Genomic DNA, 144179 nt, shown 5'->3' on the forward strand with positions numbered 1-144179 from the left:
TAAACGGATGGGGTGCTCTGCTAGAGTGGATTTGGGGGAGCCAGCCGAGGCTGACTAATCAGAGGGTGCTTGGGAGAGCATTAAGACAGACGTGTGGAGGGGAAATGTGACACCTGGAAATTACACAATGTAATGGAATCAGCCAAGTGGTAAATGTAGCTTTTAAATAGGTTTTGTGTTCTCCATTAACTTGCCAGACACTGATTGGTCCTGACAGCAAGGGAAAGTGACGGTCAGCATGTTGCCCCCTCCCTCCGGTACAGCCTCTGTTACGTGTGCACGCACTCACAAACGCACACACACACACACACGCACACAGCGGGACACAAAGTTCTTTGTAGTTAGTGGGGGCTTCTGTAGCCAAACTAAAGTCTGGCTGGAGCTGGGGACAGGTGATGACATTGGCTGCTTTCATGCTCAATCCCATCCTTTTGTAGTTGTACATGAAGGATTATAACCAAATCAGATCGATCTCCACTTTTCCAATACTATTTGAAGTAATCACTTTGTATTAAAGAAGTGATAATAAGGTTTAAATTTGATTTGTGTCTAGTGCAGCACTGATTTATATTGGACACAAACCATTTTAAAATAAATAATTGTAATGCCACCGTAAAGAATAGATTTGGGGTGGTTTGGATTTCCTACATATTTTGTAACCATTCTGTTTACATATTACATTCCTCCGGCAAAGGAACAATGCTTTTGTGAGAACAGTTATCTATCAGTATTGCAGGGATCTAATTTCTTAGTGACGTCTCTGATTCAATTTCCTGCTCAGAGTGGATTGGATTTTTATTGTATCAGTGAGATAGGCTTAACAGGCTTTTTAGCTTGATCATGTTTCATAGTAATGACACGACATTATAATATAGGGTTTTGCAAAAATTATAATATTTTCATTGAGTTACCGTTGTAGTATTATTTACCACTTTGTAAATGAATGCCATACTTTTGATTTTATCTTTTACGGAGGACATTTAAGTCCTTCTCTTTTTTTTGCATGAGGAAATATAAACTGTAATGATACCACACAGTTATTGTGCAGATTTTACCCCATGGCAGCAGTGGAGTGACATTTAAGTGCCCAGGTTTCTAGGAGACATGCTGTCAAGTTCTGTGGTGTGCTACTGACTCTTAGCTCTGTGTAGACTGCATACTGTGTTGACAGAAGGCAGTTGTGTCATTTCTTTTTCAACTTCCCCACATACAGGGGTGTAGTGCTATTTGCTCACCTGTGACACGTGCACATTAAGAACCACTGTTTCTACGGTGGCAAGTTTACATACATTCAACCATAAATTAAAAAGGATGTCTTGCTGCCTTTTCATTAGTTAACTGTAAAAAGCTACTGGTATAGACTGAGAAAAGAAATGTAAGTCACTGGGCCACTCAATTATCTTCCATTTGGAAATTGGAAGGTAATTAGCCTATCTTGCTACTGTTAGCATTGATGGAGGCCAGAGTTTACTTGTCGTTAAGGTTATTTCAACACCTGCTCAGTAACCTGAGGCAGCTCCTGTACACTCAATGTTTGTTACACACTGTATCAGAGGTCACCAACCTTTTTGATATGAAGTGACAACATTTTTATCTCCAAGGATGTAACTTTATTCCATCCATATATGGTCTTCGTGAACAGCAACATTTACAAAACTTATTTCTGCCATAATCAGGACATTGTAATTATATATGACAGCACTGTATAACAATCCTGCTGAAAATATCTCTGTCATCAGCATGAAACTTAACAAATTCTGCAAAGAAGGCAACGAGAACTAGCCAATCAGAGGAAGTGTAGGGTGGGTCTTTGCGGAATGCAGTTGGAGGGAAAAGGTCAATCAAACTAACATAAATAACAGGCCAAGCAATTGCCAATGGCTGTAGAAGAGGTCATTTGGCATGCGGATGAGAGGGCTTTTCAACATTTCCACGAAACTCTTGCACACTTACTGCCAGTGTGCCATTGGTTTAGCTAGGCAACCCCTGTAATATACAGTAGAAGTGGGTGTCGTTAGCATTAACTGCATCTCTTTCATGGGTCCAGTTGTGGTGATGGAAAATCCCTGAGAACTCACAGCAACGAGTAATCCTGCAACTTCAGTAAGTTACCCTGTGAAGTAAAGTGTGAATTACGCAACGTAAGGAATCATGGAGCAATATAGGGAATGCCTAGATTACAGACAAAGTGCAAAGACGGTACAGAAGCTAATGGTTATTGCAGTAGCCTAATCAAACTAAATTGGCATTGCTGGAAACAAAAGTTCACAGCTACTGGAAAACACTAATCTAGGTGGTGCTATTTGAATTGCAGCTTATACTCAATTCCTACCAATTCAGGCAGTAAAACACTTAGTATGTAAACCACCATGTAATACATAACATATACCTGTGTATTTACCCGAGTTTCCGTGTCTATATTATGCATAGCTGTCAACGTGAGTTGGGAAAATAAGTGCTGTTTGCCTTGCCTTTGCTCAGAGCTCTTACATGTTCACCAACATGTGGGAGTATGAACTGACTCAAGGGGGCCCACACAGTGCCATGAAGCTCATAAACCTCAGCCTTCACACGAACCCTGCAGTCCTTTCAATGCAAATGAGCAAGGGAAAAGAGAGGAGGGCTTAGTTGGGTATGTTCAGTATCTGCCTCCCTGCTTTTGCATTTCAAATGAATAAATGATAAAAGCCCACTCTTTAGTCAGTTGGTGACTGTCCTCTCTCTCTTCCTTTTCATTTACTGAGCTCCCTCACTCTCTCCAAACGCCATCCCATCCTTCCTCTCATTCTGAGTTTGCTGTGACTTTCCCTTGACTGCATGGTTATTCTCCCTCTTTTGAATCTGAAGTTGCGGATGCATAACATCTGAAGCTCATATTAAATTGCTAATTTGACCATTTGTTTGATCTGGCAATTAGCTGCATTTATTTGATGGCCCCTGAGATTTACATCTAGCCAACCAAATTTTTTTTTAAACCAAAAGTAGATTCTCACTGAAGCCAGCAACAACGGTCTGTTCAGCAAAGCCATTCGTGGAAATGTTGCTTTTTACTGTGGATCCCTAGCGACAGACAAGAGCCACAATCTCTACCTTTGTTTCCACTTCTGCTCTGAAGCCTTAGCAGCCTGTGGTAAACAATATAGTTGGTGTACATTGAAACAATGGACCCTTACTACTTCTCTTTCTGAAGAACACTCGAGGCCTGTAATGCCAGAATGGTGGGAGGGTATGATTGAAACCATGCCCTACCTTATGGGATGTGGGGGTGGAAATTAGTATGTTGAAGTCAAACGCCAATTACTGTTGGCACTGAACTCTAGATAATCCAGATCGAAAAAAATACTTCCAAAACTGTAGCAAATCTGTAGCGGCTAATATCATATCAGCAATGATTAGAATATTTGTCGATTACCACAAATAAAAACCTTTCCGATAAGTGAAATTTCTGATGTAGCAGGACATTCTACTATTTTGAATTTTAGCATTTTAATATCTCGTCATTTGTCGTGTCAATCGGAGGCTTTAATTTCAGTGCAAAAGTGGGATTCCATTAAGGCAGTACAGAGTACAGTAAGGAACTATGAATCGAAATTCAGTTATGACTTTACATTACATTCATTTAGCAGATGCTTTTATCCAAAGCGACTTACAATTCAGTGTCTATCTATTCAGTGTCTATCTATACACCGTAGGCACAGCTACGGGAGCAATTTTGGGGTTAAGTGTCTTGCTCAAGGACCCATTGACATGCAACTAGCGGAGCCGGAGATCGAACCGCCGATCCTCTGATTGAAGGACGGCCCTGCTCTCCACTTAGCCACAGTCACCCGGTTTACAATTACTTATCCCAGTTGCTTAAGCAAGGACTCAAGGTGTGGGGAGGAGGTGAGCATCTACCAATGCGCCTCCAGATATGTTGTCTTATTTACATGTTGTGTCTTCTTAGCTGGCTTGCTTAAGTTGGCTACTGGAAAGCTTCCAGTACATTCAGGAATCACCGTGTTGTTTAGAGTCGGGGGGTGTGACTCCTCCAGCTTTATCTAACAAGTGGAGAAAGAAATAATTGAGACTAGAGGTATACAATATAATAACTATAAAGTTCCTGGTGAGTTCTGAGATCAAGAGCTGACCATAGACTGTATATAACAAGGGGACGGCTTCACCGTGACGTGAACTAACAGTCCTGCTGTCGAATTCATGTAAATAATACAAGGCTGAAATTCAACTCATGTCTGTGTGGATACACCTTGAGGGTACTGTAGGCAGATGTTTCCAATGCCAAAACTGTATAGAATGTAAAAGTAGTAGCAGTAAGACCAACTGGATTATGTACTGACAAGTGGTAGCGGCCTTGGGTATGTTTCACCCCCGTCAATTGAAACCTGGCCTCCAACTGACATGCAAGAATCGAATAATTTCAATAATTTTGGACAATCAATAATACAAATAAAAAAAGCATATATATATATATATATATACGATCTGTTACATCCGCATTTTAGGCTTATGACATGTATTCTCTTGGGGCCCCACATTAGCTCTTGAAACGGCCCATTACATCCCTACTAATAAATCTGGGCCTCGGTTGCATGAAGGTGACACTGAAAAGACAATGCGTCACTTGTGAATCCTAGATGGTACTTTATTTACAGACTATTCATCTCCAGGGACTCGATGAAGAGGTACCGCATGACATTAAGCTCTGTAACATTCTCTGTACTCTTCATGTTGCTCAGTATAAAACATTATGTTTTTGATGATTTCCTGCATTTATTTAGTGAAAATGTGAAATGGAAATGTACGATAGTGTTCCGATATATCCAACTCTACCAGCATCAATTGAAACTTGGAAAAAATATGGATAATAACAATTGCACAAAAAAATGTTTCGACAACTCTCCAACTATTTCCACCAACTTAGATATTGTACTGTAAAATGCATATATGACTTTGGAATTTAACTTTTTTTTCATTATTGATGTCAACATGAAAATAAACACAGCACGAGCTGTAAACTACCTGTAACGCATGAAGTGATGAAATTAAAACTAACTTTCTTCCGTCACAAGATATTACATTTCGGCTGCAGACGGGTTTGCAAGCAGAAAAATCTGGGACAAATTCATTCATTATTTATCCAGCTTTTATTTCCACACTTTCTTGTCTGATTATCTGCTTTCTGAAATGGCAGCGCTCATTTGCCTTCATTTATTAATAATTCAGATACTGGTGTTCAGACACAGATACTTTCACACTCGCAGTGTTGTGTAACAGCAATGCTTTGTTTCCTTGTTGCATTCAGTGAGAGTCCAAAAACAAATCTGCTCTCTAAATCCCTGTGTGCTGATATTAGGCACCTTTTTGAAAACAATTGACAGCACTAAAATGTAGTAAATGTTCATGTTAGAATTGATGTGGTATTCATGACTCTGTCATACTAACCATTATGAGCTTGTAGGGAGGAAAGGGTCTGACTCATCCTGAGTAGAGACTATTTTGAAGAAGGAACACAAACAGCCGTGCATTAGTCCAAGATATTTTGCTTTACAGTAAGAGCCGTCTTATTTTTCTGCAGTATTTTCAGCACCGCAATTTCTTAAGGTTTGTGGCAGCAGCAATTTCGTACAAAAACATCTATGGCCTCTGAAAACTGCACCAAATTCACCTCTCCAACAGTAGCTGCTCATTTTTTCTGCCTTCTAATGTGATTGTAAATTCTCTTAGGCTAAACATATACCACATTTATTCTTAAATGAGACTGGTTCAAATTTGATCACATTTCCCTTTTCCGTAGCATCAGTCAGAATCGTTCACGCCTTGTGAAAATTCTGAAGCCATGATGCGAGACGAGTCTTATCAGTGAAGACAGATGGGATTGTCGATAGTTGACAGACATGCTGATAACGGATTTTGTTTTTTATCTCCAGTCACTTCATAGGGTGGGAAGCCTGACAGCCTACATCTTCAAAGCGACAAAAGGCCAGAAACACACTGTGCTCCAACAGATGGGGATCCTGTGTTTTTAATAACCTCAGTGTCACCACGGCCCGACACTGACGCCAGACACGTTGGTGGCAGCAAGGGACACCACACTCTTGTGCCTTCTTGGCTTTCACATCTGTAAGGTGGCAAAGGTGATAACATCTTTTCTAACATACAAAAAATGGCAATATGGTGAGAGGGACACTTGTGTAGAGGAATTTGCTCTTTTTGTTTGCATCATGTTAATGTCAGATGTCGGGTCACACGTTTGCATTCCTCCGAGGTTTCTCAATTTGCAGACGGTTAAACGCGCCATTCCTGAAGGCTATGCATTGAAGTTCATATCGTATGGCAGTTTGTTTGTTTATTATTCACTCACATGCTGCGGCCATCAAGTAAACACAGTCAACGTCAGGTCAAAGCCATTTATCTTAAGTAGCAAAGCTCAATCCATTTGACGTCCCCGCAGCTGGACTGACATCTCACAAGCTTCAGCAAAGCTGCTTTAACTGTCTCAGTGACAGTTACAGTAAGTGCCACAGAGGACCGCAGAGTATTAATGTGAACTGATCTTGTCTCTTAACAGTGCACTGAATTCTAATGCCAAGAGTCATGCTCATTTTTCATTAGCATTACGAGCCACTGCCTCGGCTCATCATACTGTTGCTCTAATGACTCACTGCTGTGTAGGTTAGCTGTAGCACAACTGATCATTCCCTCAACAACTCCAGGAAGCTTCTCGTTCGGTGCTTGACTTCTCTGGATTTGAATCCAGCAAAAGTCAGGATTTAAAACCGCAGGAGATAATATTCAAAACAATAAATCACACATACTGGGGCACTTGTGCTCCAGTTGAGGAGTGAAATTGAGAGCCCCGTAGAGAAAAGAACAGGCTATTGACTGGCCATTGATTAATTATGTATAAGTCTACAGTGCAATTTGATGTGAATTGCAGAGCGGATGCTATGACATATTCTTAATGTTTAATGTTTAAACGTATTGATAGATATTATTTCCAGCCATTGACACTAAACTTTACATTCATTTGAGAAACAAACTGAGAGCCTAAGTGAATGATGGTAAAAGCATACATAACTAAAGTTAAGTGTTGATTTCAGCCTCAGGCATTTACAACAGGTCTAGATGCAGTGTGTGTATGTTTCCATTCTCTTTCCAAAGCAAATGCAGTGGTGTTAATACAGTTGTACTTTAGAGCTGAATTTCTCAGACATAGTTTTTGGACTATTGGAGTATACAAAATATTTAATTTACACCCAAGTTGTGATCTACCAAGTTGACAGCTTTCTCTGTAAAGCATACAATATATAATGCAGAATGTAATATACACAACAAAGAGAGTGTTTGTTTTTTTCTCAGATGGCATTCAGTTGAGAGGCGGACCTGTTATCAGGACCCTGTAGGTGTTTGTGTTGCTGGTGTTACATATATATATGTATCAAATGGCGCGTGAGCCAGAGAATGAAACCCAAACTGAGTGTTGAAAAGTGCACAAACTTGCTTGCTAAAGGAATAACAAGACCACGAGTCTACAGCCACACAAGCAGCTCTGTGGGGCTGTACTTAGTTTAAACACCAGGGTGCTTTGAGCTAAATGCTAATGTCAGCATGCTACCCTGCTCACAATGATAATGCAAACTTGCTATAAGCAAGTATAACGTTAACTATGTTATCCCAAATGACTTTTTAGCAAGCTAACTTTTGCTAATAACGTGTGTTTCCAATCCATCCAATGATTTTTTTAGGCAATTCAGTTTGGACAAACATGGTGGACCAACCGACAGTGGACATTGCCATCCACGGAGCCATACTGCTTACACGGCTGGAAGGCCTGCTTCTGCTTGCCTACTGCTGTCTGAGCCTGAATCCCTTGCACATTGGGGGAAGTGACACATGTGTTAGCTCCATTGTTTTGACTGAGTCACTGCTACCTAAAAACATAATTTACTGCCATAGTACAACCTATCCCTAAAAACGACAGCCAACTGTTGACGCGCAGAGGGGAACCTCGGGCTCAATCAATGCACATCTGTCAGGCAGGTTTGAGCAAAAGCATGCTGCATTATTAATAATGCCCCGCTTAGGGAGAAGCTGAAGGCCAAGCCTAGGGATGACATCTGTCAAAGAGTAGCACATCTCTTTCTAGGCCGAGGTACTTCAGTCCAGACTAGCGTGAGGGGATGAGAAGTGTTCGTTTGAGGGGGGGGTTCTTCTAGGTTGATTCTCAGTTTCCTTAACCTTTATTCATCAACCATTCTTCCTGCCGATTCTTTAACATTACTGTTCTTTCTCTAGTGCAGTTTTGCGCAGCTTTGTCAGACAACACACTTGAGGCTATTTTAGAACTCATTAGTTTAATTGGCAATAAACTGCAATTATTTTTGCAGCTGCGAACTGCATTTCTAAGCAACTACAAACACTGTTGGACTAGCGAATGAAAAGACTGCCAGCACCAGCTTCCCTGGTTTTCTCCCTCTACGTCCTGCATGACTGTATAGAGAGATAATAATTACTACTGAGGGGGTAAGCAAGTTCATCTTAAAAGTTCCCCTGCACCAAAGGAGTCAATTTCATCTCCCCTGCCTTACAGTAATAATAATACAATTGTGGGCTTGTCTGTGGCTTTCCATGACTCAATAAAAAATAGATGAATAAATAATAAGCTCAATTGAAGGCACTTGGTAGACATTCAAGATCCAGCTTCTTCTCTCTTACACAGAAACCGCCCTATTCCCTGCTCACATGCATTATTCATACTTTTAGGAATGCAAGTGTGTGTTTGGAAACCTGACTGATGATAGGGAATTGTACACATGAATAAATTAGGGTAGGTATACTGACAACACAATATTTTGTTGGAATGTTGGTGTTTTTAATATTACAACCACTTGAAAATCCAGAGTCAAAAGCAAATGTTTTAGATAATACATGCAGTGCGGTGCATGATAGCAGCTAGCGTAGTAGCAGTGCCTGTACTTGCAAATATAGATATTAACAGATTTTAAATAAGTGCACAATAAAGTGGCACTATACTCAGGGAAAACCAGCAAATTGTAGGATACTCACTGAATAAAAAAGAAGGTGGCAAGAGACAATCACATTAGTGAAGAAAATGGACCGACTAAAAGATCAAAGCTCATTTGAGGCAAGTTAATGGCCACCTAGCCAACTGTATAATGTACCACAAATAGGTACAAGGTCTGGTTCAAGAATGTTGTGTCAGAGGTTGTGCAATTAACCTATGTGAATGACTGTTTACTACACAAGGATGAATGGGTTGTGTGTGTGTGTGTGTGTGTGTGCGAGTCTACATTTTTCTATGCATTTGTTTTTCATGTGTGCTTGTGTACGTGTGCACATGTGTGAGTATATCTCACAGGCAATGAGACCTTGGACAGGAGAGTAATTGATTCAGAGAATCTTCAAATCAATTCTTGGACAGCTGGGACTGAGGAGATTAGAAGTGAAGCACAGGCGGTCCGGAGTGCAGTCAGACAGGGCCGAGAGCAAACAGTAATCTCAGGATTATAGACCTGGGGGAGATGTACCTGTTTTCTCTCATTTCGTTCCCTCTTGCTCTCCCAGCAGTGACAGTCTATATTCACAACCAACCACTTTCCTACAAAATGCTGCACTCCCATCCTCCATCTGTAGGGCTTCACAATATAAAAGGTGACTAAAAGCACTTGCTGACATCGAGGTAACATTTCAATGAGAATATATTAACGTAAGGCAATTGGGGGAGGATGTAGTCTGGCTGATATATGCTGCCAGATGACTTTTGACCCTTTTTTCTGTCTACATTTTCTTAAAATAAAGCTCATTGCAAAATTAGCCAAGTCAGAGGCAAATGTAGCTCAAAGGAACCACTTAACCTAATGAAGAAAATAAGGTAATGTGTTCAAAGGTCATTTGTATAATTGTTTTGGTCGGACTGAGTGCAGACGAATGATGCAGACCTTTGTCCCATGGCTGGAATATATCTCATTGCCCTTTCCAATTGATTGAATTAAATCACGAGAGTAAATCTGTCAGCTTAATGGTGGAAAAATTGGCCTTAGAAGAAGGTAAGGAGGAGTTACTTTAAAAAGAGCTCAGGAACAGACAGCACCACAGTTGCAGCTGCAGTTGACGCAAAATAAACCCTTATAACTTGCAGTATGTGCCATACTTGCAGTTTAACTTCAGACTGTTTTTGTAATTCTGTCTTTGAGCAGCCATGAAAAATACAGTATATAAACCCCTAATTAACTAGAGCTGGCAAGGTCCACTGAATGCATCTTTGCGTTCACAAAACATGGCAAATCCATTATGCCATCTTCGGTATTTTCCAAAATCTGAATTGTTTCTCAGGGGATTTAAATGAACAATACCACAGCTGAACAAAGGGTAGTGGGGCAGTGCATAATCACCAATCACTCACACAAGGTATTCTCTAACTGAAATGATGCTCCGTTTCTCATTACCAAGTTTAATTTTCAGAGAACCCATCCAAATGATATGAATAAAGTATTTAAATATTAAAATGTAGCCTAATATCGCCCACAAATTAGGAGTAAATACACTTTGACAGTGACTCACAGTGTATTTTGCCCATGACCATTTTAACAAGCTGTAGGACAAGTGTTTACTTCCACGACATAGCGGCAGGTCTGGAATAAAGAGATAACATTTACAAAGAATAGCAACAGAATGCATAGCAGTGCAATTGAGCTGACACCACCAAATGAGCAGTCACCATAATGTTGAATAGTCTTCGGGGACAAATGAGTCACTCATGCTTGACTTATCAGTCTGTTCATCAAACTACCTCATGTTATTTGGCACTGCAACACTGAAGACAGTTTTTATTTTGAAGTGTTGGACATTTATTCTGAGAGAGGCTATTGAGACGTCTCTGTAGGTTAAGATCGAGCAGAATGGATTGTAGAGGCATCTTCATTAGTGCTGAAATGATTAGTCGACCAATAAAACAGATTGATCAACAGAAAAAAAAAAATTTGAGGATCTGCTGCTTTCTTTGTTTTGTATCTTGATTAAGTGAGTAACTTTGAGTTTTGGTTCGGGCAGAACAAACAATTTGAAGTTGTCACTTTGGGCTCTGGGACAATAGTAAAAAAAATCCTTCTATTAATCATCAGCTGCAATCCTAATCTACATATATCTGAAACTGCCTATTCTTTGAGCAATTTGAGATCAGACCTGGAGGTCCTCACACTAGTGTCTGTGAAAAGATGAAATTGAAAATGTTCTATGTGAGGAGATTAGAAGAGGAACAATAGCTGGAGGATGGATATCTCAGTCAGCATATTCCTGCTGGAAGGAGTTCAAATGAGGCCCTGTAACAGGATGAGACTTCTGTCAGCTGTGTGGTCACATTGATGAGAACGGTGGCTCCAACAATGCTCCGTCAAGGGCTTGACAGGCTCTTAAGGTGATTACTGGATGATTAGTATTACAGTAATCACAAGATGATCCCTGATATGGAAGTGATTGTTGCTCCACAGTTCATGATCGCGGCAGAAGCCTCATTCTTGGCTAGTGAGTGAGATCAGGACAGATAAGAAAACCTCTGACCGTGTTCAGTGCACGACGGAACATGATGAATTCAACTTACACCGAAACCCTGTCATGGTGCAGTCTCTCAGTCTGACATTAGAGCCTATTGCTGATCCTGGCCAATTTACTGTTTCTATATCTTAAAAAGCAGGGGGCAGGTCTTTAAAAGAAAGTTATCATTGGTGGTTGTACCAAAGACATTTTACCAATGCAAGGACTCCAGGTTTGAGTAATACTATTTAAACAATACCAAGAATCATGTTATGATTAACTGAGGCACAGCCATGCTTTGAGCTATATGCTGTTGTCAATATGCTAAAATGCTCACAATGCTAATACTGTATGATGTTTAGCAGGTACAATGTTGACCATAAATACCATTGTAGTTTAGAGTGTTAGCATGCTAACATTAGCGCACTAAACACAAAATACAGCTCAGGCTGATGGGTATGTCACTAGTTATGCAGGTATTTGGTCATGAACCAAAGTACTGGACAAATTTAAACTTTCACCTGATGATGGCGGAACATGAAAAGTCAGGGCCAATATTATTACAACCCATTCTGCGAAGGCCATCGAATAATTGTAGAAACACCTCACTAAAAACAAAAAATGTGAACATATTCATTAGGACAACTCCTCTGGGGACCATCAATGTGATGGTAATCCATGCAATAGTTATTTAGATGTCTTAGCTGACTGACCTTGTCATCTTTAGAGCCACTAGCAGGGCAAATAATGGAAAAATGCTGTCTCACCTTTAAATTATAAACTACACTTCACACACACAATAGAATCACAATACATGCAAATCTCCTTCCCAATGTTACTGTTGAAATAGTAAATTCGTTGTGAGCTGCACTTTTAAAACAGCTAAGAGACCTTGGATTGACATTTCCCATTGGTGCGGAGGCAAAGGGGGGAATCACGGCATGCTGGTGCAATAGTAGAATATTAGTGCGACATTTGCTTGGATTGTTCCAGAAATCAGATGTAGAAAAAGAGGAAAGAAAGGCAGACGGGGCTTGTGCGTGGGCACTGGTTGTAATGCACCACTGCATGTGTGCAGTGATCCAAAACCAGGAGGGATCGGATCAGGAAGAGAAATTAGAAGAGCTCCTCGCAAAGCTTTCCGCTGGAAGCCTGAGGTTTGAGAAAACCGTGTAATTTTTATACTTGTCAGAATGTGTACCAGATGCATGACATGTAAATTAAACTGGCAACAAAACACAGCCAGTGGGCAATAAAGGCAACCGAGGTCTGAAGTTACCCTAAAATATCCAAAAGTATTACCAGGAAATAGATTTTGAATGAGTGTGCCATTGTGGCTGCTGGAGGAGCTCCATTACTCTCCACAAAAAAAACATTTGCAGGGTTGAAAATCCTGCCTCAATCGTCTAACATTGCCAGTGGCAGTCAAAAAATCAATAACTCTAAAATAAGACTGCTGTTCCTCCAAATCCTCTATGATTACTCCCACGTCACCAATAACTACTGCAAACACTGTCCTTAGCCCCACTGCGTCGGATAATCTGATAGAGAGTCCAAAATGACCGACAACTGAGCATGGACAGTGCATCACATACCAATGTACAAATACAACAAAAGTACATTAGATACAGCCACTGATTGCTGCAGAGTGTTCCCTGGCTTTGGCTCTTTTTTTGGGTGTGTGTGGATTGGGCGTTATTAGGAGATTATGATGATGATATATGATGGCCCTCCTCCAAATATACCTCCAAAATACCTTTCAGACTAAATGAACACCATATACTATATTGTGATTTGGTATAAAAAATGTTTGACATTTGGAGATTTCTGCAAGAATGGCATTTTTCACCAATTGGATGGCGAGCACTTCTATTCCGGAAATTGCTCAGATACCCCATTATTGTCAAAAAACCTGGTAAAGCCATACATCCTCTGAATTGACTGGGTATTACATTTGTGGTTGTAAAGTTTCATGAGATTTTGATTATCATGAAGGTCACAACAGGTCATTTTATACAGTGAGGTCATGTTCGAAAAAAATGGTCTCACTCCAATGAGATGGCTACTATGGGGACTAACATCATCACACATGAAGACATTTGGGCTCATTGAATCCACAGGACTCTCAGCTTTCCAGTCATACCCAATGTATGCAATTCCAGGACTGTTTAGGGACCCCAGCATATCGAAATATTCAAATATACTATATATTTTTTTGTGTATTTGAATATACATGTATACACATTTATACTGCATGGCAAAAAGCTGCATGGTTCTTGCCCAAAACTGGATGGGATTAGCATATAAAGGGTTTTTAACAGATATCTTGAGGTGAGAGGTCAAGGGACCCCATGTAAATATGGCAATGCTACTTTTTACCACCAGAAAATATAGCCTAACTTTGTGGCATTATTTATTATCCTTCCGGACATGCTAGCATGACATGGTTGGTACCAATTGATGCCTTAGGTTGTCTAGTTTTTTATTATCCCAGTATCTTCACGGTCTTTCAGCCTGCTGAAGCCTCTGAAAGACAGTCATGTTGGCCAAGGATGTTGACGTCCTAGAGGATTTTAAGAGGTTAATCAGGGTCCCGGAGCAGAGTAACTGCTTGGTCTCTACCTGAGCCGTTTTGGTCACAGCACATTTTGCAGGATTGTGGCAGATGTGACTCTCACCATGCATATGCTAGCTGGCAAAAACTCCATAGTGGAATTCTGGGAGGATTTTATGCTGGCGAAGAGAGGAAAATAACTGCTCAGCACCTCCTCTCTGATACAACTCTGACACTCTGATACAATGTAAATGTATGTAATGTGTTTTTTCAAAGCGTCATTTTGTGACAGGTCTTGTAATTTACCTTTTTCCTGTGCCTACGTTTTTCTTTTATACAGTATTTATCCCAGAATGACTTTCTACAGTACACACCCAGAGATGACACCTGAACTTTTGCGGTTGAAAAGATTGATAGCAAAATAGTAAAAGTAATAAAGTGGAATTTTTTCAGGTCACAAAAAGGTGAGTTGCACCCATTACTCAAAAACCTGCCCTTCGTCTGTGATGGATTTCTTCCTGTATGATTGCTGAACATGGAGGAAACAAGGTACGTCTAAAAAGAGGTCTTTGCTCTCTGCATCTCAAGTCCTTATAATAAAACCTGATGTTTACATTTATGTTGTAGATAGCTGAGTTTATCTCCATTAAACTCCAATATAGCTGCACTGAAAATATCTCAGTCACATCACATGGTCCATGGTTGACCAGATATCCACAAGACAAAAACAATTGGCTCATGTACATCACTGATAGATTTAACAGTGTGTCAGTAAATAGATTATTTTCAAATACGGACTTGATAATTGAAAATGATTGTTCTTTCATTTGGCACCGCTGTCTTCGTTAGTGAAATGTTACTTGTTTATTTGACAAATCCTCTTAGAAATCAGCTTTTCACATACATGCTCACCACCACATTTGATTTCAGGAGTTCGTTATGCATTCATGCAGCCTCTTCTTTTTCCAATTTTCAGGATGGGGAGCACATTAGCGTGATTAGCAGGTGGCCCCAAATGCTGATTAATGTGATTTCATAGAGGGAGATAATTCTGCCTGATGCCTAATATTTAGCTGATCCAAAAGACAATGGACATTAATTATCATCGTTACTAATGCTTCTGGCATGAAATGTTCTCATTACCTATTCCCATCTAATTTAACACCAGGAAAGGCAGAGAGAGAGAGAGAGAGAGAGAGAGAGAGAGAGAGAGAGAGAGAGAGAGATTTAGCAGGCAAGAGAAAATATAAGGAGAAAGAAAGTAAAGAAAAGAAAATAATAAAAAAAATAAGAAATAAGAAAATAAAGATATTTTTTACATTTCTCCACATTGCCTGGAACAGTGATGCTATCATACATGCTCCATTATAACTAGAATTACTACACCTCCGCTAACATTAGCTCCATTAGTCTTGGTATTTATTAATATTTTCAGCTAACCCATATTAAAAAAGGGAACCCTGCAAAAATGTTTTTTTAATATTCATTAACTTATTAAGGCTAAAGTTACATGTCCCTTAGTAGTCAATGAAAATGGAAATCAAGGAGCAGTATTGTTCCCCTGTTGCAGGCTGGAGCTTGTTAGCCCTACTATTACAGTACAGTATTATGAGAAAAAGCATAATATGACACTATTATTTATTTCTAACATAATGCTAATCAAATAGTATACTATAGAAGAGCTGAATAATAGGTTACATGGACAAGCAACAACACTTCTCTTTGTAGTGTCAGTATTTCTTTGGCTTTAAGGATGAAGCTGAACAACAGAATTCCACAAATAATTTCAGGTAAATTTCCTCACATCCAAAATAGAGCAGGACAAAGGCAGTAATGTTGCTGCAACTGGTACAGTGGCATCTACCGGTGATACACCAACTGTGATGCAAATGATGAGGAGCTCAAAAAGAGAAAAAGACTAAAAGTGTCATCCTGCATTCGAGCCTAAACAATAATAATGTAGTTGCTTTCAACTGTGTGTCGCTGCTCCCCCGAATCGATTTGATTTCCATCGATTCAGTATGGATTTTATAAGGGATATTTTAGTTCCAATACCAATATGGTTTGGATATGAAATTGTACACGGAACCCTCTAACCTGGTGCATTGTTATAAATGTTAATGTTTACATTAATAATTGTGCCAAAAGCAGCTACATTAATGTCCATGAAATTTTAACAAGGACATTTCATGTATTTCTTTGACAGTCTGGACGATCACTTTTTGGGGGGAGGGGTTTGATGAACTGTTAATTGAACACAACATGTGGCATTTTATTGCCGTTAAGGAGAGAACTTGAGCTACATTTGTCTATTATGATGTTTGTAAAATCCCGAAACTTTTTACAGACTCATTGCTAAGATCTGGTGGTCTCATTCAGCCTGCATTGTGCTTGTTAACATCACACAACTAAGAGGAATTTCAAACACTTGCACCATTTTTTTCTCGATGAAGACTTCAATTTATTAACTGATCGAGGACATATTCTGAGCCTGTAATACACGACCTTTTGTCCTGTTGAAGTGAGATAACCAATCCTTAGACAGAGCTCAGAAACTGCCTCTCCTTGAGATGATAGAAGACTTGTGCAATGCCTCCCTATCCAGCATTCAATAGGAAAACAATAAACAAGCCGGAGGGAGAGACGGAGAGATTGATAGGCGTGCAGTTCTGATCACTCAACCAACAGAAGCTCACTTTACCGGTTCTGTGCTTTATGCACATTTGTGTTTATGAAATCGAAATCGATTGTTTCAATTACATGCGCGGTTAGACCATGGCGTTGTCACAATTGATGTGCTACTCCGAGTCAACCTTTGTAAAAATCATTCAAGTTGTAAGTGGTGTAAAAAACTTAGTTTTTCATCATATCCAACTGAAGTCTGAAACACTGCAGTAATGACGTACACAAACACTTGACTTGTATATGGACTTTTTATATTGTTTTTGTTGTTGGTCATATACAGTATATATATATAAATGTGTGTGTGTGTAGGTGTGTGTGTGTGTGTGTGTGTGTGTGTATACATATTTGTGTACATAGTAGTGTATATTTCTGTGTCGGTACATTGAGATCAATTAAGAGAAAACAGAGTCAAATGTCTTGTTTACTTGTCAAATAAAGCTGATTGTGATTATGATAATAGTAATAATAATACAGCTACTTCGTTGGGCTACGGTGGTGAATGCAGAGACTAAAGTCTTTGTACTGACTCTCATCTAGAAGCTTTGGGTAGTGACCATAAGAAAGAGATCAGGAGTAGAAGAAGCTTCATTTAGGTTTCTCTGTGGGGTGGCCTGGCTCTTTGGGGTTGAGGTGTTTCTTTATTTGATATCTGGCCGAGCTCTTTCCCCATGAGTAAAGAGTTCAGTGATCTGAAAACACCTTGGAGTCAAACCACTATTTCTTCACGTTGAAAAGAATCAGCAAATGTAGATGGTGCACCCACAAATCTTAAAAGAAGACAAAGCATGATATGCCGTATGTTACTTCCTGGTTAAAAGCCACTGAAAGCTCATGAAAGCCACATAAACTATCGTGACTAAAATGAGTTGTGTATCAGTGGATATGGTGTAGCGTCATAAAGAGTGCTTATAGGTCTAGTTTTGTACTGAACTCAACTAAACAGTTTGAAACAGCAACACACTGAACTTAGAATCAGAAGCTAAAGTCAAGACTGACCAAAAGAGCGTCCTCACAGTGTGTCAGATGGTAATGCAATAGCTTACTTATGTGCGTTTGTACCAACTCGTTATTTTGAGGAATTATGGTCAAATTGACTGAATCTCCAGTGCCATCCATCGTTCAGTGGTGGTGGATGTATGCGTCCGATTTTGAGAGTTCATTGAGAACTTCATACATTACCGATAATGTGAAGGAAAGGATAAATGTATTTAGACATTATGAAAAAACACATTGTGGTGAGTAGCTCCGTCAGGGAATCTTTTGTTAATAACTACCACTGCACCTGTGTTGAGTTACTGTATACTGTAGATGATTTGGTGTGTGTCTCAATCAAGCTCAATTATGCTTTTCGTGTGTTTTCTGTATGTTCTTCTATTTCCTCATTTTTGTGGGACTTCTTGTTTCATTATGTCGGGGCTGCAGAGACCTTTGCGACTGTACCTGTAGTTAAGGGCAATACATTAAACTCGACTCTAACGCCCTCCTGTGCCACCTTCATTTTCAGCATACTGTGATGTCGGTCCTATTGTTCTGTTTCTTCACGTAGTTATAGTACACAGGCAAAGACTTAAACATCACAAATACCACAAAAATACAAAAAAAACTTGTTGCCAACTCATCGCTCCTTTCCCACAACATATAAGACACCCTTCCTCACCCAAAGTCTTTCAATTTACTGAGGTAGCACTAAGGTGTTGCTGAGAATTTCATTGACTGTACACAAATCCCTGCCTCTAATCCCCATAATTCCAGTATATTGTATTGTCATTAACCACTCACTGGCTGATAAATTCAAATCCTTTCACTTTGCAGTCCATGGATAATTGCTGTAGCCTCTCCTCAGAAGTGTTTCCATGGGGAGAACCAAGCAGTACCCAGGAAACAGGCACAGTTGCACTTGACACCATAATACGGCGCTACAGTAAACTGAAGCTCACTTGGCAGCGGATGGGAGGGCCTTGCACAGGTCTGCCATCACTGACAGAGCAGACACAGTGGCTAATAAGACCTTTGCAACCTCCCAGTGGTGAAACACTTTAATGTGTGGTCTTTGAGTTGAAGCTCCAATCTTAAAGGCTGCTCCCTGGTGGAGCCAGAGCTTGATGTTCTGCGGTTTATTTAACAAAACGGACTTTAAACTGAAGCCCTACCACTCTGCCAGTGGAGAAGGGTCTAAAAATACAACAAGGAATACAAACTGATTCTCGGTTGTCAATAGCAATAAACCAGTTATTATGTAATTTCAAAGGGATTAGAGACAGAAAAGCAACATGAAGATTAATTAGACAATGCGTCATAAAATGTACATTCACGTCAGGTCACACCCTCTTATTGACTATTCAAGTAAAGGAGGAGCACTCCGTTGCACTATTTCCCAAAGGGCCTTCAAGGGTTGTTATCAGGAACGATGTAGGTTAATTAATTCTCATGAGACTTGTTCTGGTCTATGATGACTATGAGATTCATGAAATAACAGAGCAGACAAAAAAAAGCTGAGCTTAGATATGAGCAAACGTATGATGAAATAGTGATATTCTCTAATGATTTATAGGATCATGTCATTCAGCAACATTTCAGTTGATATCAGTATTGTTTTTTTTTAATTAATATTGCTACGGGCCCGTCGCCGATGTTGCACTCTTATGCCCCCCCCCCCCCCCCCCCCAATACACCCCCTCAGAGGTGCTGAGGGTGTGTTGAGATTTTTTTCTTCTGTCACATTACATCCCTCCTCTCCTGGTCCCTGTCACCTGCGATACCTATTGTTTTAATTATTGTGAGCAGCGCAAGCTTTCCAGATGGTTTCCTGTAATATTGTGTAAAGTGTCTTGTAGTAATTTGTCAGTAGGCTTATTGATCTGTTGTGTCAGGAGGGTTTGGACCAGATTCAAGCAGCCTCTCTAGCATGAACAAAATATAATTTAAATGCAGCTTCCAACCATCAGCGGCACTTCAAAAAGGCGGTTCAGTCACGAGTGACGACAACTAAAGTAGCCTACATTTCTATGCTGTCACACTGTTTCCCAGACAAGACATACGGAGCTTCTGTAAAGGGCTGAAAGGGCATTATGAAAGTATTTTGCACAAAACTGTAAAGCGGTGGTTTGTATATGTATCAGGCTGCAGGATTGTATTGCAATCACTTACTGCTTTGTTTTTAGGGATATGATTTTTCTCTAGTTAATCATCTTGCAAATTTGAAATATATCAATTTATTTCTTGACTCTCTTAATAATGAAGGGAGCTTATTTTATTTTTTTCTCAAAGAAACTTACATTGAAAATCTGCAAATTTAACTTAGATGTGATTATTTATGAAAATTTCAAACTAAGAACTCTCACCAGAAATCGACTGTATTTAAACTCTCAACGACGTATTTTTCTTTTCAGAGCCTCCATTGCAACTGATCAGTGTGTGTAACGTCTATATTGGTGTTAAATTGTGGTTGCAAAACAACAAACTCATTAGCGCCACCATCAGGTCACCAGTGTGTTGGATGGACTGGTTTCTTCTATTGATCTCAACAAGTTCAGACTTAATTGTATCTCCACTGACTCAGTAACTGTGGCATCATTTTTTTTTCTGCTTTTATCTCCCTTCTATCACCTTGTGACCACTTTGATTAATCTCTCTGCCCTTCGTGGTTAAGTGTCCCTGAGGGTGACCACAGGTCGGGCAAAAATGGCTTGGACTATAATGTGTACTTCATTAGGACATTATGCACACAATACACACATTGATGAATCTGCTACAGTTCATTTGTTAATTAACTGCACATATGAGTTAACTTTACTCTCTTACTCTCTTACTCTCTGTCTCTCTCTCTCTCTCTCTCTCTCTCTCTCTATATATATATATATATATATACAGTATATATATAGACTTACTGTAATTTGGTTGAAGTTTATATAAACTTCAACCAAATTGCAGTAGGTCTATGATCGATTTAGAATTACATTCCAGCCCTCTATTAAACAGAATCAACATCAAACTATAACCGCATTGATGTGTGAAAAATGGTTGGAAGAAAGTGCTTTTGATGTTTTCAGCTCCTCTCAGATAACATCACATGTGGTGATCCAGCGGATGGAGTCTGAGTGAGACTGACTCCTGTAACTCAATATATGCAAATGTCAGCCAAGCTAGGTTCCCTTGTAGCAATTATCCATGTACACGATCTGTGATTAAGCCAGCACAGTGCAGTGTGCATTGATTGAAAGAGCACGTTTCCAAACGACCCCTGTCTCTTGTTACGTTTTTTTTCTCGTTTTTTTTTAAAAGCGAGGAGGTCATTTTTCCAGTTTGCTTAATATATGCAGTCATAATCAGTCAAGCATTAAATAGGTGTTTCATACCTAAACACGAGAATGCCTTGTAAGCGTCAACATGTAAATATATAGTAAATCTTCCATGAATGATGTCTTGATGGGAAGTGTAACACAAAAACAAATCAATATTTATGAACTTAATATCAAACTCACTACACCTTCATGGTTTCATCATCATGTTCATCTCATCAGATGTATCCCAAAGGTCTACCTGATCCTCTCTGGAAAACATGTCTCATGCCATTCATGATACTGAGAGATTCCAGAGGGAAGAAAGTGTACGAATAGGAGATTTGTTGGTATAAGACTGCACATTTCCAGCAAGTTCCTTACATTATCCACCCCAGTACATATCTGATAAACTACTGAAATGATTGAGCTCTTGTTGCAACAATTTGAACTGAACAGAATCTGGTGTCTACATATTTGACAACGTGAGTTGCAGAACAAAACTGATTCAAATGAGGATAAGTGTTTTTAAAAATAGAAAAACATGTCTTAAATGTTGCTTTTCTGCTTGCTCTTTTCCAGTGTTTAAAAACAAAATGCAAGTTGATTTATGTTTCATATCTTTATGTGTTGGTCAAAACTGGTCGTGAAGCAATCATGCTCTGATGTGTTCCCTAACTCAAGTGTGACAAGAGGGACTTGCCCAACATGAAACAGTGAGTGACATGCTGCTGGTTGGTATGTGCTTCACTTCACACTCATCTGCTCCTACGATGATGGACAGCACACACACACACACACACACACACACGTTCGTCTCCACAGGGAGAGCTGTTTCAGGCATAGGCCATACAAGACATAAATGATCCACGGTGCCTGAGGAATACGTTACAGTGGGTTCATTCATTCATGTTGTCAGCACTGTATCTCTGCTATTCCCTTTCTTCAAAAAAAAAAAGAAAAGAAAAAGGACTTCAGCTCCCCTGCTGCCTCCCAGCTTCGGTAAGCCTTACACGGCTTTGCCACACATTATTTTTTAATTCCTTATCATACATAACACAAAGGGCAATCCCTCACTGACATCAACTAATACCACGGTGTGAGTTTATCTCAGTTTAATAAACATGTTTTCATGATTTAGGGAAGCTAGTCCTTGTACACCACCAGAGTGAATATAATCGTTCAAGACTCCAGCAGAGACATTAATGCAGGAGAGCGTGTGCACTTTGTAACATAATTAAAAGTTGTCCAGGGGTAGGGACTGCTGCAGGCTGCAATTACTCATAACTGCCAATGTGATAACATGAAAGTATGCGGATCACTGTATTGTGCACAAATGCAAGCACGTTTCAAATTAGGAAGACACTTTCTTTTACAGGTTGTCTGAACGTTTGTATGTGTGTGTCGGAGTGGGACTTGGGACTACACACACACACACACATATTGAGGCGATGCATGCTGTCTTCAAGCTGCCATCCTGTGTGACCTGTCTGACGTGACTGTGTGCTCTTTTTACCAACACAACCAACTTGTGTACGTTACAACAAACAGGAATAGTAAAGTTGATATGAAATGCGGCACACCTCAAGGTCCCGCTCCACCACATAAGATATATATTGTGTTCACTCTTGTTTCAAGATATTTGACAAGCTCATGTCTGTCTGACATTAAAGTTAAATCAATGAAGATCCCACAAGGAGGATGATCGTATACAAAAAGAAAAATACTCATTCTTAGTGCTGGCATGCTCTGCAAACAACTGCGCTTTCATGATATCCATTTTATGTTGCAGCAGATTTTTTAATGGGCCATTGATTTGGCAGACGCAAACGAAAACAAGGTGGAAATGCATTCTAAACCATTTATAATGTAGTTTTAAAGCCACTAAGCCCGTCTGGGTTGGATGCTGCATATAATTAATTTCTTATTGTTTGTGTTAGACAGGGTCATTGAGGTTAATTGAGTCTTACTTCAAAATTCTGGCTGGGAGCCACACGTGCCGTCTTTACTGTACATTCATTTTAATTAATATAAAAGGAGTAGGCAGTCTTGCCAAGCCTAATGATGGGCAAACGCTGTGTAAACAACAACAAAGGCTGGCCCTGTTCAACCAACATAGCGTCTAATCGTGCTGTGGCTGTCACCGCTGCTCCCTTTCCGTCACTGATAGATAGGCTACTCGAGTGAACTGAGTGGAGAGCGAAGATAACCTCCGAAACAAAGCCTTGTGGGTATTGGCTGCTGGAGTATTCGCAAGGCATGTCATGATACCGGCCTCTTACTCCGCCTCATTTTAAAGCTCTGAACGAACTCTCTGGAGATGGTAAACACACTTGAAGGGTGCTTCGCTGATGGCCTTCCAATAGTTCTGAAACAAAAACCCATAATTGTGTTTTTACAAAGATTCACATTGTGAAAACTGCCAGGCCTGATACGTTGCATGAAGCTCCCAGCACAGTCCACCGCCCTGGAAGGAAATCAGCAACACTGCAGTCTTCGTACAGCATTATAAAGAAACACACCAGCTCATTGTGACATCAGGGTTTGATGCCATTACAGTGTTACAGTTGTCCCTCACTCTTGCTTAGTATATATTTCAAAAAAAACAAAACATTATCCAGCTTCTCAAACGTGGATACTTACAGCTTCGTTGTCTTATATGATAGTAAACAAAATATCTTTTGGGTTGGTCGGAAAACAAAAAACATTTGAAGTCATGCATGAGCATTTTCCCCCACTTTCTGACATTTTAAAAACAAAACAATTAACAGATTAATCAATTAAGAAATGATGAAGAAAATGATCAGCAAAATGAACTATGAAAACAATTGTTATTTGCAACCTTAGATACAGCATGTCCTATTTTGTTTGTAAATCAGGTAGGTGGGTATTATTGTATGGATTTGTGGTGGGGTTATTGTTATTCTTGATATTTTGTATTAAATAAGCTCATGAAAGGTTCCAGCTTCTCTTACCTTTGGTATTTTGTATACAGAAAATTGAAAAACAATTTACTAACAAAGGCAGAGCAACAGTTACAATACAAGCAGCTGAAAATGCTCAATGAAATAAAAGAAACAGGTCACATGTTGCAAACTAATCGGCCAAAATCTGTTATTACCAAATGAAAACAAAGAAATGAAAAAAACCCAAAGTGAATGAGGATATTTTTGCTCAAACTTTAAAAAGCAGCTACCCTGTGACTTCAGTATCAGACCAACATAAAATAAATGTGGTGGAAATATAAAATGTAATAATGAAATCCTAAAATGTGTCTTTTATTTTTCTTTGGTATTTTTCTTTTGTTTGATAGACTGTCAGTGGAGACAGACAGGAAATGTGGGGGATGACATGTACCAATGGATATCAAACTTGTGATTAAATCTGCACTAGACTACTAAGCAACAGGGACTTTTATATAAAACATTTTGAAACTTTTCATAATGCATAAGTAAATGTGAATAGCTTCTGAATACATCCCTTAAACATTCATATGGATGGAGCACAGTGAGCTAAAAAAAAAGGAACAACGTAAACCGAAACATGCCCCCAATCTGTGTAAATGATTCGACCTCAGCATCGGACAAAAACTACATCCTGGCCGTGACTACATTCATGAGTGTAGGTCAGGACCAGTGATGCATACGGTGCACGCGGGGTCAAGAATAATCACAGCGTGTTTTGGGAGAAAATGAATCGCTCCGTGATTGCACTCTACAGGTTCTCCAACCGAAGTGTTCAAGTGTGATTTTAATTTCCCCGTTCACCTCCTTGACCTTAAACGGTCTGCGTGAACATCAAGCACCAGTCACTTAAGAGATGAACAACAGGATGTTGTTGCAGCAGGAGAATTGTTCTTTATTTGACAGGCTCATATAAGTATCTTTGTAGCAACGACATTCATGTTTTTTTTATATATATATATTTGCTCAAACTCCAAATATAGAAGTGTTGATTTAAAGGTCATGAAACTGTGTTTTTTTTTTTATACATGGTACAAACTGCTCCACAATTGTAAACTGGCAGTAGTTATAGAAGATAGATGACGGGGATGATAAAGAGGATCACACTAATAATTCAATTGATAAATCAGGTTGGGTCAGGAATCTATTATTACTCTGTGCCTTTCTCATCTATAACCAGTGGCTGAAACCCCGCTAGCAGTCATTTCCCATCTCACAGACTGTCTGGATGACTGATCAGGGTTGTGATTGTCTCCCCTCTCCCCAACACACCACGGCTACATACGTCAGCAGCAGCACATACATCTTGAGCAGTCTCTAACTCCAAGCCAGAGCAGCAGCCCCAGTAAACGTTGCAATCAGCGCCAGAATTGGGCCAATTCCTCATAACCTTGTCTGCACATGGCACCTTGCCTTGAATCATAAGAGCGTGAGGCTGTAGCAAGTGTTCAATCTATCAGCAAAGCTGCTATATTGCCCCAGTACAGTTGAAGAGGGTAAATCGACATTTAATTATCTGTCTGCCCACAAAAGCTGCATGGGCATTGTAGTCCTGATGTAATGGAGTTGCCACAAACCCTGCCGTGGCAGCAATGTATACAAACAGCAGCTGTATGACATTGAATCTGGTTGCATAAGGTATGTTCTGTTCCATACTCGTCCTGACAGCGGACGTGTATTTGGAACTGCAGCTTTTTTTGAAATGTTTGAATTCTATGAAGACACAAAGCCTTCGCAAAAGAAAGAAACATGAAATAGACATCTCAGGTGGGCTTAAGTCCTCTCACAATGAATACCCAAATATTGATTATTTATTCTCAAACATCAAGCTTCTATGCCTTCAAACCGATTGTTGATTCGTCACTCTCTTTTCTTCCAAGAGATCAATACAACTCCCTCATAGTTTGAAAAGTTGACTCTGTGGCTTTTTGATGAAACAATCATCTTTTCTTTTAACAAAGCTAAAGCCACACCATCAAAAACAGTGAATCCAATCAAGAAGACTTGGGGGGGAAAAAAGCATTTACTTTATAACCACGCAGACTTAGACTTGGAAATGAGTTCCTATTGACCCATTGTTGAGGGGAGATGTTCGATCTTCAGCATTATGTTCAGTCTGGTGGAGTTCTTTATGTTTCTCTTAAAGAGAAAAGCTAAATCAATGGTGAAAATGTTTCATATTATTCATTTTTTGAGGCTCAATCGAAGTGCAGCAATTTTTCCAAATAATTATGAACAATCTAACAACTTGGATTGCACATCTTCTCCAGCCAATCATAGGTGTATAAGCAAGCAGTGAAAGCCGCTGTGTGGGAAATTGATTGTCCTCTTTCGCCACTCTCACAATCTTCAAAAACTAAACAAAATGTGCTGATCAATCCAGTCAACTAAGTACACCTGTTGTCAATATCTCTAGCTTCACAATGGGGACTTGATGTTTCTGAAGCCATTAGTAATGACCAACTTGCCAGACGAGACATTGATCGCTGGCCAGTTGTAAAATGCAACAGCAATCATTTCACAGGAGAAAAGTAGAGCCGACGGTGCTGTCGTGTATGGTGACCTGCTTAAAATTGTCAACTTGAATTTCTTTTTCATTTACTCAAGTAGAGACTGGCGTTAATTATTTCAGCAGGGGTTTGATGTTGTTATACTAGACCTCAGTGTCCTTCAGAGTCACTTTTACCCTTTATTTTGCTTCAACATTGCCTTGCACAGAAATCCTATAAAGAACATTTTACCAAAATAATACCATTTTAGATATCAATGACAAATCTATTCAACCATCAGTCTTGTGGCCGACAAAGAGACATCTCTCTAAACTTAAATACCTGTTTGAGGCCTGTAATAATCTCACAACCTTTCAGATCTATCTTGTAACCCCTATATTAGGAATCAAACTACCGCACTGTAGATAAAGCAGTAACAATACCTCCACCTCAACTGGTACAAAAGTAAAGTACACATTATTGCGTCAGTGATAATGATAATAATCTATTTATGTGTTGTATAAAGATACACTCATCGGGGACACTTATTCTGCAAAATGAGTACTTTATATTGATACTTTATGTGCATTTAGCTGATTTCTGTAATAGGTAGGATTTTGAATACAGGACTTTTATTTTCAGACTTTGTGGGCAACATAGCATAAGTGATGTGGATGTGCGACGCCAGCACTGCTCTGGTCTCCTCTAATAATCCTCCTGGCTCCACTCCCTCTCACTGCTAAATTGCATTTCAAGTTCTTGTAATGGCAGGTGTTTTTGTAACATATAGGCACTGCTTACAATGACGAGGTGACAGGGAGACAAAAACGATGGCTACATAAAGATTTAATGCCAACTGCTGTAAGAAACACAAACAATGCAAATCCAGTTTGCTTCAACAGCTATTCCAAATGTAGAGAATCTAACTGCGATACTACATCTTGTGCTTCCCGTCTCCTCTCTTTGTGTCACAGCGCGGGAACTCTCCTGCTCCGGGGTCTGACTCCCTCCAGTTATCAGCCCAGGTGATTGAGAGCACAGACCGCCATCTCTCTATAGAGGGCACCCACAGACCCAGAATGTCTTGTTTGCGAGAGCTGTGTACATTTTGTATTTGAAAGAGCAGCAAGTCAATGAATCTCGATAATGCGAGAGCCGGGCCACATAACTCACGTTGATAGTCCTTACATTGTGCCAAGAGGCGATAAATCTGCTCTGGGAGACATGAATATGCAGTGGCAGTCAGTCTGGCTTGTTCTTGCTTGCATGCCCCCTGATGCACAGTTTATTCCACTACCCCATTCCAAACAGAAAAATAAAACCAATGAGCCACAGCACCATCTCATCAACAGTGTTCTATTAAGCACAAAGAAATGTAGCAGCGCATTGTCAGAATATGCTTAAAAACGGCAAATCATTAGTGTAAAAAATGCAATCTATGGTGTTGGTTTATTAGTAATATAGAATATCTCCTATTGTTATCATTATTTGTGATGTCAAATGGGTTTAGATTTTTCCCAGAAATCTATCTATCCATCTATCCATCTTCCTATCTGCATATTAAAAATGTTCTTTATCTAAAAGGTGATTAAGCAACCAGAAAATATTTTTTAAAGGGCTTTCAGCTTTCTAAAGTTGATTTCAGCATGTTTTAGTTTTAGTTATCTGTTTTAGGAAAAATGCATAGTTCACTTACTGTAATCTGTGCCATAAACAGGTAATTCAATACTTTCAGCCGGGCTTTTCCTCCTCCACTGCAGTAGTGAGAGAGGTATGAGTAGCACTCACTGTGTCATTGTATATATAACCTGCAGCTTGTATTTGAGGGCTATTTGTAAAGCATGAAAAATGGACAGCCAGATAGGCAGAAAACAGTTATGGGGGTTTAATGTAGTCATTGACACAGACTGAATGTCTCAAATAACAGCGATAAGAAGCCTGCTTTGTCAATGTCCCAATCCTCAGCTGACACTTATTTCCCTCATGCAAATAATTCATCACATTCACAATACAGGCGGGGGTTTCCTACTTGCTTGCTTGAGGCAAAGAAAATCCATCTCAGAGCAGTAAATAAGAAATAAATCTGCATCTCTAGAGAACACAAAACCCTAAATATCATAATATCAAATGTATAATGTAGAACATACATCTATATAATGTATACCATGTTGCAAGTGTATACAACAACTGTAAAAGTAGAAGACCAGGTCATTATTCGGATCCATCTCACCTCCATAAAATACTTCTTGGACATAGTTGACAAGTATGCGTAACGACGCGTGCCTCTAGTGGCACCGTGGAAGGAGGGTCGTCAGACGCACGCAGATGCACGGCTTTCTGCACTGCCTTTCCATCCAGCACAAACTAGAAGGCTTTTTTTAAATGAACACTGTGCAACAAAGAGCCTTTTTGTACAGATTTGGACGTTCTTCAATAGCGAGCCTCGTGCCATCACCGTGCGCAACTGGAGAGGAGCGTCGCGGAGCGGCTTTTCCACCATCTCAAAGTACATCTGTGTTAACAGTTTTCATCACTGGAATGGGAGACTGGAGTGATTAAACTGCAGAAAGCTATATTTGAACGTCTGAAGTGCGTTCATATTCCTCAGCACTCATCGTTCGACGCTTTTCTCTGTTTGTCTTGTCGGGCGACAGAATCGTACGAGGCGACCCAAAGTTCCGCAGGCGCAGTTCTCCTCCTCCACAGCGTTGCGGGAGTCCGGCTCGGCTGTTGCCGTGGTACTTGCCAGTAGACAGATAGCATCGGCGGAAGGAGGGGATACAGAGACTCCTGCAGGGTAATTGTAGCAGCCTGCGTTCGCAGGTGTATCACTGATCCGCCTGTGAGGGGCTGGGGGGCTTCATCCTGATCGAGCCGCTCTCAGACTTGTGAGTAACAGAAAAAAAGAAAGAAAGAAAAAAACCCTGAAGAATGTTGCACCAAGTACAATGAGCGCAAATTCATCGAAGACACCAAAATCCATATATGCTCCGTCGAATTCAGTTTTGATGAGCAATTCTGAGTCGGAATTTTAAAAAGTGGATCTCGCGACTTTACAACCATGCGAAATACTTGGCTGTCTCCCCGGAGTGCGATTTTGGAATACTGGACATTGCTGATTGCATGTCTCTTTTGGATTCACTACTCTAACGGGATGCCTCATGTTATTCGAATAGGTAAGTGTTCCACATTTATACACACACACGCGCACACACGCGCATGTTTCTGTTCTTGAAAGTTGCCCCTTTATTCCGCTCATTTTAGTGCGGGTCCTCATTCGTGAGGTCATACCGGCAGCGGGTGTTTTTTTGGGGGGAGTAAAGCTTAAACGAGCAGTTCGCCTTAGTCGGGTCGTTTCATTTGACTTAAACGAGGAGCAGCCAGCATGCAACAAGAGAGCAGTGCATTATGGCTGACTATTGCCTGTAAAATTGAGGATGCCTTCTCCACTCAGAGACCACGCCATGAAATATTGTGGGTTAGTGTGACCTCTGTGCACTCTGCTTTGTCTGTTTTCTGCAGCCAGCATGTTGAGTCACCAGCTAAATTCAGGATCATTGCCATGCCTTCTGGGAGTAATGTTTAGCTTTTAAGAAGTCTGTTCAATTAACAAATATCACATTAAGGAATACACCATGCGAAAGTTTCAAACAATTTTACAATTTATTCAGGGGAGTGGAGTGCAATCTAATCTTATTTTATATTATATGATCTTGTCACTGCAAACAAAACAAAGTGGTCACACAGTGTACAAAAAAAAACCAATCTGTTCAAAGTTGCATTGCATTGCACCGTTAAATCCTGAGTCCTCCCTCCGGTTCTTTCACACACACAAAAAGAAGAAGCAGGGTCTGTGCTGGTGTTGTCTTTTTCCAATCACTCACTGACGAACAATGTGAGAATTGTCATTTGGAGGCTGGCGATGCGATGAAACATTTTGCGCCGCCAAGAGACATGGAGCAGAATGAAGATCAATAAGGTTTTTGTCACAAGGCAAATCGTTTTTGACATTTGGCGGAGTGCCATGCAGGACAATTACTCAAAATGGCATTGGCCCACATTAACATACCACTACAACAGCCGGGGTACAGACAGGGAGTGAGTGCTGCTTAATGGCATGGAGCTCTTTGTCTTCGAGTTGTAAATGACGGGTGAGAGTGGATGAATGTTAAAAAATTGCATATTCTATATTCCAGTGCTCTAAGAGAGGCGGATGGCCTTTCCAAATCAGTAGTCTCTTGTGTGACATATGTGCAAATCACCAACATCCCACTCTGATTTTGTAATACCATTCCTGTCAAGCTCCGCGTGTGGTCATTGAGCTACATTTATTCAAAGGAAAGTTATTAGACTTTAACAGGATGACGTATCGCTATATCTATGAGCTGGAGTGAATGTTGTCCAGCCTTCTGTATATTTTATACAAATTCAAAAAAAAAAGCAATTCAGCAGAAACACGCAGAATAAAGTGGAAGACTGTAGAATAATGTTTAGTGCTAGGCGTCATATGCCGCTGTCAGGCAGGCCCAGGACGTCCCTGTGATTGACTGCTGCACTCTGAAGAGCCATGACTTCTGTGACATCGCTGTGCATGGACTTTGGTGATGTCTTAGAAGCCGCATAAATCCTTAAAGCTCTCTCTCTACTGATCTGAACTGAAATCGTTTGGTCAAAAGGACATTTCTTTCCTTTTTTTCTCCTTTTTCTTTTTGACAGTGGCAGCAGCTCAAATGAAAACCTGAAATAGAGTTGACAGGCTTTGTTTTTAAAAATGTCAAAGTGCTGAGACAAATTTACCTTGAAATGTGCTACAGTCGCACTATTGCTTTTTATAGAATCTATCAATGCTTGCGGTGCAGGAGCAGTTTGTTTTTTTGTGTTCCTAAGATTGTATTTTGACAAGGTTGCTGAATTTGCCTCAATGCCAAAGAAAAAAAAACACATCTAATTCAGAAGGCTTACGTCTTCATATGAATCTTTTGAAGCTCAGTGTTTACGTAAACTTCCATGTGTGCATCCATTTCATTTTGTCCACTCAAAAATAGGAATTCATCTGTTCATCTGTTTTAAGAGGGGATACGCTTTGGGGTGTTCATCAGATAAGCTATATGTGTATTATTGCAGCAATACTGTCGTATTTTCTCAGAGAGGACGTTAGTATTCACAGTCTGTTGATTCGTTTTGGGATGAACGTTTTTTTGAGTGTGTGTGTGTGTGTGTAGTGCCCCCCTTTTTTGTTGTAGTTTGGTTCTTGGTGTGCTAGTGTGTGTGCGCTCTGTGTCGCAGCCACCCCGCTAAAACCAACAGAGGGCTCTCTTATAGTCGCCGCACGGTGGCCAACGTCGCTCCTCAGCACTGGTTACCAACGCAAACAAACCAGTGAAAATCATCGAGGTGGGAGGTGGTATTTGAGCACGGGCGCTCTCTGTCTGTGCTGTGACTGCTCTTGGTTAGGTGGCCTGTGCAGTTCTCCAAGTACGCCATCTGGGTAATGGTGGGCATCCAAGGTAGAGTTGTTGCCATTGATTTTAGTGCTTTTACAGTGCACTGCTCTAAGTTGAGGCCAGATGGTCGCTCCGTCTTGTTCTGCAGCTTCTATTTGTTGGAGGGAATAAAAGACTGCTCCTCCAGTATTTGTCCACTTACACGCTGTGCTTCTCTTTAGACTCCCTCCGTCTGCCTTTCGTAATTCTTTCCCCCCCCCCCCCCTGAAATGTTGTGCAACCTCTCGTCTCATCTAGGAACCATTTCAGTGGATAATGCAATGTTGGTATAATGAAGAAGAAACTGCTGGAGGATGTCATTTTTCTCTCAGAAGGTAGCATGTGTCTGGAGATAATTTGTATGTTTGCCAACAAGGAAATAAGACTCAGTACACCGATGATTTCATTGAATATGATGGTGGCTTTTTTTGTGCTTTGTTCTGTGACCCCAGCGAGCAGCATTCAATCTGCACAATTAATTATAATCCGTAATACATTGCGTGCTTCTCCATCAAATAGGGATTGCACAATTTTGATCACATGCAAATGCATCCATCTTTTGTTAAAGCTTGCAGTAATAACAGATTATTATACATTGTCTCTTTCATCTGTGGATTGAAGAAACTAATTCATCATTTGGTGTCTCTTTTCTCTCTCAGTGAGGTTATTCACTGCCTGACAGGGATTTATTGTATAATCAATTACTTTATCTACCTAATACTCAAAGCACTTAATCAGTGCCAGTTAATCAATCTCCCTCATGATTTCATGTTGATTTCATTTCCTTTGCTCCTCGCTCTGCCCCTACAACACCTGGTCACATGCATTTTTCATTTAGCCTCCCTAAAATGCTTTGGGCAGCCATGACTGCAGACTTAATTATTGTGTGTGAAACAGCCTGAACATTTAAATGTAAGCTGACAAATGTGCAGCACTTGAAGCTGTATGCAGTGTGACCACTCATAAGCTTCAGTGGGATAAATCGGGTCTGTGGTCACCACTTTGGTTGAAGTCTGCAAACACAGAGCCACTTCAGAGGTTTGTCTTTATCCCCGCACCAGCAGCAGAGAGAGACTGAGTAGTTTTCATGTGATTAACTCTTTAAGCGAGCTATAGAGAGTGCACTCTCTACTTGCATGCTCCCCGAGATCCCTACTCCCCGGCCCGGGGTTTTTTTTTCTCGCAAATGTCTCATCTGAAATTACTCAGACATATTTCAAGAGACTGCGAAAAGCTGTAATGGTACTTTGCATTTCTACTTTTAACAAAGTGAAACCCAAAGGGCAGCTTGTTTTGAGAATTACCCACACGAGGATGGTATGGCTGGCAAAAAGAGGGAAGAGGAGGACAGTGAAATGAAATAAAAAAGTGTTTTGGTGATGAAGAAGGACAATGAGGAGATGTTGCATCAAAAGTTGTATCAAATAAAGATGGCCATCAGCTGCTGAGTGAAAATGAATATTTCATTTTCATCTAAATTTAATCTCTCCCTAGACAGAGAGAGGAAGCAGGGAGAAGCCTGCTGGTGGAGGCTTGGGGCTGGGGAGTTGTCGTGGTGAATATGAACAAAGGCTGTTAGAGGTCACAGAAGAATTGGATACAGGGGGAAGCTTCTTTGATGTGTAATTCCATTATCTGTTAGCGAAAGCAGAGATTGAAGGGGGAAGAATACAACGGTTGTTTTACCTGCGCTTACACACTCCCCCTTCATCCACTCGTATAAACATCAACTGCAGAGAAAAAAGCAGCGGCCTGTTTTCTACTACTCCAATCTCGGGCATGTGTATCTCACCTTCCACACACACACACACACACACACACACACGTACTATATAGAGCCATACTCCATCCACAACATTTTCCAAAACATATGTCTGGTCTCACTGGGCCTCTTGTACACAATCCAATTCTATTCTCTCTGTCAGCACACTCGCGGCTCGTCATTAGCTTCAATCTCGCTGATGAGAAACGGCAGATGTTCGCTTTTTTGAGCAGAGGGCCCGTCTCTGAACGTCTTCTGTGCTCGCCTGTGATCCGGTTTAGACGCACTAGAAAGGGACATTCTACTTCCACAAACAAATATGTGCTCCAGGCGTGCTTATAGTCTGTCTTTTCTGAAGCGCAGAGCCTGTTTTTAAGTCGGTAAGTCCAAGTCGAACTGCACCAAATGAACAGTGTGTTTATGTTTAAGACAAGGTGAAATAAATGCGTAATGCTCTGAAAATCTGCTCATAATGTTTCTGATCACTAACACTAGCAAGACTTGACAGCATCAAGGAAGTGCAGGTACTTAGCTTCTTGTTCAGTCACACATAATAATGATCATCCAATAATCCCAGCCACTAGGGGCTAATAGAGCGGATCTACCAACCAGTAAGATAATCCTGTGACACAGCAGGGCCCCTTCTAGCCCCAGCTAGTTTAGCCTAGCCGCTGCTAACACACCAGATGGTGTTTTCATATCGTACTACAAAGTGGGTGCTCTGCAGTGAGGCCTGCTCCAAACATATGCTTCTGATGCCTATTGACATAAATAAGGTGCTGAATTCCTTATGGCAATACATTTAATCTTTTTATTCAGGAAAAAAATTAGGAAATCACTGCTGTCATAAGGATTGGTAGATGCTATTTTGCAGGCAATATTTACTTTGCCGTCATTCGTAACCATTCGGGGATTGTACAGAAGCTCAAGGGTCATCTTACCCAAATCACAACAAAACTCATTTAGCTGTAGCGCTAGGCTAAGTGCATGGCTAAGCCATGAGGATAGTTTTGGTGTCACATGCTTTGGTCGCCACTGAAATTACTACTTCTCCCCTAGTACAATGCAAGTCAATGGAATTTTGTTTGTTGGGCTTACAGCATTTAGAAACTAAATTTACACTATTTTAATTTTACTGTAGATAATCTACATAACCCACTTGAAACAGTTGCCATTGGGACTATTTATGAGGTAGAAAAAAATCTCAATGAAACTTGTTTAAAACTTGAATATCCAGCATAACCTGCACATAGTTTGTGGAAAAACACAACTGTAATTCATTTCTTTAAACTAGGGATGCGCAGATCCAACTTGTTCTGTCCCGATACCTGGGTATCGGCTGTTACAGAGTACCGACCAGATACCAGTGTTTAATTAATGTATGCCTCACTGTGTGGACATGACTGGGATCTTTTATCTGTCGGGCAATATCAGACTTGACTTAAACATTTAAATTTTTTAAGACAAAATGTAACAAATACATAGATTATTCATTGTTGTATTAATTTATTCATAACATAATAAGCAACTTAGTATAACAATTGAAGTGTAACTAAGATGTTACTGTTCAATACAGAAAACAATTGATCAAACCATAACATTTTATCAGATATAATGTATATAGTATGTAAACATTGAATTGATACCCGAACAGGATTATTGAGTCCGTATCGGATTCGGTATCAGTGAATCACTACTAAATGTATGTTTTTAATGCTGTGGGCACTAAGAACAAAACCTCCTTTGTTTTAAAATATGGAGGCAGAAATCTCACAGACAGATGATATTCATACAGCACTTTTTGAAAATATGAAGTGAACAAAGTGCTTCAAAACATACCAAAAATTACAATATACAAAATAATAAGAACATAAAATCAATGCAGAAAAAGTAAGGATTAAAATACCAAAGGGAAGGAAAGCAAACTAGAATACATGAAACAGAACTTTAATTAAGAGCCAAGAAACGACAAAAATAAGAGTCCTCTGAAAAGCCTCTGAGTGACAGAATATCTTATGATGTGATAGAATAAAACAAAACGTATCTTTATAGCCCAATAACATTAAAGGTAAGGTATAATTTCTAATTTGGGTGAAGCAACCTATGGAAACGTCCATCAGAAACAACAGCCTGATTGATTTGGTCCACAATCGGCCTGAGTCCCCCTGCAGGCCCCTTAGGGACTCAACGTCATTATAGCAGGACGTGTGCTTTTTGGATTTGACAGTGTTTTGAAATTCATGGCATGTCAATGTTGGCCATTTCCCTGTGAATGTTTCTGTACCAAGGCAATGAATCAAATTTCATGCTCTAGCCATTTGTCTTTATTATGTGCCCTTGTCCTTTCTATTTGACTCTGCCAATCTGAGCCGTCCTCGGGGCTCTGCTGGAAAAGTCAAATAACATCAAAACAGTTTGAACAAAGCTTGATCGCGAGGCATTTCGCTCTCAGGGCCAAGCTAGCAATATAACATAGTTAATTAGAATGATCTTGTTGGAGGTAATTTGGTGAGTTTCCATCTTTCTTTTTTTTCTTTTTGTACATTTCAGCATGGGGAGCAATTTGTCTACACTTTTTCAGACGCACTGTATTTGTTGGCAATCTGCACACACACACACACACACACACACACAGCGGCATGGGCACATAAGGTACAGCAGCAGAAGAGACGGAGGGAGGGTGGTTACAAAGATGAAGCTAGGGGACTCTTATTTAGCTTGTTAATTAGCTTGAACCTTTTGATCCCAATTTTAAAACCCGCCACGTTGCAATGCTGGCCGCCTTTTGTGTGTTGCCCCAAGCCAGATAAAACTAAGCTTTATTCCTGTGCCTTTCAAACACCATTGCATTCACCGGAGCAGTATTAGCTTTGCTTTTCCTCCCCCCGCGTTAGCGGCATCCTTATCTATTCCCAGACGCTCTTGTGTAAACTTGGTCACCTCTGACACCTGAGTTACATGCTGTTACTCACCTGCATTACAATAACAAGACCTTTTCTTTGCGCTGCTTTAAAGCAATCAGGAATTGACAGTGGAGGTATCAGCCGCAATGCACTGGTTTAAATCCTATTTAACTTAGGCTAAGGACAATGAATGGACTATGACACTGTTTCATTCTGCCCTTTTAATCAAGCTCTCATTGTTATAAATGTCAGGTCTTGGCTGTGTGATTCCCTCAAATTGCTGTTCCATGACTGTAGGGAGATGTGTGTGCATGAGTGTGTGTTTAGGAGAGAGAGGGAGTGTGAGTATGTGCATGACAAGGGGATGTATAAGGGGAACTGGCATAGAATCCCTGGAGCGTAGGGGTAGAGCAGGAGTTACTAATCAACTGTGAGAGAGTGGGCTAGAGAAGACTCACCCTCTATTTTCCCCCCAGAGAGAGAGATAGAAGCAACAGATAAGACAAACCTCTTCAGGCCAACACCACTACAAATGAATGGCTATCACCAAAAATATCAGGGGGGAAACAGAGATATTTCCTCCGCATTCTACCTCACGCGTCTTTTTTTCTTCTCCCCGTCTCTTTTTATCCCGGCAGTAACAAATGCGAGGACGACCGCAGAAAGTGCATACGACTCGGCGGTTACCTCTCTAGCCCCTGTGCTCATCCCTCCACTGATGGATAGCCAGGAGGTTCAAAGCCAATGTCAATTAAGTTAACACAGCCAATACCCAGAAGATTTCACTCAGCACTCGCGCTGCGTGTGTGCAGGCAAGACAATGTGGGATGGGCTCTCCTGTCTCAGCGAATGTTTTACCGGCTGCGGATCTACTGTCCAGGTTGCCCCCGGAGAGCAGTGTGGTTAACCGCAAAATGTTCCCCTGTGACTCGTCTGAAGACGGCTTGTCTGCATGTGACCAACCCCAGATATATGGAAAAGGACAGAGATCATTATTGACAAGGAGGAGAAGAAGAGAGGAGATTCTGGGCAGTTTGTCTTGCGGTACATTTTAGTAAAACTATAAGGGATGTCTGTACGAATGCGGGCCTTTAATGTAAAGCCAGAACAAGTATAGTAACTTAACTGTCCTGCAGATTTTCACTCCTTCAGATAAGGTTTGAGAATTAGAGATGGCTGTCATGGTAACCAAGTAGAAAGTGATTGGTGGAGATTATAGCGTGTGATTAGACTCTCATCTAAGCGGCAGGTATTTTTTATTTTTTTTTGTCAAATCAATTTTCTATCACAGAGAGTTAATGAAAAATTCAGCTTCTGATTGTTTTGTTCCTAAATCACGTTTTACAGTCTCAGGTGCTTCTGTTTCTTCACTTCCAGCCTCAATTTATACTTTGGTAAATTGGTTCAGTAAATGTATTATAGCTCACAAGCAATCATTATAATGTATTACTTATAATGTATTACATATATATATATATATATATGTAATACATTATAGAGCAAAAACACATTGTCTAACCACAATGTGTTTTTGTTTACCTCGTCAAAAATTTGAAAACAGAAAATCCCCCCCCACACACACACACATTAACGTTAACACTTTAACTCCTCAACCCCAGAGTTTTTACTCATCCAGAGCAAGAGAAATAAAGGAGAATTAATTTTGTGAAAGCTGGCTAATTTCTGTATAAAACTTGGCAAAATATGAGCGATGCTCCTAATTGCTTTTCACCAAGAGTGAAAATAATACCATGAAATCATTCTGCACCAAAATAGGATGCAATCAGCAAGTATTATCTGGTGTGATGAGAAGGATCAGTTGAAGTAATGCTGCAATAATCATATGCAAATTTAATGAGACATCTGCAGTGTATTAGGCTGACTATTTTCTTTGGTAAAGCAAACACTGCAGGTCCTTCTTGCCTTCCATTTTAGTCAAATATGCCATCAAAATAAGACCATAAATATAATCTCTGGTCTTCAAAACACAGTAACAATATTTAACTGCGGTATTTTCAACATGCAGATGATTTAACGTCTGTATCAGTAAACTGTTATAGGATATGTAGCAAAATCTGAGCTTCATCTCTTGTGATATATGCTAAATATAATTTTATGTCTCACAGAAAATGTAAAAGCTCTCTGTAAGCCAAAACAAGGAAAAGAAAAAGCTCTTCACTGTAATTACATGTCTAGACTTACAAATCTATTAAGAAAATTTAGAGCGCAACACAGTTTAGAAATGTCAATATTCTAAATGTCTTGAAAGGTCAAATAGAAATGTCAAAAGCTGTATGTAAGTGGAAGCAAGGTTTCTAATGGTGGCAAAAAAGGACCTCTATAACTATCATCAAGCTATTACTGTGAAATACATTTCTACACTACGTATATGATGCACATTTCATTTCCAATCCAATTTACAGTACACATGTCCTTCTGTTTTCATTTCAACAACAAAATTGCTGTTCGTGCTTTTTGCTCTTGACTTTCCTTTTTGAGTGCATTTTCCATTTCACCAAGGAGCTTTTGTTAGCCTGATTGGTGCTTGGAGAAATTTACAACCATCAGAACATTGACCACATTTAAAATAATTGGCATCACGCTGGCATCACAGAATTAATGCTCAGTTAATGTCCTGCTCAGCCTCCCTCTGCACTGTTCACATATGGATCGGCTGTCTGCCAGAGGGGTAATTACTTCAAATGTGGTTAGGACCATTCCTATTGTAGAACTGCTGGAGAACAGGCTACAATATACAGCATAACAATGAGCAATCTCTTAATGAAGCGATTTAAAATAGGGCAAAATTATTAGTCAGTCAACAGAAAAAGTATTTTTTTAGTCATTAATTCAGTAAAAATAGAGTTGTTTGCTATGTCATTCACATTATCATGAATTGAATACTTATTTGGCTATTGGTCACTCCACTAAACATCTTACAGCTATTTTAGAATTTTATACATGACATATAATATGAATAAATATAGAATTAAATGAATTTAATTAATTGTCCAAACAAATCTAAAGCTGAAAGAACTACTTTTCAAGCAAACATACCCAATGTCCCCTTTTTTTGACATTTCATAGACCAAACAATCAAGGAAATAATAGGCACATGAATCAATGATTAAAATACTCATTAGCTGCAGCCCAAAAGAAACATGTTCAGCAATGATGAAGCTAATTGTTTACTTGCGGCCCTAATGCAAAATTAGATAATAAGTAGACGGTAAGTTTGATACAGATTCCAGCACAAAGCCTTGGAAATGTCTCAATAGAGAGTATTATATTGTAAGACTTCAACATGCCCCTTTGTTAGATGAGCATGTGTCTTTTGCACCCAGCATGGTGGAGATTTAACCACACAAAAAGGAGGGATGGCTTCAAAAAGGGAGGGATATGATCTTCTTTTCCTCTATCAGGGCCTTCAGGAGGCCAAGTGACAATCAGCAGGGTTTGTCAGCTGGATTTCGAGTCTGTAATGATGGTGTGTGTGTATGTGCTTTTCTGAGTGGAGCCTATTAGTGCAGTGGGGCCTCTTCAGCCACTGTCAAACTTAAAACAGAGGACAGGAGGAGGTATTACCTCTAATTACGTGCTGTGATGCATCTGTGAAGTCTGAGCACTATTGAGCTTCCGGGCTGGCAGACTTTTGTCTGTTTATGAATTCATTTTTGTTTCACATTATACGTATCTTGGTGACAGAAAAGCCATTTCTTGTCTCCTTCCTCTATTACCCATCTTCCTTTCCTTGAAAAAAGAAATAACCATTTATTTGAAGTCCTGTTCTTTTAGGAGGGTAAAAGATAAGCTTTTGTTTGGGTTTCATTCACTTTCTCTTCCTCCTTTCTAACCACACAGAAGATGTGGCTCTAACATATGCTCATTGTGTTAATCCCTTGCCAGGTTAAAATTAAAACTCCCCTTTCTCACCTTCCTTGACCCGTACCCCTTCTGTCTCCTCAACGCACTGTATTACAAGACTTACATTTCAATTTGCATGCCCAATCACAGGGATCTTCAGTGCTGCTGGTTGGAAAGCAATTGCGCCTCATTCAATCTGTTCCCCTCATGTTTCCAATCCATTTATGCTTATTTAAAGATATTAAATGGCTTGAATTAACTGCATGCAGAACCAAAAGTTTTTTCTCTCTTTTTCTTTCCTTTCTTTTCGTCTTTTTTCACACTTCATTTGATTGCACCCCCACCAGCGATCTTTGCCTCCATCCAGTGCTTCCCTGGTCATTGATTTGAGAGACGAATGTGGGAGGTGGCAATAACAGCACATGGAAATGGGCTGGTGATTGCCTTCCTCCCCGCATGGTGATGGAGGGCTTGAGTGATCGTTCCCCTGAAGCCCCTCCTTGGTGGTTGATTAGCTGTGAAGTCCTGGAGCTCTGGAGTGACACACTGGCTCATCAGACCCCGCTCAGCCTGTCAGGGACCCCTGATTGGATGGTGCTTCATAATTGTCCCCTATTCTGTGTAAGGGTCCGGTGTGCTGCCATCTCATCTTTGTGTCAGAGAATGCGCCACGCTATGCTTGAATTTTCCTGTTGCTTTCCAGAAGGTACACACTTAAAATTTTGCCATATGAAAAGGATGCTTCCTAGAAATTTCATCCATTGGGAAGATTCGATTTACTAACAGGAGACAACACGGTAATGCTCTTCCATACATTCTATGCACAGTATTCATTCAACTGCCTTTAAAACATACCATCTCTTTGAGGCCTAAAATTGTCTCACAATGTACAAAGAATAGGAAATGAAACGATCCATTACAAATGATGGTCAAAGGAATGCTGTGTTGCAATAATGCATATTGAATTGTGACATTTATTTCAAGAAGTGCTTCTTCTTCCTCCCTCTCCTTGCCAGCACCAGCAACTACAAATGGGCAGGGTGTAATGTATTTTTTTTTAGTAAGGCAATTGGAAAAGAATTGCCATCGTGGCATTTATAATCATTGAATTGGTCTACATGATTGAAAGTTAAAGAAGTCAGAACGGAGAACTCTGAGGGCTCAGGCCCAGGTTATTGATTCCCATAGCTTATGTGGGTAAAATGCCCAAGGTGGAGCTCATCAAATCATAGTCTTAATTATTTTATGTTCTGGCATCAGCCTCTGAGGACACTTGAATTTCTTGAGGTTTCTTAAAGACTTGTGCCCATGCCATTGCGATCAATCCGTGACAACTTGGCTGATATTAGCTTTAAACATGTCTTTCGACCCTGCACTGGACATCTGTGGGTTAGGACTCCAAATGTGTGAATTGATTCAAGGATTCAAAAGTTCACAAGTTTTCACACATAACCAAACTTACAGCTTTGCTCAAAGATTAGAGTGAAAAAACAAATATATACATTCATATTAAGATACGAATTCAAGATAAAAAACATAAATACATGGACAAATGTAGACGTCATAATTTTAAGGCAAAGTAAACAATAACATTTTGGTACACACTCGACTGCAAATATGCAAATGTGCGGGGCAGTGTGCAGGAGTCACCAAGGATATTGTGCGAGACCGAAGGCCGAAGATATAGAGGGCAGAGTTGACCATCCCAAAAGCCTGAGGGAAGAGGATTTTCTGAGTGTAGAAGCTGTCGTATACTGTGTGTAAACCCTGCAGAGTGGGGGAGTGGAGATGGTATGCTTGGCTGAGTGACTCTGTGTAAGGCTTCATGGTCCCGAGCAGAGCAGATCCCATACCAGTTGGTAATGACCCTTGCTTTCCACAGCACAAGATTAGAAGGTCTTCTAGACCCCAGAGAAACTTTAAAGGGGTTGCCTTTCTTGCCAAAATGTTGCTGTATGTGGACAATGTCAGAATCTCGATGATGTGGACCCCAAAATGTAAAGTTTCTCGGCTGCTAACTCCAACAACAATCAACTAGCTCCTTGATTTTGCTGACTTTTAGTAAGATGCTGTCGGCCATACTGACAGGTTCTGCCACCACGTCCAGGTAGGCCTTCTCCTTATTGTTGGTTATCATCATCAGAAAGCTTGACGATGGAGTTGGAGCTGTTCCTGACCACACAGTCGATAATGTATAGGGAGTGCAGTAGGGGCTTAATTACACTATGTTGAGGATGAGGGGTTTAGAAGATTGACTGCCCACCCCGATTACCGAAGTTCTGGCAGTTGGGAAGTACAGGATCCAAGCACAAAGGGAGGTGCGTAGTCCCATTTCCATCAATGTGCCATTATCCAATATGAGTCATAGTATGTTTTAGTGTCTAGTGATGCAAAATACTGGAATAGAAAGACACGTGTCTTGTCTAAGAGTAACGGTCCTTCTTTCTACGTCTGTTGAAATGCCCATCAGGTCTGACATGTCCACACACGACTGTAAGGCTTTTCCACTCACCAGATAGTTGAGATGACCTGCAGTCACTTAGCTCAGCAGCTGTTTTTTTTTCATTCATCCATGACACATGAAATGACATCTCTCCTCCGTTTTGTGCTCCTGGAAGCCATTCCCCCATGTTCAAGACACCGCCGGCACCAATGGAGTAAAACTTCAAATGTAAAATACGAGCTCCGTGTTTTGTGGAATAGCTTGCCCGCATCTGTGATGTGTGCAATTGCATTTAACTGCATGCCAGCTTTTATCATATTTTCTACCAAAGAAGTGGTGACTGCAGCCACAGGCTTTATCATGTTCAGACTTTTTACTCACCAAATAGGCTTTTTCCTGTTGTCAAGCTTTGGCTAAAATCACTCGCTAGCGTTGTTGGTGCGTTTCCTTTTATTTATTATTCTAATTTCCCTCATGCCAAAAAGGAAAATGATGGTCTTCGATGACTCACGTTCGTACTGGCCTTTTCTCGCTCCTCTGGCTTTGTGTAATCTTCTATGTACAATGGAACATTAGTTTTCTCCACCCATTACAGTTTCAGTGATTTCACCTGCTACATGTTTACTAGATTTTGAGCAAAAAACGCAACTTTTTCCTTAGTGTTTCTTTGATAGAGAATATAATGTCACAGCTCTCAAATGCAATAGGGCTCAGTGTCAGCCTTGTACGGGATGATGGACTTTACCGTGCCGGAGGAGACTTGTATTGAAAAGTAAATCCACCATCATATTCAGCACAAACATTTACAAAAGAAGTAGAACGCTGGAGCAGATGAGTGGTTTGTCGTAACATTACACATTTGTTCAGTCAAAAAATGAGTCAAGGTGTTTGCGGTGTGTCAAAAGAGAAGCCTCCGTGAAAATATTGGCTTTGTAAGATCCCTGAAGAGTGCTGCAACCAGGGTAAAAATGACATGTTGGTTTATACCAGCGCTCCTTGGGTGTCTGTGTTTGTATCTGTCTGAGTGTGCAACAGAGGGATAATGAAGATACATTGAGTGATAATATTGCATCTTTGCACAAATAGACATTTTCTTTGTATTAGTGAAATGAATTAGGTCATGGCAATGATGCATGGGGATACATTTAACAGTGTTTTGTTTGATTTTGTTGCCCTTTATATACCTCCCCCTTTGTGTGACACATCTGAACTTTGTGTTTTTGATTATTCTCAGGGCATTGACAGAATGACGGAGACAAACACATGTTAAGATGCTTTGAGCACAGTGAGGTTAAGAGGTGAAAGTTTAGCTAAAGAGTCTTACATTTGCTGATACAGCCTCAGCCTATTCTGTTTGAACAGTCAAGCAAAACTGAGGGTACAGTTTAACATTAGGTGAAGTGTTGACCAAAGGGAATGAGGGACACTTACACACACGCACGAATAAGACAATTGACGCCATTTGCATTTCATCACGTACCAGACAGAAGAGCAGTGTTCACGGAGCCTTATCACATAGACAGGATTGGTATTGAAAATTGGTTTCTATTTTTTGAGAACTGGAGATTGATTCACAATTGTGCTTTTTTTGATTCCACTCTTCTAGAGTGGAATCAAAGAGTCGTGGGAGAGAGCGGTTCATCATCCTGAAGTAGGTGGTGCTGGTAGCTTGGTTACATAGTGAATACTTGCAGGTCTGGCAGTAGCTACTGTTTGTTGTGGCTAGGGTCATTCGTGGCAAAATGGATTTAAAGAATAAAGCTCTACTGGCGTTGCTTCTCATTTAGCAGAGCAGGTTTACGTAAACCTCGGTGGTGCTTCATAGCTGGTATGATTGCTTGCTCTTCTAAGTTTTGTATATTACCTCAAAGGTCAACACTATCTGGATGATTTGAAATGTATTTTTTTCGATCACAAACGCTGGTGTAACTTAAGAGGTGCTGCTTACCTCTGTAACATGTTCAAAGTTTTACGTTTTTAATTGCTGTATGTCGCAAAAACCTCAACAAATTAGCTCACTGCGGGTGTTACCGCTTACACCATTCCTCCTTTGTTGATGTATTGTATACGAACTGAAGAGTGAGCAGTCACTTAATGACTAAGGCTACAAGAAACGGTGACAGGAAGTATTGTGTTTGCATTAACACATGCTCAAATTCATCAGACCTCATTTCAGCTTTGTGCAGAGCAGATGCAAAAACATTGAGCCTGCTTCCTCTAGAAATGTTGACTGATTGATGATGAGCGATAGCAGGCATTTAGTATAGGGGGAAATTTGACAGCTTGAAATAAATGTGTTTTTTTCTTTTAACACATTTTGTTTCCTTTATGGCTCAAATACAGTTCCAGAACAATCACGAGTCAAGACAAACTGGAAGTGAAAACCATGGTAAGAGGTGTCGCTTGGTACCATGTTGGATGTCTGACGTTTTTGCCGTAGCTTGTTCATAATTGTGAAAATATAAATAAAACCCAGCCCTTACAGACATTACTTTATAAAGGCAAAAATGATTTCACCTACTAATGAAAGATGAAACATGTCTCTTCTCCTTTACGAGCTGAATAGTATGTAATACCTTGCAAAGCTGCACACCTTCCTGTTAATGTGTCACTACTGGAGACAGATACACTCGCCTCAGTTCAAAGTAAGGCATGTCATTTTGTTGACAAGCTGTAGCTGGGAGCCTGTGAGCATGTTTGTGCATGGGAAGACATGTAATTCTGTATTCTCTCTCAGAAAAATCTGCATCGTGACAGAGAGTCTGGCAGTGCTGTGCGCTCCGATCACTTAACTGGAGTACCAGAAGTAGCTAAAAATCAAAGGCCAAGTAATGATAGACATGATGCAATGTCTACCACAGAAACAGTTGCTTATGCATGCTGCTATTACAGAAGCAGGTAAGAAACAGTGTGGGTGGATGGTTGCACAGAATTAATAGATGCTTAACAATACAATGCCAATGCTAAGGAGAATAGCACTTTTCCACCTTAAAAGGTCAGCCCACCTTTAATGAGCCTCATGTGTCCACGACAAGGCACATGACAGCGGGGCTTCTAACTCTCCTGAAGGTATGAACTGTGAGTTTAGCTGCCTGTTTTGCACCGCAACTGGTGGTAAATGATGGATTTAAGCGGTTTGTGCATCGAGTTATCGTTGAAGCTGAGCGGCTTGTTTGGCACTTCAACCACAGTAATAATTTAACTGCGTTTGCGACAAATTATCTCGTGTAGGCATTTTTGGTGGCTCGTGGTTGTCCTCCTTGAGGGAAGCAACTGAAATTGTGAGTGGTAACAGGTTAACTGCCTTGCTCAAGAGCAGGTTTATTGTGGTTTTTGGAAGTGAGATAAGAACTCCTTCAGGCTACAATACTCACCTCCTGGTTGTAAACCCAAATGGCCTACCTCATCTTTAGGCGATAAACCACATGAATGTGAACAGCAAAACAGTAACCTGAGGGGATTGTGTGCATTATGGCTTTGCCCCTTCCAATGCTGGAGGTCAATGTTGTGGTACATGTAGCATTGCCCAACCTGTGTTTCCCAGACGACACTAAAACACTGAAACAATCAAACTTTCTGTAGCTACAAGAAATGTGTGAATCAATAGTGCTTGCTGTTGGCATTGTGTGGGCACAGTGATTAACTTGTTCAGAAGCTTAAGATACTGTATCTGTGCTCAATTCAGGACATGGAAATATGGGAGACATTTGTTTTCTGCACTGAATTTGGTTCAGAAGCAAGAAGTCAGCGTTGTGCCTACTGGTTATTATCTTGTTGTGATTCAACATCTTTTTGAAGCGGAGTCCTTCCCATTCTTTGCAGCCTCTTTCAGTTTAAACCCTCCTGGTACTTTGCCATTCTGTGCATATCCAGCAGAGTGTAAACATTATCACTTGAACATATTTATTGTTAAAGTGTAATTACATTTTACCGTTTCAGCCTGCATGGGGGCTAACACACCTCACACACCATTTTTGAGAAATGACCTTCAATTAAATTTCTGCCAAAGTGATGTCAGTGTATCTCCAAATGTAATCAGCGCAAAGTTTGTTCAAATATAAGAAGGAAGTGATACTGCTCTTCACTCCCGGTTCCCCTTAATTAACTAAAGGGTATCTATTACACTCCCTCCCATATCACCTCATGGTTGTCATGTTCTTTGACAGTGTTTAATTAAAAAAGGGTCTCTCTGATTTTCTTACCAAGTTCATGATCAGCATTGATCATAGAGTGTGTTGATGTTAAGTGAAACTTGTTTTGTTGTTGCAATCATTCCAGATTTTCTTAATTTTCCGGCTGGTTTTGTGGATTTCGAGCTAGTCATTGTTAGACGTTGAGCAATGTATCCTCAACGGTTCTAAAGGTACTCATCATTTTCGTGCGTTTTACTACAAAAGCCATCAACACAATTTCCGCTTGTTACATGCATACGAAACTCAAGTTAGGTTTAGGCAACAAAATGTACTTATTTAGGTTTAAGAAAAGATCATCATTTGGGTTGAAATAACCACAGGAGTGCCATTACTGAGGTACGCAAGTTACGTGACAAAAACATCAACATTGACTTCTCGTTTCACATAGTGGTCTCCTGGCTGGAAGATTGCTGTTTGTAGGATCTGCATGCTTTAGCTTTTATCTTTCTCTTTTTAACCTGTTTATTCAGCTGAATCATGACAACCTGGATATATCCTTCAAACACTCATTGTAAACCCTTTGTCTGCTTCTCTTTGAAATAGCTTTCTTTTTTTTTTTTACTTCAATATTTATTCAGGGAGTGCAGTATAGTGACAGTGTGGGCTCCATCTTAGTCCCTTCTGGTGGACCACTGTGGGACATTTCTTTGGAAAGAATTTGTACGTTTGTCAAGGGTGAGAGACAAATACTTTCATATCACGTTTCAAGTTGTTTGTCAATTAAAAAGATTATTTTTACATGTCAAGAAAGTTGCATTTCGTTGTAAAACTGATGAAGTATAAGACTCTGAAAATATTGTTTTTTAAATTCACAAATTACACAATTAAAATAGGATCAAACTTTTTTTGTCTCTTGCCGTTGGCTACTGTATAATTTCTTTCCCAAATTTGGTCCAATCGGGGACACCGAACGGTGAGGGACTTTGCCACTTGATGAAATTTCCATTCACACAAAGTATTGCAAATAGTATTGTTGTGGAATCAGTATCAAATTCAAAGTATTGATAATTTTCCAACAATACCCAGCCTTTATCTCCCTCTCTTTTTTCTTTCATCACTTCCTTCATTTTCACACACACACACACACACTCCAGGTTGTATTCTCACATCAGGCAAGCATAGATATGAGACAAGTCAACCATTATAAGAACTTGATTGGTTCTGTAGTGTCAAATATCACAGCCCCATTTAATAGCATCACCACACACACGCACACATACACCTCAGTGCTTCCTGGCCCAGCCTCTTTCATAATTTTCTTGTCAAGCATAGCAGACAGCCTAATGTGAGAGGGCAAGCACAGAGTAAACAGTGGACAGATTTTAGATGTATCACTGTAATGGAGTAATTACCTGTCAGTGGAGGACTGCACAGGGATTTTTTGAACACTCTGGTTCAACAGTATCAAAATGAATCTTCAATTGAGTTATTCAATTTTAATTACCAGCATCCTTTGGCAACTTAGTTTGTGAAAGCATGAGTCAGTCCCTTTTTCAACCTCGATGCTATTTTCCCATCTATCCTCAAATCGTCCACTACATACGACTTTGAATAAACAGATTGATGGTACGTTACACTTTGAAGTATCCGCTGACAGAGTGATGTAATGATATACCCTGAGACAATACAAATTGTTGCCAGGCTCTTTATACTGCGATAACATTCCCTTTAATATATTCTTGTGCTGAAGAAAGAGTACTTCTTTTTGAAAGAATTGCATATTTCAGTCACAAAGTCATAAAAAAAACATTTCAATGTGAAGAGGCACTTTGATTTGTTTTCAAACAAAAACAGACCTCTCTGTCTTGTTGTTTTATCTATCGGCAATTTCTCGATTGATTTTTGTTGACGTGATAAAAAAATGAGTGAAATTGCGATAGAGGATTTTATCACTGCACTAGCCCACACAAGCACCTTTATAGCAAAGCAGTTGTCAGGATCAGGATGGAGTTAATAACCATGTGTCAGATTTTCCTCTCACTTTTTTTTGTCATTGGGAAGCATGCACTGGGAATTATGGAATCACTCTGGTCTCCATAGTTTGTGGCGGCCGCTATACTGAAAAAAAAAAAAATTAGATTTTATAGTATGTAGGGGAGAGAAAAGCAATGAATAAATAAGAGGTTATACAGTGATGCAATGCAAATTAGCCTTGGATTCAATTTGTCGATGGAATGGTAATAGTAAGGCCGGAGAGAGGAGGCAGAAAATGCTATATGATTTCCCCCACTCACTTGCATCACACCATGCTAATTTGTGTTTCATGCTCTGCAAATGCAAGCCAAACTGCAATTTTTCTCCCCCTCAACCCTGGTGCACAATAATGTTTTCTTTCTGTTTGTTAATTCTTCAATTATTTATTAATCAATTCGGTTACTTGGAGAGCATCAACCTCAAACGCTGGTTTTGGTAGTAATGGTGAGAGCTGAACAGCTGTTTAGTCGTCTTTCACAAGAACTACTTTCAGCCCGAGTGGCGGCACACGTTTCATTTTCATGATGTCTTCGTAGCCTTGTGGCTCTCTTCAAAGACCACAAAAAAAAATGTGTGAATAAGAAAAGCACAGTGTAAATGGCCTTCCTAATGACTCTCAGCAGGACTACTTCTTGTATCTTTTATGAGCCAGGAAGAAAGGCGCGCATCATTATACAGTGCCCATCTGAAATCCACCAGCAGCATGATGCTCAACAAAAAGAATCCCCTCCCGGCAAATCGGGCGTAATGGGACACATTAGCGTATCGTTAGCCTGTTAGCGTGCCTGGAGGTCAGATGCTGGCTGCCAAATTCCTGCTGCTGCAGAAAAAGAAAAGCTGGCTCTAGATGTCTGTTCGTTCATTTGTGAACAGATAAAACACGAGCGCAGACATGTCTATGATATTTTGAATATTTTTCCAGGATTTATCAGTGATAGTGATTAATAAATACGTTGACATTTATTTTGTCGAGAATAGACTATTGACCAACCCAGCAAACACCGACAACAACAAATGTCTCTCAAACTAAGTGCAGATTCCTCAGAGTAGCAGCTTAGTTCCTCATGCTGAAATACAAGCCAATGGGAAACGTTAGTAAAGTCTCCTGTATGCATTAGGAGCACATTTGTTACTTCTCTCACTTAAAATAAACTCAATACTGTATTAGCATTAGCATTAAATATTAAGAACATTTGTGTAAGTCTTTGGCAATAATGTTAGGTTATGGAAGCACTAAAAATAAAATGCAGTTTAAAAGAGGAATATTGTATTTCTCCATCTATTCTTGGAATCTGCTGGGGAAATAACGTACTACAGGTGTGCTTTGTTCAAAATGTCACTGGTTAGAGCTCAGCAAATGTGAGTACATATGAACACGAGAGGCTGCCCATCAATATACAGTAATCAAAGCAAATCATTCACATTGACAGACACAAATGGCGAGTTCAGTATACATCTTGAATTTGCCTTTATGCATTTTGCCTCATACATCCTTATGCTGCAAGAAATGACAGAGTGAAGTGTGGGGATTGGTATTATCAGTGTCAGGAATGTGTAAAGGAGCACAAAGGATTTAGGTCACTAATGTGAATTACAGGACAGCGAAGCAGAGATTTATAGGAAGATGGATGGAAGCCACAGCAACAGATGATGTAGATGACGGTAGAGAAAGATTGATGGTTGTGGTCAGGGAAAGGTTAATAAGGAGAACGTGAGATAGGGTAATGAGGGCTGTGACTGCAGCAGTCACCTAGTGTAATCTGTCACTCACTCTAAGGTGCACTGTTGATGGGACCGGACCCCAAAATATCATCTAATTTGATTCAGCTTCAAAATGATACGCACCATCAGAGGCACCGTGTGCTGCATTGTGGGAACATTTCCGAGTGGTAAAACAAATGACCTGCTCGGTCTAGATGCAGTATAGAGAAGGCGATGCTTTGATATCCAAGGAATGATGCGCGGTGTTTCAATGTGTTTCACTGTGCAATCTAGTCAGGGGTGAAGGGTGGGAGAGTGGGGAATTGTAAGGCTAACAAGTGCAGGGGCTAGTCAGCAAATAATGGGAAAGTCATCTGTGAGAGATGACTATCAATTAAAGGCACTTAAGGCACTAATGATCAGCAAAGGGTTCCTAATGAGGATATGTGAAGGTGGGATCACATCTCTGGAAGTCAAGTGCAGTGTTAAGATTCCAGCAGTATGCTAAAAGCCATGAATGCACACAGGCCCACTCATCACACTATCAAGGTCATTAGACACTGTAATCAACTTAGCTAGCACTATTTCAGGGGGAAACAAAGTTGCTACGTTTAAAGCAGCGATGGGAAGCCGTGTGCCGTGGTAGTGCGGGCGATTACATTAATTAGATCCTTCTGTCAGCTAGAGGCATGCTAATCAGTGAAATCGCCCCATGTTGTGCTTGGTTGGAATGCAAACCTGCACACTCTCGGCCATTCCCTGTCACACGGTTGCTTATTCCTGCCTTATAACAGAACATTGGAGACAATGAGCTGATCTTAACCAGTTCTCTTTTGGCTGCTTCAAAAATAAAGGTTGAAATACTACCAGACAAGAAAACAAACAGGTATATTCTTTGTATGAAATCTATTTTAAAGGGACTTTAAGACAAAACAATATGTCATGTAAGACAAACAAAAAAAAACCTGTTCAAATGCACTATTCAAGCAATACATTTTACATCATGATTCTTCTAGATGTTTTTCTATATAGCTGTAGGATGTACATTTCTGTTGAGCACCAGATGTTTCAAGCTTTAAAAAACCCTTCAAAAACAATACCATATTGCTTGTGTCTTAGCCACGGAAGTATTGTCAAAGCCTAATGGGAACTGTAGCAAACAGTCTTTCATCTCTGTTAAAGCTCCACTAATCAACATTTTTTAAGTGGAAGTGGTTGCTCACAAGGCTGAGCTCCAAATGAGATTTTTCATTTTCTCTTAGCTTATTGTTTCATTTTTACGGCCAGCCCGTTTTATTGTATGTCCTACTGCTCTCAGCAAGCCTGCTTCCAGTAGCCCACTGTAAGCTATCAGCTCAGCACCAAGCTGACAAAGCTTGTGAATAGCTGGTAAAGAAAGTTGAACATCTAGGAAGCTTAAGACTTGTCTTTAGCTGGGTGCTGACTTTTCTCAGGGATTGGTGGAGACCAAAGCAGAGATTACAAGAGAGTAAATATTGGATCTTCGATCATAAAGGTAGCGAAAAACATGACTAAAAATGCTTTGCTCTGTGGTTGCTGGATATGAAAGGCAAAAGTCTGATGTAGGATTATGAAAACATTGAGAACTTATTTTAGCTGTCCAACGGCCTTTTTCCTTTTATTCTGTTTAGACAATAATACTATATTATTGATGAACACATGTATTTCTATAAGAAACGTGCCAAAATGGTCAGGTCTACATCAGTAAATGAGCAGTGTAGGCACAGCGTGGATGAATGGCTGCTCTGTCTGGGCTTTAGGAACACACCATTGTCTGGACAGGAAAGAGCGTGACACAACTGAGCACTCAGCACCTCCGGGTATTTGATTATCTCCGTAGCAACCTGCTCGCTGATGACCCCCATTACCTACCTGGCACACAGGTCAGGCAGGTATTGCATCAAATAAAATCTACATCCTGACAATCTCACACACAAGGCTACAGAAAATGTGGAGAGGCTGGAAGAGAGTCCTCAACAACAACGGAATCACCTGTGTGCCGATTTAATTGTGAGCCTGCACTGCTATAATATACAATATATACTGTATTGTCTATCCCAGATGTCCGTTTGGAGATAAATTATATTTTTGAAATATTTATTTCTGCTTAGGGTCAATGGAAGAGCTTTACATCCTGCTTTGCAAATGCAATTTCCCCACCACTTCACTTTGCTCACCATTAAGGTTCCAAAAACATACAAGAATTTCAAATAATACACACCTTGATTTTTATGGTTCTTCAAGATGCATGATTTTTTTACATTAACGGACAGGAATATCCAACATCCAGGATTAACACTCTCAATACAGCGAATGACAACTTTACTTAGATTGGATTGACTCATTAGGGAGGAATTTGTCTGACCTAAAGTGTCGCCACATTTGTGAAATTTGGAGCACACTGAATACTTTGTGAAAATGGAGCACCAACATGCTGGTTTGTATTTGGCCAGAACCAATGCGGATGTTGTCTGTGATCAAGAGCTGATAACGTCCATGTGATAAAACGCTCCCCCTCCATTACTTTTTCATTTTGATATGACCACAGGTGTGAGGTTTGCCATGTGCAACAGAACTAGGGCACAAAACAACTATGTGTCTTCCTCTGTTGGTCCTACAACTGCAGACTGTAAATCTATAAGAAACCTTGTCTAGATACTGGCATCATTTCAAGACCAGTATTTGTGTTAATGAGAGCAAGCTTCCCCTCCTGAGAAAAAAATAGAAAGTGTGATTTTGTGGGAGCCAAAAAGTGTATTTTTTCAACTATGAATATAATTTGAATAGTGGTATTTTTCACCTTGCTTCCCTTAGCAAAGAAGACGCGTGACTGAGTATGTCTGTGTCATTTGTACATGTGGGTGTTTTGGAATAGAGTGCAAGCTTTCACATATCTTGCAGGTTATTTTTTCATTCATTCAACTGTGTTAAGAAAATGGGAAAAAAACACAGGTCATACATCAGTTATTATGTTCCTCTCATAATAACAATGTTTCGAAAATGGCCCTCCGCCTTTCACAATGGATTACGTTTCTCCTGAACTGTAAAATGAAGTCATTCGCAGTCTGCCTGTCATCTTAATGGCAAATAAGTTTGTTTTGTGTCCGTGTTAGTTCCCCATTCATCATTCCTCAAACAATACATTAAGCCGTACTGTATATCATACCGTGCCACGCTTCATGACACAGTCACACCCAATTTAACTGCTTAGGGTATTTAATGCAGCAAACAAATATATACATCTCTAGTTCCTGCAATATTATGGTAGTTAAAGACAATCATTTAAAAATCTAATGGAAACTGGGCCAGGCACTTTGTCAACGTCTACTGTGCACTACTGACTGGAGGACGTCGTAGGTAAATCGGGTTAAACCTTTTTTGTATGTAGCTTGGTGAAGTCAAAAAGTACGGTGGCCTACAGAGAGTTCATATCACTAACAGGACTCCAGCGGTACCATAAAAGTGATCAGGCTCTCAAGAGAAGTCCCTAACACCCTCCCACACCTGCCAGGGACAGGCCTTCCTGCGGTTGCCTCTCCTCTTCCCCCTTCCCACTGGCAGCAGGGCAGGCGGTAATTAATTTCCACATTTTAACTGGGAGGCAAAACGCTCACGTCCTGGGACTGAGGCGCGTGCCACACGCCTACATTCTGGATTCAAGGGATTAGGATAATTAGCCCTCGGAAGAGTGGGCAGACAGATGGAGAGAGGAGATGGTGGCATCTCGTGGCCGGGGAGGCTGATCCCTCCTGTTCCTTCCTCTAGCTTACGGAAGCTAAGAAGCTGTAAACAATAGTGTCCTTACAGAGAAAGAGTTAAAAAAATATCCAAGCACAAACAGATTGCCAAATACTTTTTGCCTCAGGATAATCCATCTGATGTGTCATTTTTTTTTCCATGCAGCACATAATTTTGGAAACATTTCAAACTGCTTCCTCTTCGGTGGAGAACTTATCGTGCTAACTTGTAGCAAACAATGAAGGGATAATTCATGCAATATCGTGTGTGCGGTTTTTTTTTTACGCACAATGCAAGCAAGCCCTGCTATATCTCAAAATGGGTGCCTGCTAATGTGTGTGACGGTTGGGCAGGGTGTTTTGACAGCAGCTCTGCTCCCTGCTCGGCACAGCCTGCAGGATCCCTCAGTCACTTAATGAAAAAGAGAGTGGACTTGTTGCAAGTCATTGATGCGGAAAACAGATTAACTCAGCTGGGCTGTACTTGCCCAATATCATGTACAACAAAAGCATCACCTCAATGGTGGGCAAGAGGGGAGAAAGCACAGGAGGCATCGAGGACGGGTATATAGTATATGCTGTATATTGGGGTTGAAATCAATATCACATTATTAAAGTATTTCTCTAAATCATTGTATATTACATCAAACTGTCATTGACTCTGTTATGCATTACATTAGACCAAACTTTGTATAAAACACAAACTTTACACACATTTCTTTGGTTATAAGTAAGATGTATAAGTAGTTGCCAAATACCACAGCATGTATAGTCTTAGTAAGCGCATCCATGAATTTGGATGCTCGTTATACAAATACATACAGCTCAGGACAACATACAAACCTACAAACACTAATACAATGAAAAGTATTAAAAAGTTCATTTAAAGCAAATGATTGACACCTAAACATCTTAGATTCAGGTCTGATATCTATTTAACACTTAAATTGATCCCATGATGCTTTTTGAGTTCTGTGGTGTGTAAGGAAGTCCACCTATTGACTCCCAGAGCACACCAGAAATTCATCCGAAGGAGGTTTTTTTCTGAAGGGCACCTTACAACTCCCTGTAGATGAACCTTAAATTACTGAGCAAGAAACCTCTGCAAGGTTTAATTACACTGCAGCACCTTGGGAGCCTGGTTATGCAGGCATTCATTGTTGGAAATTCAAACACCGAAAGATGCACCGATACAGATACTGATATCGGATATTGGTCCGATACTGACTCGAATAGCTGGTTCAGGTATCGGTGACAATGGGTCGATCTGGTATCGGATACCAATTGTTTGATATATTTTGTTTAATAAATCTAGGAAAGCAATGTTTAGGTCCAGCCTCATGTTGCCTTTTACATAAAAGAATGATCCTAGTCACTTCCACACAGTGAGGCATGTTAATCAAACGCAGGTATCTTTAGCAAGACTGGAAAAACACCGATAGGTGCATCTCCAGCACAAACCTGCATGAACTGATCTTTGGGTTTGTTGCATTTGTGGGCAGTGCAACAAGCTGTAAACACAGCATTGACATATGTGCCTCATTAAGTTGTGGATGTGCTCATTTACACATCCAGCAGATACAGAGAAACATGAAACTTCATTATAACCTCTGGCCGCCCGACAGATGTAAATGCTCAATGGAATAGAACATTTTCCCTTAAAACAGCTGTCTACTATTGCTGAAAATGGGCTTGATAAGTGCAATGAGAGAGAACAAGAACAGCTTTAAAACCAAAACAATGAGGTGAAGACGATAGAATTCTCCATAGTAGAGAGGGGAACTGCAAAGTCTTGTTTATCATTATGAGTGACACCTTTAATATAAGTTCATAATTAAAATGTAAGTGTTTTGTTTCTTGTGAAAAGGGCAGCTCCCCATCCATCTTTCCAAATGATGAATAAGATATAATGGATAACAATGCACACACACACACACACACACACACACACAGCCATTGCCTTCATATTCTCCGTTAGCATATTGTAGCAACATCCCTGGCAATACTAATGCTACATGCCTCCTAACATGTGTATGCTTTAATGATTTCTAGCACTGGCTGACAGCTTTCGCCATATCTTTCCTCCCTGAGTGCGTTTCGGTGCTTTCCACTCCTTTTACTCAGGAGAAGCACAGGAAACAATAAATGACGGTTAGCTCCACAGACTCTAGCGCGGTGGTGCACTATGTCTGAGGCTGGCATCTGACAGAACGCAATAGGAGGCCTGCAATTGTGAATAGGCTTCACGTGTGATGGGGGTTGGCATTGAAGGAGGGGGCCCAGCAGTACAGTAAAGGCTTTTGACAGGTAGACAGCAGGTGTGAGTAAAAAGGATATACTTGTTCCTGTGAGAGCGGGCTGTATCACTTCAAGTGTTTCTAATATCATGTTTTTGTTTTATTTAATCGGCGGGCTGTTTGTAAAACTGTGTGGACTGTGTTCTTGCACAGTTGCACTTTTAAAATGTCAAAGTAAGGGGTTGTTGTTTAACAGTAATTGTAGCGACCTGCTGCAATAACTCTTGTCAGTCTTTCAACTGTATTGGTAAAAAGCAGTGAATGCAAAGCTGCCTTTGAGGTCATTGAAGTGCTACTGTTTCCATTCCGTGGACGCGTATAATTAAAGTTCACTCTGGATTAAACAGTTTCACATGATTTAATTTCCTAACATTTCTAACTTTACTCCTAATCAAGTTGACCTTCAGTTTGCATTCAATTCACAAGTACCGCAGCTACTTTGCTGTAAAGTAGGACTTCATTGTTAGTCGTGAAAGTGTGATGTTTATTTTGAAAGACCTAGCTGCAGGTATTATGCGCTAACTCATATCCAATAAGGTTATGTCTCATAAGTAAATTGCCCTGTGATTTGTAGAACAACATGTAATGAATACCCACTCTCTTCAAGTATAAGGTAAATGCTGACCCAAGCATTTTCCTATCTTAATTTAGTTTTGCATGAATGCTCTCAAAGGCAAATAAAATCTGCTGTTAGTGTCAAATTTCACACAGTGAGTTCACTACAGATATTAAGGCTAAATGTGGGTCACCAGAAGGAGAGAGAGGTGGGTGCTGAGCAAGCTTAATTGCCTTGGTTTGAAGGGAAAGAAGGTAAACGTGTCTTCCCTTAAGTACATTAGACTAAAGTAAAATGAACCTCCAGGAAAGCATGGCAACACTATTTTAATCAAGACACATGGATAAAAACATGATTATTTAATAGCCTTTGTAACATACCAATCCTAAATATCGTCCAAGGAGATCAACAACATCTATAGAGCGCATGCATCATTTCCATAGGCTCCTATCTAAACTTAGCTATTTTTCATCTTTTGGGAAATACATAGACTGGTTCTCTTAACGACACATGGCAGAAACCAGATAAACCCTGTAGATGCTGCGCAGTAGACCCCAGATTGAAAGAAGACTAATTATGTCCAAATTACCTGGTAAGCAATCATTTAATTCCCCTTGTCACGTTGAATAAGGATTAATTTGCAGGCAAATATCACACAATGAATTATTGAATAACTCATCTCCCAAGTCAAATTAATCTTGAGGATTGATGGCGTGGATGTAACCTGTGATCGGAGTAACATATTTCATGAGTCATTGGTGGCGCGCTACACGTTCACAAGGGCATTGCCAAGTGATGACTTGATTTTGACTGACTGTCCCCATTTGAATTCAGGTTATATGAACAAACAGGGGATGTCAGTCGACCGAATTATGATTGCAGAGTCACTCAGCTTTTTAATTAAGTCCTTTAACGGATTATGACAGTGCCTAAAACATTGCATCACATGTAATGACTCATGAACCGTTGCTTCCTGATTCCTCCAGACACCCGAAATGATTTAGGGCAGTGTCCTTTAAAAGTTGACAGTGAGACTCCCTTGATGTTTGGGATTTGGACTCGGTGATGCACAACAGTTATGCAGCTGTACAACTTGATTTTCTGCAGTATGCCATGCCCCCTCAGAAAACTGTAACAGGATATTATGGACAAGGTAGAGCAGTTCATATTTAGGTTTCTTCAAACATCTTAGTGCTTCAGGCCCTCTCTGCTTTGAATGACAAAATAGGTCCTTGACTCCATCCACTCACTGGCTTTACAGTATCTCTGCTTCACGTTACAAGGACTGCCGTTAGAGTGACTGTTACTAAACTAGTACCGTGTGGAAGTCCTTCAGGACTTTCTGTGTGCTAGTCTCCTCTTCTCGCCACACTGTTGGCTCTCTTTAGGCGATGCGCTAGGCTTGCTTCGGTCTCTTGATCCCACAAGCACCCTTGAGACTGGCCAGGCGTATTTAGTAGCCGCCTCCTGGCATATGGCCTTTTTTTATACTGTGTTAGATTGGGAGAAGAAAACAATTGCACTTTCCTCTCAGTGTGTTGCAGGCTATAGCGCAGGGTCCCACCAATTTTCAAGGGTGTCCACAATAAATACATAACATCCCACCAGCATTCACCAACCTCCCACAGAACAACCCTGTTCCCTAGAAATGGCTTTTACTGACACGTTTTTTTTACTCGACAAAGTGCTACATTTATGGGCAGCGAACAAAGCCAAGGTTTTGACACCAGGGTCAGGGGTTTGAATCCTGAATCCCGCACGTGGTTAGGTTTAGGCAACAACATACATTTTGATTGAAGGGAGCCTGTGAAGTTTTTGAGTATTTGTTTTCACCATCTAGTTAAAATATGTTAATCGTGGGTCTGAAAAACAAAATGACCACAAACAACTTTCTTCATTTATAAGAAAGGTTTTTCTTTTAATGATCTGTTATTTCCCTCAACAACTTTTAACCATTTACATTATCGGCATTTCCTGTTTAGTCACGTGAAGCTGATCATTCCTGAGTGTCGGGTTTGATGAGTTGTGTCATTTCAATTTACCCCGAAACATTGAGTCTAATAAATTCATTCCAGTGTTCAAGAGAACCCATCCATCATCATATTCTGGGTTATTTAGTAATGACTTCACAATCAGAACTTCAAAATATACAGACGCAAATCATGAATAAATAGGACTAAGGAATTCCGCCGGTAGAAATCGGTCCTGCGCTTATAAACAGGACACAGAACACAGTATAAATACTCAATGCAGGTATCAGGCTACGAGAAAATATCTCTACTCTGGCAGTGATGATGACTGTTTGTCTATATTAGTATAAGTACAGTTCATGTTTGCAGACACAAACTCTGTCAAAAGTCTCTCCAGCTGTTGAAGCCGACTGACAGCTGATCCAGCTGTGATCAGCGGTCGCCGTCATCAGAAACAGTCGTCGCTTCACGTGACGCTAGAGAGGAAAGGACGTCTCGTTTCTCCTAAAACATATTTCCTCGTTTCCTCCCTCCTCGCATGGTTTTCTTGCGTCTCTCCATGCATCCCTGGTGAGAGACAAAGACTCAAGGAAAAGGTGCATGTGAGGGAAACGTCGATGTAATTTGTGTCTTCATGAGTGGGTCCCTGTCTTGTTTGTATCAAGTGAGGACACAAATACATTCAGTATCAACATTTCTGTGACTTGAAAGATACTTGAATTAATAAACTTTCCTAAATATGTTGATAACAAAAAAACAAAAACGCCATTACATTGTGTTTCTTAAAAAAAGTATTGGCTGTTACACATCACTGTGTGTATATATAAAGGTAATTTGTAGGAGACATGCTTGAACGGGCTACTGTGGAGTCTCCTATGAAATCCTCTCTGTGTGTTTGTATGCACATGCATATCTTGTACCTTTGCATAATGTGACTTTGTAATGTCATCCTTAAAAATATCTTGATTTAGCTCTCATTCATATTCATCAAATTGCATTTTGTATGACCCTGACAGGCTGCAGCCTCTGCAGCTAAATAATGGAACAAAACATACTTGGTTTGAAAAGTAACAGCATCTATAGAAAAGCTTGAGTATGAGAAGAGGAAATATGGGATTAAAAAACATGACCTCGATTTGACACCAAGCCACAAGCAATGTGGTGGCCGGACAGAAATTGCAGCATGTGCAGTTATTTTTTGAAACCTTTTATTAGTAAGAGCCTCATAAGAAAAGCTGTTAGCCAGGTGGTTTCAGCGGGTAATGAACTTGTCAGCTTTCCGGTTTTAGAGTTTGTTGGCTTTGTTGGTTTTTGTTATTATTCAATTCAGCACCTCGGTCGCTCTTCTCCCCCAATGGATTTCTCAAGTCTCCGCTTGGTCGCTTGTTTGGCACCGGGAGCACATTTTAGCTTCTCCCATTGGACCCAAGGTATCGAATTGCCTCTCATTGAAAATAAATAATCTGCTCCCATAATGCTCCTACGGTGAATTCTCACAAATGCTAAACAGCCAAAATGTCGTTGTAGCAAGGGGATTTTCTATTCTTTTTCAACAGCCCATCAATATTATTAGGCCTGCAAGATAAAAGCACTGAGACTTGACTGCACAAGAAGGTGAGGTTGGTATGAGGTATGGATTTGCCTCAGTCCTTTTTCACCTAATTTGAGATTTCTTGCTGTTTTCATTTGAACAGAGGAAAAATGCCGTTGGCTCAGGTAGCATACATTACTCTACATTGGGTTTTTATGATGTATCGTACGGCCTTGTGATCATTTGTAGCAAACTCATGTAGAAAAAGAAGTAAGAGCTGATTGTGTCGTAATGTACTTTAATAACACAGTGTGCCAAGATTTCAGTCTAAAAAAAAAATACAATTAAACCCCCAATACATGACAGCATCACATTATAACATTAACCAGCCAATAACATAATTGTCAATAATATTGACTAATGGGGTATTTATGTATGTTTAAGGTGTGAGTTAATCTACATGTTTCTAAATGGGGTTTCTTTTTATTGTTACATTTCAAGTATCTTTAACAACATTTAAGGTGGAATGTGTAATGCCTGGCCACCTCTTCTACTTTACAACAATAATCCAACTGGTACCTAACAGCAGGGCACGAATAAAGAAATTCAACCAAACTGCTGCAACTCTGCGAGACGGTCAAGTAACTCTGCTGTCTTTAATCTTCATATGGTGTCGGCCTATAGTTCACATTAAAGCCTGAAAAACTCAAGTTTTAAGACTATAGTAGCAAGAAAACGATTACATCTAAAACCATATCTTTTGGAATGTTTTTCGGTAGAGTTTGTGTTGTCATTAGTTGCATTAAAGATACATTTCGCTGAGTAGCGAAATGTGGCACAGTGTATCTGTGTTCACTGTGACACAGACCGCAGGCTGTATGCACCGTGCACGCTTTGACAGTTGGTTTCCTGGATTAAATCCAAAGTGGCGGAAACAAGAAAACAACTCGTATCTTTATTTCGTCCTCCCCAGAAGACGACTTTGCCAAGAGGAGAGCATGCAGAAGCTCGGGGACACAGAAAGTCAGTCAGCAGAGCTGTGGCAACTAGATTTCAGCCAGCATGTCTTGTTCCTGACACTTTGATAAAAAGTGGCAGAAACAAGACGTCTTCCTGCCACTTTTTATCAAAACTGTTTCTTTTCCTCATCCTTTCGATAATGTTAAATTATTTAAACAAAAATTGTGTCCACATCTCATACATTGCTCCTCTAAAATTAATTTGCAACATTTCTGGCTATCGATAAATCTTTTAAGTAACTTTTCTTATTCCAAACATTTCCTAGTCCCAGTTTTTCCAATGTGCGGATTTCCTGTTTTCCTGTTTTATATCATTGCAAACTGAGAATGTTTGGGTTTTGGACTGTTGGTTGGACACAACAAGATGTTTGATGACGTCACCCAGGGCTCTAGAAATTAGTGATTGACATTTTTCGTTTGACATTATATAGACCAAAAGCTAAATTAAATAATTGAAAGAACAATCAGGAGAAATTCAATCATGGAAATAATTATTAGTTGTAACCCTATTAGCATCACATTTCCTAAGCTTATTTAGCATTCAAGATTCACTATGAATGGAATAAAAAAAAAAAACTGTACCTCACACATCAATAAAAACAAGGTCAAGAACAGAATAACAGCAGGCTTCATCGGAAAATTAAAATCCTAAAAGTAACCCTCGTTTATCATGCTCCATAAGGTACGAGAGTATTTTCAGTTCCTGCTTTCTTTTCTTGCCATAACGGATGCTTTACTTGACCTCGCTCAAGCGGAGTGACAGTGATTTCAAATATTCAACATCTAAATGCCCGATAAACAATAACATTCTTTATTTATATCTCACAATACATTTATTCCACATACAGTTTATTGTCTCAAAGTTGTCTGAACTCTGATTATAAATCCTTATAAATGCTTCAGACAGTATTTCCAGTGCGTTTCTCAACACAGCTTGTTGTATCGCCGATTCGCAAGGTGCACACGTTATGTGTTCTTTCAACAACAAAGTGTTGGCTGATTGTCAGTACTCCACACGGGGCTGCTTTAGCGGGATGTCATGTCCATGTCAGGGATCAAAGCAAACAGTGAAGACAATTTATGCTGTGCAGCGTGTGTGACCGAGTGTGGAGGAAGTGATGTGAGAAAACATGTTGCGTAGTCAGAGGATGTTTGCAAGAAGTCAGTGCTGCTGTGATGATGCCTTTCCAACTCGTTCCTTTAAAGTCACCTACAAATAATGCTTTTTCAAATCAAATATTACATTTTAGTTTGATAAGGATGGACGAAGGATAAGTCAGGGCTACACTATGTTATCATCATACACATTTCACAACACAAAGACCGATTTGATAAGAGCTATTTAAGAATTATTTAAAGATGTCACACTAAGTTATTTTGAAACATGAGATGCTTGGAAGCTCGGCTTTTGAATTATCATTTGAAGATAACATTCGAGATAACTTCAGTGACCTTCAACCTAGAATATGGTTTGTGATGTTTTATTCAAATTTGTTGAAGTTTGTCCTGTAAGGGCGTTTCTATAAAGTAGGGATAAATACGAATGCTAGAAGACATGCACAATTTATTGCAGCATTTCGTGTTTCAAGGACACGTGCACCTGACAATCAAATGTTTTTGGTGTTTTAAGAGAGAAAGGCAAATAAAAAATCTTAAACATATTCCACAGCTTTGCCTTAGGACTTTATCAGGGCCTGTGTAATGAAACACGCACTTAATGGGTTTGTTTAAAAAGGCCTAATGGTGTTCTTGGGCTGCGTCCAAAGATACTCGGAGAGGCAATACAGGAATAATTTAGACATTTAACTTTGGGCCGTATATTTTTGTCAAGGTCACTGATCTCATTAGAATTATTCCCTTATGCCGCTGACTGACGTTGCTTTTTGTGCTTTGGCTTTTGGACTCACATGTGTTTCTTTGATTTCGCTTTCACCGCGATCGATGGTGCGAGAGAACTTGGCACTATGAACAAAGATCAGTGATGAGACTCGTTGCACCTGTCAGAGTTGACCAGATCAGGTAATGAGGAAAGTCCCTCAGGATGTTAACGAAGCCATTAAGCACTCATGTGTGAAACTACTAGGAAGCCGGCGTGTTAAATTGGAGCGGCCAAATTAAAATTCACTGCACATGGCACTGAAATGTAAATATCCTGCCTTCGCAAGGATGAGCTGGCCTCCTTCTCTGTGCTCTAATCGGCTTTGAAAAGACGGTGCACAGTGCTTAAGAATAATGCTTGTGCTCTGTGATAAAACCGACAGCCTTTTATTATAAACCTACAATAGTCAAGCCATGTTTGAAAAAGAAATAAAATATAAGTTTTGCAGATTTTCTTCTCCACACTGAGAATAAATGGCTCTCATTCAGCGCACGGCGTGTACACAACAATGTCTTATCATTTTCTTTTGTCTTATCATCCCGAGGACAACTCTGAGGTGCCTGGAAGCTGTACATCGATAAGTTTAACTAACAAGTGGGTTTTGAAATAGAAAAACTAGTTCCTGGATATCTGTGTGATTTAAATATAGACCGATCTTGCCTCATCTGTTTCATGAAACTACATGTCTCGTCGTCGATAGTGTGTTTACAAGCGAGGCTTCATGTAGGCTGTCAATCACATCAGTGCAGTCAAACATGGAGATTTACATGCAGTCATGAGGGAATGTGCTTTGAAGCTGATCATGGGCTTTTTGATATGATATATTTGACTGCAGTGTCTTCAAATGAAAAAAGTCTACCTGTAGTAACTTCAATTTAGATTCTATAAATGTTGAATTTCGCTCAGAAGGTATCAGTTAATGTCCCTCGGTTGACTGGTCTCTCATAATTCATCGCCCCGTGCTTTCTGCTAATCCTCATGAGGACATGGCCCCTTCTACGTGCCCTGAGAGGAATAATCTCCCTCCTCATACCACCAGAAAAGTGGAAGAATGTGGATAGAAATGAGAGCCCCGGGCTTCAATTCAGATGTGTTAAGATTGGTCTTGTTCCAGAGGATGTGAACGCTCTCGCAGACACAGTGAATTTCCATTTGAGTGCCTCCAGTTCCAGAAACTAGCCAGAGGTGTCCCAAATGATCTGACCTGCACCTCACCCTCATTTGTCTACATTAACTTTGCATGTGTGGTCCGTCCAATAAGAAGTGGGGCAGATTTATATTTGGCTGCGCCTGCAATGACTTTGAAAAACAGGGTGACTCTTGTCTTCGGACCCCTGTCAACCTCTAAGCTCAGGGCCCTCATCCGTCTCTATAACATGTATTTGAGCTGTATTTTTAACTTTGATATTAATCAAGATTATTAGAAATATTGAAATGTCCACATCTTTGTCATTATTGGGGTTACATTCAAGCTGTACGTAGCTTTCCGTCTTGCAGTTGATAATGCAATAAAAGCCTGCCTGAGATGTTTGCTGCCTTTTTATGAAAGTAAGACAAGAGATCATAAAAAGATACTTACGTCCTGTTTTCATTATGCCCCTGGCAAAAGACACTCGTTTCTGTGGGAGGGGGACGATAATAGCACTGTCAAAGAGTTTTATATGTAGCTGAACTCAAACTCTTGTTCTAATTATGTTAAGCATGAAAGCAACTAAGTGGTTGTCAAAACTGCACAGTGATAAGGTGGCCTAAATTAAACAAGGCCTTTCCATTTCAGTATGGACTTTGAAGCAGCCGGCAGGGATAAACACAGGCCTTGATATTAATTGCACCTTTAGTTGTAAAATCAATGTCAATTACACGGCACAATTTTTGCGACCCGGAGTAGTTATCTAACCTTCCATCCAACTGTGGTGCTTTAACCCTCAGGAGGAGTCAATTGGTCTGCAACAGGTTTGTGACAGTAAAATTAAAAGGCCCTTTCAAAGTGTTTCTAATGAAACTGAAGCCCTGGAGTTCCCAAGTGACCCGTCGCAAAGAATATGAACATAAAACTCTGTGGTGAAGCCTCGATGTGGAAGGCTATTACGCTCAGCCTTCAGGGCTGCTGACACTCACATTATATTGATTGTAACATAAAAATGTAACATACAGTAATGAAACAATGAAAGGACTTAAGAGAAGTTCTTCAAAGTGTTTTCAGGATCTTAAAACTGTCAAGTGTCGGCCATCTTGTACCAACTGCTTCGAACGACATGCAAAGAGAGAAACATATCAGATTTCTGAAGGCAGTTTGAGTATTTTGGGAATAAAAAGTCAGATTTGGTGAGTGCGTTTTACATGGAACCGAGTGTGACAAGTTAGCGGGGGCTCAGACTGAAAACAGCCCCGCATTAAGAATCTCAAGGGGCTGCGTTGGTGGGGGCGTGTTATTGCAAGTTCCAGTGAGATGATGAGATGCAACACAGACCAGTTTAAGTAGTAGAACCTTTACGCTGAAGGCTTATCACATGCCAACACCGTGCATATAATATAATACTGTGAAAATGTTACAACTCTCGAAAGATACCACCGCGTATAATTTTATCCTCCGTCTTTAGGATATTTAGGCAAAGAGTGCGCTCGCTTGTACCCCGCTTCATTGGTTAATGCGGCGCTCCGCCACGTTATCACATTACACGGCAGACAAAGTGGGGCCAGGTTCTACTTTTTAGCCCCAAATCCCTCTGCGGTGGCACCCCGGCTGTGTTAAAGCAGTGGTCTCATTGGAAGGACGAATGAACACGGTGCTGTTGCCTGTATCAACCCGGCATTTACTCCCCGCTGCAGCAGCAGCGGCTGAGATGCTCAGAGAAATCACTGTGTTTTGCTCGCCTGGCTGATGCAGCTCACTCGGGGGTCTGACTGGCAAAAGGAGCAAAGCCATTTGTTTATGGGTGACAGCATTTCTTTGCAGACCAATCTTAAACAAACAATACTCAGCCGTCCTGCACAGGCTGTAGGCTGGTTTGTTTTGTGTCCACTTCATGGTTGTTACTTTTTTTTTGCATGTTTTGAAGATTTCAGTGCATAAGAGTCACTTGCAAAAAATAGTTCTCTTATGCCAGTTTATGAAAACATCCTGTAATTAGCCTTTAAAATATAATCATGATCATGGTCTGTCCCTCTTATTTCCTGTTTTTTTTTTCTCATTGTTTTTTGCACAAACAATGTTGCGTCATAAATCATTTATTTGACTGACACTTGGAAGTTTCAGCACATACCGTAAAGAGTCAGCAGGTTTCTGCATTACTTGCTCTAGTGTTGAATTACTATTTGCAAGTTAACTGTTACAAGGTCAATTTACAGGAATATTTGAGGAGTTTTGCAATTTCCCCACATGGATGACTGCTGCTGACAATATTAGGTTGAGATAGCGACAGAGGGTATACGTGGCCAACGGCAGAATACAGTAAGTAAGAGTCTTCACAGCTGGTGTGCGTGACTCTTCTCGGCAATATCAGGTTGCACTGAGGTTAAAGAGATTATTTTAAATTAATTAGCCAGATAAGACCTTTAATCATGGTATACATCCAAGTTAGGTATGTGGGTTAGAAATATTTATCGCAAAACAAAATGTACATTTAGTTTTGTATTACAGTACATAGGTTCAGAGGCGATTTATTGCTATTTGACAGGACTAACACACACAAAGCGCACACAGTATGTGCACTGTATTTTTAAACCACAGAAAGAGGAGGCAGCCACAGCATAGCTGGTGAGTAAGCTTTTTGGGGGTCATGATAAAAATTGGTTATTGACAAATGTTGCCAAGGATGCAATATTTAACTGTATCCTGTATTTATTTGTATGTACGTCCACTTTCCCAAACACACACACGCACACACACCTTTTTAAAGCTGTTGTTTATGCACAGTGTGGGGCTTTTTCCTGCTGTTGGCTACCTCTGTGTCCATCTCTGACAAACTGCCAAGGCTGCAGGTCTGCATATTTCCTGCTACCATATGTGGACAAAGAAAGGCGGCAGCAGCGGGTGAGGAGAGCGATGGGGGTAGGGACGGTGATGGACACAGGTAGCTTGGCACAGCTCGGAGCCCCCATCCACCTGGCATTAGTGACCATTGTCTCGCTCCCCGTTTTCCTGGCAGAGCCTTTGATTGAACTGGCGGTGAGGTGAGGATTTGGCATCGGTAGTGTTTTACCTCCGTGAGAACAATAGGCCACAGACGGGGGAGGTGTCTGTTTGTATCAGGCATTGTGGAGCAGGGATTGTCAAATGGAGGTTCACTGTGCATTGTGCAGTGTTTCTGGAAAGGGATTTGTGGTTTGTAAAAGGGCATCCGAGTCCCACCTCTCGGTCTGGCTAATCAATTCTGTGTCCTCGCTGGGTTGTCCCACAATTGTCCTCATACAGTATGAGGCAGTTTCTCTTTACTATGGAATCTAATTGCCACAGCCAAGTTTTTATAGCATGCAGGGAGGAAGATATACTCATTACTTCTAGTTTGGCTTAAAGGGGGGAAAAAAAGGGATTTTCATTGCAAGCACGCCCCGACACCCCTAATCATGACCGGGGTGCCCTGTACGGTGCAGAGCACAGGCTCCCGCCCTGACAGATTATCCGGTGTGAATGTTTGGGAATGATAATGAGATCAAAACACCTCACTAAGCTGGGAAGAGAGGGTGGAGACTGGAGAGGGCGGGGGAATAAGGGAAAGTGAGCAAGAGCGAGCATGGGAGAGGGTGAGCGATAGCTGCGATAAATTGCAGAAGCAGAACCACTTGAGCATAAAATTAGATTTTACAAATGTGTTGTTACCTGACAGTCCTCTGACAGAGGAGATATCACAACATTATAGGGCTGCATGAGTACTACTAATCGTATCAAATAAATAAGAATGCCTCTCAGCTGTGAGGGAGCAGGATGGATATTCAATATGGACAGTGAGTTAGAGGGAGAAATAACATAATTAAAACAGCCTTTCCCATTATGGACTCAAACATTAGAAGCCCAAATTCAATTTATATGATAATATATTATGATCCGTTAAAGCTGAACACACGACGCATTTGTCCAAATCCTGTGACACTTAAGACATTGTCAATTAACTTTTAATTTCACATTCTGAAGAAAAGGTTTTGGGAATTAAAAAATAACCGTTTTCTAATGGTGATAATTCTCTCCTCGATGTGCCTTTCTGTCATTATTTTACAATGTTTCTATGGAAAAGCTTCAGGGCGGTCTGTGCGGCTCAAGGACACATGTGTCGGACAAATACTTGACATTAAGTGGGCTTGAACCTGAATCATCTGTCTCTTCAATTACCAAACGGTCCTGCTTCTATCAATTATCGATATGCGATTGTTTGTAGATAAGAAATCTCTTTGCTTTGGATCCTATAATACAGTGAAACTGGTTGATGATACATTTACGCCGTCAGTGGTTAGAATAAATAAGTAAATAATACAACAAAACATACATTTACTACAAGCACAGCCTGTCAAAGTAGTACATGTAAATCCTCACTCTACATAATGGATTGCTGAGAGCATTTGAGGTAACAATTGTTTGCCATGTTATTGGTAGTTACAAATAGTGCGTTAAATACATCATTAAGACAAAGAAGACTGCATTAATCAGTCTGAGTGACAAATGGAAGCTCTAATTCAAGTCGGCTTTGCAGAGACACCGTGTGTGTGAGAGACAAGTCACGGAGGCAAACTTTGTCTCCCGTATGCTCCGAGAAGAAATAGTGTGTATGTGTGTGGAACAGAATAAATATATGAAGAGTTTTATTCCCCAAGGTAATAAATCTACGGGGAAATATTTTACCTGATGTTTATTGCTTGAGATTTCAAATAGATACATATGGTTGTATCAGTTATAGCGCATTGGTCTTCACACTAATAATGTCAGTAGTAATCTGTTGTAAGACACTTTTTATTATTATTTTATTTATTTTGGAACAGTTGGTTTTATGTTTTTTTCAAGTCATTTAAACTTCTTTGCATTCAGACCAGATGCCAGTGGGAGGAGACTAAAGCCAGATTTGCATGTATTTGGCATACGTGTCAGCCAAATACAAAAACTAACAGGATGCTCATTTCTTCATAATCTGGAGTTGTGAGGAATATTATAGTGGCATTAATTAATGGTTTTAATTTTAAGACAACTGCTGAATGAGTTTATACTCAAATATTTACAACCTTAACAAATGGATAAGATGTTGTGGATATCATTTAGGTGAGTCAGAATGTTCATTTTTGTCATAGTTTAAATATCCAAACCGTTGTTGAGGAGCTGTGAAACCGTATTTTCCTTGTCAGAATACATCTGATCGATTCACTGTCAAGTTTATGAAAAAGGAAAGTAACCCAAAACCAATCTCCTTACTGACAGCATGGCTCACGTTGCTAATATAGAGGGTCAGTTGTCGGGGCTAATTTGATATTCCTCTTCTGGTTTGAATAGAACATTAGCCCAGTGAAGTCTTAGTTGAATTAAACGAGACTATTGGTAAAAACCAGTCACTACATTCTGTTAAATGTGTTATCATTTACTGACACCTGATAAATTCAGTTATCAAATACAAATAATGTATATAAGAGCTACTTATATTTGATATTGAAAGCAGAATCTAGCAGTACTGTCACAGTATTTTCATACTACTCAATGACATTAGAATGTGTCCATTTATAAGTATCAGTGTTGTCCTACTATATGATTTTATAATGAATAAATGTTTTAAAGTGCTCAAACAGGCATTCATAAGAGCTTAGTATAATGTCATTGTTGACTACAATTGTTGAGGCTACAATGAAGCTGCCATTGAATTTAAGTGTCGGCTTTATTCTTCTATTTATATTAATTTTCATGGATTATCAGCGAACACAAACACTCAACAGCAGATGTCAACCATAACATGGGCCCTGTTATAGTGTAAGCTTCATCACTGCTTAGCTTACATAATCATCCACATTACCAAAAACCTTTTGAGAAGGCCTGACGACATTTATTAATTTCTATTAATTTTCACAGTGTTAATAGTCAGTTGTGGTGTTTTGCAGTGAACATGTGTGCTAGCATTAGCATGTCAGCACATACCCGTCAGTCGCTATCACACTTTTAGTGTAAACTAAAACTCCAATACAGGTGTTCATTTCCACATGCACACTTCTCATACGTGTTCCTCTAATGGTAACATTTTAAACAATAATTTGTCGAGATTTTAAATGATTAGTTAGCGGACCATTAACGAGAGGAATGACTCATCCATGCCCCCTTATTATTAAGGGTGGTTGGAGCATTTGGAGAAAGACACGGGAACACCTGAACAGGGTCACTGATTCGCTGCAGGGTTTAAAAATGTGGGCAAACACATTCACACTGACACCTAACAGGCAATTTTAGAGTCTTAGATTCACCTGACCTGCATGTGTTCGAACCGCAGGAGGAAAGCAAAGCAGTGGGGGAAACATGGGGAGAAGAACCAAAGCTAAGATCAAACCCGGAACCTTCTTGCTGTGAGGTGACTTTGCTAACTAATGAGCCAACATGCTGCCAGACACTATTAATTAACAAGTACCCTTAATTTCCTCTCATGATACTCATCATTGATTAAATCTTAACAGATCACGGGCCTGCTTTTTATTTTACCACTTGCGGAAAAAAACTGCCGTATTGGGTAAACCTAACCGCTGGTCTCTGTATTGTATAACAGTGAGTCCCAAGTGTTGTGTTGTTATCCATAATTATGAGGGAACATATTCTTCTCGGAATTGGCTGCATTTCCAAACGTTTGTGGCGGTTTGTGTGTGTGCTTTGTACTGGTCATTATTTGCAGCCATCATTGTGTAACTGAGTGTTGTTGCACATCCAGGGAGACAGGAAGCTATTCAGAGGGAGATTGGGAATCCCACCAGTGAAAAGAAAGTACAAAAGAGCAACACTCAGAGATGCAGTGGGCGAGCACGTACTGTATGTATCCAAGAGCATAATGAGCTAGTTTCATTGTTTGGGCTTCCACATTGGTTTGTCTGGTGGCAAGGAGTTTGTTTTAACAAGCAAATTGTCTCATAAAATGGAGGGCAATAAAACTAAAATATGTGCTCCATACACTTACAGTATATGTCCATCTATTATGGTCTATATCTAGCAGTTATGGACTTTTATATACTGTAGAAATACTTCAGTTTTGAGTTGCAGTTTTGGAAAAATAACTTACTGTAGTACATCTTATTTGTTGTCGATTTCGACTAAAACAATAAAATCGACTGCTCTGCTTTTGAACAGCCTCCCCAAAATGGAGTTACACGGGTTTAGAAGGACAAGTGAGGCTCGTTGCATCTGCAAGTAAGGTCAGATTGTTGCTTGGCAGAAAATAACAGAAATGTTATCGATCTTGCCTGAGATTTCATGTTGAACAAGGGCAATGTCATCACAGTTTTTACCTCAGTAGTAGAATGTGCAGATGCCAAACATGACCTTGCCTTGTGGGTACTGCATTCCTTTCAACACATATTGTTGGATGGAACAAAAAGAAAAAAATGAACTGTTTAAACTGTGAGATTTTTTTCAGCTGAAAATCAAAATGTTCTGATTCCTTGAGACATTGGATGTTAATCTGACCCTCTTTGGGTCGTGTTGTTGTGTCATTTTTTTAAGGACAGCAACACAAATGTTCACGTACACACCGATGTTTACATTACATTGCAAACAAATATGACTTCTCTAATCTTGGATGCAAGCCCAAACAATTGAATGAATAAATAATCAAACGGAAAGCAGCTTTGCTTTAAATAAAAAATCAGCAATATATTTAAGCTACTCTACATTTTTTTTAGGTTATTACATTTCATTAGAAATTAGAAAATCAGTAACATGACCAAGTGTAATATTGCAGAAACATGTTCAATTTCTTTGGCAAAATACTATTTTTCAACTGTATAATGTTTATCTTTACCATAATGTTGTAAAAGTCATCCAACCATAAAACTGAAATAGCAAAAACAACCCCGACATCAGTCTATTTTAATGTTGCTTTGTTTTGTCAGACTGTCATTCTGTCACTCACATCATTCTTTCAAGTCTTTACATGCAGTAGATGTTAAAAATAAGTATTTTCAGTGGTACCCAGTTGATTCCAGCCTTAGATGGCTTGCAGGCAGTCTGCCACTCCTTAAAAGCAGAGGGTGGGTTTATGCTTGTGCACTTGCCCACGTTGTTTGAACATAACATGTGGGGCTTTCATGCTACAACATGGACTCTTGGAAGGGCACGTACAGCTGAAACGTGCAACTTTTGATTTTGACTTGACACAGCTTGTCCCTGTCCGTTCCTTTAGGCCTTGCAGACCCCTCTGCACTCACAGCTTCTATTTAAGAATAAAAATCAGCTTCATTTTCATTCACACCACAGATTACCAAAGGCTTTCATTTACATGCAGGCCATGTGTTTTATTGATGTATAATTTATTAGCTTAAATAATAAAAAAAATGTTGCACTTGTAATCTACACTTTGGTCACATTTCTTAGTTGAAGGGTTTTCAAATCTTTCTGAATACTATGCGCTTTTGGTATCACAATTTAACAGTATAATATATACACTGAATGTAGCTATTACCGTGCAGTTGCCGGGTTAGCTGCACTTATACATCCTGGCTTTGTACTTTGTTAATACCTTTGCATCGTGTGACGAGGTCTTCAAATCATCTTAACATATGCTACGATACATGTCAGCACCGTTAAAACACCGCTGGATGAGGATTATCATCTACAGAAGTGTTTTTCCGGTTATTTGTGTTACTGAAGCATTGTGATAAAACCAGCAGTACAGATGTGTGAAAAAAAATTGGAAAATACCTGGAGAAAGTGACTCTGATTGACAGCTGACAAGCCTTATTTGTTATATCTTAATTCATTCTACACTGAGCAGTACTTTAGCATTAATATCACTATATTTTACAATACCACTAGTTGTCCCCACTGTCTGTTATTATCTGTGTAAAGTTAGAATGGTGCAGTTTAAGAGTCAAATTTGGGTCGTCTTCTCCTCACATATATCACTCTGTGGCTTTTGAATGCAGCTGATCCACTAAGTCCTCAAAGGACAAATTATGGAAACAGCTGCAATTAGCAGCTGATTTATATATTGTGGTAGGACCATAGAGACTAATTAAAGCCCTTTGTGTTCTTGTCTATTGGAGGCATGCTAATTTAAAGCCTTTTGACTGATTCACAAGAACGAGTCGGAAATTCATGCATCTCAATTTGCAAACGCCCACCGCAATAACGAACATTCGGTGCGGTTGTTAAAATGGGAACTTGTAAACATATTCCATAATATTCCAATCTCGACATCATTAGAGTAGATTTTGTGCGATGCTAAAAAAGAACCGCTTATCCCTTATTGGATAAAGTTGCGGGAGCTCTTGTACATTAAGGCTTCAAGGCCATTGTGCTTATGGCAGACTTCTAAAAAGGGAAAAGCAAATTATCCGCAGGATTTTCCTCCCAAGGAGCAGGTTTCCCCCTGTTTATTAAATTTGTTAAAGTGCTTCTGAGCAGTGCACATCTTATCCTCTTAACAGTCAAATTACTATATACTCCAGCAATTACTTAATGTACTCTAATGAGATTTCCCCATGAAATGGAAGGATTCATTTATTTTAATGTGACGCATTCCACCGGGCGGTTTATGCATCACGTCCCTTTGCAATCCAGGGAGGCTTTGAGTCATAAATAGTAAGATGAGCATGGCTTCCAGAATTGCCACTCTGCCTACAGGAGCCGAGATATGTGAGTCAGTGATCCAGTCACCGGGGGTCTCTTCAGGGGCATCAGCAGGTCACAGGTGCTATCTCCAAGCTCAGCTCTCTGTAACCAGGTATTCTCTAGGATTAGTGAAATAATACCGGGTTGGCAGGCAGTGTTTGTGTGCTAGGCCATGGGAGTGCAAAATCCTGAACACAAATAATACGGAAATAAATCATTCTGTGTTCTTTAAATCCCATTAGGCCTAATTAATGTAAAGCCTTTTTATATATATTTTTCCCCTGTGCCTTTTGATATATAATAATGGTGTGCATATGAATCCAGTCACTGTTTCGGAATAGTGTACCGAATTCAATATTTTTTTAAGATTATTTCAAGAAGTATTTCAATCATCCAATTGAAGGTAAGAATAGCAATATTCCAGTGAGATGTACTACAAGTTCATATACTCCAACAAAGTGAAGCAACTGCTGAAACCATTGGTTGATTAGTTGATCGTCATTCTGATCATTTCTGTCAATTATCAAGCAAAAGTGCCCAACATTGTGATGGGTCCAGAGACATTTGAGGATGTGCTGCTTTTCTCTTTGCTGTGGTCTTTGTTAGTTGGATATCTCAAGATCATCCTAAAGAGTGATCTGAGTCAAACTCAGCACAAAGAGGCAGCAGAAATAAATCTACTACGGTGATTTAGTGTTTCGAAATGTTGTGATCTCACTGCGGGGGGAAACAGGTTTCAAAGGGATGTCTCTATAACTTAAATGACGGCCATAAAGTATCAACTTTGTGAACTTTCTTCTTTTTTTTTTTTATTGCCTGAAGATGGCAGAGACATTTTGCTTTGTTATTGAAATGTGTGTTATGATGGGAGTGGAGGTGGAGGAGCCAGACTCTCTATAAGCTGATGTTCCTACAGGCATCTTTTAAGAAACTGTCTAAACTGTCTTCTTAAAGGCTGCAGCTGAGCCACAGAGGGACTTTGTTGTCTTACATTTGACAGTACTTGTAATGTTTCTTACTTTACCAATTACACACAAATGGTGGAACTTAGATTCTTTTTTTAAAGTTAGATGCAGAGGTTGACATGACAGGGAAAAATTGCCAAAGAAAATACTCTGACTACTGAATAATCTGTGTTAAAATGAAACGAAAATAACTGAATTTCCATACATAAATTACTAAATAGTTTGAGCAACACATGGGGGGGGATCACATCTTATATAAGGTCTATAAAGATTTGGATGCACATGCACACTTATGCAAAGGCTGCATAAAGTGTTCTTCACACACACCGAGTCACATCACGCAACCTTTTTATCTGGGTTTCCTCCGTAAGGGACAATTCAGTAGGAACTGGAAATGCACTTCCATCACAAGAGACATCATGAGATAGATATTGAAAGTAAACACGGAAGTTACAAAAGGAGTGTGAAGGTGAAGTTATTCAAATATCTGAGTTGTTTGTTTCAACATTTTTACAGGTAGATATATATATATATATATATATATATATATATTCTAAAAACATTGGATCATACATTTCTCAATATGCAAATGTTTTAACCCATGGCCTGTTAAACTTTTTTCAAGCTCTATGAAATACAAGCTTTCAGTTATATTGTTATACATTGCAAGTCTCCAAGGCCATCATTATGACATCATCATTTAAAGCTACAGAAGACAACTGTTTTCACACAATGAGTAGTGCTCTCCATAATAAATAAACTGGTCTAATATTGGTGGAGTCCCACTTCAAGTGACCTGAATTAAATTTGATATATTTTGGTTGTTTAAGCTCCATTGTGGGCCCTGCAAGTCCAATATATCATTAAAACTTCATTCATCAGGCTAACTATTGAAAAAAAAATATATATATATATATTTCTTTGCTCTATGCTGAAGGATGTATACAGCACTGATGGTCTGATACTCACCACCATCTCAGGCGATGCTCTACTTTGATGTGCACATTGACATGTTTTTTAAGTTTTGAGCAGTAGTCCAGCCCATCTAAAAAATGGAAAAATACTTTCCTTTGAATTTCATATAAAAGAAGAGTGCTCGCGTCCAGTTATCTGCTCCTACAATGTGGTCTTCCGGTGAAATAAAAGGACATTTTAATGGAGAGACAAGAGCCTGAGATATCCTGCTGCCCTGATGGACCAGACAGACAGACATACAGACACACACACACACACACACACACATACACTCCATAAATCCCATTATGGCTTTAGACTTCAAAGCTGATATTGGTTTTTTTCAGCATTCACTGAAAATGGAGAGGGTTGCTCCATGTTTGCTGAGCAAATTTAATACCTCATGTTATGTGCACTGCTCCCCTCAAAGCTAGTCCTAAGTGCAAACGCCCTCTCAATATTTTTCTCCATTTAGCCCTACCTGGAATTGTGTCTGAGTTTCTCCTTTTCCTGTGATTATGTTTTGAGAGCGATTTGTCATGGGCCTCACGTGTCTCTCTCTCTCTCTCTCTCTCTCTCTGTCTCTTGTTTTTCAGGTGGGATTTTCGAACAAACAGATGGACCCGTTTCACTTGTTAGCGCAGAGGAGCTTGCCTTTAAATTTGCTGTCAATAACATTAACAGAAACAGGACTTTGTTGCCAAACACAACATTAACATATGACATACAGAGGATTAATATCTACGACAGTTTTGAGGCGTCAAGAAAAGGTGAGTGGCTTGTTCGGATTGCATTGTGGAAGAGAATTAGTCAAAAGACAGCAAAAATCTGTTGTAGCTTTCATATCAACATCTGGAATTTATTGGAACAAATCTTCAGTATTTGTGAATCCTTTCTAAATGGACTGTGATTGAAGAGCTGACACACTGTATTCTCAAGCTGTCTTCTCTTGCTCCTCTCTAGCATGTGACCAGCTGTCTTTAGGTGTGGTTGCAATATTTGGGCCCTCGCATAGTTCGTCGTCAAACGCCGTGCAGTCCATCTGCAATGCATTGGAAGTGCCGCACGTCCAGGTGCGGTGGAAACATCACCCCTTGGACAACAGAGACAGCTTTTATGCCAATTTGTACCCAGATTATTCTTCACTAAGCTATGCCATCCTGGACCTGGTGCAGTTTCTAAAATGGAAAACAGCCACCGTCGTATACGATGACAGCACAGGTGAACAGACTATTATATTATTATATGATTTATTCTCACAAACAGGGTGCACATGTGCAAAGTATGACACAATAGGATTGCATTTTCTTTGTGACACTCATGGCCCTGTCTTCATGTGTGCCATTTCTCTTCCTCAGGTCTGATAAGACTACAGGAGCTGATAATGGCCCCGTCCAGGTACAACATCAGGCTAAAGATTCGTCAGCTTCCTCTTGACACGCAGGACACGAGACCCCTTCTCAAAGAAATGAAGAGAAGCCGGGAGTTTCGCATCATCTTTGACTGCAATCACCAAATGGCGGCACAGGTTCTCAAACAGGTTAGCGGGAGACTGTGGAGCACACCCTCCTGATGTTGTATCTTAGCGTTGTTCAACATTGAAAGCATTTGGCCCTCTTCCACACTCTCACTGGCACCAGCTGATTTCGCATTCAGATGATCAAATGTGTTGAGAATGAAAAGATGGAGGCTTTGAATTGGCAAGAACGCGGGAGGAGAGTAGCAGCAGAAGGTGTGTCGGAAATAATGAAGCAGCATTGAAACTCCGCTTTGAGAGTATGGGCTTTCCACTTGTGCCACCTGCTTGCTGAGACAACTACAGTCGTGTCCAACGGTAGATATCAAATCTAAAACTGATGTATTGATATTTGAGAACTTGTGGAAGATATACATCTTGGAGTGAACAATCTTATGATGTTAAGCAGAGAAACCTGTCATAATTTGATGTTGTTGAAAAGGGATCAGTTGTGATGCACAGCTGTTTATTTTTGCATCTGTTGGCATTTGATGTAGAGAGTAAAACAATGTCAATGTAATGGGTGGTTCTCACAATGGATCCTGGGCCTTCACCATTTGATGGAACCAGGTGTTTGCCAGTTAATTCTCTAGATTTAAAATTCAATCAAATATAGAACATAGAAAACAATGCTCAAAATATGCTTATTCAGTTTTTAGTGTTCAAGTATGGCCTTAATATGTTACTGTACGCATTCTGATCTTGTTTAAATGATTTCCAACTCTCTTCGTGGATGGCCAGACTTTCACATACGTCCCACAAACAGGCAAAAGATCAAAAATGCTTCATTATCACAACATGTTTTGAGACAAATCATTTTCCGTCACAAAGAACAGTATGATGCACAGAGTAGATATTGTGTAGTTGCTCTAATGCTTTATAGATGTCAGGAACAGGCTGGTGGATGCCCCCCCCCCCATCCACCCACCCTCCATTCAGTGTGCTGTCAGCTTTTGTCAACATGTTTACCAAATGCATCATCTCCTCCGAAGTTATTGAGATCTAAGTTGACACATATTCGCTCGTGGCCAGTCTGCACATCTCGCACCAAAGAATCAGTGTCCTCTTGAGAGAAGAAGTGAGAGAAGGTTTTGAGGCAAAAATGCTCCTGACAGTTCCAGTCCATGACCGCATTGTCAGGGTGCTGTGCTATAGCGCAGACTACAGCTTTTAAACTAAGGGCAAACAGGTGATTGGTTATGTGTTTGACTGCCTTTTGAGCATAATTGGTCAGTTACAATACAGCTCTAACGTGAATGTGTGAAAGCTTATGTTGCTCAATAATGTGCAGTGTGGTTGCAATTGAAGGGTTGTTTTGTTATGACATAAATTGTGCAACTGAGGTATATTTTCATTACTTTCATTCCATCGATTTGGTATGTAAAATATCAAAAATAAATGATAAATGTCCATCACAAGTAAAAAACCCACAGGTGACATATTAAATTAGCTTGTCTTCTCAAACCAAGAGATCAAAACACAAACATGTTTATTGGCAAAGAAACACTGCAAATATTGATATTTGAGTGTCTGGAAACTTCTGAAGGACTTTAGAGATTAAAAGATTCTAACTGTCTGTTAAATTCGGTTACAAATAATATTGCAGTACACAAATCTCTCAATACAATTTGGTGTGACAGTCATGTAAAATAACTTTCTCACTAAAGGAAAAGTGTGGATATCATCTTGGTTTTGATTTGCAGTCAGCAGTGACAAAATGTACCAGCCACTGAACTACAGTCAAATAAGACGTTCAGGCGGCTCCATTTACAGCTTTACAAAAAGGTTGGTCCTATCCAAGACAATAAGGAGCATTCAAAGGACTGAACTAAAATGATGTGTAATCGGACTTGACTGGTACAGCAGCTGCACGCGTAAAAAGGAGGATCTGACGCGACTATTTTAAAAGGGTTTAAATATCAAGTGCTGCATTATGCCCTTGGAGTATTTCGTTTTTCATGCCATGATTCTTAACAATCTCGGGTCCTGTCTCCACCCTGATGGGTTTACCTGCATTAAACCTGCCTCTGTTCAGTTATATTCCCTCTCAGATTGGATAAGAATGAGGAAGACCGGTCCCCGGTGTCTTTTAGAAGAACTCTGTGTGCCCTTTATTGTCATATGTTTTTTTGTATACTATATTTATCCCGTTAAGGGGGAAATTTGTCTCTGCATCTGACCCATCCCTGTATCAGGGAGCAGTGGGCTGCCCATGACAGGTGCCCAGGGAGCCGCTAGGGGGTCAGTGTCTTGCTCAAGGACACTTCGACTCAGAACACATCCCGGCCAAGGACCGAACCGTCAACCCTCCGGTTTACCAGACAACCGACATATGGAGGTTTACCAAAATAAAAAACATTGATGAATAGAAATGATGACAAAATTATGTAGTATAATATTATTAAATGTGCAAATAAAGGGGAAATAAATACTTACACAATACAAAACGTGACACAAAGTTTCAATGTCATGTATTTGGCTTGATGTCGTTAGATGGAAAAGGGAATTTGTCTCAACATAAGCACAGCATCTTATTTATATAACCTTGGCTGTTTTTTTCCACGACAGATGGTACAATTAAATAGGCAGAACAGCCGCCATGGGAATGTGGGGCCTTTGAATGTAGATTGAGTGAAACAAGTGGCAGTGATGGAGCGTTCGGATATGAGGCAAAGATTACCGAGCTCTTTTGATTGAAGGCTCTCTTCTCTGCTGGAATAACGTCACGTGCCCCAAGCCCTTGCGAACCATTTAAATGCATAGAAAAGCATCAAGTGCTGCTGCTATTCTCTGTAATTCTGTGGACCACATATGGTGCAGGAATCCCGACAAGCGATAACAGAAAGTTGTCCACAAAATGATCAGCGTGTCAGTCAATATGCTCATTAAAACCTGGCTATTTTCCTCTTTAATGATGAAGTCTTTTTGTGCATGCCTTTGATATTGTTTGTTCTGACTGTGACGTGAAAAATGACCATTTTCTCTATCCCGTCTCTATTCATTCACAACTTTCTTTCTCATTCTCTGTCTCCGTATCCTTTCAGGCCCAGACCATGGGGATGATGACAGAGTATTACCACTATATCTTCACCACTCTGGTAATGTACCATGCCTGTTAATGCAAATAGAGTCTCGTTTGTTCTCATCTCCCTACCGCTTGAGTTTTTGATGAATAGTGGCTAATTGCCAATGGGGTTTGGATCCAGTCCATAATATCAATTTTGTTTGACAAGCTGGAGGCATAATGGCGTCTCCAGCGTGCTGTAGTAAACACTGCCCTTTATAGTGAAGTTAAACGAAGTCAACAGCTTGAGACTCAAAACTGAATGTGGCTCCGAAGTTAGAAAGACCAAAATTGATCTACATTCTATAAACTAAAAGCTATATATTTTTAAGTGGAAATCATCAAAATGTGGATAAAATGGTAGCACACATTCTACCTTCATGAACGAATAGAATAATGTTCACTTTTTGTTGATTTAACTTTAAGGTCACCGTGGACGCTGCAGTCTTTGGTGCTGTCAAATTGTCTTGTGTTATACTGACAGGTGTTTCTAATATTTTGTCCACCCCATGAATATCAATGAGGGCAGGCTAAATAACTAACACGCTTATGTATAGTGTAATACAATTCATCAGCACCACAATCCTCCAAAATAATGTAATATAAATAAATGTTGTTAGTTTTCGTCTAAAAAATATATATATATCGACAGCCTTATCTTAAAATTTCAAATGATTTAGGCGTGAACATTTTCAGTAACAGATATATTAAACGTGACTTGGGTATGTCACTACTTCATTCCCATCTTGAGCATTTTAAGTTCCCACTCTGATAAAAAAAAAAAAGATCTCCCGTCTGACTAATACAAGCAGACCCAGCAGGGAGCCGTTGCTGCTCGTCACTGGGACGCTGCCTATCTGGAGACAAACAGACTGAATGGGAATGAATACCAGCATGATCTGTGCTGTTCCTTTCACTCTCTGTTATCATCAGTGTTTCGGCTTCTCTCGTGCACACACACACACACACACACTCCCTGCCTCTCCGGACTCATCCAGTCTGTTGTGATAATGTGACGTGACACAAAGGTCCAGGCATCATGTGTGTCATCTTTCACACTCGACACAGCGTGGCTACGACACTGTTCTGCCATACGTTGTGTATGTATTGCATTGTCTATTGCTTAAAAAAAGGGATTCAAAAAAACTCCTTTTTATTGTCAATATATTGGTTCATGTGTTTGAGTGGAACAGTTTCCTAATAGATGGAAGGAGGAAATATTTACAAGAGGATTCACTTTGAAACTTTCATTTGATAGGATTTTCCACGACAACAGCATTTTTTCACATGAAGGCAGGATATCTTTATAGAATCAGGAGTGTGGTATCAATCTGATGCTGCAATAAGCTGTCATATTGATAGACACACCATTAAGGAGATAACACCTGGCGGCTTGATTTGATCCAAAATGATGAATACTTGTGTGGTGTACATGGCAATACAATTTCCTCTCGATGGAATCCACTGCTGTCTGTGTTTTATCTGCCGAGGTGACGGAAATGCCGACTTATTAGAGCGTGACAAGGCAACAGCAGTGTATGGGGATAATAACTTCCTTGTCCTCTAAAATGAGTCTGTCATAGCTATCTTTGAGAACCTGAAGCTGAGAACTTTGTTATGCTTGCCACCTCCATAACACTTCTGTATATATGCACTCAGACACCTACAGCATGTTCTCCGGGTAAAGATTTCAGTGTAATGGTGCTGTAGGATGTTGTGTTTTAAATGGTGTGTGTAGAAGGCAGCAACGCAAAACAAATAAATAAGTGAACTAATAATTGGAACAAGTCACTTTTCTGACATGTCACAAAAGAAGAATTATATTTTTTACAAACAATGCTGTCCCAGTTAGTTTGGATTCTTAGCTTCAAAGAGAGAGGAAACTTGTAACCTGATCTACTTTTCTGAGCTTTATTTAACGTCATACAGAACAACAGCGATTTACTTTGATCTCTGTTCACAATAGACATTACTGCACCACGATCAGGTGGGAAAGAAATAAAAGAGGAGAAATGTTTCAGATACTGGCGGCGACCGTTCCTTAGTAAGTGTCTTACACGCTGTCGTTCCCCCAGCTCTAACCCCACAGGGTGCTAATGAAATATCTATGTTCATCCAAATGTATTTCCCAAGCCCCCTGGCCTATTCCGGCACGACATGTGTCAACATGTGACTTCACACTTCAGCTACAATGGCTGCCCCAGAAATTACAGCGGCTCAAATTGAATTGCTGAGGGAAGTTGCCAAGGGAATGCAAGCGTTGAATTATTAATATGATCCAATGGAATTTGTGTTTGTTTTTATTCTTGTTCTTTAATATGTCTAAGCTACAGACAATAATTACTCCCAAATAAGAAATTTGCACCTATAAAGATGAACATGATGAAGAAAGACAAGATATATCACAGGCTTGTAGTGTGTGCAGTGTAATTCACTATCACGTAGGCACAAAAACAATAACAATTTGTCAATTCTAAAAGGGTTTGCCAGCAGAAAAGCGACTCCGCCACCAGAGCCCTTTTATATTTCATTTATTACACAGACACTGCTTCCAGACACCATGCTTAAATCTCCTGATTTGACATTGAAAACTACTGTGTTTCTCCTCCCTTTCACTTCATTTGGTCTTAATATAGCATCTCTTTAATGAGCAGCTGTGTCATTCTCTTTTCATGTGAGGAGAAAGCATCCAGGATGAATACTTAAAACGAGGATGCTTGATGCTGGCAGACTAAACAAGAATCCGTCTTTCATTATTGTTGTCTCTCAAAAGGACCTGATGGCCATTGACCTGGAGCCATATCGCTTCTGTGGTGTGAACATGACCGGCTTCCGCATCCTCAACGTGGATAATCCCCAGGTCGCATCCATTGTGGAGAAATGGTCGATGGAAAGGCAGATTCCACCTAAGCCTGAATCGGGCCTGCTGGAGGGCGTCATGACGGTATGTTTTATTACTTTTGTGTTCCATCTAAAGTCAGTCACAAAAATGTCAATATAAAAGGGACCACCGCATCTATCTATCTGTCGGTCTATCTATCATGGCTTTTGCCCATGGTAAGAAATGGCTTTAACCTTAACACCAAACCATTAACAAACAACTCTTTTACCTCAGCAACTACTATCACTAGTTACCATAACCACTTTAATAATAATACACTTTCTGATCTATACAACAGTTTGACTCTTTCAGGCTGTGGCTCATGTATGAAGAGAAATGAATGATGTGAGAGATTCAGCGACAGTTCGACGAAATTGAATGGGGAAGATATTTTAAATCATTTTAAAAGTGGTATGACTATTAGTACCATACTGACTAGTCCAGCCCCTAATAAACAACTATTGTCCTGGAATGTGTGCACCCCCCAATGCCTCCTAATTACTCATGTTTGTTGTTGATTAGAGAGGTTAGAAGACTAAAACCAGTCAAGCTTTCATATAGCAGAGGTATGCAGTATGTACATAACTTAATGGACCATGTATATATACAAGAGGTCTCAGAAAGGACAAGCTGTCGCGCATTAAACCCATGAACAGCATAACAAGAGGAAAAAACAATCACAGTATTGAAAAGAAAAACTCAAGAACAGCACAATACAAGCACACAATCATAAGACTGTACAAAAGAAATTAACATATAAATCATCCAAAAGGTAGAATAAGTGAAACTATTAACATAAACTTTAAAAGTCAAAAAAGTTCACTGATGTGCCACCTAAATTACTGAAGAGGAAGAAAGACGCCACCTCGTCAGAAGAGTATTCCTGGCTCTGCTCTGGCTTGTTAATGGCAGGGTCAAATATTGGCAAGAATAGCACGAATCCACTGGGTAATCTTTTACGCTTTCAACTGTACAGATGGGGTATGATATAATGCTGTGGAGAACATTCATTTAGCCCTTACACACCAATTATCCCTCAGACACACCATTCTCCCTTCACATTGTTTCAGCACAGGTGCATCCCTTTACAGCCAATCTTTTTCAAATGGATCGTTTATAACGGATAATGCACCATTGTCTCAATATGTTTCTAGGAAAATGATAGGGACTTTGGCTTACTCCAATGGCCACGCTGTCCAGATATCAAACTCACCACAGCCCGTTTGGGATGAGACAAGACATGAATATGCTACAAACAAATCTGCAGAAATGTAATTATGCCATCCAAACAGAGAGATCTTTATGGAAGGCATCCAGCCCTTGTTGAACTCAGACCAATAAATAAAGGCTGTTCAGGCTGTTCTGGTGGAGAACTCAGACTGTTATAGATTGTGTAGCTACAGTTGTGTTGACAGTAAATATATGTATAGTCTGAAATGAATGATTATTAATTTTAGTGCAGGTGTTGACAAACAGTGGGCCATTTGTGACGTATTGACTCGTTTGTGGTGTAAGTCTAACATTTCATCAATATAGACTTTATTTAACTAGCCAATTTAAGGTAAGCAATTATTTATATTTCAAATGTTCTTTTAATTTGCACTTCTCATTGTTATGATATTACACATTAATCATTTAATTCCATTAAAATGTTTCCTATATTATTCTGGAATTAAGTTTTTAAAGGTCTGTAATCCAAAATACAAAACTACAGTATATGCTGGCCATCACCATGAGTTCAAACGAAAAGGATTGTTAACCTGCTTTTATATATATATATATATATATATATATATATATATATATATATATATATATATATATATATATACATTTTAATAATTTAATTTTGTATGTTAATACATTTTAATATTGTTGTACAAAGTACACCTTTAAAGACTCCGTCATGTAATAAAATGAAAGACAATTATAAAGTATATAATTGATCTGAACATGAAATGTCTGCACTAAAAAGTGATTTGAGAAAAATCCTGTCAGAATTGCATTGGGTGTTTCCATATTAGTTTGATGGTGACCAAACCATTATTTATGTATTTCCACAGGCATCAGCTGAATTAATGTTCACCCCTTATTCCAGACAGATGCGGCTCTGACCTATGACGCAGTCCACATTGTATCCGTCTCATACCAGCACGCTCCGCAGATGACGGTAAACTCGCTGCAGTGCCACCGCCACAAACCCTGGAGATTTGGAGGTCGCTTCATGAGTTTCATCAAAGAGGTGATGGGACATATTTGGCCTGCTGTTATTTGATTATTGATATTATAGCATAATGACTGAGTGGTGAACATGACAATAGCAGTGGATTGTGGACTGTGTAGTCATTTGGGACTTCGGATCTTTACCCAGCAAATCAATCATATCCACAGACAAAGCAAACCAAGCCTTGATAGACACATCAAAGCAGTGTTGTTGTCAGCTTTATAAATCCCCTGTATTCATAACCAGAAAAGCACGTACTGTAACCTTTTGAAAGCACAACTAGTGTAGTCGGCTCTTATTTAATCTAACATGAGAGTCTGACACTGCATCAGAATACACAAACAAGCCTGTGCAAAATGGCAGATTAAGGGTGTGCAGAGACGCTGCTATTTGTATCTTGATTTGTTCAAACAACAAAATCATTTGTATTTTTATTTGTCCTGGGTGTGGTTCATAAACGGTAGGAATTCCATTTGTTTTTCTCTCTTTATAATTGCCACTATTATCTTAAAATTAAAGCTTTAACCTCCTGGATCTACTGTAATTCACACAGGCTTCGCCCTCTAACCAGGATCCCTCATCTGTGGTAACTGCCCAATAAATTTACATATACCCACAGTGCAATCAAAATGATGGCTATGGGGGGCTGTCCATATAAAATGGCAGCGCTAAACCTCTTTCCTCATCCACTTATCATTAGCAAAATGGCTGACAACTTATGTTCAGTGCACATGGCTTTGTCCAAAGATTGTGTCCTGCACAGGTTAGGTCTTTGCTTTTGGTTTACGTGCCTCAGTGCTAAGCATCCTGCCGGCATATACAAGTCCCAAGCATGCTTTTTGGCTTATTTTCCAGGGATGATCCCTCTTGAGCTTTACAGTGATGACAGTGAGACTGTGGCCATAGATCTCCTGAGCCCTACTCACCTAATCATAGCATGACGACATCCCTCTCCGTCGAGATGCTAAAGACGTTTAAAAGTAAAAATGCTACAACACTGAGGAACCAAGACCAAAGTAAGAGGAAGCTGCCATTGTGGCTGTGGCTGGCCATCTTCAGATGACACAAAAAAACATAACTCCTCTGTCATACTGTGCCATTGCCTGGCCTGCAGTTTTCCTCAAATCAGAAAAAGGAGGGAGCAGTGGGTAAGCAGTCTCTTTCACATACTGTAGGTCCACTGATCTGTACCTTCAACCCAGGTGCACAGAGGCATGTGTGTATGGCCCCTCATGTGAAAATACAACCTGTATCGCTAGAAGCATCTGCTTTGAAAGAAAGTATGGATAAGTGGAAGGTTCGAAATGGCCACCGCTGGTGGTTCCTCAAAGGCTTTTCTTCATCAGCAGAGCCATGCGACATCCTTCAGAGAGCAAAGGCTGATCTTCTATAGTGGCAGCAGGCTCGTTCTCTCCACTGGTATTCAAAGACAACCATTTCCTCTTGAGCTGCAAAGATAGCAGGGGTTGGATAGATGTTTTAAACCCTCATCCTTTCTGTTTAGGAGCAAGGATGACAGTCCATGTGTATTCAGGTCTTTCTTGAGGTCTGTGCGTTGCACTAAAAAGGGACTTGTCAGGATTTAAGACAGGTGCTTTTTGTTTTCAGTGCAGCACACCAAGACCAGTGTTGGCTACTGTCCACAGCTATCTATAGTTTTATTAGTTGGGTGTCTTGTGTCTTCTGGTCTTCTACTAAAGCAGTCTCACTTCGCCACTCCAGAGAGACAAGTTAACAGTTATCATGCATTGCCCGTTAAGTTTATAGAGGCGTCTTTGACAGATAAACCTGTGGGAATCTACGGTAACCCTGGCTATATAAATACAGCTGGGAGTCTCAAACCAGCCTTCCCTGCTGCTTCCTTTAGGTTCTGAAGGAGGTGGTGGTGAGGCCAAGCCAGGCCTTTAGGGATGAATTGAAAGTACATGTAATCTGATTTTCAGTATGCAATTTGGTAAAGAAATTGGCGGTCAAGCCTACATTATTGAGGCCTGTTGTCTGTCTTTATAGAGCTAGAATTACAATGTGTAGCCATCCATTTGTAACAACGTATCAACAAAGAAAACATTACTGCATCTTTATTTTTAGTATGCTGGAAGCTGAGAAAATGCAAATGCGAAATCCTTACACTCATGACGTGGCTGTTTTCAACCATTGCTATCATACCAAGAACGTATTGTGTAAAGTGTAAAATTGCGCTCTGGAATGCCCCATATTATTATGTTTCTCAGCTTCACATCGCCAACTGGCACAACATCGATGAAAACTATTGTTTGTGTATGAGTTGTAGCAGCAATTCCTGCTTGTCTGCCAAATGTGCAAACATAGTATCGCAAAGGCCTATACCATTACAATGCACAACAAACAATGTCTTGTGTGGTGGATAAGGCCAGTTGAAACAGTGAGCATTGTTAGCTACCCCAACGAGCTGTACTATGAGCAGCTATAGTGCCCTGCAGTGATCACGACTAAAGCCAGTGAAATAGTATTGCATTGTCCCTGTACAAACGGACTGTAGTGTTTGGTTATGAAAACACATACTCTGGGCTGATTTACACTCTCTTCTAGACAGGCGTCTGACATGTTCTGAAGGTCGACTTGGCCCTTCGGGTGGGATGTGGCTGAGGCATTTATGTCACTCTCTGAATTAGAGCTGTTTGAACATGCCACCCACCTCGGTGGCGATAGGCCAGATGGAATGAGGTATGAGGGGGTTTGAAAAAGGAGAGTGCCACAAATGTATCCTTGAAGCTTCGATCTTCTCACAACACATTCTGGCAAGCTACAACAAAGACAAGTGAGAGCTATAGCCTGTAGGGTTGTGACAGTTTGGATTTTTAAAAATCATAAAAGCGCAGCAACTCGACACACAAGGATTGATTACTCTATTGCACCGATAATAATTTGAGATCTAGTGCCCGCATCACAGACAGTGACTGAATGAAAGTGACACGGCCAGACAACTAAAAACCTGTTTATGCGGAAAGATCACAAGAGACAAACAGAGTGAACGAGTAAGCTAAAAGATATATATGGGCATGCCACTTTAAAACAGGACCCCCCCCCCCCCCCCCCAACAGTTGTACAAATCAGATACAGGTAAGAAGCATTAGCATCACGAGTGCTTAAAGATGGCTATCTCCATTAGCAACAGTTTGAGAAGAACTGGTGGGTATCAGGGAATCGTAATAGGGGATGGGCAGTTATGTGTCCACCACACATCCCCCCCCCCCCCCCCCCCACCACCACCACCACCCCCTACCCAACTCCCCCATGGGGAATCAAGCAAAGGGAGGTGGTTGTTAATTAACTCCGTAGTCTGGAGGGAAATGCGTTGGAGGCGTTGAGATGTAAAATGTAATTAAAAAAAGGAAATGCAACCTGTACGGTTTGTGTTTGTACTTTTGATCTAGTAAGCTAGAAGTTAGTGGGTGTTGTAGTGTGTTGTGCTTTGTTGATAGCCGTTGTACATCGCTCTCTGCTTATTTGTTTATAATTGTTTTTGTCATATTGTAATGTGTATCAAATTCTTTGTTGTAGACAGTAGGTGTGAACATGATATAATGCAATGCCTTCTAAACTACAGCCTCAATACTTGGCTCAATCAGCATCTCTTATAAGATCTGATTGGACAACAATTAGGCTTCATAAGCACCCCAAATGTATTGATTGCATCAGATTGTACGGGTTTAGACTCTTATGTGCAGTATTCTACATTACCAAAACAAGGTTTGTAATGTTAAACTTACTACATGAATGTGTTTGAATGAGTATAAATATGTCGACATATTATCTTTCAGTCCCACTGGGATGGTTTGACGGGGAGACTGTCATTCAACAAGACGAGTGGTCTACGTACAGACTTCGACCTGGACGTCATCAGTTTAAAGGAGGAGGGACTTGAAAAGGTACATTTTTTGTCTCTTGAATTTTTTCTTCGATGGAATAAAAGCACAGCAGCAATGTGTCACCCCATGCAGTGTAAAATAAAGTGGAACCTCTGTGATGAATATGCCATAAAACAAGAATTTAATGGATTATTGATTTCACAAATACGTTTCAGATTTTTTTCCACTTGATGTGGAACGAATAATGCAAATTTGACGGTATCATTTACCTCCTAACAAGGAGGCAAATTGGCTGTTTCAACATAAGCATAAGTTAGTGGATCATAAAGCAAATTGGATTAGGGTACACATTAGGGTGTTAATTGCAGCCTCTCTTAATGATGATTTGAGGTGATGCCCAAAATGCTGTTTGGTGGTAATGAGCTGTATAAACATGTTTTACAAAAAAACAACTAAAAGGTTGGTAATGTAGAACTTATTTTATTATACTGGAAGGCAAAGTACCCCCTGGACTATAACAGCTTTTCTCTACTAGAGGGCTTTCATACATTATGAATACATCAAATAGGGATAAGTCCCATTATGACTTCCTCAAGTACTCCCTAAAGGCTCCACGCTATAAAATAGCAGCAGCTTTTCAGCTTGTAACCCTTCTGTTCAAGAAAAAAAAAAATTGCTGCTTTGAAATGATTCTTCTTTTCTATTTCACTGGCATCTTGTCCTGCGTGTGGTCAATTAAGTTGAAGCACAGACATCTTGCAAAAGTATTTGATGCCATATTAACATCTTGTCATTGTGTCTGTGACAAATCCCACGCTGGAGCATGTTAGCGTTGATCCAGCAGCGGGCGGAGGATTTTTTTCTCTCGTGTATATCCGTGGAATCGGCTTTAACTGTTTGAGCCGGTTAAGATGTGGACTTTTCTCAACTAATCCATTGTAATTGAATATTAGCCCAAGTTTGAGCTTCTGCTGGAATTATGAACAGGTTCTCAGAGTGCCACTTCCACTCAACGCCAGCATACTCAGGAGGGTGAAATAAATGTAATGCTCTCCATGTGGTTGCATGAGTAAATAAGTTTTGAATCAAATATTTGGCTAATCATGTTTCGTGAATGAAGCTAATTGTAATTGGGTACAATTAGAAGAGAATCTTGCAAAGCCGAAAGCATTCAGAGATATTTTTAAATCTCTCTCCTGGAGTCCTCTTTGGTTGTGTGACAAGCTGTAACTAATGTGCTTTTCAAATTAGAGCACATGCCTCTCTCTGGATTAGGCAGGGAGGACATTAACAGACGTTTTTCATGCTTTTTTTGTGGGGGGGGGGGGGGGGGGGGGGGGTGTATGTCTTTAAATGGATCGACCTCAAGGACAAACCCCATTGAATATTAAAAGCTGTGTCTGTAGTAATAAAGAAAGCAAGAGGGGTAGGAGGAGTGTTTGGTGGAGGGCTCGACTTGCAAACAGAGATTGTTACCGACAGCCACAGGACTATTTGTGCTAACGATATGTTCCAGAGTGTGTCCCTACAATATGCAGAGCTTTTTGCCTAAGGGCTTCTTGCATGTATAAATCCCTTTATTTCTTCAAATCTCTTGGTTTATCTCACTGCGGCTGCAGAGCAAAATTACTTTTACAGTGCAATCCAACCTGCGGCCCCATGCTGTACCTTCATTCCAATTAACTGTAACCTTTTTTTGCAATAATTGCTATTTTAATAATGTTCTGCTCGTTTTAGCACCATTGTTTAGCCTTATATTTGTGTTTCATGCACTTTTACACCACGTCAGAAACCAATACCATGAAGCATTATTTGTCTGCTTAAATTGATTCATGTAAAATATGGCAACATCTGCATGAAAAAGTGGCACAGCTTTGTTTGAAGATGAGGGAAGGTAATTCAGTTTACATGTTTTGAAAATCTCATTGCAATCTACAGTATCTTATTCTGTTAAAAAATATATTCGTTGTTTTAACATACAATTCATCAAATGATTCCGGTTTCTTTGATTTGCCCATCATGCTTGATTTCTTTCAAGATGCACCTTAATACCCCCTGCTTTCAAAAACAACCTGGCTTGCTGATATAAAGGTGACTCAGCCAATCATCTAATGCTGCTGGAGATGTGTTCAACCTGGCACTTGTGTGGGAGACTGGTTGGGGGGGGGGGGGGGGAGTCTGCTGGGGTCATAGCACACCAACAGACACAGAACACTTAGCTACATGCTTTTCGTCTTCTGCAGGTGGGGAAGTGGAGTACGTCGGGAGGTCTTAACATCACAGAAGTGCCAAAGCGAAAAGGGATGAACATCACTGATTCCCTAGCTAACCGCTCTCTCGTCATCTCCACCATCCTGGTAGGTCACCTGTGTAGCCTTGCGTAAAATATATCCTACCCTTCATGTCTCCTCAGTTTTCTGTCACGTAATACACTGAAATTCAAGCTTTACAGCAAGGTCATATATTTAGCTCTTTCCAGCATTAGCCATGTTTTATTCTATAGTTATTGCAGCATTTGGAAGTAGTACGCTCAATTTACATTCGCTCATTTACCTGGCTAGCTTACGAGTTTCCCCCACTGTGGGTAGGCCACTACTTAAGAGTTTAGACTAACGTTGGTGGCTCTGTCTTGCTCTTTATTTGTATTAGGGGAAGTTTACATTCCAGGTTCACCAAACAAATTATACGAAATGGCTTTAAGTTTGTCCAACTTTTTGGTAATCTTCTACTCCTTTTATTTCTTATTTCTTTAAAAGTGAAATAAGAATATGTAATTATATAAAGTACACAGTACAATTCTAAATTATTGCTTACTTGCTCGGACAAAAAAACACAAACTATTTCTAAACTGCCATATAAAAACAATGCTATTTCTGTGTGTGACATTCAGCTCTTCAGTATGATCATGTATGTAGCCATCTTGTGTATATTTCAACGAGCAGTGTGTGAAGGATTTGGTGGCATTTAGCGGTGTGATTGCAGATTGCAACCAACTGAATACCCTTGCGCTCGCTCCTGCCCTTCCAAGACTGCAGTAACGTGACCCGCCAAGTGCAATGCAGTGGTAATGCTTTTTGCCTTGTTCAGAGGCCATCATTACCTTAATAACGCTACTATAGGAGCAACGGATGTCAGACAGTACCACGGTTTTGCACTCTGCAGGTCAAAATGCAGTTTTGGAAGTGTGTTGGAGTACCATGGTGGCCTTCAGGTAACATCAAAACGCAAAGGGCTTTGTGTTTGGGCTACTCTAGAAACATGGCGGTGCAACACGGCGGACTCCGTGAAGAGGAACCACACTCTATGTAGATATGAAGGGCTCATTCTACGTTAACAAAAACATGATTCTTAGTTTCAGGTGATTATTCAATGAAAACAGAGCTATGAATACTATGTTCCATTTCTGCTAATAAATCCCTGAAAATGCACACTGGCTCTTTTTAGACACTTTTTACAGGGTTCAAATTATTTTTTTAAGTTTAATTAAGAAGTGAGACAGCGCTTTCAACCACCTCATTGAGCTAACTTGAGCTTAATTAGCTAGCTAGCTACATCTGATGAAAGAGACGGTAATGAGAAGTCTGCTTTTGTCTAAAACCAAGGGCTCATTGTTTGAAAAAAATTCTAAGAATTTTAAATGTGGGATCTGCGACCATCATTATAAACTGCATAAGTATGCCGTGCAAGAATGGGAGGCTTTACAGGTTTAGTAACAGGAACCTAAATTATCCGTGATTCAGACTAGAATCTAAAGTCACATCATGAGCATGTTAAATGAGGCCTGGAGCACAAAAACAACAAAGTAATAGACAGTTACACAGAATGAACTATTCTTGAGAACGCAATAATTACATGTGCAGATAGAACGAACTAGATGAACCCTCCCACAGCTCCCCATCGCATTCATTTGATCCCTGGTTGTATGTACTTAACGCTGTCACTGGATGTTGGGGTCTTTATGGAGCTACCAGGGAGGTACTGACACAGATTCTCCCCCTCCTGCACCTTTTCAGGATAGATATACAAGCTGCAACGATAAACACCATCATTATGCCTATATTGGACCACAGGGCTGTAATTATGACAAGTGAGGTCAAGTCAGGACATAATTAATGCCTATCAGGTGCCATCCATGTTAATTCCGTCTCAAAGAGGAGAACTTCAACAAGGATTTAAGTGATATAATATTAAAGTACTGCACTAGGAAATGCCGGTATTGACTGATTTTATGTTGCAGTTGAAGTGGTGTTAATGTAGATGTGTATCAGTTAGATTTCAAGTTACCTAAAATGTTTGATCATTTTTTGTCTTGAAGTGCATTTGAGTATTTTTGACATTTGCTATTTCGTTGGGATTCATTAGTTTAAGATGATAAAATTGCCTACTTTCAAACTGCTGAAGAGTTTCAACTTTAATATCAATTTCCCCCCCCAATGTAATGACATTGCATCAAACTGATTCCAGTGATGCATGAACAAGACGTCTGACAGCTTTATAGTGATAACTTTCTCAAAGAGATTAAGGCACTTAATGTGTTTTCCCTCTTACATTAATTGTTTGCACTCCATTGCCTGTAATGTCTCCGTGCAAGCCCACCTCCCTCCTCGTTCTGTTATGCATGCCCATGCTGCGACTGTGAGGGTAGAACTGGTATAAACACTTTGATTTGAGTCCAAACCTTGGGGAATAGCAAAAATTGGAAGGCTAGAAACAGATGGTAATGACTTTTTCCCTTAACATGCAAACTTTTTGATCAAGTTAATTGGACAACTTGAGCAAAGTTTGTGGCTAATAAGCATTTGCTCTCTAAATGCATTGTCATCATCATGTATTCATAACTTATTATTTTTTCAAGAGGCCATCCTAATTGTGATGTCCATGTGGCTTCATATTTTGATCACAAACAATTAAAGATATTTGTCATTTATGCATGTATTTCTCTGAATTTAATTTTGTTAGAATGTACAGAATAAATTATGACCTGCTTAATGTTAGTTTTACAGTGTTCTTTGCATGAAACGTAGCTCAACAGACTACCAACACATGTTTTATTTTCATTGCCCCACCCTCATCACCTCCACTTTAACCCATGAAAATTGCTGCCTATTTTCTCCTCTTTGACGATATATTTTTACTTAGTGCCACACAAGCTGCAGGTGAAAAAAAAAAAGAACACAAAGCAAGGGTCACCTTCACCAGAGAATTAATTACGCTGCTACTGATCTCAGTAATAGCACCTGGCTATTGGAGGCTGTAAACTGTATTACAGTCCTTGCATACATGGACCAACATGTTTTGCAATGGACAGTGGAACATGCGAGTTTATCAGGCAGGGAAATTGCAACAGGCACTAGATGAAGGAATCCATATATGAGCTATTCTGTGTCAGTCATTGTCACTGCAGGCATCATCTCTGTTGCTCTCCCCTGGAGATTGGTGTCAATTGATGAAGGCAACATCGTGGGCATGTTCCATTTCACTGCGGCATTCTGTTCCTAATCAAGCTTTTATATAGCCCAAATTATGAGCAGCCAGGCAGGATATTACAGGCCAGTAAAGAGTGTCAGCTACCTGACCATAAAATGAACCGACCTGTACACCAGCTATATAGGTCAACACACAGCAGTGTGGGGGAGAGAGTAGGTTTAGTTAGCTCAACACCACAGGCACATTTAGTACAAACATTCATTTTATGTGCATTACCATCACTATAGCAAGACACTTTACATCACAGACTTAAATTAGCTGGGTTCTCCTTTCTTTAATACATCAGGGTAGGAAAAACCTCAGCCATCTTTCATATTTGAACACTCCCTGTACCCACACGCTGAACTTGAATCTGCTGTCACTGCCTGTTAAATGCAACAGCGACTCATCAGCTCAGATCACTTTGCTTCAATTAAGTGCATGTACTGAAACAAATTGAAAAAGCTGACCTCAACATTGCTTTTCATTTGATCTTTTGCGTCTGTGCAGGAGGAGCCATACGTCATGCTTAAGAAGTCTGACAAGGCGTTGGTTGGGAACGACCGTTTCGAAGGATACTGCATCGACTTGCTCAAAGAGCTTTCCAACGTCCTGGGCTTCACGTATGAGATCCGTCTGGTGCCTGATGGGAGATACGGCTCCCAGGACGAGAAGGGCCAGTGGAACGGCATGATCAGGGAACTTATAGAGCATGTAAGTTGCACTTGATGTTGTCTGCTTCACATTTTTTCTTAAAGGAACAGTTTGACATTTTGTAAAATATGCCCATTTGCTTTCATGCCAAGTTGCAAGCTTAGCAGTTGGCAGGTAACTCCAAGAAGTTACGGCTCTCAAACAAGGAATAGTCCAGGATCTGATTTTTTTTTTTTTGTGATTAAACAAATGAAGTTTTGTGTTAATTAGTGAGCTTCAGAGGTACTAGTTTTGTCACCTTTAGATGGGGCCAAGCACATATTTACAGTCTTTATGCTAAGCTAAGCTAATCGACTGCTGGCCTCAGCTACAGATTTATTGTACGAACACGAGAGAGGTATAAATCTTCTTGTCTAACTCTCAGCGAGGAAGCTAATGAGCGTATTTCCCAAAATGTGAAACTATTCCTTCATGATGTGCTGCATCTCTAAGATTATGCAGCGTCACGCGCCGTAAAAATCTTTTACATCATCACGCAAACTTACAAAAGCATGCCATTGAACTAAATTGAAGGTTATGTCCTCTGTGTGGGCAGTGATATAGTTATGATTGAATACAAGTCAGGAAGAGCCTGCAAAGCTGTCAGTTACATTTATGGCACAATTATGTCAAGGTTGCCTAAAAGTTACAAGTGTGTTGATGTCATTCAGTGAGGCAGACCACTTCCTTCAGCTGGATAAGCCAGAAATCCAGGATGAGCATGTGATCCTGCATATATTGTCAGGATGCAGGAGAACTAAGCGGCAATCATCTTGGTGAGGCATAGTGGGCATTTCAGCTGTCTTTGTCAAACTCAAAGCCTCAGCGGCCATGAAACAGCCGCACACCGAAGCGATGGTGGCAATTCTCTGCTGGCATTTCATAAGTGTCCCTGTCGGTGCTCTCTCTTTGTCCTCAGCCCCATCGGGTCAGCGCTGTACTCAGCTGAAAACTTGTAATAGCTTAAGTGGCATTTAGTGCAGGGAATCGTATGGCAGGAGTCAATGACTTGGTGCTGAAAGGGTTGGGAAAGGTGGGCTCCCACTGCAGCACTTTATTTCTCCATCCAAGCTTTTCGCCAGATCCATGTTAATAACAATAACCTTGAGGGGAACAAATGGATTACTAAAGGGTAGAGAATTCTGGCGGGATATAGAGATGCATGACTCCATCATGAAACGGCACATATGCTCTCTGTATTAGTCTGTTCTTGGTTTAAAGGGAGAGTTTGCTCGCGGCCACAGAAAGTTCACTATCTTACAGCAAACTGTGTTTTTGCTGTTATTGTTTGTGACATATGGTTTACATGTGTTTTGTGAAGATGTAGAATTAGGTGATGACTGAGACGTCTGGACCGAGCTTACTGTAAATATGACCGGAAGCTGGTGAATACACACACACACACACATACCATACCACCAATTTGCTCCATTTGCTTGTGTTTTACACAAGAGAAAGAATCAATCAGCAGAAAAATACAGTCGAAGATGTATATATGCAAGAAGTTTTAGAACGTACTTATATCTTTGAGCTTTTCAGTAGGTTTATTGCCTTTGTGAATACCAGCAGAAGTGAAGATTGGAATCTATACCGCTATTTATTGCTTTTACTGCTCCTTATCGCATGACCAAGGGTGCATAAAGTCTGCTTTGTGGATTTTTAGTGGGTTCTATTTTGTGGTCTGGTGCTTTTCTTACCCCTGTCGGTATGGACAAGCTGATCCGTGACTCAGCAGACCTGAAACATAAACTTTAACTCAAGCTCAAGAGATCTGACCCTGGAATGATATGAGAGGCCAATATGGCTACAGATTCCTCGGGAGTAAACCTCAAACTACAGCATCGCCGTCACTGAATTTCATCCCAACTCAAACTAGAACTGTTACATGTACTGTAAAATGCTATTTTCTTATACATCTATCTTATACTAAATACAATTTATGAAAGATATTGTATGCATGAATTGCATTCATTGTGTACACCATACACAAAGAGATAGAGAAGGGAAAGACTGCTACTGTCATAGTTTGTATCTGTTCAATTTGTATTCATAACTACTTTCTATTAACCTCTTAAAAACCTATTGCCCCCTCATTGTTATACAGACAGATTAGATGTATAACAGTTTACGGGGGATCGGTGCGTTTGCTTAAAAATGGGTCACAGCATTAGATAAGGTGTGAGGTAGAAAACTGGGGAAAGCGGTTGGTGTGAGCTGATAAAACTGGGCTAACCACAAGGCTCATGCATTAATGCTATCAGCTCACAGAGTGCACCATCATAAATCACAGTTCCCCTTCACTGTGCATAATGCAAGACTCGGACACACTGGACACATCACTTAAACAAATCACAACATTTTTACTGGTAGCATCTAACTATCGCCAAGAAAACTATTCTTCTGGAAAAACAGAAGCAAACTTACCATTGCACTGTGATTAAATATTTCGACAGAACGGATAACACTGGAATAAAACTCAGCCCTACAAAAACAACAATTCAATGAAAAGCATTTAAATAGTATTACTGTCACATATTGATTTACTTGAAATGTCTTTCTCCCCACATTCATTTCTATTTATTTATTGACTCATTCATCCACGCATATTATTCAGTTTCTGTCGTCCTATTAACCACTGCCGCCACAATTGCCTCACATATTTTTATGCCCAAACTAACGCCACACAGCTGCTTCCCAACAATTATTATTCACCACAGATCTTCTTCCCCATGCACAGCTTCAGTTAATGGCTCTATTTTAGTATTCTATATGTTGTTAACCTGTATCCAACCCTACTTGCCAATCTGTATGTCATTACTGCATCTTTGTTGTTGAAAGTCATTTAAAAAAAGATCATAGAAATAGAGCGAAGCTCTGTATGAATATGTGTTTGCCTATATTTTTGGATGCATACTATAATGCGATTTTCTCCCCATTTAACTGCTGCGTACGACAAACTGCAATGTTGTCAAGTGCAACAATTTAGCACTCTGTAACATACAGCCTTTATTTAGTGTGGTCACAAAGCTCACTCCGGTGCCAAAGGGCATTGTTTGGAAGGTGCTAAATGATGCAACAGGCCTTGTTAAACTTGATTTAGTCATAATAGATGATCACCTTAATCATGCTGTGATGCAAATGTTAATAGCGTGCTTAGCACATCATTTGTTTCTGTCAAGGCAATTCCTGTTTCCCTCGATAGATACACTGAGGTTGTAGCCAGCCTACTCTGAAAGACAGTGACTAGTCGACTAGATTAGATCTAGATGGTCTGATTGAAAGGCTGCTTTACATTATGTGTATTCTGGGAAAACACACATTTTGTTTTGTTTTTATGCTTAGCTAAGGATTTTTTTTTAGGTGATGGGGGAAAGCATGTGACCGCAAGTGAATGGACAAGTGCGACTTTGATTTTGATCTAAGGCGACAGGATGACATGGTGGTGGGAGTGATTGACCCATAGCTGCAAGGGCAAAAGTTCAACTGCCTCAACAGCAAACATGTCTGTCCCGTCTGTCAAAGCCCCCTTAAGTAAATCACAGTTCCAGGCCATCACGGCTCTGAATGCACTGCTAATGCATAGCAACAGTTGCTTGATTGCATTGCATCTGCTTCATCATTAGCCCTTTGTGTAGCATGATATTAGACATAAGAGGCAAATCTACACTGTTATGCTAAGAAGTGTCACACTGTGCATCCATTTATCATCATGGGTCTATTAAATGCATGTTCAACTGGCAAATCAGAGCTTTTTATATTTCCTCGGCATCCCTGTAGCAAAAATTGCTCTCTGTTATCGGTGGTGACTGAAGCAAAATCTGCTCTCGTATCTTCTCTAAACGTTTGAAAAATAAGAAAGGGAGCAACAAAGGGATCCCTATATGCAAGTGCTATACAATCCTTCTATCAGCATTGTGATTTCAAGCTGTAAAATACATATACAGACCGTATAGCACAGTGTGTAAATGTTTGCTGAGCGATAAAAAGCCTTGGTTGTAAGCAGTATGTAATTACTGTGTGTTTGGCACGGTAGCAAATGCACTAATGTCCTCGGCTGTATCAATTCAGAAATACTAAGAATATGAAAGCGCTCACGGTTTTAATGCTCAGATACTGGATGTTCAGTGTACAGTCAATGGATTGAAGAGGCATGGATCGTGTAAGTTGTAACTTTATCATCAGGTGAGGAGGTCCGGAGGGAGAACACTACTAAGCCCACCATCTGCAAACCCAGATAACACAGAGCCATGTGGCACGCAGCAGGGCACATCAGGTAATCTTGATTGTGCCCAGTTTGTGTGCCTAAGCAGAAAGCAGAACAAGGACATGCGGCATGTATATTAGCGCACCGTAGGGATGTTTGGAATCGCATGCTGGTTGATCTTCCAGCTGAGTGGCAGGTTGGTTCAAAGCTGCAGTTGGCAGCAGAGAACAGAGGGACCAGTATGTGATGTACAAATTTGAATAGTTTAAGAGGGACAGCAGATGCACTGCAGGAATCGTCGGTTTTCCCATCTTTCCATCTCTTCAGAGGCCACCGTGTATTTAGCTACCATGGTGCTGACCACAGGAGTGCACAATCCGCTATGCCAGACCCAAAGTTGAAATGTTTCCTTTCTGACCTTTGTTTACTGCCATGTGGTAGTTATCACATGAATCTGATGAAAGAGCTGTGTAAACCACAGGGCAAAGTCAAACTCATGTTAAAAACAGCCTTGACGTGGTTTAAAGGGTTTTAAAAAACAAATAAGTTGCCATACAGTACACCACACCACAAGAAATTTGCAGAACATGGCTCCATCATTCAGCTCTATGTATTTCCATCTGATTAAAGCTGTGTGTGGCTTTGGAACCTGCAGATTCAGGTCCTGTGGGATCAGGTCTACCGGTTTTGCACAAAGACCCAAAACAAACATGAGATCTCATTGTATTTGGTGAACATGCTGTATGGTGAGCGGTGGACAAGCCCCGCTCCTCTCTTGCCCTTCAGTATGTAGGAAGAAAAGAAAGCCTCCTTTTTTGAGTTGTGTCGTTGCTCGGAGGAAAGAGTTATCCGAGCGTGAACCAAGCAGCTGGTTTCATTAACCTCCTGTCCAGCCGGGTTGCAGGGGAGTTGTGGGGGCCGCAAATTTAAATGGTAACCTTCTGAATATGCAGTCATACGCATATAATAGTGTCGGCAACTTATTTGTCATGCTCAGCCGTATAATGCTATATGGTGTCATATGTCATTCTATTGACACTAGATAATGGCTTCATAGATGGCACTACATCTGATACATTGGAGCAATGCGAAAGGCATCATCATACAGACAGAAACATATTTCACTTTCACATTGTACGTTTCACAGAGAGTGCCACCGCCATATATTATTGTGTGAATCCAAACTTCAACTGAAAGACAGACCATATATAACCCGGTTGTATCCTCCCAATAAATAATTGACAGTATCAGTGATATAGCATGACGAAGAGTCTACAGTGGCTGTGTGAGACAGTGCTTGGATATAGCTGAGACATTTTTTGAGTTTGCATGCTAACATGCTCATAAGTTCAATGCTAGCATGCAGCATGTATAGCGTTCAACATCTTCACCATCTCATTGGGGTATGTTAGGATGTTAATATTTGCTAATTTGCACGAAAAGAAAAGCTGAGGCTAATGGGAATGCCATTTGTTTTGCAGTTATTTGGTCTTAAACCAAATTATTAGAAAATAAATGCTACATGACAAGTTACAGAAGTTAACAAAAGTCGTCCTGAGGGGGACATGAAGGTCTGTACCAAAATTCATGGTAATTCATTCAATAATTGTAGATACATTTTACTCAAAGCAGCAACGGTCAATCTCATGGTGGGACTACAAGAAAAGTCAGGGGCTCACCAAAGTCATTAGAATTCATATTCTAGGGAACTACAAATTACTGCCAAACCAAATTTCATTGGTGCGATACAGTATTTCAGTCTGGACCAAAGTGGTGGACCAACAGACAGACGTTGTGAACTCCAGAGCAACGCTGCAAGCTTTGCCAAAAAAACACTGCCAGTATTAAAATAGAAATCTGATTTTCTTTATTTATGTTCTATGTTTTTCCACGACAGAGAGCTGACTTGGCAGTGGCTCCTCTCACCATAACCTACATGCGTGAAAGGGTCATCGACTTCTCCAAGCCCTTCATGAACATGGGCATCAGCATACTGTACCGCAAACCCAATACCACCAAGAACGGCTTCTTCTCCTTCCTCAACCCCATGACTCCTGACATCTGGGTCTACATCCTCTTGGCCTACCTTGGTGTTAGCTGTGTCCTTTTTGTCATTGCCAGGTAAGTCCACAAGTTGCATACTGTTTGTCGTATCCGTCCTTCATGCATTTCTCCTTGAGGTCTCTCGATAGACATAGTAATTTACTCTGATATCATAGCAGGCTGAGATTTGTGTAAACCAGCCAGTTTCTCCTACTGTGTTAGATGCTGGGTAGTGATCATGGCAGTTATGTCTGCATGGGCTGTGGGAGGACGAATAGAAATAAAAAACCTTCAGTGAAGTTGCAAAGTCCCATTCAGTGTGCAATTTCTCATTTCCTGTGGTATGTCTTTTTTTATTGGCAAGGCAGCTTTACGATGCACGTTAAAATGATTGCTTAAAAATAAAGAAATACTTGCTGAATCAAAAACAAAATCATAACTTAATGATCATATTCAGAAGTACAAAGAGAAAAGGTAGACACACCTGATGGGAAATTTCATCAGTGGAAGCTATTTATAGTTGATCATTAGCATTCATAAAAACAATGTAATGCCTGGCAGTAATAACTTACAGAATTATTATGGTTGGAGTCGTGTTGATTGACTGAAAAGTTGAATGGCTGAAAAGTATTTCACTTTTTTTATAAATATGCTGAATATCCTGTTAGTGTCATTGTGAGTATTTCCTGCTGCTCCTCGTGCAAAATGGTGCTTGAGGAAGTTCTAGAAAAGCGGGAACTGAAAGGCGTTCTCGGGCTTGAGAGCAAACAGCTGCACTCCTCTATCCTCATTCGTTGTTGTGAGACCAAAGAAATTCTGGAGTGGCTTCACATAAGTACAAAATCATCTTAAATTGTTGCATCAGTTTTTTTCGGAAGCGGCCCTAGAAAGCTGGAAAGCTGCTGCATCCCTTAAATCGTGTGAGCATAAAACAGACAGCGGTGAACAATAAGAGGGCTACTTCAGCACAAGTAGGTTGTTTTAAATACTGGACTCATGTCAAGGCATTACCAACAATATTAGACAGAAAACACTTTGGCTTTCAAAAGCTATGCTGCATCATAATAATTATGTTGCAAGGTACCCATCCAAAGGCACATTTTAGTCCATAGCTGGAGATGAATGGCATCTAAAATAAACTGTAAGTCAGCCTATATTTAAAAGCGAAGGATGATTTAAGAGGACATTAAGCAAGAATATACTTTGTCTCTCTCATTCAAACCCATAGCTCGAAACCTGGAGAAACACATCTGAAAAATGATTCAAAGATTTTGGTAACTAAGAACATTTAAGCCCCGCTAAGTGTGTAATGATTAGAGTTTCTCCATGTATATCATCTCTCATAGTTACACAGGGACCTGGTTCCGGCTTCTGTCTAGGCTGGTATGGGTGCAAAATATCTCTTTCTCTTAGTGATTGGAATTATGATTTTACCACCATTTCCAATAGTGATAACAAAAATACTCAAAAGTGAAAGTGTTTGACCATATAAAATATAGAGAGATATTAAAAGCAATTACACTTGTATTTTCTGAGAAAATTAAGCTCTTGCAATGAAAGCAAAACAACATTAAATCACTTTGTGGATCCAAGTATGTTGCTGGAAGTCTATCTATAGCTACTTACAGCCTTTGCAATATATTTCAAATGGCTGACATAGCAACACTTAGTGTTTCCATTAACCATGCAATTTATTTTTGGCCAAATATACGACATGTAAGTGTCTTTGGGTATTAACATCTTGCCAATGAACATAAACCATTGATGTATTATAGCTGCATATTAAATAATGAATATGGGACAGAAAAGGTACAGTGTTATTGGGGTGTGAAAATAAATTGAAACTGCCAATGAATGGATGACACTACCTGTTGCTGCATAGGGCTGAAGTAGTTATGTTTGGACACCAAGCTGTTTCTAGACGACCTCCTCGACTGCATGTGTGGGCTGCACTCTTGGCAGACAGCTAATAGTGTTGTTTAGCAGACAGTTTTGTGTAGGGTCGTTCAGTCTGCAGCGAGCTTATGGCTGTGCTAACCGACACAGCCTTTTTAGAAATGAGCAGAGAACCAGGGATATTAAATACGCACTAGCACCTTGTTTGTGTAGAAGTTGCAATCAAATGAGTGAAAAGGAACATTGCCCTTTTCTTCACGTGTGGCCTGTTTAAGTCCAGTTCATGTGTATATTTGTAATGTGCAGAAAGCCTCTCCCATTTCCCATGCCTCTTCACTATTACATATTATTTGACCATGGCTGTCCATTTCACATTAAAGTCAAATGAAATGAGACTGAAGGAATTAATTGGAATGGTAGGGAGAACCATTTGTACAACAGCTGCCCAAGGCATCTCTGATGTCTGCAAATGTTATTAAAAGGGACAAGAATGTTAAGAGAAACTCTTTGAGATGAAAACACTAGACAGCGTATTGTATTTTAATGCACAATAAATTAAACTGTGGTATGCCAACATTGAATAAAAGCACCTTCTTATTGTCCATCACTTTAGATGTCTGATTGCTTAACTACGATGAGAAATACTTTGGCTGGAAAAAAACTCCATTTTAGAGGCTTTTAATGATTAACCATCAGTCCTGTTCAGTGTCTGATTAAAATAGATTGCTGACATGTTAGAAAAAATCTCTGCACCATGTAATTAGATTGAAGTGTAACTATCTCTTGAACAAAATACATTTCAGTCAATTAAATCTTTCTAGAGAATTCAAACTAAGCACTTGAGGACACACCATTGTGGGTTCCAGTGTTGCGGACCATTTTAGTTACTTATCTAGCTTTTGAAGAAATAGGGTTTTTTTTCTGTCATTAGCCCTTTCTACTCTATCTCATCAAAGTCACAGATATGCCACTTATTGGGGAGATTCTATCTGGAATCTAAGGGATCCAATTGTACCCAGAGTAAAGAGGCAGAAAAAGATATTTCACATGATATGAATACATTTAAAAAAGATGGGAAAAGTAGTGACATTTACAATGTTTTATCTCAGAATCTGCCTCTGAAAATGGCTTGTGCAATGAAAGGTGTGCAGCTGGTGTCAAACTAAATGGCAGAGATATGGAAAGACGCAAGCTTTATGGTTTCATTGGAGTCTTAATGTCTCACATTCTCAAATATGACATTTTGTACTAAAAAAGAATGAGATTTCTGAGCCCCTGTTGGTCAGCTTTAGTACAAGTTCATACACATACTTAATAAAAAACAGTTTTGAGCTCAGGCTAAATCATGACCAGAAGTTTAAAACATGTTTTTATATGACATTTGCTAATAGTTTTTACACTCATAAAAGCAGTGAAACTACTGCATATAACCAACTCAAAATGTATGGGTGGGTGATCACATTGTTCCCAACGTGTTATGAAAAGTCAAGTCACATGAGCAATGGATCAAAAAACTGTTTGATTTGAAAGCTGTTGCTCATAGTGATGAACCCACAGAAGACTGTCACCCAACTCTACACTTCCCCTCACTTTTATAGAGCTTTTCAATGTCAGCACATTATGTTGGTTTACATGGCTTGCAGCTTAATTGCTCAGGTTTAGTCCTACTGCTCTCATGAGTTTTGTTTAGAGCAGCAGTGGGCAGTTGTTCTCAGTGGAAAAAGCTCTTTTCAACCGACTGTATGCTGATCTCCCAGCCCCAAACGTCCGACAAACAAAATATGCGACTGACTAATGAACATAGTGTAGCACGTAGCAGCTAAAGAGACAGATTTTAGTCTTAGGAGCAGGTGGAGACCAAAACAGAGTGAATATTGGACATTATCAGGTAGCCACAAACATACGTTCAAACAAATGCTAGTATTGCTCTGTGTTTGCTGGATGTATAAATATCCAAATTGCTAACACGTTTGCCAAAACAACTCTATAAGGTTAGTCAATGTTGTGTTTACTGCTTGTGCTGCTGCCACCAAGTGGCCCAAAGCATCAGTTAATGCGGGTACTGTTTTGTAGAGCTGCTGCTCTACAGCAGTCATCAATACTGTAGTTGTGTTACTCCAAACCAAAGGTGGAGCTCTAAAATAGCTTTAACTCTCAGAATAGCTCTCAAGCTGATATGATTCAGTTTTTGAGATTCTACTTGAGGAAGGAATGGTGTTCAAGAGGGATCAGAAACATATTCTTGTATTTTTTTTTAGATCTTATAAAGATAAAGATTTTAAAAAAAGCTTTCCAACTTCCTTTCTTGTTCCCAGGTTCAGCCCATATGAATGGTATGACGCCCATCCTTGTAACCCTGGATCTGATGTGGTGGAGAACAACTTCACCCTCCTGAACAGCTTCTGGTTTGGAGTCGGTTCCTTAATGCAACAAGGTTTGGTGGCGCGCACATCCTCTTCCCTGTCAGAAACGATACTGTCAAACCACCCCCCTTTCCCCATGTGCTGCTAGCGCTCTCTTTCTCCCTCTTTAACTGACAAGCTCCATGATTTCCATTCCGTGACTGTTTCATAAGACATTTATCTGTCAAGAACAACTGCAGAGCTCAGCCTTACATGACAAAGGAAGGCTGTTGTCACCTACCTGCTGTTTAAAAAGGTTAGAGTAGGTGCCAGGCACTTGTCAGAGATTGTCAGGAAAGGATGGAAAACATTGCTGGATTTATTTCCCCGTAACGCAGTCGCTTGCCCTGCTCAAGAGCTTTCCGAGTGTTGGGACGAAAAGGGTTAGTTGAGGAACATGTCTGACAAATGCCAGCTGTCAGCCATGCTAGAGCTGGCTGGTGTGATGTTTTCAGCACTGTGCGGGAGAACATTTCCATGTCTCGCGCCTAACTATCCAACAAGTAGCCAAACAATTAAATGTCATTGTAATCTTTAATGGTGCTCAGCTACTGATTTTTGGGGCCAACCACCGATCACTGGAAGCAGGATCGTCTGATCCGATTACTGATTATGGAGTCTATTTGAAGCCATTTCACCGTTCAACAAGCATTGTTTCCAACTCATGTGATTCAAAAATGTCCAATAACTCCAGAGCAGTGTAAAGTCCCAAACTCAACATTTAAAAGATTGATGTTATTATATTCAGAATTAACAACATGTTTCTATCTAACAAAGTATTTAGTGTCAATGCATATTTGTTGACTTTTAGCCGTTGCAAAACATTAAAATATTTTCACCCCGGTTTCATTTCTCCCACATGAAAATAAATAAATAAATCAGACGGACGGACGGCAAAACTACCGCTCGCGGAGTTGTGCTGGAGCGCGTGTGTTTGTCCAGCTGTGTTGCTCTAAGAGTAATTTAAAGAAGAGGCGAGACAGCAGACAAATGAGTATTGAAATAATTTCAATTTAGAATTGATGCGACATCTCCTCGGACGATAATAGCCAGCGGCCGATCGGAGCACCCTTAGTCTTGTTTGATGTTGATGTATAATGCTGAAAAAAAGTCAGAACAAAATAAACAATTTCTTCATTCAGCACGAGAACCCACCATGTATCATTAAACCTCCCACTGCAGATTTAACTATACATTTTGACTGTAAAACCAAATGGATACAACCCAAGTTTTCATTTGCTAGATGACTCTTAAAGGGGATAGGTAAGTAAATGAAGGCCCAGGAGTAAAATAATGAAGTCAACTGTGGAGGAAAAAAAGACCCAAGTAATAAAATGCTTAACCTCAATGTAACAAGACAAATCAAAGAGGCTTAGAGAGACTCGACAGTGGATCTTTGCCCATAAGGATAGCAAACACATTCAGCAATTCATTAAGCACAGAAGCTCGGCAGCACTCTTGTGAAACTGCATAGCAGCTCTGCCAATTTGCCGGTGCAGGCAAAGGGCTGCGAGTGTAGCACCAGCATGCCGGGAGGGAGAGGAGACAGAAAATCAAAACTAAATGAGCTAGTTAGTTGCCTTTATTATTAAACTAAACGGGGAAGAATTCCCTATTATAATTTGTATCACGGCTCACAGGGTTGTCTGTCAATGCCGCATATCTACAGCAGTTTGTATTCATAGTTCCCTAAATAAAAAAAATGTCACATTTGGATATTGAAGTTAATATTAAGATCTTTCTATATAAGTGTTTTCGAGCAGGTTTATCTGCATTATGAATTGATATGTGATGGGTGCATTTTTCATGTTGCATAACTGTTTCTACATGATTTTTAAATTGAGTATTGTCAAAATTACCTTCCCAATGATTATATAAATATAAATGATTTGAGTTGAAATTGACAGACTGATTCTGGCTTTCACCTTGTAACACATGCTGCATGGCGGTATCTGCAGCAGGGTATATTTTGTCTGTGTCACATTAACAGACATCCTCTACTTGTCTGCCAAACACAGTGACAGCAGCTGAGACGGAAGCCATTTCCTTGACATGTTTAAAATGCAAATGGTCGTGTTTGAGGAGATGCACAAATAAAAAAAAAAAATCCTACCAGCTTGTCTGTGGGAGGGAGGTGTCAGAGACAAGACAAAGAACGCAAAACATGAGGAGGTGCAAAACCACACACTTTGTGTACTTCAAATGCGTTCCTGGGGGTCTCAGTAGGCTGTTGCTCACAACAAACATATGTCTGATCATTTCCTGTAAATTGGTTTCTCCACGTAAAATAATTTTAGAAAGTATGTTCGATTTATGAGATGGCTTATTCCCAATTCTCTCATTCTCACTGACATTATTCTTTGATTTTGTAAAATGTATTTATACTCTAAATATTACCAAGATGCATAATTAAAGCCCAAAATATTGTCCTCTTTATTTGGTTCTTTATGCGAGAACTAAAATGCGCTGACATTTTGTCTTGTGTTTAATTAAGAAACTGCAGTTGTGACATTGCCCCTTCTTGAGATTCAGAACAAGATTTACTTGCAATGGAATAAACATTTCCATTCACAAGTGTTATTATTCAAAAGCAATTAGCAAGTAAAAGCCTCAAGCTTTGAACGGGAGTTATTGTGCAGTGACTCCACAGAGCGAATGCTAAGTGCAGGTAATCATTCTCATGGGAAAGCCTTGTTTTCTAATGTTAAAGTGAGGCCTTGCTGGTGGGCAGACTCAAGAAAACCGGTTCATCATGTTTAGTATGATGCACTACTGAACCGACAGAGACCAGCTTTTTTTTCCCCCTGACCAAAAATTCAAAAAAGCATCATTAGAGACAAAGCATTCTGTTCATTTATTCAAAATGAGAACAGCAGTGTCAGACTGACTTCTGCATGATGTCATCTTAAGAAATGTATGCTGAAAGATTAGTAGTGGCTATAGATATAGTGTATCCATTAAACATTAACTCCCCTTTGTGTGTATAGTATTCACAGATGCCGCAAGAAAGAACTCACACACAAGAAGTGAATGGAATACAGGAATTCAACCTCAGTCAACATTAAAGTTTAAAACCACTGATAGTTTCCTTGAGTGCTGGTTAATTGAGAATATGTAGGCATTACAGAAAAACTATTGAAACAGACTGGAAACACAAGCCTCACAACTCTATGTTCACCTTGATCTATAAATCATAAGTCTAGATGATACACTAAATCTTAAAGGAGTTAAAAATGCAACAGCACAGTTTTCTTACTTAAAGTTGAAAATTCAAGTCTACTTTTTAATATAATCAACAAATAAGCTCTCTAAAGCCTTTTGATGCTAGTAAATAGGCCTTGAGCTAAGATTTTATAAATAATGGCAAACAAGATAGATAGTAGCTTTTGCACAACCCTTACTGTGAGTAGAAGTTAAAGTTAGGATACCTCATATTCTGATTCTCACTTGTATTTTTTGCAATAACAAAAGGCACAAAGGTTGTTTGTTACTGCTGGATGTTTAATTTTAGAGATTGGGAGTTGTGGTGAGCTAATGTTTGCTACAGGCTGGACTAGCTTATGTAGCTAACATTTACTACTTCAAAGCTTGTCATCCATGTCCAACAAATTCAATGTTATATGCTATTTAATGCCTTTTAAGGTAAATACAGGAAATACTTTTATTCACTTTGAGAGTTGAGAGTAGAAGATCAACCACTCCCATAACTGTCAGTTAATGTTAAGTATGGAGCCATGCTATTAGCTTAGCGTAAAGACTGGCTCTCTCTATGCTTCAGAGTCCTAAAACCCAAAATTAACTTTTGCATCTCCGTTTCCCTCGTCTCAAAATCAATGGATTTTTGATTAGATACCTGAAATCTCTTCAGCTTGGTTAACACAAGCTTAAAATATTTTAATGTTTTCTTATACAATATAAAATACCTCTTGGTAATGTTGGACGCTGTTAGGTGTCTTAAAAAAAGGCAGTTGTTAGCAAGTGGCTTAACTAATATGCGTCATTATGCACACTTACTTATTGTGTATACTCGCACTCATGCAACCGTGGTGTAGCTCGTTTTAGGGCAGTCGAGGTGAAGGACTGTCTTGCTGAACTGAACTTTTAAGTATCATGAACTTGTGTTTACCACAGAGCTTATTTTCTGCAATAATCCAAAATCCAATGAAAAAATCCCATCGGCTTTTTGTCTAGGAAACCAGTGCAATGCTAACTTCTAGGGTCGGCCGACAAAAATACACATCCCTGCAGCACTCAAAGAGTCAGTAAAATATTACTGTTTACGAATTTAAAGCTCCTTTTGCAGGTCATTGTTCATCTAACGTGTTCTTATACTTTTTCCTGCATCTTCATCAGTGACTTTACGAAGCACTCTTAATTCAACTAATATGGCATAATAAGGATTTATTATTTTATATTACAAGAAAATTCCTGAGCCTGATCTCAAAATCAAAAATGCCAATTTTGCTACAACGCATATCTCACAATGTTACTTGCACCTCAGTGTTGTGTAATAGTATGTGGTTCTTAGGCAGCTATTTACAGCATTCATGTGAATGGGCAGTGCAACAGTCAGTGAGATTGATGTGATGTTTTGGTTACCGAATAGAATAAGTATCGTCTTCTGTGAACGAACATTTATATTACCTTGACTTACAAGATATGAGTCTTTCCTCACTCAAATGATTGGCATATTGACACCGTTTCATTTCCCTGGCACCATATGACTGATCTGCTTTATGTATTTATTAGTTCTCTGATCCAGCGCCATATACTGTTCCATGCTGACAACAGCACTTTACAGTGTGGAATTCAATTGAGTTACCCGTTGCTTCACTTCAGTTTTGGTGCAACAAGAGAATGCATTTGGATCCGTACACTGCAATAGTGAATCAAGCGATGCTGCTGTCTTCCCTTGTTTGTAACCATGTAGTCTTTGTCAAACCACAAAGGACAATTTGGTTGAAGAGGTTAAAGATCTGACCACTCGGCCCCCCTTCTGTGGACTTGTTACTCTTTAGAATTGCCCTCATAAATCTTCTCAGTAAAGTAACAGTGCAAAGAGCACAAGGGTATTTTAAAGGTTGTCAGATATGAGATATAAAGTGACTTTAACACCAGTCAGTGAGCCATTATAATCATAGTATTACTTAGCAGAGGACCACTCAAAGTCACGGCTGATGCTGAAGTGGACTGTCTGGCTATGCACTATATCTTGATTTTTTGTTTTTTTTATACAGACTGTAATGATTTGACTGCAAAATATATTAGTGTGCACATCTGGTAAACATGATGAGCTCTACATGACATTATAGGAAGATGAAAGGAAACAGTAGTAGTGTGAATTGGTATGTCAACGGGTTCATCAAATCTCATTTCGGATGAAAGATTCAGTCCTAGACTAGGATCAACTGCAAATGGTATTAATCAGTTAGTCTTTTATGTTTTAGATGATGCAGCAAATGCTTCAATCAAACTAAAGCACGCTAGAAATAATGAAATACGGTCTAGGGATAGATTTTATACTCCCTCATAAAAAGTTTTTGATACACATTATATTTTCAATAAAAACACTTTATTACCAATGTAAGTTAACAATGTAAAATGATAGTCATCTGCCAGTGTTATTGAGTACATAGTGAGTATGTAAGCTATTGCTCAGAAAGGCTATTGAACCGAATGTAGAAGCCTGAGGAACACACACTTTACTGGTCTGATCTGCTCATTCTGAATTGTTAAATTAGATTTTGGCTAAACTGCCAAACTGGCTTTATTTTCAGTGGCACTGCCAAAAACATTTGCAGGCTAATTAACAAAAACGCAGGCCATCATGTTTCTGCATTTGTTTAATTTGATTACAGTGTTGGCAGGTACAATTTTATCTCGATAATTGCTTAATGGTCTCTCACTTTGTGTTGCATACAGGCTCAGAACTGATGCCCAAAGCCCTGTCTACCAGGATCATCGGTGGGATCTGGTGGTTCTTCACACTCATCATCATATCATCCTACACAGCTAACTTAGCAGCTTTTCTCACTGTGGAGAGAATGGACTCTCCTGTGGACTCAGCCGACGACATCGCCAAGCAGACCAAGATTGAGTATGGTGTGGTCAAAGATGGCGCAACCATGACTTTCTTCAAGGTATAGCATGAATACAAGTTTGATACATTACTGAAGGTACTACGGAGATTTAAGATAACATATGTCAACCGCAATAGAGATCGATTCCAGTGTAAAAACAGCCATAGTGTAGCTGAAGCATGCCTAGTGCAAACATGTACAGTAGTAATAATAATGATGTAAAATGGCAAGATGTTGGTTCTTGAGTTATTAGTGATATATACGTATATATATATATATACGTATATATATAAAATATATATAAAATATAGTTAGATCTTAATTCCCACAGCAAAGGAAAATTCTTCAGCTTCTCCACTTTTTTACACTGTTTGATGTGTTCCTCCATAATGATTTTTTTATTCCAAAGTTTCAGAGTGCCTGCAGGGTCTTTGAATTTATTTTATTATTTTGAGCATTGCTTTAGATGCTTCTGCTTCTGTGGTGCTGAATAACACATGTAACAGAGTTAGTTTCTCTGGGTAAGAAAATGAAAACACTGCACATTTCAATTGAAGGCAGTCCATAAGTTTATGAAATTCAATAGCAGGAAAGCTAAAAATTCTTCCAGGGCATCTGTCTGCCCTAGTTTTAATGCCTAAAAAATTGTAGTGTAGCTCATGAACACTGCATGCCTCATTGTTGAATCTGCAGAATTGTGTGTGTTCCGAATCCCCCAGCTTTGATTATGTTATTGGGTTCAGGGTTGTTGCTGATACCATATAGATTTAAACAATAGTGGTGACTTGCAAGCCACATAATCACAATACTGTAAGACAACTTACTTTTTGCATTGCAACCCATGAATACGAAATGTGATGTAATGACAATTAGTGCACCTGGATCCAACTCAACTCGTTGACACTTTGAAAAGAAATCAACCTTCTGTTCCTCTGAATAGCCATGTCAAAGAAAGTTTAAGATCATTTTGTGTTCGTCGATAAATCATACTTGTGATTTCAGCGTCATAAATAGGAGAAACAGGTGTTTAATTACCTCATCAGAGTTGCATGGCTCAAGTGCCCTCTGCTCCCCCTTGCACTTCCAGAAAGGCCTAATGAAGTAAATTCAATGAGCCAGAAAAGCATGATAAATACTGAGGAGGCCGTGAAGTAGATGAAGGCTTTGCAGATGGATGTATCTGGATGGATTTGGTCCTTAACTCAGTGACATACTTAACCGTCTGTGTTTTTTGCTCTCAATTTTGCTCAATTCTTGAACAAAAAAACACTGTACTGTAGTTATACACCACCAAATATGCATCCTGGCCCTAAAAGAAAGTATATTGGAACTTGTCTTAGATATATGAATTAATTCACCAGCAAACTTAAGTAATGGCTGACCAGAAACTCTGATAGCCAACAAGAAGACATTATCTACTGTACAACGCGATATGTCAATGGCATTAAGATCCTGTTGAAACAAACACGTTGCTTTATAAATGTCATTAGAGGTTTGTAGCCACTGCTGGCCAGGAGGTTGTCATGTCACTCAAAAGCCTTCTTTTCAACAATCCTAATATCAGTGTAAAGCATCACAAATTATAAATGTGATACTTTTACCCTATTATTTTAATGTAAAGTGGATATTTGTATAAAACAGGAAATGCACATATTTTTTATTAAATACTTGCTTCGTTAAAAAAAAACTAAACTGAATTTCACATTGCTGCAATGTGCCATATGGTCCATCTTCCTTTCTGACCTCATCGTCAAATCTCTAGCGACAAAGATGCCAACTTGGCAACACTTGCTATACATCCTAATTGGTAGTTTTAAGTTTTAATATCAGACTATCATACCTTCATTTTAAGCAAGCAGGACTATGCTTCTACTGTTGTTAAACATAATGGAGGGCTTCTTATAACAGCATCTTTCACAATTTGAAATGGCTTATAGTCTTTAGACAGTAATTATCTAGGATTAGACATGGCATAAATGTGACCTCATACAAAATTGCATGAAATACCACATAGCCTGATGCAAGACTAATGGAGAGGCATTCTATTATTGCTGCTTCAGTAGCACTTATGAGAATAGATGGGCACAAAGCTTCAATTTACTGTCCTTTAATCCCGAGACAATGGCGATCAGCAGGATGTAATCATGTAAATCTATTTCATTACTGGCTGTAAATCTGTAAGTGAACAAATATTATATGTACCTTTTCTATTCAAACATAATAAAAAATCCCCACAAGTCACTCTGCTATTCTTCAGGGCTACAGAGGCACCAGTGAGATTGTACGGTTAGCAGTATGTTTGGCTGTAATGTTTCAAAGTAATTCTGTTCAAGCTCAAACCTTTTTTTTTAAATGGTAAGAGCATATTATATTTTTCAACCACTTTTTATTCACTTGCAGCAAGGGTTATTGCTCAAATGAGGTTCAAAGGCACATGTTTTCTTTATCTGTCTCTTTCTGTCCCTTACAGAAATCTAAGGTTTCTACTTTTGAGAAGATGTGGGCCTTTATGAGCAGCAGGCCGAGCACATCACTGGTGAAGTCTATTGAGGATGGGATTCAGAGGGTGCTGAAGTCAGACTATGCCCTCATAATGGAGTCCACAACTATCGATTACATCACCAAGAGGAACTGTAACCTGACTCAGGTGGGAGGGATCATCGACAGCAAAGGCTATGGCATCGGCACTCCCCTCGGTAAGAACCTGTGAACGTTTGAGGCTGCCTGCTAAAAAAAAAAATCAACCTCTTCAATTTCTTATATGTTGCCTTTTGAAGAGGATTTCTTTTCAGACAACGCAGGAGCATACGTTTTTTTTTAGCTACCAGTTAGACGGTATGCCGCAACGTGTTTATGAACCTTACTATCACAGACTCCAGCTGGCATTTCTTCCAAAATAAAACAGGCCTTATGTTGCTTCCAGGCTCCCCATACAGGGACAAAATCACTATAGCAATCCTAAGCATCTTGGAGGATGGGCGCCTGCAAATGCTGAAGGAGAAGTGGTGGAGTGGGAGCAGCTGCTTGGATGAAGAGCGTCACGAGACAGGCCCCATGGGGATCCAGAACCTGGGTGGTATATTCATTGTGCTGGCATCTGGTCTCGTGCTGTCTGTTTTTGTGGCGATTGCTGAATTCGTCTACAAGCTAAGGAAGACTGCAGAACGTGAGCAGGTACATGTCCCCATAAATCACATGCCTAATGTGTTATGTTCTTTATTTGATCTTTACTCTGTGGTTTGGAACATTAACCCAACATTAATTTAATTACATTCCACTGGCGTTTCAGTTTAATTCACCCTCGATTTTAGCAAAGGAGTTGCTAACCAAGCCTATTTTGTCATGATACTTACACGTAGCCTCTAAACCAACGCCGTGCTCTGGCTTTTAGTTCAAACATGCTATTAAAGGATTTTCCTGCCTTTGGCTAATCCCTAAGAGTACTTGGACCATAGCACCACAACATTTACTTATTTTAACAGGCATAATTGCAAATTGGAGCGTAGAGAATTAATCCATTATTAGTCATTGGAGTTGTCAGAATAGCATGAACCCTTTACTGTTGTAAATCACTAATTTGAGTGCGTAGTTTCATGCATGCTCATGCACCACACTCTTCCTGACACAGCAGCAATAATGAACCGTGTGCAGGCTCCACGTGGTGGTGGTGGTGGTGCGTTTCGACAGCCATGGAGGCACGCGCGCACATACACACACGATCACTGGCACAACACGGATGTTACGTTCTAACGCATGTTGTGCTCTTTAGACTGTCGACACTCTGCTGTCAGAACAATTTAAAGCTAAGGCATTTACCATCCCCCGTCCCTTTCCCCTCTTCTCCTTCTTGCTCCCCTCCCCGCATCCTCCCTTTTCGTCCAGAGGTCTTTGTGCAGTGCCATGGTGGACGAGATCAGACTGTCGTTCACCTGCGAGAGGCGGGTGAAACACAAGCCTCAGCCTCCAGTCATGGTGAAGACGGATGCAGTGATCAACATGCACGCCTACAACGACCGACGACTCCCGGGAAAGGACAACATGAGCTGCAGCACTGGGATGACTCCCGTGTTTCCGTGACAATGTGTTCCCCCCAGGGCAAGAACCTCCTGAGCAACTTGTCAGGGGTGATGCCAGAGACTAGAGACAATGGCATAGACGGGATCACCAGATTCACTATTAACCACAGTGACATGGGGACACTAACAAAACATGGGCAACTCAAAATGGCAGCATCAGCCACACAGGTATGACAACATTCACCACTGTATTCCAAACCACAAGAGGTACAAATAATATTTATAATATTTGGGGGAGGTTTTAGGAAAACAGTACACCCAAAAAATCTGTTTCAAGTCTGATGTTTACGTGCGCAACACAAAAACACAAGAAAATACACATTGTTAAAGGAATCCTCTCTCAGTGAAGATTTTATTGGAAAATATGGACTAAAGTGAGATGAAAGGCTTTGTTAAGAACGGCAATAAGTGACAGATTCATGGAGGATGATAAAAAAAGTTGTTTTCATTAGACAAGAGTTTTTCCATACATTAAGATTATGATATCAAGTTCTCACCTTCATCAACACTCCTGAAAAGGCCTCTGACGGCAGAAAATATTGTTACCTCAAACTTGTCGAGGCTCCAGTGTTCATCTTTGAGTCCTAAGCTGCAGGTTATGAGACGGGATCTTTTGAAAGCATGGTTCACAGGTACACATATGATAACCTGAAAGAATACAGTAGCTGCAGTATTATTGTTGGTGGAAACCCATAGAGAGATAGAACTGCTCCGAAGTAAAACAAAAGTTTGTTGAAATTCTCAAAGTAAATTAACTATATTGTTACACACAAGCAATTAATCATTGATACAGAGATTGATTAGAGCAGAAGAACATTTTATGTCTACAGGATTTATTGAATTTTAATCAGTTCACAAAATTGATCTGGCCATTCAACAGAACTAGATACAGTACAATTCGGGCCAATTCCTGCTCACTCTGCTTTTTAGAAAGCACTACTACTTACTAAAGTAGATTAGAGTGGTTTAAAAGGGACTATTAAGGGATCTTGCTAGAACAGTTTTTCCGACCATGCAGGGTAATATGTATTCAAAGCAAATTGTAATTGGCACAGTCGTGGCACTGTAATGTATTAGCTGGTGCAAACCACGTCACCTTAAAGTATGGTCACTATAATGTAAAACAATCATTGCATGAAAAGCATCACAAAAAAAATAGAAAACTTAAAACATAACCATGGTCCTGTGTAATTTCTAAAAAGGAGAATGACAGAAATATTGAGTATATGGAACAATTTTAAAAGTTTGTGCTCAACTCTGATGAAATGGTAGCATGTCTGTACTTATATGTGTATATATGTTTTTGTATATGCATATACAGTATACAGACTGAGTGGAAGGCATTGGATCAGGTATTTCTGTTTATATCTTTGTTTGATAAATAATTGTAAGTCACAGATAACGGGTAAGAGACTGTGACCTTAAAACTAAAGAGCATTTTTTGGAGCGCATTCAATGGTGACATATCCATCAAACGTCGTGCTGGACTTGTGTGGCTACAGGATCATTGAATGTCCAAAGTACTTCTGAACACATTTTTTTGAACAGTTACATCATTTCTTTCAGGTGTGATCTAGAGGATTTTTTGGCAGGAAACTGATTGTTTTGCATTACGGGCATTTATGAAAACTTCGCAATGGTTTGGTTTGAAGGTTATCTCAGTCACCAGCTTTTCCTGTTAAATTACCTGGTGTGGACAGAGTCAATCCATACGTGTAGTGGGTGAACATGCTGAGTGATAACGTGGTGAATAGATAAAAGACAGATGATGATTTTGTGTGGTCATGTTGACTTTAATACCTATTGAATAAGTGTTTATCTTCAGCAAATGTCATGCCGTGGGAAGATTCGAGGAGTCTATGAGCTGCTATCACCTGGGAGCCCAACGAACAGCAAACCTCTGTGAGGTTTGTGAAGTCAATAAGTCAGGACTAAAAAAAAAAACTAAAAACGTACCCATCTATGATTCAAGAAAACTCCAATCTGTATAACTTAGCGTTGGTTTGGTAGAGATTCACTGTATAATTGTCTATGGATTCCCTTCTGCAAAGTAGAGTATGTAGATAAGATCAGCAGGAGAAAATGTATTTTGCTAAATTTATACTGTTATAAATGAATTCTGTTCACAGTCAAATATGTTATAGATGCTATTTATTTCATTAGAGAGGTCTCTTTAACTTACTTCCTCACTTTACCCCAGTTCCACAGCCCCAAACCTTGTTTATTTATTTAATAGAAATGCATTATATTATGGTATATCAGAGTGCTATCATCCAGATGGGAAAGTGTATGTAAATCTTCTTTTATGATGGCTGATATATTTCTTTAAGTTGAATATGAAATGGAAATAGAGCTTCCCCAAGAATTTAGGGGGCACTCTCTTGAAATATGGAAAATAGGATTTATCTTGTGTAACTGGACCTTTACTGCTCTTGAAATCCCGATCAGGGCATGATCTAAAGTACGGCCGCAGCTGATGCGTGGTTATAAGATATTACTGTTACCTTCATGTGTACTGTAGCTTCCCATGCAGGTGATTCAAAGCCTCTTGTATTTCACCTCTGTAATATGTGAAAATAATTGAAAATATCATCATAATCCAAATTAGTTGGAATTACGACAGAGTTTTCTGATTTGGCTGATTCAGTCAGTTTGGTTGCTGAATATATACATCTTTTTTTACAAATTTATGTGAATAATAATGTCATTTTACACAAAATTGTATGAAACGTGGGAGAAAAGTAAAATGTAAGCTACATAACCTGTGTTCCATTAGCAGTGTGTGATATGAGTTTTGATTTTCCAGCAGTCACAACGGTATGCCTTTTTATGTATACCTTTCTTTTGAGTTGCACAGCTACCATCATTTGGCGGAAAACCTCACAAACAATATGATAATTATGTTGGTGCCAACCAGGGTTTTCTTTGTGGACATGCAGAATTTCTATGAATATAGTTTTTGTAAGGTTTTGTAAAAAAAAAAGGGAAAAAAAAGATGATTTTGTTTTCCTAGTAACTGTATGTGTTAAGAGTACATTAGAATAACTGACATCTGAGTAAAACATGGGGAAATTCAACAAAATATTAAAGAAAAGCTAATGAATTATTTTCTTTTTAACGCATTGTGAATAATTCAATTGTACAGTTTGCTGTATGGGTTATATGAAGTTTTAAATAAAAAAATACAAACTTTATCTCCTGCTAAGCTACTGATTGATTGGTGTTGTGTTACCAAGACATGTCAAGACATGAAAGACATTTTATCTTGATATTTAACTATTTTTGGGCTCTAATTTGAGTCTCACAATAAAGAGATTTCAAGCAATGCTGTGATTATGGTTGCTTCTAGGCTTAGACCTACTTCAGTATGATTTAGAAATTTGACATTAAGTAAAATATTGATTCCAACTCAATTTTAAAACCCAGTATTTTTTATGCTGACTTTTCCAAATTAACGGCAGCATGATCATAATACTGAATATTACATAAGATATTAAATGACCCCAATGGGGATCATTTAATATCCCCATGTAAGGTGCAAGATATGGCTAATGAACATCCAAAATACATTGAATAATCAAAGCAAGCAAATGTATTGAAAATTAATTCAAACAAATGGAAAATCTTATTCTTATTTCTAAGTGTACTTTGCTGCTATATTACCAGATGTCAGATGGAAGAATGTATGCATTATTTAGATGTTTCCATGCATGCAGATATGAAAATATCACTTACTGAAATTAACTCATTTGCAAGTTGCAGATTTCACTTTCAAATTATTATTTCCTTTGAAGAAGACAAAGGATCCCACTCATTGTCCATCACTTGTACTCACTTTATTCATTTATTTTTTTCATAAAGGGAGTACACGTGATGAGAGTGTGCAGGATTCTTTGTTTTCTCATAACAAATGTGGCTGAAGTTTGGACAACAGATCATTCTGGACAAAATAACATCCGGATCCCAGTATTGAATGTCGACCATTTGTGGCGGAATAAATTAAGGGACACAATAACATAATCACATAAAGCCGTTGCCAAGATGCATGATACAGGTCAGTAACTAGCAAACTGAGGCAGCCCTGTGTGCCGCAAACAAGAAATGGAAGAAGCTTTGAAAGGTGAATGTGTAAAGACCTCTCAAAGGTGTCTCATGGTGGACTAATATATATTGTCTTATACAATAAACAAGAAAAAATCAGCATGTTTTATGTTTTGTATTACGTTTGCATGCAACAGCTGCTGCATAAGGCTGGGTATATCATGTAAAACACAGAGTGTTGCAAAACTAGAGAGGGAGAGAGGAATAAACATGTTTGCTTCAAATGGTGTTCATGCATGAATGAATATGTGCTTTCAGGTAGCCAATCGACTGCAATAGGCAGAGATTAACCTGGCCGGCATTAGGATGACGGACGTGCGTGTTAAAAAAGCAGGGGAAACCCCAGGCCATGGCGTTAAGGAGCAACGGGCGCATAATGAGCGATGGGCAGAGGCCTTGCGCCTAATGGGAAGATTTATTATCTCTCACTATCAATTAATCCCTTCGGACAGACCGGGGCCAGCAGGAGCACATCAGGAGTATGTAAAAGAGAAAGAGGGAGGGCCGAGGGAGGATGAGAGGCAGCCAGTTGAAGAGAGAGAGATGTGAAAGGACATGAGAGGTGGTGGGTACATGAGCAGTGGGGCGAAATGAAAAAAAGATGGGGTGAGAATAGGGAAAAGGCAAGGAGAATGAGGATATGATTCGAAGATAATACCCACAAAGATTTGAGAGCTATACAGATAGTGAGGGGAGAAGAAGAAAGGGTTAATGACAAAGTGAAGAAAGAGGTATAGTTTCATAGTGAGATATGAGAAAGGAAAGACAATGCAGGAATGCAGAATCACGTGAGATAGAAATAAAAGGGAGAGCATATAATGAGTGAAGCAACAGTAGACAAAGAGAGCCCAAAATCTATGGTCTATGGGAGACTCAGGGAAACATAAAACAGAATGTGGAAGACTGATACAACACTACGCGCTACTTTGTGCGCATGCTTTAAAGATTATCTATGTTCAACTTGAAAACACAGAGCTGGACTGGTGATGCAATAATGTAGATACTCTCTGGAAGTAGGTCAACGAATATCAACTATTTTAAGCAATGAGCCTTTTTGAAAATGAACTACACAGTCACTAAATGGATTTTAATGAAAATAATTATCCCATTCAAAGAAAGATGCATGTGGTGGTGCTCAATTATGTTGGAGTGGCTTTTTAAGAAAGGACATTTTCTTTTTTTTATGATGGAAAGTCTATGTTTGACTTGATGTTAATGGGACAAATGGGCCTAATGTGGAACCATAAACTATTTATCTAGAGTGGTTTTACACAGTGTTCTTCATGTTGTGAATAGCAGAGGCAATGAATGACATAAGGGCTTTGCAGTACCTTTACAGTTTTCAACATCATGTCCCCAGATTTATCCTCAATTTATTTCACTGTACTTTACCATGTACGATAGGAGAAGGGCTGCATGGGGAAAGCACAACCTAAAGCTGACCTCCGTCATCTTTGCCATTATGGAGACTGCTTCGGTCTGTTGCTCATGCACGCTCGGGGTGTTTTTTCTCACTCTGATGGCACATGTCCAGACCAGTGCTCTTTCTGATGACCTTGACAGGGCCGTCGGTGGGTGATGTTCTGCTTGACACTCCAGGGCGATGTGCCTTAGCTCAATGGCTGAGCATCATTGACCCATTTGGGGGTGAATGAATGCCCGACCCATGCCATGCCCATCTCAGTGGTCCCACTGTTTGAGAGACCCATCTTAGCAGAAGCTGCACCAGAGGATTGCCTTGATAGGAGAGCCAGCGTGCACTGAATGTTATTATAGGCAATGTTATCCTCCAAGAAAACTGAATTCCCTCGAGGAAGTGGAGGATATGGAGCTGTGAAGGATGCAGCTGAATAAAAATTGTTCTGGAAAAATGAAGGCAGATATCACCTTCGAACAGAAGACCAGAAGGTATCACAAACCAGGGCATAGAAAGTTAAAGTTATAATCTGAAGATTTGTATGTAATCAAACACCATTTATGATAGAAAGTAAGGTCAGCATTTCAGTAATTGCCATTCAGTGTGTTTTTACATCTGTAATTAGTTCTCTATTCAGTAGATTTCATTGTTGGTGGCGGAGTCGTTTGAAAAGGAAATAGTCGCACACTCGTAGCCACGATGCAAAAATGATTTACCATTTATTTAATTTATTTGGTAAATTATTGAATCTTTTTTTGCACTGTGGCTACGAGTGTGACTATTTCCCTTTACACGTGTGCTTTCACCTTTGTCAGCACCAACACTGGTCTTTGTTCCCTCTCTCTCTCGCATCCAGAGAGAAGGAATGGCAGAGTGGGACTGACAACGTATATCATCTTAAAAAACAACAACAGAGGACAACGTTGTTTTTTTTGTCAGTGGATGATTTAAAATTTTTGCAAGGGAGTAACGGAACAAAAAAGAGCCACAGTGAGCGGTAAGATGAAGGCGACAAGCTGCACATCACCAGCTCCTCAGCAAGGAACCGCGTCGTTTACAATTATCGATCACGTGCAAGTCATGCAAGTCAAACGTCAAGATTGTATTGACTCTGATACATTTTCACTTTCATATGTGCGCAGTGTGCCAATGAAGCTGGATTACAAGACTATCAGAAGGTCGATAGCACTGTCCATCCCAATAACGTTAGAAATGATAAACAATTAATGAGTGTGTAATTACAGCTCACCATAATGCTGCAATGAAGTAGTACCACAGAGGGAATACTCATGCATATTCTACCTTCCATAATGAGCTTGGCATTAGGCGACATGTATCGTGTTTGTACAGGGAGACACCATATGGCAGAATGTCTGAATGAGAGAAAAACATTGTTTATTCCAGACCCTGTCTCTTTTATTGCAAATCACCGACACCACCAGTATCAGAGCTCTATCCACACACCATCATGTTGAATTATCCATTTGACTTTAGGTGAAATAGACTGATAGAGACATTGCCCATGAAATGCCTTAGTGACTTGCTCTTTCTGTTCTCTTTCTTTGACCCTGGTAATGACTGGAATAGAGGGTTTTCATGAATATAAATACAGTACTAGATGAAAGGCAATTTTCTCCAGTGTACATAAAATAACACCCTTGAACATTTAATACAGAGTAGTTTTTGTCAAGAAGGTACTGTGCTTTTGCAGTTTAACATTGCGTCGTGCACTCAGGGTCACAAGACCTCTTCATTTACGTAAATCGCTCGGGCCTCTCGAGAGCGTGTCACATGTCAATGAAGCCAAAGCAAACTGTGAAGCTTACACTCACTAACAAGCTAAAAGTTAGAATGCACATGACGCAATAACTACATGTTTAAATACACAATGGTTTGTGCCAGCATCTGAGACTTTACAGACATTTGTGCAGCAGACTAAACACATGCAGTCAGTTGCAGTACTAGGGGGCAAAAACACCTTGCTCAAAGGAGGTGTCAGGGAATGATGAGACTCATTCAAGCTGACAGGCAGGCCACAAGTACACAAACCATATCCCGGTACAACAATATGTGTAAAGGGCATCTCATTAACACACAGCTCACTGAACCTTAACGTGGCTAGGTTAAATCAGAAACGTTGCTTCAGCTATTAAGCTGTACAGTGTGATGGAAGAATGGAAACATTCTGCATGGGTTTCTACTGCAACATGCCGATGAGCAAGAATTTGATATGGGCAATACAAGTCCACCTGATGGTAGCAGCAGCAGTAGTGGTGGTGCTGTATTGATAGTGGATTGTTTTCATTTCATAGAAAGTAATATATCATTTGAATGCTCTTCTTGCTTACTATCTGTAGCATTAAATTACTTTTGCAAATGGATATTCCAGGTATTGTGTATGCTGATTTTATACTACATTAAATACCCTTATCATTGCTTAATGTTAGTAAAATGGAGCATAAATATAATCACATATATCAGACGTAAAATGTACAACTGCAATTATTGTATTGATATTTTAATAAAAATGATTATACAAAAAAGTTCTACAACCAAATAAATATTGTCTGTCTACAGATGGCTTCAGTAACTTAAGACTCCAAAAGCCTTCATAACCCATAACACTCATTGTTTTCAGTTTTGCTCAGCTGTTACTAAAATAACCAGATTTGTTAAAGGGTGCTGCATTCAAGTGATTTGCACCCAGATTGTGTGTCTCCAAACATTCAGAAATTGTTGTGTTTTCTGCAGCAAGAAGCCTAAACATTGGATCACATACCAATAAAGCGCCTTTGAGAAGAGCTGGATGAAATGTTAACGCCATGCATGTTTCACTAAAATTACTTTAGAAAACACTAGATGTTACCCAGTCACCAAATACCAAGATCCCTTGGAAAACTTCTAGCATCTTGTTGAGGCCATGCATAGAATCATTTCTGATTAGCCAAGACATTTGCATCATTGCCACAGACAGGTGGACCTACCTAAGTGGTCCTGGCTAGGTTTACATAATATTATGGCAACAGAGTATTTTAATGTTTGGTTCTGGCAGGTCTCTCTCATCATCAAATACAAACTCCAAACCTCTTTGCTTGCTTCTACCTCAGGAAATACGCTCAGTGTTTTATCCCAAGGATGCATGCAGCCTACAGCAAGGCTGTTTGATGTTGGCTCAGGACCAGACTTCATTCGGTTCCAGAGGGGGATGAAGTTCACCAGCAGATGATTTGCTATTCTCTATCAAACTCAATCCCTACATTTCCATCCCTCAGCTTGGGATGCTGACAATACATCCAGCATGTAAACCTCTCTAAAAGAGTTGTTGTGAAAAAAAAAAAACATTATGATTGAACAAAAGGCACTGTTCACCATTTATGGTTTGACTTAACTGTGACCATTATGGGTGAACGGGTTTGCGCTGGCTTCTGTGCGCAGCGTTGTCGGTTATCGGCTAAAAGTACATTTTCAGAATTGGCTAACAGCAGCTACCCTGGTGGCTCGGCATACTCACTATATGCAAATAAACTTGCCTGGCCTATAATGAGTTGATGATACGTTTAATGGGGTCTTTCTTCTACTACAAGAGCGTGAGTTCAATTCAGCATCACTCTGGCAGAGAATAAGTAATTATACCAGAAACTAAATGTAAGTATGACTTTCGCGATTTTTATCTCCTTGGTAAAACATGAAACATACTTAGTGATGGAAGCCAGGGAGTCTCTCTTCTCTTTCTTATAAGAGGACATTATATGGCCTGTCCACAGGGAAGGTGCTCGAGGGTGTCTGGCTGGCTGGAGGAAAGTTTATGGGCTGTGAAGGCCAATTTGAGCAGCCTGCAGAATCCAAAACCGTCATGTCACGTTCTTCCCTCTATCGCTCTAGAACATTGAAGAAAAAAACCAAAGCTATCATCGCCAAGGAAACAAAACTGCTGTTCAAAACTATTTGACATTTTGAGTGGTAGTGGCTTGGACTTGTGTCCCGTAAAATGCTCATTAATATTAAACAAGTAAGTGACAGTTGGAGGGACTTGGCATACGCTCTTGGCACCTCAAGCAGGATTGCAAGTGATGGCTGGGTGCTTTGTTTAACCCAATATGTGGTGGTTAAGTGAAAGAACAGCTGCTTTGGACCTCTAAGACCAAGGGTGCTGCTTGGCAGTGTCGAGATAATGTGGGCCAACTGCAAAAACCTAAAATGTTTTATATTCATTTTATACTGTATATATAATTGAATTACAATTCAATGTATTTACTGTTATTTATTTATGCTAATCTTCTAAATTATATCCTGATACATTCATTCAGAGTTGGTTTCAAGTCTTTTGGATCTAGTGTTTTGTAGTGTATTTTAGCAGGGTTTCCCTTGATTCAGACAGTAAACTAACATCACCTTATGCCACACTATTAATATGCAGTTGCAAACCAAGGCGCACACTGTAGCCATAAAGTGCATGATTAAAACGTGTCCTGCTTTCAGTATTTATGGCAGATGACTTTCGTTGTGCTAGACTGGTTTTAATATCCACACAAAGCTGCAAAAATGTTAATGTGTAGCCACTGAAAATAACAATTTATGTCCCCCATTGTGTTTTATTTTTGTGGCTTCGTGATGCCTGTGTTTACGGGTAAGGCCAAATGTAAAGTCATATTTAATTACAGAGCATTATTGCTCAATGAGGCTTTGTTAATGCAAGCTAGTGTCTCTGATATAAAAGATAAAGAGACAGCACCTGTAGCCGAGCATAAATGGGACAGTGAATTTCGGCGACATGGAATAACGGACTAATTCAATTTATTAATCCCTTTACAGCAGTGAATTTTAAGGTATAATGATTCATGTATATGTATGTCTTGTTGATTAAATTAGATGAAACACTAAATTGTGTTGATATTGTCAATTTGTTAACTGAAGGTGATCAAAATTAATATGGGTCGGGAAAGGGACCCGTAGAGCTTCTTACTGGAACTCCTCCAACCACTCAAGTCATGCTTTGCAGTAAAAAGCCTGCAGGTTTGAGAGAAGATGTGGGCCACCCACAACAATTCCACAGCGGTGCCGTTGACTTCCCCGCCTAAAAGACCGTTAGGAGATGCTGTTTGGCATGAAGCGAGTGGCATGGGCTTCGTTGGCGGTTTCTGGCATTGCATATGGGAAGTCCTTCAAAGTCAGCCGTCGTGCCGCAGGCAGCATTCTAATGAGATCATCAATAACCTGCAACAGCTGCTCAGAGAGAAAGACCTCATCTGTTAAGCTCTAGCCACCAGTGACTCTGCTGTAACTGAACAAACCGCTCCAAAATAATGAGCGCTATACTATGGAACATACAGCACCCACCACCACCACAGAACCATTCATTGGTGGAACTGCAGTACATTTAAAAAAAACAAAAAAAACCCAGCAGTGACAGTAAATGAAAAGGTTGCATGTAAGTCCCTCAGGAACTGTCACTTGTCCATTGTGATACTTTGGGAGGAGAAGCCTCTCGAAATGAGGCAACGGTAAACATGTCACCCACTACAAAAGATGCAGTCCCACTTTGGGCCAATCAGGAACAAGTAAACAAACTTTGTAGCACTGAATTTTAAAAATGACAAAATTCAGCCTTATTTGCTTTGGATTCTTTCCTCGTTATTTTCAGCCACAGATCCATACACATATATTCACAAACGTGGCCAAAGCAAACACACTGCGGCATCCAAGGTATTGTGCATTATGTTGAACAAATAAATGTGCCAATGCCGTCACCTGTCAAGTGTAATTTTGAAAATATGGTCCTAAAGCATTGTCGTACTTCATTCCAAGATGTTTAAAATCTGATTGGCAGCATCAGGGATGACGTTCATTACTGATGGATGGACGCAGACAGACCAGAGGAAGGATAAACGAGGGCCAATCCACAACCTTTGCCATAATTCATCATTGGAAGGAACAAAAGTCTGCTGGTCCAGAAGAGCTGGTTGATTTCTAGTGTCTCATTACTAGCTACATGAAAAGGCCAAAGTGACCTTCTGGTTTTAATATTGGAGGAACAATTTGGATGAATGACTTCTGATCCTCAATTTCCTACCCTCAGACATGTCACTGCCAAGCTTTTGCTGGTCTCACCATGTTGTAAATTATTGTGTTTCATCGTCATTGCACGGTTGACCCCTTCTCTGTCTCACTGTTGGGGACACCACCAGCTCATCTATTTGTGTGATACTTGCGGCATGCCACAAGTAACCTGGAGGGCTTTTCTTACGCCTCTGTAGCTGTCAGAGGAACATGAGCAAAGGCAGCAAGATCTCTCTTCCTCTCTCTCTCTCTCTCTCTCTCTCTCTCTCTCTCTCTCTCTCTCTCTCTCTCTCTCTCTCTCTCTCTCTCTCTCTCTCTCTCTGCTATGGATTTAGCCCATAGTTCATTCTTGCCTGGATAAACCAACACTAAGACACAAAACAGGTGCAACTACGCTTGCCAGTAACAAAATGTCTGCCAGCCTACTTAAAAAGCCTTTCTAGGGAATACTGTTCAAGTTTTATGAATGACTAGGTTGAAGTTATAGTCGGAGTACACCTAGTGCAATTCATACGCCTGCCAGAAGTACAACTGCTGAGCCGCTGTAGGATTTTTATACTTAAATAAGTCTGCACATAATTTACTTGTGAGAAATGTAAGAAGTGCGTGATACATTTTCATGTGTGCTTTAATCCTTAAAGGTCTTCACAAGTGAATATTAGGAGGTGTACATTCTCATCACAAATAAAACATTGATAGTTCATTTCAATTTATTGATAATAAAAATGTGCAATTCTCCCCAATTCTGCTTCCCAATCAAGCTGGCATAAGCTCTACTTATCCTGTGCATCTCATTACAGGTACTTCATCTCAGTACCACATTGGTTGGGTAATAAATATGGATAATAAAGTGCTGACCCATAGCAACGACTAATGGGTTTCCCAAAATTTCACGGGGGAAAAAGACTGCAGAGGATCAGGAGATATGTATTAGTAATTAGTAATAACTTTAATAGTAAAGTGAAGCCAATGCTGAAATGATTTAAACTCGCATTTTTATAGTAGTAGACTAAAAAAAGTCTGATTGTATAGAAGTCTGTGAGACAGTGACCCTACTTCTCATTTGATTTATTTACTCAGTAAACATCGTAAGCATTTTTTGTTTATGTTCCAATTTCCAAGTCAAAATGCCGAACTCGAGGCTTCATCAGAAATGTGCCCTTACCTCTAGAAATGCAATTTCAAGTCAAATAGGGACAACACCTGCCATTTGGCATTATGTTTAAGGTGTCCTATATTAATTTTGTATTACAATATATTTGCTCCTTGCAACTCTGCAACGTTTTGAATATGATGTTTTATCTGTAGAGAAGCGGGTCTCCACTCCTTCCCACTATCCATTATGAAGCTGCAGTGCACCCTGGCAGGGAGTGCAGTGCTTTTTAGACAAAAATGAGAGGGGAAATTTGATTTGCCATGACGTATGCTAGTTCTTATTGCACCCATGATAACTCCGGTTAAGTCTAAACTGTGCCACTGGTGTAATATACACCAAAAAAACCAAGACACAACAACAACAGTTCATACTGGACCATTGGCCAAGTCATCAATTCACACAATTGCAGTTGTGTATGCTTGGTTAGCAAAACAGAGATAGTTGTTGTCGTTATTAGCTGTTAATTACTTTAGTAACATAACAGTATCAATAAGACTATTTTCTGTAGTCATTATCAATTACATTTTCATTTACCTTACAACAAATGCAAAGCTTTAATTTGAAATGCATAGCAACACAGATGTAACTACACATGCCCATTTGAATCCCGTTACATTTAAGATTTATCCTTTGATGGTGTAGTCAGCCTTGCTATGATGTTAGGCAACATGAATAACGTTCGTAATAAGCCCATTTTTCTCTGTAGTTCTGCCATGATGGCTCACACGCAGAGGCGAGTAGGGAGGTGGTGGAAGGATTAGGAAGAGGTTATATCTGAGGCTCACTCGAGTAGGGCACACCAAAGGTGGCAATACAGGTTCAGCAGATGCTGCTGGAGCATGGCCACAGAGTCACAGATTAGACATAGAGGCCCTAGCTAATTATAAGAAAAGCCCCAGCTGACAGCAGCCTTGCCACAATACTAATATAAATCCAAAAGGTGGAGAAAATAAATGCAACAGGATCTTTAAATAAATGCATGGCGTCTTATCTTTAAGTACATTCATACAACACATAAATCTGCTTCTGGTGCTACTGTGTTAACAATATAAATTTCCTCTGAGCATTTAGACTCTCCATCCCTCCATTATCTCAGTTTTATTATGACGGTTTGCTTGCATTAATGTACCTGATCAGTCAATTAATCTCCTAGATTATACCTTTATTTACCTCATGAAATTTACTTAGACCTGCCAGTCCTCTTCAAAATGATGTATTGCTCTTATTGATGGACTGATTTCTGAACACTGCTTGTGTTCCCCGTAATTGTCCTCATTGATTAATTTTCCCGATCTTCTCAAATGTCTCCTTCATTTAGTCCGCACATTAATTTGTGTAGGCACATGTGTCAATAAATTAACATTGAACAGGCCCTTCCAACACGGCTTGGGATGGAGATCAACTTTTCATTAATAGGTGCTGAGGGATCCCGGTTTTGCTGATAAAATCTGATAAATCCAATTTAGTAGCAGCACAATGTGCCTTATATGATTAGGGCATTAGATGCAGGCAACACTGCAGTATTTTTGAAAATACACCTGCACACAGGAGTGAAGTTTGACAGGAAAGGATACTTAAAATGAGACACTGGACACATTTTGGCAAAAAGTGAGTGTAACATGCAGTCTGACCTCCCCTTGTCCTCTCTGTAACTTCAGCAATAGTTAACATCATAATGCTGCTATTTATGGCACCTGTTAAATAAGGCAATATCTCAGGATCGATTTTCCTGCTGCTCGCTCTCCCCTTTGGCACCCTCTTCCAACACACGTTGGATTTGATAACTCAAGCTCTATTGATTTTTCTATAAGCAAATATTGTCTGCACAGAGGCATAAACCAAAGATATTGGTTGTGCTTTTTTAAGGATCAATATTTCAATGCTTTTGTTTGGTTTGTGTGGGACATATATATATACACTTTAGTATATACAGTACACCTATACTGTGATACATTATTTCTGAAACATGCATGAGCAAAAAGAAAATTAAAGGGGTCACTATCGATATATTTCTTTTCTATGAGGCTGTATCAATTTCCAGGAAAATGCATGCAATCTGGTTGTCGCATCACAACTTCTGAAAAGAGTGTCACTTCTCCAACTGCAGGATTGCCTTGTATGCTATACATCTTGATGAGTACATGCGGGGAAATATGTTTATGGGGGGATGATGCTGATAGAATGGTGAGAGATGATATACAGTGAGATTGCTGCCCAGACACAAATGGAAATACCCAGTACGCAACAAATGTAGAAAAGGTAATGGTAAGGCGGTGTTTGGAAAGGTCTAGTGGGATGGAAGAAAAAAAGATCTAGGGGGAAATGGAAAGAGAGGGACATTCTAATGGCAGATTGGGATCTAGTTTCCTGAGTTGGGGAGAAAGTGACAGAGACTAATGGATTTCTGTGCCTGGTGTGATTAAGAGGCTGTACTAAACCTGAGATAATGTGCTGATATCTGCTGGGAGCTGCTTGACGCTAGCTGATCATAATCAGTAGACCCAAGGCCGTCGAGAAGCCGATCACCTCTCTGCAGCACTCAGCTCGCCCTACATGTCCTGTCTGGTTATGTCTGAAGAGGCACACCCATCTTCTCTACAATCTCCCACTATTACAATAATACAGTGCTGATTTGGTTAATCGGTTTCAGCAATGGAAACATGTGTCTCCTATTCAGCATAATGGAATGCATAAGAATGTAATTCCCCCCTTTTTATGTTTTGTGATGTATAGTGCAAGTGAAGGAAATGTTCTATTTCCGTGATGCTATTTAAGCATTGAGTAGTGAGAAGAACTCCAAACACCACTCGGTGAGCTGGCAAAGCAAAACTTTAACTTTCATGGAGTAAACAGGCCGTGGTGCATTAAACATTGCTGATGTTCTTATGCATGGTCCTTGGGCTTCACTGTGCCGTTGCACATTTTAATTTTAATCTTAATCAATGTTCCGTGCTCTAATGAGAACACTGGTTTTTACACGCTTGTTGACCTGCCAGATCAGGATGCACTAAATGTGATCAGAGGCCTATTAGCCTTGGGAAGGTAAGCACTTGCCTCTAGCACCATAACAACAAGCCCAACCAATGCTGCAAGCCCTCACCATGCAAGAACTGCCACAACAAACAGCATTTGATTTTCTAAAGGGTTGACTCTTTGATGAGCTGGCATATCAATTTTAAAAAGGCCACAAAATCCATGAGTGGGACTTCAACACAGCACCTGTGGAAATATGACTCTCGTCAATTCATTCCATACTGTCATTACTACTTAACTGGTCCAGTGGGACTCCTTTACTGCAGAATAACAAGTCCCTGCATCGCAACAACCATATGTCCACGGTTTCCCTGGGGAAGACGCCTCCGGCTGTCCAGATCCCATTTCCGTGTTGTCAGTTTCAGGCGGAGGAAGCCTGACAGCTATATGTTGGACCGTCAACATGGATCAGGATGAGGTACTTTGCTGACAAATCTGGATAAAAATCCACAATTACAGTATGATTTCTCTGCTGCTTAATCTTGTGTGTGATTTTGTGAGAACTTTCTGTGTGAATTACAGTATCTTGGCCTGGGCTGCATGGCTTAAAGCATATACAAATCAGAAAGCCATGTTTTGATGATACTTGAACCCAGCGGTACTACTAGGACTTCAATTGTGTTTAATGCTACAAAATGCAAAAAGTGAGTTGCAGAATATTCACCAGATGCAGCAAGATTAAACTTTGCTATTTAGGGAGACTGGATACCACAGTATCCAGCAAAATCATCTCATCTGTCCTGTCGTAAATCTTTCTAGATCAATGTTTGAGATTGAATAGGGTTCAATCTAGCTCGATTTAGATAAAAACTGAAGGAGTAGAATGGTAAGACCTGTTCAGATCATGCAGTGTATGTGTATGAGCTATTTCAGGCATTTTACAAGCAAGCTTTTAATATTACTAACTCTCTATGTACCGACACTTACAATATGACTTGGAATTAATTGCATAAATGAGTAGGATAGCTCATTTGTTTATTTTTTTTTCCTTCTTGTTCATTATTTATTTAAATGACACAATCCAATTAGTAGTGTGCATTGCAGTTTGATTAAGTAAGTAACATTTTAAGGCAGATGCTCAGCCAAATGATGTGGCATTACAAATCCTCCAAATCACAGCGATTTTAATTCATGTGCAAAGATATTATTCTACATAATCTCTCTGAGCTGCAGGCTGAGAGCAAGAATGCCTTCATCTGTCAGTAGTTTTGGATCAGTACCGTATAGACTGACCCGACCAAAGATGTCTAGTTGGCTCCGTCTGGTTCTGAAAAGGGAAGCCAATGCATTCTTTTAAATGGTCATCAGGGGGCGACCCTTCTGGTTGATTGATACCATAACTTGATATTGTAAACATGAGGTTATGGTATCAATCACTAGTTTCACTATTCATGTAAAAAGAGCCTGGCATGCATGTATTAATATTCTACATTCTGCCTTGTAATTATGAACACAATTTGATACACAAAAAGACTTCTCTGGTTGATGTCTAACAATGCTATCATTATGCAGAATGTTTCCTTTGTCATCACAGTTATTTTTGTAATATGCTTTCCTTCCTGTGAGGACAACAAATATTTGAATAGAAATGACCTGAAATTTAATTTGGCTGGAGTGCATGTCATACATACTGAAGAAATGGCAACATGTCAGGCCCGCCAAGCTGATGAAGTAGCTAAAAATGACACCGCTTAGAGCCAGCACTGTCTTCACTGTATGTGTGTGCCAAGTATTTTGGATGTCACTACAAATATTTTACACATTGGGTGCAGAGGATGTTTATTTTTTGTCTCACTCTGAATATATTCACTTTTTTTCCCATCCTCCACTGGCGAACTGCGACAGTGATGAACCGTGTTTTCATTGTAAATCAAACGATCACCTTAGGTTCCCTAAAAACACATGTCACCGTTACCTAAAACATTACTGTGGCGGTATGTCTGCTGGAGAACAACAGCTTTTGGAATATTTGAAGGTCATCACTCCTTATTTTCTCGAAAATGTGGCAGGTGTCATTTATAATCCACTGACACGTTGCTGCTCGCTCTAAAGAGGAATTGCTTCAACATGAGAACTACACAGGCTTCTTTCTCCAACCATCTATTGGGGTGAATAAACTGCCGGAATATATAACATATGACCCCAATTTTCCTGATGCTGGTGACAGATGTCTCCTTTTGCAGGTCAGAGTGACTGTGAAGAGGTTTACCTTCTCTTTTAACCAATCTTTAGCGATGGACATTAACTTGGCAAAGTGAGTGATCTGTAATCTGGGTGAATGGCTGTGTCATACATCAAAACTCTTGGGTTCAAAACCCATTTGTTGTTTGAAAAACCAACAGACGAAGAGTGATACTCTTGATAAAAAGAATAAATCTGTCCCTTGCACTCAAAGGAACACTTGCTTTTAGTCATACTAGTGCTCTTCATCCTGAATGATGGATTTCAGGGCTTTCCATTACCATATGTTAGACCAACATATCTATTTGTCTGGCAGTGTGGTGTACTTGACCACTCCACACAGGCCACTTGATCAATTGGTACACAGCCTTTCAATTCAACAAAAAATTGGTAGCAAATATAGGCAAAATGCTAAATTGCAGAGCCCAGCCAGGGCTTTGTCAAAGGGACATCAGCTGAGACACTGAGCACTCGTGAAACAATGAAATAGAAAGGGAGAGAGTCTATTTGCAATAATAAAGTGCAAATACAAGCATGGAGCTCCTCACTGTATCGCTCATTGCTGGGGCCCCCCAAGGCTTAGCAAGATTGAATACACCATATGTTTATCTGGAGCTTTTCTCCTTGTAAGTGCCACTGACGGCATGGTTTTGGCACTACCCTTGTACTTCCCATAATGCATCAATCCAAAAGCTCATTTAGGCAGTCACTTTCCAGACACCACACACAAAGAGGGACTGGGTCTCTTATTTGTTTGTTAGATAACGGCTATCCATCCACTTTGTGCATCTTGCATCTTTCTGGTTTTACTTTGTTGTGCTGTACATGTACAGAATACCGCATACAGAAGAAGATTTCACTTGCCTGACCAATAGATGTATGTCCAACCCTTTCTCCGAGAAATTACACTTTTTCTTTGATGCCTGAATTATGTACCCTGGCAAAGTTTTTTAGTATATTCTATAATTTCTCATGCAGTTTCATGCAACTGCACACGTTTGTAAAGTTGGCGTCAACTTTTTTTCTGGGGCCTCACTGGGGTGGTGATTTAGCAGGTGATTCTTCAGATTTGTTTTAATCTGGAGTAACGCAGCTGCTTTTATAAAGTCCGAAAAACAGCCTTATCTTCTGTGGCAATTCTGACATCTGCGGTGTGGAACCCAATGTACTTCGTTTTAGTTATTATGTTGTTTATGAATCTTAATTAAAATATATTACCAGTGTAAATTCTCGGGCTGTCCTCGACCCAAGAAAATTCTTACTCACGTCACACTTTTTTGTCGACTCATCGATGAGTTCAGTTTCTTCTCAAAGCATCACACAAAAGCACCACTTTGATTCCTGTGGTTACCAGATATCTGCTCATAAGTATCTTGGAAATAATTAATTCAGCATGAAAAAAGCACAAGACAATGACTTATCGACTTCAGAAATCTTAGTCGACTAAGAATAAAATGTCCAATTAGTCCACCAATCGACTAAGGGGGGGCATACACAGGAAATTTAGGAGACATGGTTGTCAAATCATTGTGCTACAATTTGTCAATAGTACTCTTTAATTTGCTAATCCTCACAGTCTTCCGCCTGCTGCGCTCTGTGTGCATAAACTGATTATTACTTTGTGATATCCGTATCTCATCTAACCTTGTAATGATATTCCTTTATCCTGCCTCAGCAGCCCTCCCCCTCCCCCACAGTTACCCAGCTGCTGCCGTACGGCCATTTTTAGCCCCATAATTTCCTTGGCAGTAAGCTCCTGATGAGGTTGGTCAGGGATGAAGACTTCTATTAACTCAAATGTTGTACATGAAGGGAATTGCAGACCCATAAAGCAAGGTCTTGTCAGTCTCCCAGGTGAGCTCTAGCATGAAGAGCATAGCCTCCCTCTCCTCCCACTGGCAGATTTGCCTTAAAAGTTTCACTGCCCGAGGGGGAAGGCAAAAACTTTGAGAAAGCTGCTTGATTTTCCCCTTCATTTCTCCCGCATTCATGCTGTATCTGCTGTTAAGTGAAACTGACTCTCTCCATCAGTTGAAAGTACAAAAATTACCTAATTTGTGAAGATGGGTATCATACAGTATAACTCATGTCGACATGGTGTCCCAACAGAGTTTATTGTTTTTGGTTAATATTGTCCCAGAAAAAAAGTTTGGCTAAGCGCAATAGAGTCGTTTTTCCTATGAGTGGTATCTGCTTTGTATATTGTGTGCACGAGCACAAGGATTCACGCAAGGACATGGTGGTAACAATCTTAAGATATACACTAATGTGCAGGCAAGAGGAAGACTGGAAGCTAGTAAACATGGATGTATATGATGCTGGATTTAAAAATACAAAAAATCTACTCCGCAGATGTTTCATAAGTTAGACCTCAAAAGATACAAACAAGGCATTTTGGTGAGCAACACTGACTTTAATTTTTTGTGTTTACAATAAAACTCCACGGGCCACTGTGAACATTGTATTACTAAAAAACTGTTTGACTATAGTCATTCACTTTTTTGGTGAAGTGAAAACCTCTCAATCCTGTTCTGACCTCTAAGAGCTGATGACGGTTTGGTGGATACTGCGCTCATACTGCCTGTGTTCTCATTTCCTGAAATGTTCTGGGATCTGGAGGAAGGCACTGAGACTTTTCAGTCCAAATGTCAGTTATAGGAAAACTCCTTTAGGTTTATATTTGTTCTCCTCTTTCTTATCTATGGACAGGGCTGTGTAGTATATCAAATACCAAATGTCCCAGTTATATTTCAGGATCATCACAATTAAGACAATTGCTCAAAATTCAAAACTGAATGACACTGACCAAACACATTCTGTATTGCATACTGCATACAGTTTATTGCCTCATTTTTATTTCGCTACAGCTGTTATTCTATGGTATGCACCCGCACATTGCTTGAACAGATCTTCCTAGGAAGACACAGAAAATCATGTTGGCAGTTGCAAAGGATTTGGGTGCAGTAAAATATTCCTGGACACAGCACAGTAAGATGTTCTGCAGACAGCAGAAACAGTGTTGCTGATGGACACATAAAAGCATATTTGCAGGAACAGGAAATAATCTTCGCGGCTGGAATCAGAGATGATGTGTTTTCACACCACTGCAAGCAGATTAATTTGCTGGAAAAATAAATCAGTGAAAAATATGATGTAATGAATTAATGAGGAATTGCTGCCTGGGGGTTTGATATGGGATTAAAATTCTTCCTTTCATACCTGGGGTGAGAAATATACACATTTACACACACATATAACTGCCAGAGAGTAGTTACTATGTCTTGCTACAATATTGATTTTTCCATTTACTCCTCTTGGGAAAGCATGTACACAAAAGTGTTAATATATTCTCTTGCATTTTTCTTTGCACCACTGTTGCTTCCAGTGTGACTCAACTTGAACATGTGCAGCCATGGATATTCCACCCACGTAAAGTACTGAATGAACTCTTATAATTTGGTTGATAACCTCCTCTGTTATGTCAGCAGTATAACATTCCCAGTGAGGTGGGATGTAGTGTAAACAACAGTGATTAAAGTGTGTTATCTATCCTGCCTTTTGACACTTGTATATCTGTGGCTGGGTTAAGAAGACGCATGCTGACAGGCAATGAATCTTAGTTATTTCCCAAGGTCTAACCATGTTTACATTTAGAGCGCTGCCTTCAGTTGTGTGGAGAGAGCAGTATCTCAGCAGCTCACATCAGTGTTTGGGGATGTGTCAGTACCCTTTCTGTCAAAACAGGTGTTCTTTTGAATCCAGATATTTTGGAGCAACTTTGCGAGTATCAGCTATTTTCTTTGTATATATATATATAATATATATATTTTTTAATTTTAGGCAGGTTATATAAGCAAGTAAATTATGAATATCCAAAGTAACATTTTACGGAGTCAAGTTTAGTTTGTACTTGTGCCTCACAGGCTAAACTGTGTGTGCGTAGACAATAGAAAAATGGAGCAGCAGTCGTTACACTGATCGTCCAACAAAAAAAAACGACTGTATGTCATGAAACTGAACAGAAATCGTTGTACTGCCAAATAATTCTTGACAATTTATGAAGGACTTCATTGCACATTTAAGGGCATACTACAGAAGACTCTCCATGTGGAAAATATCCCACCACAGTAAACAAAGGGTTGTACCTATGAAGGTGTCTACGTGCACTTTAATGAGAGTCGGGGTAATGGGCTGTTTAATCTGGCCTCAGAGCTGGGATGAATATTATGATTAAGAATATGACAGCACCACTTCCACACCTTGAGAAAGTGATGATTCTACACGTGTTGGTTGTCGCCTTGCATTAAACGGCTGTTTCATCACTGTCAGCGACAGATGTTGCGATCCCACTCCTGCCATACTGAGCTGCTGCAGAGGAACCTCGTCACAACAGACGAAGGTGACAAGGGGAAGCATTCATTGGTGTAAATTAGTCTGTCAAGAATATCAATCCAGCTATATGTGTTTTGTGACAGCACCAGAGTCTTGTTGCATGGTACTGTGTGTGTGTGTGTGTGTGTGTCTGTGTGCTTATGCGTCTTGTAGGTGTTTGGCTGTGTGGAGCTGAGGTACCATCACCCTAACCGGGAACACCTGGCCAGTGTTTCTGAGCTATTTATTGCCCGGTGTGTCAGCTTCTTCACCGTTCATCCAGCTGATTGTTTCTTTGTTGCGTTGCTTTCTTTTTGTTTCACACTGAAGACACACGCATCAAATTAACCACTGCATTTATTCACCCTCATACACTGCTGATTCTGACTTCCACACTTCATTGTTACTATCATCATTGGTTACTAGTTCAATACATTTCCAATCAATACATTGGTATACCTCCCTCCTTTATTGCGGCACACGAGCGAGTCGTAATGGTTTGTACAGAAGTTACTGTATCATCCTAAGCAAAAAGTGTCCCCCTGCTATCTGGCTCAATTTGGTGTCACAAAAATGCCTCTGCCAAGAAAGAGGCCCATTTACTACCAGATCCCCAGCTGGAAATGTAACCCTTGCTGTAATTCATCATTGGTTTCAAGGGAGGTGCACTGCTGCAGGCCATTAGGACCACTGAGGGTTTAACTACAGCACAGCAATGCGTTGTAGTCATAAACTACTACAGTGTAATCGTGTGGATCTGTATGAGGAGGTTGTGCACTCGGTGATGGAGTACACAGACTTCGCTGAACCTCTGAGCTGGCCAACGTTGGATCATTTGGACGTCATGCTGTTGGAGTGCGATATAAATATAGATTGTTTTGCTCACACTGGGGCAAAATCTATAACCGTGACCTGGAAGGCTTTGATCTTGGGCTTAAATATGACCAAGGCCAGTTTTGTTTGCTGAAGGTAAAAGCAAACTATAAAGAAACCTAACCTCCATGGATTAAACAAGTACACTTGTGCTTTTGAGAAAGGGAGGGAGGGAAGAGAGTTTGTGGATGAACACAGTCCACTAAATGTTGGCTGTCCCGGTTATCTGATGTGCTGTATGAGTGAACACTGGATTTAAATGTACTTGAGGAAGTCTTCGGCCTAAAGATGCATGCAGTTATTTCCCTGATCAGTGTTGATAGCAAAACGTTTTACATAAAAAAAAACTCCAAACAAAGTGCCTTTTATGTGCCTTTATGAGAGCCCCAATCTGAAGAATGCAGTATTATTGTAAGGTTATCATCATCATTTATTGACTTTCAGTGGAGTCATACAGTGATATGATCCCATTAAGTTATCAATTTGATCCTTTTTAATCACATTTTTTTAAATTCAGCTGTCAGAATTAATGATTTGAGCAAGCCTCAATTTAAGAACTTTATAGTCAATCCTTTTTGGGCTTTTTCTTGATAGAGTTATAGAGATATAGATATATATATAGTTTTATATGATTTAAATATACATTGGTTTACTTAATTAACATTTTCTATTTATGAATATATATTTTCTATAGTGTAATATATCGTATATTGAGAAAGGAAAAAATATATTTCATTAATGGAATAATTACAACTATTAGAATAATGTTGCTCTACACCTCAAAATGTAGTGCTAAGTTTGCTTTCAATGCAGCTCGAATGACAATGTTTGGTTATCCAAATTCACTGAAGGGGGTCGAAAACACCCGGGCCAGAGGGGTTAGCTGGGTTGTAAGTAAACAAGACCCTTTTGTTCAGGAGACTGAACTCCCAGTTAACGCTGACATGATGATGGAGGGAGTCCGGATGGAGCCCTGTCAGCGGGCCACGGCGCCATCCCCCAGAGCAGCGCCACAGCGGATGAGGGTGCCACCTCTCTGGCCGTTAACATAGAAAAAATGAGAGAGAAGTAAGCCGAGGACTGTAAAACAGGGTCAGTGGGGACTCCCTGTGTCTAGTCCCACATCAAGAGACGAGAGAAGAGACACAAGTCTGGCTTTTAGACAGAACACATTCACAGAGCAAGCAGTGAATGGCGCTCTGTCAATTTGCCAAAGTAGCTTGGGTGATTAACATTTGAACTGTGGCACATCAAGAGCCCCCTGTGGATGAATGGTCATTCTATCAGCCTCATTAGGGGAAACCTATTCAGGGATGCCAAGCACAAATTGCCCAGGCCCAACTGTCAAGCTTGGGTTGAGAATGACAATGGCAACCCAAAGTAAACAGTCGCGTCTCACAGATCGCTCAAATCCCCCAGTAAACAACGTTCAGAGCCAAGATAAGCAATGAGCTTCTTAAACTGATGGAGTGTGTCATAATAATAACCTGTGTAGCACCATGGTAAATCGCTGCAATGAGGTCCCCTCCTCGGAGTAAGTAACATCATGGCACAGGCAGGATGGTATAGCAAATCGTCCAGCGCGCGAGAATTTTATATAATATACTATTCTTTAACATAAACACACAAAACTTCATTTTACTGCTTTTACTTTAGCTTAAAGTGATGTTTTTTTTCCTGGACATAAACAATTAGTAGTGTAAAACTGATTTACAACGTTGTTCCAACTAATGATAAAAAAAAAAAAAGCCACCAAAGTCCACCAAATGCGTCGGCTGCCACAAATGTGGAGACATAGATGTGCCTTGCCAGAACTTTATCATTTTTCCTTGGCTTCCCTGCCTTCTGCAGACCCGTCATCAACAATGTATGGAGTGTACTCAAACAAACACAAGAACAATAAAGGCCAAGAAAAAGAAACATCTGGACAAGAAGCCAGTTTCGCAAAAGCTATAACAACAGCCTATATTCATATTGAGAAATACAAACACCTCAAGTAAAAGAAAACACAGTCAATCATTTTCTGATGTGAGCTACATGTCAAACTGTCTGGCTGATATTTTCATGTTCTTAGGATATGCTTGATATTCTCCCTTCATATTCATTCCTCCAATACAACTACTGAAAAACTACTACTATTAGAAAGTTGGTGAAATACTTTTCTTAAAGGTTTTGAATGAGCTGCTGCTTGTGCTTATTTGAGACTTTTGTTAAGTTCGATCATTATTAAAGGTTATGATCTGTCATCCCATAACAATCAAAGTAAACTTTCTCCAATAGACATTCAAACTGATGAAACGGTTGTTGTTGGCTTGTATTGTTTTGGTTGAATATGTGTGATCCACACTTTGTATCATTTTGTTTATTGATGACATCAATTTGCCCTCATATTTCATTGTTGTATGTATACATTTGGGGAGGAATTACACATACAGATGGTACACTGCTATGAGAGCATGCAGCTAGTATGGCTCTGCCTGCATCCATGTGCTGCTGTTTGCTAAAGCTATGATTATACCTTGCAAATCTAACGAGTGAACAGTGTATAGCATAACTCAATTGATCTTTTTTTTGTATCCTGGAAAAGATAATGTTCTAACATAAATTAATTCATAGGGGTATTCATAGTGCTATTATCTTTTGCAAAATAATAGCACTACGACACAGTTTTTCTCTCCTTTTAGCAGTACATTTCTGCTATTAGAGGTAAAGAATTATCTCTCTTCCAAGCCCTTAGTGGGACCGCAGTCATTTTGGCAGAGAAAATGTTCATGGTTAGTGATTGCTCTTCCGTATTTGTTTTTCTTTCCCCCTTCTCTTCTCTTTTCAGTTACAAAAAATCAGCATGATCTTGTTTGATAGACGTGTTTACCCGAGCTCTGGATGGAATTCATTAGCCATAATTAAGCGTTTACTTGATCAGGAGGGTAAAAAAAAAGGATTATGTGAAGTCAGATTAAAGGGAGCTGAGTGAAACCAACGAAGAGATTATCAAGCGCTGCCAGGCAGGCAGGCTGCCTTTGGAGTTGGGCCCTCTCTGATCGCTATCTCGTTAGTGCTTTATTCGTCAAGCGCAAGCTTAATGCCTGAAACAAGCTTGGCTATCCAGATTCTCCTGCAGGAGCGTAACACTGAAGTTGTCGTATTGACCGATTGGTGCAGTGGATGGACTGACTCAGAGAGGAGGTTAAAAAGACTGGAGAGGCCATGACATTATTCATCTTCGCGAAGCCCCTCCCACCTTGGTTGCTGTTGTTACGCCTGTCCAGTTTTCGCTCACAGCATGTCAATTTGAATTGACGATATCAGTGAGAGATATTCCAAAGGAAATAATACTAGATTTCTGAAATAATCTTTTGAAATATGAGAGAGAAGTAGATAGAGAGGTTGCATTTAAGAGCTACGTTCAAAATATAATTTGTCGGTAGAGTATTGTGAATGAAGAGGCCAATGAAATCGAGGGAAAAGCTCACTGGTCCTCATGCAAGCTTCCGTGGACGAGGATAGCTTTGCCTCGCTGCTCCGCTGGTCCCCACTGGGAGCAAACACCCACACCTCGCTGCTGGAGGCCCAGGCTGGAGGGAAGGAGGCACGGGAGAACTAGAACCAGGACTGAGTAGGTCACACAGTCAGGCCTTACTGTGTAGTAAAATTAGTTTTCAAAAAAGGACTCAAAAAAGGACACAAACACTTTTATCCGCAGGGATCTTCAAAATCAACAAAAAAAGTTCCTCGTTTGAACTTTAAGATTACAAAAAATAACCTTAACCTTGAACTTCATTTATGACATAATTAGATTACTAGAAACTTAATCGAAAGCAAATTACACACTGCATTAGTATGTAAACATGCCCCAAAGTGTGACCTTCCTAAAAGTGTGGAGATTGAAGTCGGCCAAACACACACTAATGCAAACTCTCGTGACAGTTTCATACAAGATAGATCCTATTTCACCATAACAGCTTGACAGACCCCCCGCGACCAGTTATGGCTGTTAAAAGTAGGATTGGACATTTGCTGTTCTCGGGAGGAGCTTAGAGAACGGTCAGTTTT

The 144179-nt window shown here is 39.9% G+C and overlaps 1 protein-coding gene across 1 annotated transcript; it reads left to right on the forward strand.

The window, feature by feature from the left end:
- Window positions 1–29579: 29579 nt before the first annotated feature.
- Window positions 29580–116938, forward strand: grik3 (glutamate ionotropic receptor kainate type subunit 3; the record flags this gene model as incomplete). The annotated part of the gene is made up of 16 exons (XM_079164285.1): window positions 29580–29694; window positions 77141–77314; window positions 77508–77765; window positions 77903–78084; window positions 81105–81158; window positions 83898–84068; window positions 86104–86247; window positions 90030–90137; window positions 92321–92434; window positions 96054–96257; window positions 102338–102561; window positions 106695–106813; window positions 112704–112921; window positions 115332–115557; window positions 115785–116035; window positions 116744–116938. 16 exons carry the CDS (start codon window positions 29580–29582, stop codon window positions 116936–116938), a joined length of 2757 nt encoding a protein of 918 aa, XP_079020411.1.
- Between the last annotated feature and the right edge of the window lie 27241 nt (window positions 116939–144179).

The sequence above is a fragment of the Pholis gunnellus genome, assembly GCF_910591455.1.
Source record: "Pholis gunnellus genome assembly, chromosome: 8".
Taxonomy (NCBI): Eukaryota; Metazoa; Chordata; class Actinopteri; order Perciformes; family Pholidae; genus Pholis; species Pholis gunnellus.